This window comes from Pristiophorus japonicus, chromosome 6 (genome assembly GCF_044704955.1).
Source record: "Pristiophorus japonicus isolate sPriJap1 chromosome 6, sPriJap1.hap1, whole genome shotgun sequence".
In the NCBI taxonomy this organism is placed as follows: domain Eukaryota; kingdom Metazoa; phylum Chordata; class Chondrichthyes; family Pristiophoridae; genus Pristiophorus; species Pristiophorus japonicus.
In genome coordinates, this window is record NC_091982.1 from 173,551,065 (window position 1) to 173,689,281 (window position 138,217).

At 45.6% G+C, this 138,217-nt stretch overlaps 2 protein-coding genes across 5 annotated transcripts; both read right to left on the reverse strand.

Annotated features, from left to right (window-relative positions):
- Positions 1 to 7,205: 7,205 nt before the first annotated feature.
- On the reverse strand, positions 7,206 to 52,793 carry LOC139265299 (ubiquitin carboxyl-terminal hydrolase 47-like). Of its 4 annotated transcripts, XM_070882260.1 has the most exons (18): positions 52,564 to 52,793; positions 52,364 to 52,464; positions 50,168 to 50,264; positions 49,835 to 49,977; positions 46,338 to 46,426; positions 44,672 to 44,803; positions 36,266 to 36,361; positions 33,461 to 33,595; positions 31,144 to 31,185; positions 29,647 to 29,778; positions 23,824 to 23,919; positions 19,844 to 19,975; positions 18,877 to 18,944; positions 18,681 to 18,736; positions 12,133 to 12,392; positions 11,735 to 11,802; positions 11,538 to 11,593; positions 7,206 to 9,990 (listed from the first exon to the last, which is right to left on the reverse strand). In XM_070882260.1, the coding sequence occupies exons 2-18, from the start codon at positions 52,404 to 52,406 to the stop codon at positions 8,849 to 8,851; spliced, it is 2,787 nt and encodes a 928-aa protein (XP_070738361.1). In that variant the 5' UTR covers positions 52,407 to 52,464; positions 52,564 to 52,793; the 3' UTR covers positions 7,206 to 8,848. The 4 variants fall into 4 exon arrangements, with proteins under 4 accessions (XP_070738361.1, XP_070738362.1, XP_070738363.1 ...); XM_070882264.1 differs by lacking the exon at positions 11,538 to 11,593 and having other exon boundaries at positions 9,913 to 9,990; XM_070882261.1 differs by lacking the exons at positions 11,538 to 11,593; positions 11,735 to 11,802; positions 12,133 to 12,392.
- Positions 52,794 to 86,245: 33,452 nt separating this feature from the next.
- LOC139265870 (ubl carboxyl-terminal hydrolase 18-like) lies at positions 86,246 to 114,268 on the reverse strand. Its single transcript, XM_070883391.1, has 13 exons — positions 113,991 to 114,268; positions 113,509 to 113,596; positions 110,903 to 110,999; positions 110,497 to 110,633; positions 109,510 to 109,595; positions 107,884 to 107,997; positions 104,654 to 104,749; positions 101,263 to 101,403; positions 100,687 to 100,737; positions 98,937 to 99,065; positions 96,471 to 96,532; positions 89,827 to 89,882; positions 86,246 to 87,688 (listed from the first exon to the last, which is right to left on the reverse strand). The coding sequence occupies exons 1-13, from the start codon at positions 114,009 to 114,011 to the stop codon at positions 86,826 to 86,828; spliced, it is 1,941 nt and encodes a 646-aa protein (XP_070739492.1). The 5' UTR covers positions 114,012 to 114,268; the 3' UTR covers positions 86,246 to 86,825.
- Positions 114,269 to 138,217: the final 23,949 nt, after the last annotated feature.

A 138,217-nucleotide genomic window follows, 5' to 3' on the forward strand; every position in this document is an offset into this window, starting at 1 on the left:
TTCACAAACAGGAGCTGCGTGTCATAATTGAGGTCGAGCTGCTGGCGGAAGAAATACCTCGCCAGAGCACACCACCTAGGAGGGGGCTCGACGTAAAGGTATCTCTGCAGGGTCTGAAGACGGAAAGTCGCGAGCTGGGCGCTGACGCACACCAACGACTGACCGCCCTCCTCAAGCGGGAGACTCAAGACCGCGACAGAGACCCAGTGCTTCCTGTTGTTCCAGAAGAAGTCCACCAGCTTCTTCTGTATCTTGGCGACAAACGCAGGGGGAGGGGTCAAAGTGACCAGCCGGTACCACAGCATTGCGGCCACCAGCTGGTTTATGACTAGCGCTCGACCCCTGTAGGACAGCACTCGGAGCAGTCCTGTCCAGCGCCCTAGGCGAGCGGCGACCTTGGCCTCCAGCTCCTGCCAGTTCGCCGGCCAGGCTTCCTCGTCGGGGCTAAGGTAGACTCCCAGATAGAGGAGATGGGTCGTGCTCCAGGCAAAAGGCCTGAGCTCCTCCGGCAGGGAGTCCACCCGCCACTGACCCACCAGGAGTCCGGAACATTTCTCCCAGTTGATCCTGGCGGAGGACGCGGCCGAGTAAATCTCCTGGCACTCACGCATCCTCCGCAGGTCAGCGGGATCCTCTACCGCGAGGAGCACGTCATCGGCGTAAGCCGAGAGGACGACCTCCACGCCCGGCCCTTGCAGAGCCAGTCCCGTCAACCTCGTCCGCAAGAGGCGCAGGAAAGGCTCCACGCAAACGGCGTATAACTGGCCGGACATGGGGCATCCCTGGCGCACCCCTCTCCTAAAGCGAAGGGGCGCCGTCAAGGACCCGTTAACCTTAATCAGACACTCCGCGGCGGCGTACAAAAGTCGGATCCGGGCGACGAAATGCGTCCCGAACCCGAAAGCGCGCAGAGTTCCGAGCAGATAGTCGTGATCCACCCTGTCGAACGCCTTCTCTTGGTCGAGGGATAGGAAGGCGACCGACAGACCAGCCTCCTGGGAGCAATGGATGAGGTCCCGGACCAGATGGATGTTGTCGTGGATCGTCCGGCCCGGGACCGTGTATGACTGGTCGGGGTGGATCATGTGGTCCAGCACGGCACCAAGGCGAGCAGACATCGCCCTGGCGAAGATTTTGTAGTCCGTGCTGAGGAGGGAGACCGGGCGCCAGTTCTTAAGGAGGCGGAGATCGCCCTTCTTAGGCAGCAGGACGATGACTGCCCTGCGCCAAGAGAGGGGCATCTCCCCGGTCGCCAGACTTTCCCCCAGGACCCGCGCGTAGTCGCTCCCCAGGACGTCCCAGAACGCCCTGTGGAACTCCACGGTCAGCCCGTCCAGCCCCGGGGATTTTCCCCTCGAGAGCCGGGCGAGGGCACCGGTCAGCTCCGCCAGGCTTAGCGGAGCTTCCAGATTTTCGGCGCCCTCCGGGCCGACCTTCGGCAGGTCCTCCCACAAAACTCTACGCGCTTCCTCGCTGGACGGATCCGGAGAGAACAGAGCCCCGTAATATTCACGGACCCTGTTGTTGACGCCCTCCGGATCCGAGACGAGAGAGCCGTCGTCGGCCAGCAGCGTCAAGAGCTGCTTACGGACACTCTGCCTTTTTTCCAGCGAGTAGAAGAAGGGGGAGCCGCGGTCCAGATCCCGCAGGAACCGGATCCGCGACCTCACGAACGCGCCTCGGGACCCGACGAGCTGCAGGTCCTTCAGCGCGGCCTTCTTCGCTTCGTACACCGTCCGCAGGGCCGGGTCCTGGACGACTTGACCGAGACGGGCTTCCAGGTCGAGCACCTCTTTTTCTAGGCGCCCGACTCTGGCCGCCCGCCTCTTGGTCGACCCCCTCGCGTACTCTTGACAGAAGACGCGGACGTGAGCCTTGCCCACGTCCCACCATAGCCTCAAGGAGGGGAAGCCCCCCTGCTTCCTTCTCCAGTCGGACCAGAATCGACGGAACGAGTCCTGGAACCGCACGTCCTCCAGCAGCCGGTTGTTAAAGTGCCAGTACGCGGACCCCGTCCTCGCGCGGAGCGAAGCGAGCTCCGCCCACACCAGGTGGTGGTCCGAGCACGGCACCGGCCGCATGGAGGCCGCCGGGACGCAGGAAACGTACGCCCGAGACACGTAAAGGCGGTCGACTCTAGACCATCCAACTCCAGGCCTCACCCAAGTAAAGGCGCTGGAGTCGGGGTGGAGATTTCGCCAGACGTCCACCAAGTCGAAGGACCCGACCAGGTCCCTCAACTTCTCCATCGCCGTCATGCACTGCGGGGCACCGGAGCGGTCCCTCGCCTCGAGGGTGCAGTTAAAATCCCCCCCGAGGACAATGCAGTCGCCGACGTCGACGGAGCCAAGAAGAGCGGACACCTCTTCAAAGAAGCGCGTCTGCTGCGGGCCGGGATGAGGGGCGTACACGTTCACGAGATGGAGCGGCACGTCCCCCAGGCGAACCGTTACGTGCAGCAAGCGGCCTGGCACGGGCTCCTCGACCCCCAAGATCTCCGGCTGAAAATGCGGGCCCAGCAAGATGGCCACCCCACTTGAAATGGCGGTGAGGTGGCTCATGCGGACCTCTCCTTGCCATTCCAGGAGCCACGTGGCTTCGTCTCCCGGAACGGTGTGGGTTTCTTGCAGGAAGCACACCGCATATTTCCCCTCCCGCAGGAGCGAAAAATTGTCAAATCTACGGCGTGCCCCTCTGCCGCCGTTGATGTTGAGGCTGGCTATGGTTATCTTCATGGCAAAAGCATAGTGCAACCTCTACCTTAACCTATTGTGGGGGAGGGAGCGAAGTCTTTTGTTGAACTCCGCTCCCTCCGCAGCCCAGCGAGGAGTCCCTCGAGCTCGCGCAGCTCAAGGTGCTGCTCCTTTGTCAAGGGCCCGCCCGCGGCCAAGGTTTTAACGGCGGCGCGGACGGACCCCTTGATCAGCTCCGGCTCGGACCATTTTTCCAGGGCCAGTCGGGCTTGGTCGCGGCGACCCCGGCTCTGGGCCAAAAAGTCCCGGAGTTCCTTTGCAGGAACGAGGAGGGCCTCAGCGGCGGCCGCGAGCAGATCCACCGCCTCCCTGGCGGTGGTCTCTAGGTCTTCACCCGCGTCCCCCACCGAGTCCCCGTCCTCCTCCGGGAGGTGGCCGCCAGCAGCCGGCCCATCGACCGCACAAGGTACGGCAAATGAACCGGCCGCTCCAACCGGCCCTGGCACTGCCCCGATCCCACCCCCAGGATCGTCGGCAGAGGAGTCCCCACTGGGCTCTTTTAAAAATGGTGCTGGGTCGGGAAATGACAGCGGAAGGGGTTCCCCCTCCGCCCCAGGAACCGGAGAACAAGGAGAGACCCGGCCATAGGAAATCCCCAGGCCCTCCAAGTGCTCCAGCTCCAAAGTAAGGGGCGAGGGTGGGTGTTCCTCCCCCTCCCCGCTGCCACCCCCCGGCCCAGCATCTACAGTATCATTAAAATCAATTGTTTCATTCTCTGCCGGGTCGAGCAAATCCCGGGGTAAGTTGTGTATTGGCTGGGCGGGCTCAGGTTCGGCCTTTTCGGCCCCGCCCGCCTCGGTCCCCGGGACGCTCGACCCGGCGGCTACGCATTCCTCCGCGGTCCCCACGCCCCCCACGACAGGCAGATCTTCCACTCCATCCCCGGGAGGCAGAGGCTGGGCAGCCTCAACTGTCTCACCCTCCCCGGGGAAAGACTCCTCGCGCCTGCAGCGCAATTTGGGGGCGCTGGTGGGGGACGCGGGACACGCGGCGGGCACCGCCTCCTCCGCGGAGGGATGTTGTTCCCCCTCCGCCTCATTGGGGCGGTGCCTCTTTTTGTTCCTGGGGGCGCGCGGAGTCAGGGAGACCTCCATGTCTGCCGAGGCCTCCCGCTCCGCCCCCCCCTTTTCCTTTTCTTGCCCGCGCCTGGGCCCCTCTGTGGTGGTATTCAAGGGCCCGGGCACGGGCTCGGGGCACCCCGCGCTCGCCGGTGACTGGGTTGGGCTGAGCGCGGTGGTCAGACTTTCCGGCGCACCGAGGGGACCCGCCTCTAGATGTTTCTCCTTCTTCCGCGCCTTCTTTCCGCTCGGACGCTCTCCCTCCCCCCCGCCGGAGGCCCTGAAAACAAAGGCCTCCGACGATGCCCGCGCACCCATGGCTCCCGGCACGCGGACGCAACTAGGGGGAGGGGTGGCGGCAGCGCCAGCCTTGGCCGCCTTCGGTGGTTTGGCGGCCTTGGAGGCGGGGCAGTTCTTACGAACATGCCCCACCTCCCTGCAGGCATGGCACCGCACGCCGTCCGACGTCCAGAAGACGCGGTAGGCAGTCCCCTCGTGCACCACATTAAAGTGCCCTTCTGTCACGTCCTCCCGCGCCAGCCGGACAAAGAGCTGGCGGCGGAAGGAGAACACGTGGCGCAGGCTGTTCTCCCTGAGGCCGAGCGGTATGGGGTTGATCCCTGACCTTACCTCCCCCAGTTGTTGTAGGTGAGGGAGGAGGAGCTCAGCGGGAACAAAGGGCGGGACGTTCGACACGATGACCCTCTGCGCGGTGGCCTCGAGAGGATCCACCGGCAGGAACGTCCCGCCCACCGTGAGCCCCTTTTCGAGGGCCAGGGACACCGCCCGCTCCGACCCCAGGAAGAAAACAGCCTTCCCAGACATCTTGGAGGCTGCGACAATGGCCGAGGGGCCGACTACCCCAGCCATCGCCCGCACGCACTCCTCAATGCTCATTGTGGGGTGAGTGTAGCTCTTGACCCCGTGTTTTCTAGTAATTAATCTAAATGGTGGCAGGGCAGCGGGTGGCGCAGGAGGTGCTGTGGAAGCGGTTGCCACCTGCGCATACGTCCTTGCTGGCCCTGCCACCGGCGTGGATGGGGTCGCCATCACGGGGTCCCTTTAAGGGCTACACCCACCCCAAAGTCACAGGCCTTAATGGTCTTTAATGGCCTCTTATGTTCACTGAGCAGAGGAGCCCTTAACGAGGCACCTCTCCCCTCGTTGACAATTGGGGAGAGGCCTTGCTCCCTCTGCTCAGTTGTCTTAATTGGTTTTTTTTTTTAAATTTGGAAGGAAAGGGTTCTCAGAGAGAGAGGGGAGAAACAGAGTAGCAGAGAAAAGAGAGAGGGGGGTGGGAAGGGGGGGGGGCTGCGAGGGCAGGTCTCTCCTCGCAGCTGTGGGTGGGTGCACTCCCCAGATGGCAAAACACAAAAGTCTTTGAGGTGGTCTTCAGGTGGGGGGAGAAGATGTCTTCACCTGGGGTAGCTGGAGCCACCAGGCACTCCTAACGATCTTTAATTGGGTGATTAATAACAATCTTCAGCCTGGTAGCTCCAGCTATCCCAGGCTAGGCAAATGTGGGGGGGGGGTGGGGGGGGGTGGGGGGGGTTCCAATTGTGGGGGGGGCCCAGTTGTAAGCACGGCCCCCACGCACACTACCACACACACACACACCCCCCGCGATGTTCCGGCCCTCAGTGGTCTTCTTTCCTCCCCCCACCGATACAACAAAGTCTGTTTGGGGAAATGCACCCACACCCACCTGTAGAGTAGTTGAGTCTCCCTCCTTCCACACTGGATGTTGTTGTGGTTTTTCCCCCTCTCTCCAACTCCTTGCAGAATGATGAAGTTGTTGCAAAGTTTTCTGTTCTCCTCCTCTCCCTCTGGGTAAAGTTGGTGGTGAAACCCCTTCCTTCCTTCTCTTCCTGGGCTGGTCTCAGGGCTCTCCAGGCAGGAGCTCAAGTTGCTAGCAGCTTCCCTCACTGCTCACAGCTCCAACTGAGCAGGACACGCCTCTACTGCTCCACAATTGGTCCTTGTGCATGAAACTCTTTTGAGTTTACCTGCGAAAATATAAACATTAAAGAGTGCCACCCGTTTGGGTGACACTCCAGACATTTACAAGGCCCTTTTTTTCCCCCCCTTTTTTTTGTTTTTTTTTTGTGTTTTTCTTTTTTTTGGTTTTTTTTTGGGCACTAAAATCACAATTTTTCCCCAGTGCCCCCTATAAAAGGGAAGGGGACACTAAAAGCACCGGCAATTAAAACAAATTAACTTTAAAACGTAAAATCAAATTAAAATTTGGTTGCCGGGCGTGATGATGCACTCCAGTCCCTCCGGTGCCCACCTCTCGCGGAAGGCCGCGAGCGTACCTCCTTGTGCATGAATCCCAAAAGGTTAGTTTGCAGGTGCAGCAGGTAATCAGGAAGGCAAATGGAATGTTGGCCTTCATTGCGAGAGGGATGGAGTACAAAAGCAGGGAGGTCTTGCTGCAACTGTATAGGGTATGGTTAGGCCGCACCTGGAGTACTGCGTGCAGTTTTGGTCACCTTACTTAAGGAAGGATATACTAACTTTGGAAGGGGTACAGAGACGATTCACTCGGCTGATTCCAGAAATGAGGGGGTTACCTTATGATGATAGATTGAGTAGACTTGGTCTTTACTCCTTAGAGTTCAGAAGGATGAGGGGTGATCTTATAGAAACATTTAAAATCATGAAAGGGATAGACAAGATAGAGGCAGAGAGGTTGTTTCCATTGGTGGGGGAGACTAGAACTAGGGGGCACAGCCGCAAAATACAGAGGAGCCAATTTAAAACCGAGTTGAGAAGGAATTTCTTCTCCCAGAGGGTTGTGAATCTGTGGAATTCTCTGCCCAAGGAAGCAGTTGAGGCTAGCTCATTGAATGTATTCAAATCACAGATAGATTTTTAACCAATAAGAGAATTAAGGGTTACGGGGAACGGGCAGGTAAGTGGAGCTGAGTCTACGGCCAGATCAGCCATGATCTTATTGAATGGCAGAGCAGGCTCGAGGGGCTAGATGGCCTACTCCTGTTCCTAATTCTTATGTTCTTATGTTCTTAGACACTGTGACGCGCTGACATCATTAGCGTGGCGCTGATGAGTGATCGGGACCGGCCGACCCGATGGAAGGGCACTTCCGCCCCTCAGCCGCAACTACATCCGCCTCGAGCAAACAAAACCTTCCCAGTGCCAAATATCGACAACACTTCCGCCACAACCCATGCACGGAGAACGTCAAAAAACGGAAGGTGAATTTCTACCCCTTTATATAGGAACTTCAAGCAATCTTAATCTGGTTTCATCCAGTATATTATTTTATTAACTAATGTGCATTCTTTTCTTTCAATGATCAGCAACTGTAATGCATATTTTGATATTACATGATATATACACACACATAAAAGTATAAAAGAAACAAGAGTACTGATGTATTCATTTATTTGTAAACAGGCTTTTAGGCAGCAAGAGAAAGTTTATACATGCCGCTCAGCAGTATCACACAAACTGTCACAACTGGTAGAGTCTAGAATAACATTATATAAAAAAAGGCAGAGATCTACAGATTTTTCACCAACATTTACCTAAACCTGAGTGCATTAATATGTCGGAGTTTTTCTAACATCCCCACACTCAAATCACAGATGCTACAGTGCTCAGGAAGTGTGTTTTGGTCATGGAATCCTTATGATTTATGTAAGTGGAATCTGATTTTTTTTCAAAGGTGACTGATTTATGAATTAATTTGAGTATAATTTTTGAGATTTTATTGAATAAAAAATTTAAAAAAACAAGTCTCGAGTCCTTGCTGGACCTTGTCACATGGAAAGTATTTATGAAACGTTTATCAGTGAAACCAGCAAGGAATGTTGCCTTTGAAATATTTGCTCCTAGGTACAGTTGTGTACAAACATATATAAAAGACCAGTACGCCTGCTCAGGGCAGTCTGGGACCTGGAGAGCAGTTTCTGAGTGTAGCATAGTCTCACTGCAGCATAACATGCCAGTGGGATTATCTATTGTTCTAACAAATTTACTGAAGTAATATATCACGTGACAGGCAAAGTAAGCACACTTTACTGACAATGAGAGAAACAAGGACCCATAGATATGATTTTTGCAGTAATACTTAAGCAACTTTTCTAAAATTGTAGCTAACATGCAAATATCATTGTTCTTCCATCCTCTAAATCTTTTACTCAATTATTTACATATCAATTAATTTTTCCAGCAATTTACCCCAATCAACATTTAGTCAATGTTTTTATCCAATGGCTGCAACTGAATAAAATGTTGAAAAATGAACCTTTTTCTCCCCTTCCCCACTGCCTGGTTGTCACATCACACAGATGAATATGGTGCTCTGGGGACTGGAATTCCATATCAGGAGGGTGCAAACTACAACCATGAAAAATCTCTCTCACAGACGAAGATAAAAGATGGAATGTCAGACTGTCTTCCACATGGATCACCTTGCATGCCAGTACATACTATTTTTATTTTAAAAAGTGTGGAGGATACCTTAGCTCACACACAGTCATTTCTAATCCATTCCAGTTAAGTAAAAGTGCTGTCATATCATTGTATGATTCCAGTTACAGATGACATTGGTCATTTATATTAAAACAATGATCATATTTTTCTGTAAGATCTACACTGTGATGTTAAATATTCTCTGCAGCAACAGGTTTTCAATCCATCAGGGGTTGGCAAGCATCAACATTCAGAATAAAAGCAAACACTTTATAAAGAATTTTTTAAAAATCACATTGGCAAGTCTTATTGGATTGGACTAAACAAATGATATATTGCGCCAAAGCAGCCAATTTTACATTAGAAAAAAGGAACAGAAAGAATGAACTGTGAATGACTCAAGGAAATTATTAGTGCTGGCTGACTTAGAAATTCACTCAGTTCAGTTGCAAATAACATGCTTCTGAATTCCTGTATAAATCCACATAAAATAAATTTTACAGTGATTTGATACCAAATAATACATTTTAAGAAGTAGATGAAAATACAGATTTTATATTTTTTTCAATGCATTGGTTTTTCATTCTGATTCCCCCTTTAATTTTCTTCTGTCCCACGCAAACAAGCAATGCATCGTACTTTTGACTTTTTATTTGTTTTTTTCTCTTTTCCTTTCCTCTGTCGGTTCCCAAAAATGTTTAAAGTATCAAAACATTTCTTGTTTCTGAATTTTGCCTTTCCATTTTCTGTCTCTGGCGACTCTTCAATGTTATTTTCTTGTAAATCTGAGTTATTCCCCTTTTGTTTCTTTGATGTTTTTTTCACAGATGTTTGTTTTCTCCTTCCTTCCTCTTTCTTTGTCTCTGCTAACAAAGCTTTTTTCTCTTCCTCTTGGCTTTGGCTTTCTTTTTCACTTATATTCTGATTCTCTCCCATTTTTGAATGATATTCATTTTGTTCCACACCTATTTGCTCTTTATATCCCGGGGGTTGTTCGATTTCTATTAGGTGTAATCCCTTGCTTTGCCTGGTTTGTTCCATTCTTTTCTGTTCCTCTTTTTCTACCTTGTTTTTTTTTTGTCCTATTGTGTGCTTATTTTCCTCTACTGTCCTTTTATCTTCCATCTTTTCTGTTTGAACATATAGGTGTTTTTCTTCTGTTTCATTTTCCTCTTTAATATTCTTTTCATCTGCATAATTTTCCATGAGCTCTTCCTTTAATTCTGCATTATCTCCAGTCAGAGATTCATACAAATTTAATGTATTTTCCTCCATTACACTTTTTATTTCAGTGGCATTCCTGTTTTCCTTTTCCGTACCTGTTACATTCTCTACTGCTTTCCCCTCGCTGTCTTTTAGGTGTCCAACATTCTCCTTTTCTCTCATAACATTTTCTGTGCTACCTATTTGACACTGCCCTCCTTGTGCTTTCTCACTTGTAACCATTTCTTCTATTTCAGTGCTCTTTTCTTTCATAGCCATTCCACTTTCTTTCACAACATCCATTTCTTGTGACTGCCTTTCCTTTTCCTTCATTGCACACTTGCTCTTTTCTATTCCTCCCATTGTCTCATTCCCCTCTTTTGCTTCTGTTGCATTCTTTTCTGCGGGATCTTCTAAATTTTGGGCGGGAGGTTGATTGCCTTTTCCATCTCCCATTCCTCCCAGTTCAGGACTTCCATTTTCATCTCTCATTGTCATTGGTTGATTTGATTCTTTTACGTCATCTACATTATCCCCTTTTTTTGGAAAAATGACAATGATAAACAATGTAAATAATCCTATTTACAACAACTACAGTTACAATGCAAAGAAGTTATTTTAAGATGGTCGTCAAAAAAGGAAATACTGTTTATCGGTGAACTATCGCAGCTTGCAAAATAGAGGTCAATTTTAACCCTATCCTCCCGGCAGAAACTGAGCAGGTTAGTTAACGCTCGGAACTCGCTCCTTTTCCTCTGCCTGCGATCTTAACCTGCGAGGCTCTGCAGGCAGCTGAGGTGCCTGCCTATAGCAGGTGGGGTCTCATGAATTTATGCAACTAGGGGTCCAATTACCTCAATAGGATCCCGACTGCTTTTTAACCCGAGCGAGGAAGCTGCAGCGGCTCTCTCGCCAGGTGAAAGCAGGTTTGGTTTCTGTCGGGAAGGGTGAAGAGGTCTTCCAAGGTAAGTAGAAAAACTCTCTTTTGTGGGATCAAGAGGAGCAGGAGACCCTCCTGTGAGACCCTCCCAAATCTCTCTCCTTGTGACATACCTGCTTGCTGGTAAGACTTCCTTTGCTTCCAGCTAGTGGCTTCTAGACACACAAAGGTCCTCGCCAACCCACAGGCCAGTAGTCGCTTTCCGCCCATTATGAGCAGGCAGCTGACCAGTGGCATGTAGGCAAGGCCCGGGAGTTAAAATACCCTGAACCTCAAACTGAGGCCACTGAGTGCATTTTGTACTTGCCCCTAAAACCCACGGTGGTTCAAATTAACCCCAAGGACTGAATCATGAGACTATGAGCAGAATATCTGAGCAAGTGCTATTCCTCACCTTACAACTGTACATATTGACGGAATTCATTGGCTTTTTATAAACCATGATGCAAATGTGTGCAAATATTTATCTCACTGAAATGCAGTTGGACCTGTTCTGCTCCTGATAATTCAAAGTGGGTTGCTGAACAACTGACACAATCAATTAGAGATACCTCAGTACTTACACATTCCTCTCAAACCCAAAATAACTCATTGTTAGGAATAAAGACAACATTATTCACGTAACACGCATCATGCAACATCGGCTGTGGGATGTAGTGATGTCATTCTTCAGACATAATCTTCTTTCTCAGAGATTATTTACTGTCCAGAATCCAATAATTTAACAAGTTACTGTATTATCAAAACCTTCAAATTCAAAACTTGGAGGAAGAAAAAATAAGTGAAAAATATGTAAATGGCACTAATTGCACTGCAGCCTAATTTGGAATTTAGTTTCTGTACAATTTGTACCATGCATGCAATAAAATATTAATAAACTGCTGTACAATATAATCAAATAAGTTGACGAGTGTATTACTAATGAAATACACCATTTAATTTTGACATAAAATTGAGAGCACAGATCATTTCCCCATTTTAATTTATTATTTTAGTAACTCATGCCAAGAGCTGTACTGGTATATGAATTTGAATGGAACACCTCCTTATATTTGAAAAATCATGTATGAGGCCTTGATGCATGCTTTAATTTGCTGAATACAATTTGATCAATACCATATCAGAATGTAGGGCTCTATTTACCTAGATTGCTGTTTCCCTCCTCCTTCCTGTACTTTAACATGTATGCTGTAGATGAACTGTGGTAAAAATGCATAAATTGTTAAAAGTTAGTTCTTATCTTACATTTAATGTTCTAAAAATCTTCTGGGGTTAATGTAGCAAGCAAACTAAGGGATAATGAAGACAACGTAATCAGAAACTCAGTTACACAACACTACCTTTTACAAGCCATGCCTGATGTGCTGACGGTACTGCCATGGCCTGCTCCAGAAATGAAGTCTTCCATCTGTAAAAGTAATCAGTCTATTAATTTCTGTTTTAATGTAGGATAAAGGATTTTATTCCAAACAACGCAGAACTCTTTTTCACTAAGAAATTGTGCAAAAGCACTGGCACAAAAATTATAGGACTCTCGGGGGGGGGGGGGGGGGGCGGGGGGGGGGGGGCGGGGGGCTGGTGGGCGGAGATGGAGGGAGGCACGAAGATTGGGGCAAAATCTAAAATCTCAGGGTTTCCGCGCCTTTTCGACTGCGTGACAAATTCTGATCCAGGGACGTAGGTGCTTCTTCTGCCTTTACATACTGCCAGTAGTCTGGGGCATTCCGAGGAAACCTACCAGATGCACATCTGACTGCCTTTCCTTCTCCTTCATTCCACACTTGCTCTTTTCTATTCCTCCCATTGTCTCATTCCCTTCTTTTGCTTCTGTTGCATTCTCTTCTGCGAAATCTTCTAAATTTTGGGCGGGAGGTTGATTACTTTGTTCAAGATAATGATTGCCTTCTCCATCTCCCATTGCTCCCAGTTCAGGACTTCCATTTTCATCTCTCACTGTCATTGGTTGGTTTGATTCTTTTACGTCATCTACATTATCCCCTTTTTTTGGAAAAATGACAATGATAAACAATGTAAATAATCCTATTTACAACAACTACAGTTACAATGCAAAGAAGTTATTTTAAGATGGTCGTCAAAAAAGGAAATACTGTTTATCGGTGAACTATCGCAGCTTGCAAAATAGAGGTCAATTTTAACCCTATCCTCCCGGCAGAAACTGAGCAGGTTAGTTAACGCTCGGAACTCGCTCCTTTTCCTCTGCCTGCGATCTTAACCTGCGAGGCTCTGCAGGCAGCTGAGGTGCCTGCCTATAGCAGGTGGGGTCTCATGAATTTATGCAACTAGGGGTCCAATTACCTCAATAGGATCCCGACTGCTTTTTAACCCGAGCGAGGAAGCTGCAGCGGCTCTCTCGCCAGGTGAAAGCAGGTTTGGTTTCTGTCGGGAAGGGTGAAGAGGTCTTCCAAGGTAAGTAGAAAAATTCTCTTTTGTGGGATCAAGAGGAGCAGGAGACCCTCCTGTGAGACCCTCCCAAATCTCCCTCCTTGTGACATACCTGCTTGCTGGTAAGACTTCCTTTGCTGCCAGCTAGCGGCTTCTAGACACACAAAGGTCCTCGCCAACCCACAGGCCAGTAGTCGCTTTCCGCCCATTATGAGCAGGCAGCTGACCAGTGGCATGTAGGCAAGGCCCGGGAGTTAAAATACCCTGAACCTCAAACTGAGGCCACTGAGTGCATTTTGTACTTGCCCCTAAAACCCACGGTGGTTCAAATTAACCCCAAGGACTGAATCACGAGATGATTAGCAGAATATCTGAGCAAGTGCTATTCCTCACCTTACAACTGTACATAGTGACATAATTCATTGGCTTTTTACAAACCATGATGCAAATGTGTGCAAATATTTATCTCACTGAAAAGCAGTTGGATCTGTTCTGCTCCTGCTCCTGCTGAACAACTGACACAATCAATTAGAGATACCTCAGTACTTACACATTCCTCTCAAACCCAAAGTAACTCATTGTTAGGAATAAAGACAACATTATTCATGTAACTTGCATCATGCAACATCGGCTGTGGAATGTAGTAATTGTAAAGTCCTGTCCCCTCAGTACAGATTCACACGAGGCATGTAGTGAAGTCAAGGTCACTCTGGACCTGCACCTTTATTTCACAGTTCTGGAATGCTGCACCTGCCTGAGACCTGTCCTTATATATCTGTCTCTTGCAAGTGCACCCCTGGTGGTAAGTTATGCTGGTGGTTACAGGTCATATCTTATTACATTCATGTATAGCATGTTAGGATACAGTTATATATAATAATGTAAGATACACGACATCACCCTCCCCCAAGGTCTTATTGTCTTTAAAGGTTCAGTCTCTCAGGTGGTCTACGCTCTTGCGTGGAGCGTCTGAGTTGTGGTTCAGTTGTTTGCCTTGGTGTTTGTTTTTCTTTGGGTGTGGTTGCTGGTATCTCACCTGGGCTGTCTGTTTCGATTGGTGTGATTGTTGTTGATTTGCCTGGGCTGTCTGTTGGGATTGCCCTTTCCTCAGATTGTTCCCTCTGTCTGTCCACCAGGTGTGGTGCGAGTTCCACATTGTAGTCTGCCTCTGGTTCCGCAGTGTTGTTGGTAAATCTGCTTTTGACTTGGTCGACATGCCTCCGGCAGGTTTTGCCTTTGTCCATTTGTACTACCAGTAGCCTGTTTCCTTCCTTGCCCATTACTGTCCCTGCAAGCCATTTGGGACCCCTGCCATAGTTTAGTACAAACACTTTGTCCCCTATCTCATTCCATCTCCCCCTCGAATTTCTGTCATGGAACTCAGTCAGCTTACGGCGCTTTGCCTCAATGATTTCATGCATGTCTGGGAGGATTAATGAGAGCCTTGTTTTTAAAAGTCCTTTTCATCAACAGTTGCGCGGGGGGGATCCCAGTCAGTGAGTGCGGACGAGATCTGTATGCCAGCAGCAGTCGCGACAGGCGACCCTGCAGCGTGGGATCTTGGATTTTAAGCATGCCTTGTTTAATGATTTGCACTGCTCTCTCTGCCTGGCTGTTGGAGGCCAGCTTGAACGGTGCCGTCTTGACGTGATTTATGCCGTGGTCAATTATAAAGTCTTGGAATTCTGCGCTGGTGAAGCACGGACCATTGTCACTGATCAATATGTCAGGGATTCCGTGCGTTGCAAACATGGTTGCGAGGCTCTCCACAGTGGTGGGGGTTGTGCTCGAGTTTAAAATGGTGCATTCGATCCACTTTGAAAATGCATCTACAACTACGAGGAACATTTTGCCCATGAATGGGCCCGCATAGTCTACGTGCACCCACGACCACGGTTTGGTAGGCCAGGGCCAGGGGCTCAGTGGAGCCTCCCTGGGGGCATTGCTGAGTTGGGCACAAATGGTGCACCTTCGGACGCAGAGCTCCAAGTCCGCGTCAATACCAGGCCACCAGACGTGGGATCTGGCTATGGCCTTCATGAGAACAATCCCCGGGTGCTCGCGGTGGAGCTCCCGGATAAATGCCTCTCTGCCTCGCAGAGGCATGACTACCCGGCTGCCCCACATAGGGCAGTCTGCTTGTAGTGATAGCTCAAACATGCTCCTGTGAAAGGGCTTTAATTCCTCAGGGCAGGCATCGCGAGCCTCTGCCCAGTCACCGGTTAGGACACATCTTTTTACTAAGGATAAAGTGGGGTCGCTGGCCGTCCAGGCTCTGATTTGGCGAGCCGTCATGGGCGAACCTGTGGACTCAAAGGCATTGATTGCCATGACTATCTCACAGTCCTGTTCATCAGACCCTTCCTTGGTCGCCAGGGGTAGCCTGCTGAGCGCGTCGGCACAGTTGTCTGTGCCTGGTCTGTGCCTTATTGTGTAGTTGTAGCATACCAGCACGAGTGCCCACCGTTGAATTCGCGCCGAGGCGTTGCCGTTTATTGCCTTGCTCTCGGATAGGAGGGGCGTGAGGGGCTTGTGGTCGGTTTCTAACGCGAACTTGGCCCCGAAAAGGTGTTGGTGCATCTTTTTGACACCGTACACGCACGCGAGCGCCTGCTTCTCTACCATTCCGTACCCGCGCTCCGCCCGTGAAAGTGACCTGGAGGCATAAGCTATGGGTTGTAATTTGCCCGCACTATTGACATGTTGCAAAACGCACCTGACCCCATACGCTGATGCATCGCTTGTGAGAACTAGCTTTTTACCTGGGTCAAAGAAAGTCAAAACACTGTTGGAACACAGAAGATTGCGTGCCTTATTGAAGGCGCGCTCCTGGGCGTCCCCCCAAAACCAATCGCACTCCTTCCTGAGTAGCACTTGGAGAGGCTCCAGCAGCGTGCTTAAGCTCTGCATAAAGTTCCCAAAGTAATTGAGCAGCCCGAGAAAGGCGCGCAGTTCTGAGACATTCCGGGGGCCTGGGTGCCAGGCAAATTGTTTCTGTTTTGGACTCTGTTGGGCGGATTCCATCAGCGGCAATCCTTCTGCCCAAAAATTCAACCTCGGGTGCGAGAAACAGGCACTTGAATTTCTTGACTCGTAGGCCTACCCGATCCAGCCGCTTTAGTATTTCCTCCAAATTACGGAGATGGGAGTCGGTGTCCCTGCCCGTGATAAGTATGTCATCTTGAAATACAACCGTCCCCGGGATGGACTTGAGCAGACTCTCCATGTTGCGCTGGAATATGGCAGCTGTCGACCTGATGCCGAATGGGCATCGATTGTACATGAAAAGGCCTCGATGTGTGTTGATGGTGGTGAGAAGCTTGGATTCCTTGGTCAATTCTTGCATCATATCCGCAGATGTGAGGTCTAATTTTGAGAAAAGTTTACCTCCAGCCAATGTGGCAAATAAGTCCTCCGCTCTGGGCAGCGGGTACTGGTCCTGTAGGGAGACTCTGTTTATGGTAGATTTGTAGTCCCCACAGATTCGTACGGATCCATCAGGCTTCATGACTGGGACAATGGGACTTACCCAGTCGCTAAATTCCACAGGTGATATAATGCCTTTCCGCAGAAGCCTGTCTAGTTCGTGTTCAATCTTTTCCCTCATCACATAGGGTACAGCTCTGGCCTTGTGATGGACCGCTCTAGCATCCTGTGTGATGTAGATTTTGACTTTGGCCCCTTTGAAAGTGCCCACACCTGGCTGAAAGAGATGTTTAAATCGCTTTATAACTTGAGCAGGAGGTCCGCTCCTCTAATGACATGGCATGGACATCATCCCATTTCCAGTTTAGTTTTGCCAGCCAGCTTCTCCCCAGCAGTGCTGGGGGGTCTCCGGGGACAATCCACAGGGGAAGTCGGTTCACTGTCCCTTTGTGTGTGACAGAGAGCATGGCGCTGCCGAGGACTGGTACAATTTCTTTGGTATAGGTCCTTAGTGTAGTGTCGACCCTTGTGAGTTTTAGTCTGTCTCTTTTATGCGGCCACAGTTGTTCAAATTGTTGAGCGCCCATGAGAGATTGACTCGCTCCTGTATCCAGCTCCATGTTGACAGATATCCCGTTGAGTAGGACCCTCATTATAGGAGGCATCCTGTTGTAGGAGCAGCAGCCATTGATCGTGTTGACCCGCTGTACACCAGTGTCCCGGCTACTGTCCCCACCATCTTCTGGTCCGCTTTCCGACCCATCCGATTCGTATACCAGCCAAGCTGCCGTTTTTTTGCACATGCGGGCCAAATGCCCTGTATATTCACAATTTCTGCAAACAGCCTGCTGAAATCGACATCCCCTTGACGAGTGCCCACCCCCACACCTCCAGCACAAACCTGTTCTATTGTTTAAAGTGTTCCCAAAGAATGAACTGCGTCTGGCTGATCTCTCTTGAGCTTTTCTCAGTTTGTAGTTGATTGCTCGCATTGTGGGTTGATGAGGTGTGAACGGCCGTTCCTGTGGCCCTTGATGGCTGCTGCCTGCTGTCGAGAGCCTGTTCTCCCGGTTTTGTGTGTGTGTGGGGGTAGCAGCTTGTTTAGTGCTGTGAACTTTTTGTTCCAATATTTCGTTAGGAGTCATACCTGCATTGTAAATCAACCTCGTTTCTTCTTCCCCTGCCAAGAATGTCTGTGCAACCAGTGCTGCTGCCTCTAAGGTCAGGTTCTTGGTCTCAATGAGCTTTCGGAATATGCCTGCGTGGCCTATTCCTTCAATGAAAAAGTCTCTCAGCATTTCTCTCCTCAATTCATCGGAGAACTCACATAAACTAGCCAACCTCCGAAGTTCCGCCACGAAGTCGGGTATGCTCTGGCCCACACAGCGTCTGTAGTTGTAGAACCTGTGTCTGGCCATGTGTAGGCTGCTCACTGGCTTCAGGTGGTCTCTTACCAGTGTGCTCAATTCTTCAAACGACTTGCTTGCTGGTTTCTCGGGTGCCAACAGATCCTTCATTAAAGTGTATATTTTCGAGCCACAGCTGGTGAAGAGATAGGCTCTTCTCTTGTCTGCCTTATTGTCGCCCAGTCTTTGGTTACAAAGCTTTGCTGGAGCCTTTCTATAAAGTCCTCCCAATTGTCTCCCGCATTGTACTTTTCATCTGATCCGTTGTTCGCCATTCTGTGGATTCTGTAATCCCGTAACTCGTCGCCACTGTAAAGTCCTGTTCCCTCAGTACAGATTCACACGAGGCATGTAGTGAAGTCAAGGTCACTCTGGACCTGCACCTTTATTTCACAGTTCGAGAATGCTGCACTTGCCTGAGACCTGTCCTTATATATCTGTCTCTTGCAAGTGCACCCCTGGTGGTAAGGTATGCTGGTGGTTACAGGTCATATCTTATTACAGTCATGTATAGCATGTTAGGATACAGTTATATATAATAATGTAAGATACATGACAGTAATAATTCTTCAGGCATAATCTTCTTTCTGAGAGATTATTTACTGTCCAGAATCCAATAATTTAACAGGTTACTGCATTATCAAAACCTTTAAATTCAAAACTTGCAGGAAAAAAAATTTAAATGAAAAATATGTAAATGGCACTAAGTACACTGTGCCTAATTTTGAATTTAGTTTCTATACAATTTGTACCATGCATGCAATAAAATATTAATAAACTGCTGCAAAATATAACCAAATAAATTGACGAGAGTATTACTAATGAAATATACCTGAGCACCATTTAATTTTGACATAAAATTGAGAGCACAGATCATTTCCCCATTTTAATTTATTATTTTAGTAACTCAAGCCAAGCGTTCTACTGGTATATGAATTTGAATGGAACACCTCCTTATATTTGAAAAATCATGTATGAGGCCTTGATGCATGCTTTAATTTGCTGAATACAATTTGATCAATACCATATCAGAATGTAGGACTCTATTTACCTAGATTGCTGTTTCCCCCCTCCTTCCTGTACATTAACATGTATGCTGTAGATGATCTGTGGTAAAAATGCATAAATTGTTAAAAGTTAGTTCTTATCTTACATTTAATGTTCTAAAAATCTTCTGGGGTTATTGTAGCAAGCAAACTAAGGGATAATGAAGACAACGTAATCAAAACTCAGTTACACAACACTACCTTTTACAAGCCATGCCTGATTTGCTGACGGTACTGCCATGGCCTGCTCCAGAAATGAAGTCTTCCATCTGTAAAAGTAATCAGTCTATTAATTTCTGGTTGAATGTAGGATAAAGTATTCTATTCCAAACAACGCAGAACTCTTTTTCACTAAGAAATTGTGCAAAGGTTCTGTCACAAAAATGACAGGATTCTTTGGGGGGTGGGCGGGGATGGAGGGAGGCACGGAGATTGGGGCAAAATCTAAAATGTCAGGGTTTCCGTCCCTTTTCGACTGCGTGACAAATTCTGATCAAGGAACTTGGACGCTTCTTCTGCCTAACCCTTTACATACTGGCAGTAATCTGGGGCATTCCCAGGTAACCTAACAGATGCGCATCTGATTGCTCTAGCAGTACCTATGACTTCTAAGAGCTGGTGTAGTTTCTGTGCTTGGCTGAATGTGGGCCACCAAGTTATAAAAAGGCACACGGTAATTGATCCCAGACTGATTAATTGTAGTTGGAACAAAAACCCAACGTCAAACCTTTCAGGAAATTGCGATCCTTTGCATCTTCGGTCCATTGGCTTCCGACTCCCCCATTTGTAGCGGAAGAATGCCACTCCAAGTTACGCTGCCTCAGCAGGCTGGGAGTGCCCGCTGTGCTCCAACAAGCTCCTAATACTGGGATTTGGAATGGGGTCAGTGCCAAGTGAAAGCAGCGGGCAAACATCTGCCCTGCTACACTTACAGCAGTGCGAAAGTGCTGGTGAATGTTTACCTTAAAATCTGCAGTGATGCTTCCTAGAAATATTGTCTAAGTAAAAGCAAAAGGAATTTTATCTTTTATAAAAAATGTCATCCACAGTAAAATATCTAAAAATCTATATAATCTATATAATGTAACAAGCTATAAATTCCTAAATTAATTGTAAAATGATCTTGGAACGTCAGAATATTTTTCTCAGTAAAGGAAATAATATTTACCTCGGTAACATATGCATCATTAAAACAGTACCATTTACTGGAAGAAACTGGTTTAATACAAGCAACATAATGGCCGCTGCCATATCCTCCAGAATGATCACAGATTGCAAACAGTTCGTAGGTAGTGTAACTCTAAAGGGAAATCGAAACACAATTTAAGAAATTCAACTGCATCACACTTTAAACTTTAAGGGCATTGGAACCAATGTAATAAGAACATAAGAACATAAGAAATAGGAGCAGGAGTAGGCCATACAGCCTCTCGAGCCTGCTCCGCCATTCAATAAAATCATGGCTGATCCGATCATGGACTCAGCTCCACTTTCCTGCCCGCTCCCCATAACCTCTTATCTCCTTAGCGTTTGAATAAATTTAAGACAGAAATAGTTTCTTAATGTCCCTGTTTCCAGAGCTTTCTGAGGCAACAAATTCCACAGATTTTTCTCCTCATCTCAGTTTTAAATGAGCGGCCCCTTATTCTAAGATCATGCCCTCTAGTCCTACTCTCCCCCATCAGTGGAAACATCCTCTCTGCATCCACCTTGTCAAGACCCCTTATAATCTTATATGTTTCAATAAGATCACCTCTCATTCTTCTGAATTCCACCTTTCCTCATAAGTCAACCCCCTCACCTCTGGAATTAATCTAATGAACCTTCTCTGAACTGCCTCCAAAGCAAGTATATCCTTTCGTAAATATGGAAACCAAAACTGGACGCAGTATTCCAGGTGTGGCCTCGCCAATACCCTGTATAGTTGTAGCAAGACTTCTCTGCTATTATAATCCATCCCCTTTGCAATAAAGGCCAAGATTCCATTGGCCTTCCTGACCACTTGCTGTACCTGCATACTATCCTTTTGTGTTTCAAGCACAAGTACCCCCAGGTCCCGCTGTACTGCAGCACTTTGCAATCTTTCTCCATTTAAATAATAACTTGCTCTTTGATGTTTTTCTGCCAAAATGCATAACCTCACACTTTCCAACATTATACTCCATCTGCCAAATTTTTGCCCACTCACTTAGCCTGTCTATGTCCTTTTGCAGATTTTTTGTGTCCTCCTCACACATTGCTTTTTCTCCCATTAAAGTAATGCTCCAGTATAAGACTTTATTGAACCTGATGTTAGAGGATATACGGCAGAGAAACAGGCCATTTGGCCCAACCAATCCACGCTGACGTTTATGCTCCTCTCGAGCCTCCACCCGCCTTTCCTTATCTAACTCTATCAGCATAATCCTCTATCCCCTTCTCCCTCATATGTTTATTTAGCCTTCCCTTAAAAGTTGGTCATGTTAAAATCTTTGTTTTCATGAGTCTTTGTAAAATTAATCCATTTTTTTATTGTTCCCCTATTGTAAACTGGTCTCCCAATTGGAGACAACTCCATATTCTACGAAATCTTGAGAACATAATCCAGGAAATTGGGAAAAGGAAAATGACCATTTCCCCCACTATAATGTGCTGAGCAATTTCTGTACGAACAGTCTGAGAGGAGCCATCTACTTCCGCTAAACAAGACAAGTATTTTTTTAATTTGTTCCTGGTCTGGAGCAATGCTGGTAATTCTGACTTTCGCTCAACACACAACTGCTGAGTTCTTGTGAAAAATATTCACAGAGAAGCTATTCGGATTTAAACAAAAGCTTTACTGCAGCAGCAGCTAACTGCAAGCACCAGCACGAAGCTATAAAAGTGACCACACCCGTACACGCTAACCTAGAAATCTAGAACAAGCTAATGAAGAGTTTGAAGAAGAGGTCTGAGATGTGAAAACAAGTACAGGTTGAACCTCCCTTATCCGGGATTCCCTCGTCTGGCACCAACCCTCGTCTGGCACCATTCCCGGCCGCTCCGACATGAACAAATTGAAGTCCTTCCGCGTTGCCGACTCCCGCAATCGCTGGCCTGACCCCGCAATCCAGCTGTGCCCTCCCCCCCACCCCCCAACCACAATCTCTCTGCCGCACTCCCAGCCCCAAGCCAGCCAACTCCGATTTCTCCTTGCTCAGTACCTATACCAACCCATTTAACGTGACCTCCCCTCATCTGGCAAAATCCCTTATCCGGCACAGGCCGGGTTCCGAGGGTGCCGGATAAGAGGTTCAACCTGTAGTACATAGGCTTTGCACATTTAGAGGCAGGTATATAAAACATTTCTTGGAGGAAAATAAAATATAAGTACACGAAACGCTGAAGGGGAAATTCAAATATTGAAGTCACAAAATTGAAACAATTTGGACTTTTACATTAAAAATTCTGGTTCATTTGAAGAACATTTATACTTCATAATGAATAGATTTCTAATCTTAAAAAAGAGGCTGACACATTTGAATTTTCAGTCGACCAACCAAAACATCCTTTTCTCAAATGATACCTCAATCGATATTCTTCCACTTTAACATGTCCCCGTCTCCAGCCACCCCAGTTGACAATGACACTGGGGGGAAAATTCCGTTGTGCCCCGTTTGGGGGGCGGTAACACTCGCGAGGCGAGAGAAATTGGGATTACCGTCCTTGAAAGGAAGTGGAGTCCAAAATAACGTGCTCCACTTCCTTTCTGGGATGGTAGTGAGTGGGCGGACGCGTCGGGAGTGGGACGCAGCGGTATGCACTGGGCCGTGTAGCACTGCCGTGTAGGATGGGCTCTTCCCTTAATTAAAGGGAAAATACATGCACAAGGCCAGTTTCTACTGGCTGCTCATCCTAATGGGCATCTGAGTGGTTTACCTGCAGGAATATAAAGCTGGAGGTCCTTTTAAAGCTCTTGCTTCATTTAGATAGCAGTGCCATGTCCTCTCCACGTACAAACACCCATTGTTCCCTTTGAGGATTCCCTGGGGAATGTAAAGAGACCAATAGGTCATTACTCCTGTTTCTACTGCTTTGTGCCTGAGTGTTCCCCAGGTGCAAAACAGAGAAAAGTCTGCCCCATTCTTCTCTCCAACCATCCCAGTTCATATTGGCATTTTCCTCTGTCCTTCAACCCACTCAAGCGTCTTTCACTGCCCCCAGAATTCATGTTGGCCCTCAATCTTACAACAACCAACATTTTTAAGTCTTTAAACTTGCTTATATATTCCATGGCAGAATTTGCCATGTTCATGGTACCAGTACAAGATATGCAATCCAATATATCCTCCTTAGAGGGAGCACAGCGCAGATTCACCAGAATGATACGGGGGCTAAAAGGGTTAAATTGTGAGGGCAGGTTACATAGACTAGTTTGTATTCCTTTGAATATAGAAGATTAAGGGGTGATTTAAATTGAGGTGTTTAAGATGATCAAAGCAGTTGATCGGGTCGATAGAGAGAAACTAATTCCCTGGTGGGAGAGACCACAATAAGGGAGCATAACTTTAAAATTAGAGCTAGGGCATATAGGAGTGACGGCAGAAAGCACTTCTTCACACAAAGGCTAGTGGAAATGTGGAATTTGTTGCCCCCAGCTGTTGAGGCAGGGGGTCAATTGAAAATGTGAAAACTGAGATTGATAGATTTTTGTTCGGCATGGATATTCATGGTTAAGGCACCAAGGCGGGTAGATGGCATTAAAATACAGATCAGCCATGATCTAATTGAATGTCGGAACAGGCTCGAAGGGCTGAATGGCCTACTTCTGTTCCTATGTTTCTATTCTTGAGTCACTGAAGTAGTATTCACCCTCCCAACACAAACTCTACCAATCATAAGGTTTCTTTCTCTTTTTCTCGATTCTTAAGAGTCATGGGGATTAAAGAAAATCGTGCAAAATTAATAAGTTGTTAAGCTATAAGTAAAAGTTACAAATTTGCATGTCTGGCCTGAAGCTTTACAAACTGGGAGCGCATGTTGAGAATTGAAGCATGAAGATCAGCACACCTCATGGGATTATCCATCTATTCCTGTGGAATTTGTTCATCTTTGTGCCTGGATTCCTGATATGCTGGGAGTGCAAATTCCTAAAATCTATCCTTGCATTCCAGTTGAACCACTCCTTACCTGTTGGCTGTCATCTTTTCTTGGTTCATGAGTTTCATCACAGTCGCTATTAATGTGCTTGTTTAATTGCAATGGCCCTTCCTGTTCTTGGACTTCCTAAAGGAATAATTGAGCACAAATCTGCTGGGTTGGATATTGAATTGTGTTGTGCAACTTATAAATCTCAAGGCATTTCTTTTTAAAAATCTTAACAGGTTTTTAGGATGAAAACCGCAGTTGACATGCACAGCAAGGAAAAACTGATTCTGACATGCACACCACACATCATATACAACATTATAAAGGTAACACATGCTATACTATGTGTATCAGAAATGTTTACAGTTGCATCAATCTGAGAGATCCAACAAATGAGTGCTCACTCTTCCATCCCATCACAGTTTTGTGTTTCAAATGCTTACGTTGGGTATGACTTGTCGAACTTGCAATATACATGTGAAAGTGTTAACACTGAGGCATTTACAAGCTACATCAAGTTGGGAACAAAAGAAATAACTACAGATTTTGCAGTTCCTGCATCTGGGTGCATTAGATCACGTAGGCACAGCTCGACCTGTCTGCATCCTTTGACACAGTTGACCACACCATTATCCTCCAACACTTCTTCTCCATCATCCAACTAGGTGTGACTGCCCCTCCTGGCTCTATTCTTATCTATCCAGTCATAGCCAGAGAATCACCTGCAATGGCTTCTCTTCCCGTTCCCACACCATTATCTCTGGATTCCCCCAGGGATCTATTCATGGCCCCCTCCTATTTCTCATCTACGTGCTGCTCCTTGGTGATATCATTCGAAAACATATCAGGTTCCACGTGTACACTGAAGATTTCAAGCTCTACCTCATCACCACCGCCTCTCTTCACCTCCACCCCCCGACCCACACTGCCGTTGCCTTCTGGTTTCGACATGATCATTGAGATCCGGGTGTACATGGGAGAGCCTGGTTTTGAGGCCCCTCTTAATTAACAGTTCGGCAGGAGGGACCCTGGTGAGCGAGTGGGGTCTCGTCCGGTAACTGAGCAGAATGTGGGACAAGCGGTCTGTAGGGAGCCGTGAGTCACGCGTTTTAGGCTCTGCTTAATGGTTTGGACAGCCCGCTCCGCTTGACCGTTAGATGCAGGTTTGAAAGGGGCAGACCTGACATGCTTGATGCTATTATGGGTCATAAACTCGTAGAACTCCGAACTGGTGAAACATGGTCTGTTGTCGCTGACAAGGACGTTGGTCAGGCCATGGATGGCGAACATGGCCCGGAGGCTTTCAATAGTGGCTGTGGACGTGCTGGATGACATGATTACACCTTCAATCCATTTGGAGTAAGCACCCACTACCACTAAAAACATCTTGCCGAGAACGGGGCGGCAAAGTCTAGGAGGATCCTTGACCACGGTTTGGATGGCCATGACCATGGACACAGCGGAGCTTCCACAGGTGCGTTACTCAGTTGCATGCAAGTATTGCACTGATGCATGCATTACTCCAAGTCGGCGTCAATGCCAGGCCACCAAACGCGAGACCTGGCAATGGCCTTCATCATGACAATGCCTGGGTGTAAATCTCACACAAAAGTTTCCCTGCCTTTTTTTGGCATAACAACACGATTACTCCATTACAGACAATCAGACTGAATAGACAATTCATCTTTGTGGCAGCTATAAGGCTTAATTTCATCTTGCATTTCCCTGGGAATGGCAGACCAATTTCCATTTAGGAGACACCTTTTTACGCTTGACAATACAGGATCCTGGCTGGTCCAAGTCCTAATTTGGTGAGCCGTGACGGGTGACCCCTCGCTCTCGAAGGCATCCATGACCAGCAGCAAGTCTGCGGGCTGCAGCATTTCCACCCCGGTTGTGGGCAATGGTAGCTGGCTAAGCGCATCAGCCCAGTTTTCAGTGCCTGGTCTGTGGCGGATGACATAATCATAAGCGGATAATGTCAGTGCCCATCTTTGGATGCGGGACAAGGCATTGGTGTTTATACCTTTGCTCTCTGAAAACAGCGAAATGAGCGGCGTGTGGCCTGTTTCAAGCTCAAACCAAAGCCCAAACAGATATTGGTGCATTTTCCTAACCCCGTATAGGCATGCTAAAGCCTCTTTCTCTACCATACTATAATAGGCTCTTTCAGCCTTTGCAACTGGTTGGAGTTTGCCTGATACATTGGCTTGCTGGAGCACACAACTGACCCAATATGATGAGATGTCGCAGGCCAGCACTAACCGCTTACATGGGTCACAGTGTATCAGTAATTTATTGGAACATAGCAGGTTCCTGGCCTTCTCAAAGGCTCGGTCTTGAGATTTGACCCAAACTCAGTCATTACCCTTTCTCAGCAACCTGTGCAAGGGCTCTAGCAATGTGCTCAATAAGGTAGAAAGTTACCAAATATTTGAGAAGACCCAGGAACGAACACATCTCTGTCACACTCTGGGGTCTGGGTACATTCTTGATGGCCTCTGTCTTCGAGTCCGTAGGCTTGATGCCATCTGCTGCAATCTTTCTCCCTAGGAATTCGACCTGGTGCCATAAAAACGCACTTGGAGCATTTTAGCCTGAGTCCCACTCTGTCCAGATAACGGAGAACCTCTTCCAGGTTGTGCAGGTGTTCGGTGGCATCGTGACCGGTGATCAGGATGTCATCTTGGAACACGACGGTTCTCAGGACAGACTTCAGCAAACTCTCCATGCTTCTCTGAAATGTGGCTGTTGCCGAGTGAATTTCGAAAGGCATCTGTGCTATATAAACAGTCCTTTGTGCGCGTTGATGCACGTCAGTTTTTTTTACGATTCGACCAGCTCCTGTGTCATGTAAGCGGAGGTCAGGTCCAATTTGGTGAATGGCTTCCCCCCCTCCCGCTAGCGTTGCAAACAGGTCGTCATCCTTGGATAACGGGTACTGATCCTGTATCGAGACTCGGTTGATCGTTACCTTGTAGTCGCCGCAGATCCTGACCGTGCCATCACTTTTCAACACCGGGACAATTGGACTGGCCCATTCGCTGAACTCGACTGGTGATATAATTCCTTTCCATTGAAGTCTGTCCAGTTTGATCTCGACCTTCTCCCTCATCATGTACGGAACCGCCCGAGCCTTGTGATGGACGGGTCTTGCATCCAGACCTAGGTGGATCTGCACCTTGGCTCCCATGAAGTTGCCGATGCCTGGTTCGAACAACGAGGGAAACTTGCTCAGCACTTGAGCACATGAAGCATCATCCACTGACGATAAGGCTTTAATATCATTCCAGTTCCATTTAATTTTCTCAAGCCAACTCCTGCAGAACAGCGTTGGACCATTGCCTGGAACGATCCACAACGATAAATCATGCACAGCTCCATCGTACGATACCTTTACTGCCGCGCTATCAATGACTGGTATGTGCTCTTAGATGCAGGTACGCAGTTTCGCATTGATTGGGCTCAGTTTGGGTCTTTTTGCCTTGGTGTCCTACAGTTTTTCGAAAGCCCTCTGGCTCATTATTGACTGACTCACACCCATGTCTAATTCCATGGATACTGGAACCCCATTTAATTTAACTTCCAGCATTATCGGAGGACTTTTGGTAAAAGAATGTATCACATACACTTCTTCGTCCTGCACCTCGGGTTGAGTTGCCTGTGCCGTTTGATCCACGCTGGATTGATCATCCTCAGCCGCGTGGTGTGTCGCAACACATTTGCTCGACTGCGGACACAATTGCTGAAGGTGCCCCATTGTTGCACAGCCTTTGCACACATATTGCTTGAATTGGCATTGATGGACCCGATGATAGCCTTCGCAACACCAACAAGGCGAGATTTGATTCACCCCTGATGGTGGACTTTGAGCAGTTACAGGTCGTACGAACGCGGACGAGCAGACCCTGCCATATGTAGCTCTGCCTGCCGATGATATTATTTTATGCACAGTACTTGCCGGTGAGTTTCGATGCTGGGAAGGTATCTGTTTTGACCGTGGACATGCATGTCTGGGCGATTGTAATGGCCCTGCTCAGGTCTAGAGATTCAGCAGTCAGCAGCTTTCGAAGGATGACCTTGTGGCCAATGCCAAGCATGAAAAAGTCCCGCAGCATTTCCTCCAGTGCAGCTCCAAAGTCGCACGACCCAGAGAGACATCTCATGTCAGCGACAAATTCCGCCACGTCCTGGCTCTCGGAGCGATTGTGCGTATAGAAACGATACCTCGCCATGATGATGCGTTCCTTCAGTTTAAAGCGGTTCCGAACCAGCGTACACAATTCATCATAAGTCTTATCCATTGGTCGAGTTGGTGAGAGTAGATTCTTGATAAGGCCATAAATTTTTCACCCACAAATGGTGAGGAGAACCGCCCTGCGCTTAATTGCGTTATCGGTTCCTTCCAACCCGTTGGCTATGAAGTACTGGTCGAGGAGATCAGTGAAATTCTCCCAGTCTTCCCCTTCCACGAATCTCTCCAGAATTCCAACAGACATGGTTGTGTGAAAGTTCGTATTTTTAACTCGTCGCCAATTGTTAAGTATCGAATAACTCCACGAGGCTAAGTACGGTGAGCTAGTTCAGGCATGACCTTACTCCAGTTTATTTATTCTCAAAGTGAGGATTCAACATGGTTGCCAACATTATATACATAGCTTGCACGTGTCTGCCAGTGACTATTAGGACTCCGACAGTCGCGCTCTCCGGTGGCAGGTAAAACCCAGTTAACATACATAACACACACTGTCTCTGATTTGTCACACTGCTTGTCCGGCTTCCAGTACTGGATGAGCAGAAATTTCCTCCAACTAAATATTGGGAAGACTGAAGCCATTGTTTTGGTCCCTGCTGCAAACTCCATTTCCTAGCCATCAACTCCATTCCCTCTCCATGGCAACTGTCTGAGTCTGAACCAGACTGTTTGCAACCTTGGTGTCGTAATTGACCCCAAAATTAGCTTACGATCACATATTGCGCCATCACTAAGATCGCCTACTTCCACCTCTATAACAATGCCAGACTCTGTTTCATCTCATTCGCTGCTAAAACCCTCATCTATGCCTTTGTTACCTTTTAAGCTTGACTATTCCAATGCTCTCCTGGCTGGCCTCCCATCTTCTACCCTACATAAAGTTGATCTCATCCAAAACTATGCTGCCCATATCCTAACTCGCACCGTCCGTTGAACCCATCACCCCTGTGCTCGCTGATCTACAATGGTTTCTGGTCTGGCAACGCCTCAATTTTAAATTCTCAATCTTGTTTTAAAATCCATCCATGGCCTTGCCCCTCCCTAACTCTGTAATCTCCTGCAGCCCTACAAGACTTTGAGATTTCTGCGCTCCTACAATTCTGGTCTCTTGCATAGTAGATTCTAATTGCTCTACTATTGGCAGCCGTGTCTTCAGATGCCTAGACGCTAAGCTTTGGAATTCCCTCCCTAAATGGCTCCGCCTCTCTACCTCTCTACCTCTCTCTCCTCCTTTAAAACACACCCTAAAAACTACCTCACCTGTCCTACAATCTCCTTACGTGACTCGGTTTCAAATTTTGTTGATAACGTTCCTGTGAAGCGCCTTGGGATGTTTTACTACATTAAAGGTGCTATAGAAATGCAATTTGTTGTTGTTGTTGATTAGAGGAAAATCAGGAGGGGAGAAGTGCATGCCTATAAGACAGCCTAGCTGATTTTCTGCCTATTTGTGACATAGCTCATGTCAATGCTACACAATCCCCACACCAACTAGGAAAGATCCTCCAATGATGCACTGTCGAGGTGCAGGAATATTACCATATGTCTCATATACTAATATGCCTCAGAGTGAGCTGCTTGCCCTGTTTTATGTGCCATGCACTCCTTACCTGCTGGCTCTCATCTTCCAGTAGTTTTGGGAATTCTTCAGACTCATCGTTTCGGGACCTTTTCGATGGCTGTGGTCCCAGCGAAAAAGATGGTCGCTTTTTTAAACTTGCATTTGCTGCTTCTTTGGATTCCTAATGAAAAATTTGACCCAAATGTGTTCATTTGATAGTAATAGCATTTTACATTCTATTCATGTTAAAAAAAAAAGGTTCTTTTGAAAAATTCATGATTTTAATGCAATATTAGAAAATGGTAGATACTGAATGTTCTAGAAAATATATGTGATTATAAGAACATAAGAAATAAGAGCAGGAGTAGGCCATATGGCCCCTCGAGCCTGATCCACCATTCAATAAGATCATGTCTGAACATCGACCTCAATTCCGTCATCCCGCCCGAATTCCATATCCCTTGATTCCCCTATTCTCCAAAAATCTATCTATCTCAACCTTGAATATATTCAGAGACTCCATCCACAGCCCTCTGGGGCAGAGATTCACAACTCTCCGAGTGAAGAAATTCCTCTTCATCTCTGTCTTAAACGGCCTACCCCTTATCCTGAGACTGTGTCCCCTACTTCTAGACATTCCAGCCAGGGAAAACAACCTCTCAGCATCTACTCTCAGTCCTCTTCAGAATCCTGTATGTTTCATTGAGATCACCTCTCATTCTTCTAAACTCCAGAGATATAGGCCCATTCTACACAATCTCTCATCATAAGACAGCCCTCTCAACCCAGGAATCAATCTAGTGAACCTTCGTCGCATCGCCTTCAAGGCAAGTATATCCTTCCTTAGATAAGACCAAAACTGTGCATAGTACACCAGGTGTGATCTAACCAAGGCCCTGTACTTGCCTTCATATAGTACTTAATCAAGTTTCCTGTAATCTGATCACTGTATTGTGTTGATATAGACCCAGAATCTGCTGCAACGTGTAGCAGAATTTGCTGAAAAAAATAATGGCACGTGAACGACGCACTCCATTATTTATGTGCAAATCAGCCAGCAACCTGTGATGGTGAGGAACAGATACCTCACAAGTTGTAAAGTGCTACACGTTGCAGCACTTCGCCCTTAGCTTTGCGAAATGGGAACTCATCCTTAACCTCCCTGTGAGTTTCATAAATTTGCTGCATTTGTACATTAATTGCCCATTGAATTTGCTACAGAAAGTTAAATTTAGTAATAATGTACCCTTTTAACTTTGTGATAATTGTTAATCACTGCCAATCAACTTCTCTGACCCAGAAAGTGTAACAAAGTGTAACACGGACGGAATCAAGTCTGCATTCCTCCACTGCATAGCACCATATATTTATGCTCTACTATACTGTACCATCATAAAGCTGCTTAGAAACTCTCCTTAATATTCGTGCAATCTGCCTAGAATTGTGAGACCTCTCTAAACACCAAACCAATGCACAAATATCAAAGCAATAGAAAATTAGCACCAATTGAACAAAAATATAATTAGAAACCATGAAGATTTCTTACCATGGAGATCAGATGCCACTCTGTTTTATCAATGTCCTTATTCTGTCAAAAAGAAAGGCAAAGTTGGAACTTTGTTATAAATCTGCTTTGTCCTACAAGCTTTTTAATAACACAACTGCGACATAAGAAAGCTATATTTTAAAGCATATTTCTTTATACTCATTAAATCACTTCACATGCCTCATTTGAAACATTATGGGCTCAATCTTGCTGGAGCGGGACATCTTGTGGCGTATGCCATTGGTTAGATTTTTTTCCTGCACCCTTCAGTTTGAAAGCTTTTTGCATCGTATCTTGCTGGAAGTGTGAGCTGATAATGGCGTGGCAATGGGGCATCTAGGACCTTAGTGAACAGCGGGACCAACAGTGAATCTCCTTAACTAATGAGATTTAAGGATTGAGGACAAAAAAGAGGAATGATGGAGGAGGAGAGTGAATTAAGAATCAAATCAGGTGGAGAAAGAGAGATAAAGAGAGGGAAAGAAAAACTGGATCGAGAGAGAGAAAAAGAGACAGAAAGGAAAGATTTTTTTAAACTGTAAAATGTGACGTTCTTATAATCTCCAACAACAATTCACTATTTGAATGAATGAGGGCTAAAAACACTCGCAAGGCACAGAAGTCTCGCCTCTCATGTGAAATTGGGGTTACCGCCCCCGAAAGGCAGTGCAGCGCTAAATCAAGTGCACCATTTCCTTTCTGGGATGGTAGCGGGGTGGATGCCTCGGGGCTGGGGCGCATTGCTCAGCAGTTGCCGTGGAGGAGGGGCTGTTTCCTGAATTAAAGGGAAGGGCCCAAGCTGCATACTCTGAAGGAAGAAAAGTCTCCTACCTAGACCACTGGGGAGAGGGGATGCTGTGCCAACAGCCCGGCACTCAAGCAGAGTGCCAGGCTGACTGATCGTGGCATGGACCCCGCGTCCAAAGCAGCAACAGGGTGCATAAGAAAACCGGCCTTTTTTTTCCCAACAGCAACCCACCGCCCCTTTAACTTTTACCCTGCTAGCAGCCGGCCGGTACGCATCACTTGAAGCTGTTGCTGTCATCACCCGGCGCAGCTTCAGGGGGGCGATACCCATTTTACGGTTCGGGGCGCTAACGGGCTGCTGCGCACGGTGATGATGTCAGCATCTCCGGCGCAGCAGAGTGGGGCAGTATATGTTACCACCACCGGTAAACTTCCACCGAATTTAACGTGAGTCATTAGTGGCACCACACCCGGTCGCCAAATCGTTTGTGTCCCATTTAGTGCCCCACAGGAGGAGCAAATAATCTGAATTTCTTCCCGAGACTCCACAGTTCACTTTCTGTGCCAGAGAGGTTGATGGCACTGCCTTAACAATTATCACATCATTAAAAGGGTGCTTACACTCTTAATTACCAGATATAACTTTCTGTGGCAAGTCTAATGGGCAATTTATGTGCAAATCTAGCAAGTTCTTAAAAATAACAAGGAGGCTAAGCGCAGGATGCCATTTGTGCAAAGCAAATGGCGGAGTGGCGTAAATCAACCAGTAAGTTCTGGAGATTCGCAACTTATGATGTATTTATGGCCCTGAACTTTCTGGCCAATTTTCATATTAATAATACATGCATTGTTAAAACGCATTATTTTTCCAGCAATATCCCGCTCAATGGCATACTGGACTAGGGTGAAATATTTGTCTTCAGTCATAAATGTCGTGGGAGTATAAAGAAAAGAACCATTCTTTATAGTATGATGTTATTGCTAAAGTTAACGAAGACAGAAAGGCTGAATTACCTCTTTGATTATGGCAGAAAATCTAATTGTTCACAATGGTACAGCTGAGACATATGGGTATCACTGCTACTTTGGATGCTGAGGAATTGGAATTCTTGCTGCAGAAGGTGCACTTAAGCAAGGTGACCCTATTTGGGGCCTAGTTTTAACATTGAAATGAAGCCTGTGCATTCCCATAGCAGTGCGTCATTTTTGACACGAAGTTACCTGTAGGAAAATCTGGCATGTCGTGAATCACTTTCATCAGGTCAGGTGCCTAATTTTCCAATGAGCACCTCCAGCCAGCAAGGTTCCATGGTAGGGACAGAGTGCCAGCAAAACCCCTCTCCCTGGAGTTGGCAGCAGCAAAAGGGGAAAAAATTAGATGGATTCTTGGGCCCCACCTCCCCACTGCCACTTTTTTGCCTGCAGAGGGCAAGGAAGGAAAACATATTTCTGGGAGTATATCAGAGGAAAATCCAGTCCATTTTGTCATTGCCCCAACACAAAGAAGTACGTAATCCATAAAAAGAGACAGAATATGAAAACAAACTAGAAAAGTAATAAGAACATATACCTTCTTCTGAAATGTTAATGTTGGCGGAATCTCTATACAGTCGTGCAGCTTTGTGAAAGACATCTTGAAACAGTCAAACTCAAATCTTTTCAGCTGCAGAACCAGTATCTGTGGCAGGCTTTCAAAATAGTATCTCTGAAAATAAAAAGGGAACAAGCAATCAGTTATGCAGATGCCACTTCATATTGGGACAGTCTTCTCACACAGGGCTGGTTTCTATGGCCGTAATGTCCTGTGAACTGGCACAGACTGAGCATTGTGGAGCAGGAATAGGACTGAGGTTTCTTACGCTTGGTCTCTGCTTTTTTTGTGTGTGACATGCATTCGCAGTGGGCAAAGGAAGCACCCAGAAAAGGTAGGAGTCTTACGTCATTTCTCAGTCATTTGAATAATATAATAATGTATTCAAGTCTTTTAAGCTGGGTTCAAATCATGTCCATATAAACACACATCCAAGGTTCCAAGGCACTAAAATGTATATGGAAGTGGACTTAAAGGACCTAACAAGTTCTCAGGTCCTATCTTGACTTTTTTTTTCTGATGGCACTTAGGTGCTCATGAGACATAGTGCCAAGTGTAGCAAGTTGTGTTTTTTCAAAGGTATCAATGAGTTTCCAAATGGAATCCCTCTATATAAGGTATTGGTGAGGCCACACTTGGAATATTGCGTGCAGTTTTGGTTTCCATATTTACGAAAGGATATATTTGCTTTGGAGGCAGTTCAGAGAAGGTTCACCAAGTTGATTCCGGGGATGAGGGGGGTTGACTTATGAGGAAAGGTTGAGTAGGTTGGGCTGTTACTCATTGGAATTCAGAAGAATGAGAGGTGATCTTATAGAAACGTATAAGATTATGAGGGGGCTTGACAAGGTGGATGCAGAGAGGATGTTTCCACTGATGGGGGAGTCTAGAACTAGAGGGCATGATCTTAGAATAAGGGGCCGCCCATTTAAAACAGAGACGAGGAGAAATTTCTTCTCTCAAGGTTGTAAATCTGTGGAATTCTCTGCCTCAGAGAGCTGTGGAAGCTGCGACATTGAATAAATTTAAGACAGAAATAGAGAGTTTCTTAAACGATAAGAGGATAAGGGGTTATGGGGAGCGGGCAGGGAAGTGGACCCGAGTCCTTAATCGGATCAGCCATGATCGTATTAAATGGCGGAGCAGGCTCGAGGGGCCGTATGCCCTACTCCTGCTCCTATTTCTTATGTTCTTATGTATATAACGTATGGGGGGAAAATTGAACACCACGGAGAGATGCAAAGCAGATCAGACTGCACAACAGCTGTTCTGTGCCCATTTGTCAGTAAAGGGACACTTGTATCTAGACAGATGTGAGCATACCTGGTGATTACTGCACATAGAGCCACTGGCTCTTAACATAGTTTATAACAATAGGCCTAATGGCACAGGGAGGTGTGAAGCTCTGACTAACCATTATGCTGAATGCTTCTTCCCCCAGTCACAGCATATTGTGCTTAGTTGGTATTTCAGGAAAGAATGTATGCCAGAGTGACCATCAGTCAACAAAGCCTGACTGATCTCACCACCCAAGGTGCCACCATCCATGTTGGCAAGCATTGTTACTGGCACTAATTGTGGAGAACTGTCTTTACAGTGTCTGTGTCAGAAGAGAGTCAGATGTAGAGCTGTTGTTAACTTGCAGCTTAGGACTGACACAGCCACGGACAGTACCTGTCAACTATGACCTCCAACCTGCCTCCACCTCCTTTCAGGTGTGCTGCAAGACAGGCTTAAAGGGATGGTGCCAAGGAACGGCAGCTGGGTAGCCCTCTTCAAAGCCCCCTCTACTTCAAATAGGAGTCAGGTGCCGGAGTTATGCTCACTTGCTTGCATACTCATTTTGGGTTTCCTTTCTATTCATTTTTGTCTCCCATTTTTTAATTCTCTCCACCTTCACAAAGGCTGCTAATAGGTTGAAATGCCCTTTTAGCCTTTCTAAAAGCTTTCAGAATGTTGTCACCCTATTGTAATAATTCATTTAATTGTTCCCTTCCCTTTAAATTTCACTTATATGCAAATTTCCATCCTGAGCACTACTGTTCTCCTTATACCCAAATCTGCACTTGGATTGGTGAATAATTATGCAAATGTGCTATACACAAAATTCGAGTGCTATTAGCACTGTATCATTCTGTCAGGATTAGTAATTGTCCTTAATCACTTAGAACATATTTACACCAGTATAGGGAAACAAGCCCCCCATATTCTACAAGGATCTGACCATATAATATTGTGCATCCCAACCAGTTGTAAATTGACGCCATTTTCGAATGGTCATGACGAACATGAAACCTCAAGAAGCTGGTTGGAATACCTGCTGATAGGTGTACTCCTGCTCTAGGCTAGGCTCATGCTATGTAGAATCATACGGCCTCTGATTATTCGCAAGGACCTCACTCTCTGATGTGCCTGAGTGACCGTTTAGTACTAATTTGCAGTGTCTACTGCACCATTGCTAATTGTCTTCTGTCGGGATTCCATATAAGAGGACCCAGAATCGGATGAATAATACCTTGAAAAGCTACTCAAAGACACAAAATCATTAAAGCAAAAAGAGTTCTACAAGCAGTGATATGTGCCACTGTTTATCAGATGTCTTACACTCTTGGCAGAACACCTGTTGTTGGTAGTCCAAAATGTTACCAAGTCATAGTTATGTTCTTTACAAACACCCAGTACACTATATCAGTCCTCTTGTATCGAACAATTTGTCTGTCCTAAATAATGCACACAAAGCTGCAGTGTAGCTGTTTGAGTGAGAGGAATAGAAAATAAACTCACTGTCTCAGTCTCTGTTTTCTTCTGACAGGTTTCACAGTAGCACATATTGTCTCCACACAAAGAGTCAACTTTCAAAAATTCTTCAAAGGATTCATTCTTTAAAAAAAGGATAATTAGAAAATATATTTTAAAATTGATGTCTTTTTGCAGCAGATTTTCATGAAAAATGGATAATAACTGCGAGTTAATCGATTTTTTTCTCGTCACATTTTCACCTATTTAATCGTTTCCATTTTGTGGCATCGTAATTATACAGGTATTAACACTTTCATTTCAGCAACCAGCTAAAAAACTGTTTCTTTACATTGAAATAGCAGTGGCAGAGATAAATTGTAAATCAATATTTAGGAGTGAGTAAAAGAACTCTAATCTAAATCAGGACTGCAGATAATATCAAGGAATACATTTATGATGAAAAATTACAGGATGCACAATTGCAGTTTCCCGATATGTGATCCCACTGGAAGTGACTGCAATTTGGGTCACACAATTGGAAAATGTAGCCTGCTAAATATTGGGAGATTTGAAAGAGTTGAGGTAGAGTGCACCCGAACCAAGGCTGATGCAGACAGCCAGAACATGATTATTCTCTTAGCTTTAGAATTCATGTTTGAGTAACAGTAACCATTAAATATTGTGTATCAAAACTGTACAGAAAGAACACAGATGAAACTTTGACTAAGATCTCAATGTGTATCTTTCACTTGTGGCATAAACGATTTTCTAGCACAGTTCTGATTTACAAAGCTGTGATAAACAAATCACATACCATGGAATATAGTTCAACCCATTGGAAAAAGAACACCCCAAAATTGCCTTCTGCCAAAAACGCACTGCATTTTAGCATCCCGTACTGCTGAGATGGATGGGGTGGTGTTTAGAGCGAAATTACGCTTTTTCCAGCCCAAAATGGAGTGGAGTGGTAAGTACTGGTGTAATGGGCTGGTTTCAGCGGTGTGGCAGCGGAGTGGTGTTGGAACCATGAAATTCCACTCCTAATCAATTGATGCTAATGATGCAGTTGCTCCCTGGGCTTCTTAAACGGCAGGTTTTGCAGCTGTGTCTTGAGTTCGGGCTGACTTGCTTGAGAGGAGATGGCTGCAAGGGGAGGGTTGAGGAGGGCCAGCTACTTCAGCAACTTGGAGCTGGAATCTCTATGGAAGCTGTGGAGGGGAGGAAGCGGCTACTCTTCCCTGAAAGTGGTGGGAGACCAAATCGGAGCATCTTCACTAATTCCTGGAAGGAGATTGTGGAGGTTGTTTCGGGCACGTCCATTCACCATCGTTCCCCCACCCAATGCAGGAAAAGGCTGACAGACCTTATTCGAATGGTGAAAGTGAGTACATGTTCCCCTAACTCCTCACATCACATCTGCCACACTCTCCCTCACCTTAACCTGTTTCTCACTGACACTACATAGTAGCTGAAGTGCCTGTTGATTGCTGGGCCTGTATGTGTGCACACTCACAATGGAGGATGCCTTGCATCGGAGAATCACAACTGCATGTAATGGACCCAGACTTGCACTCATTGCCGGAGCCTCTGGAAACTGCCACTTACCACAGTCCAGCTCCTGAATGGTGCCACTCTGTGCACAGTACCTGCCGGGCTTGAGTCTTGAGGGTGAGACATCTGCCTAGACCCGCAGGTCGAGGTCATGAATGACTGGCCTTCTGCAGGGTGACTGTGGTAGCCGCCGACAGTAGCTTGTGAAGAAGGCTCTCATGGCCAATTCCAATGACAAAAATGTCCCGCAGCGCTTCGTTGAGGTGGGTGCCGAACTCACACGGTGCCGCCAGCCTCCTGCGGTATACTTCGCGACTTCCTGGCCTTCGGGCCATCGGTGGGTATAGAACCGGTGTCTGGCTGTGAGGATGCTCTCCTTGGGTTGGAGTTGCTCCTGGATCAGGGTTATGAGCACCTTGTACGACTTAGTCGTTGTCTTCACTGGTGCCAGCAAGTCCCTGACGAGGCCATAGGCGTTGGGCCCACAACTGGTTAGCAGGATAGCGCGGCGCTTATCAGCCAGTGCGGCCAGGTCGTCAACTGTCAGGTCATTTGCTGTGAAAAAGTGTTCTAGCCTTTCCACAAAGGCATCCCAATCATCACCATCGGCGAACTACTGCAACGTACCAAGGGTAGCCATTTCCGTGTGAAAATTCGTATTCTCTTCGCCAGTTGTTAGGTCCTTAGATGTTCTAACAATGACTCACGTGGCAGTGTGTTGTACTTGAACTGTAGTGACCTTAGTCCTTTATTATTTAACTCCAGAATGAGGATCACACCTGGTGGCCTGTCTTTTATACTAGGCCAGGCACGCCTGTACAGTAACCTATGAGTCTCCAACTGTTATGCCCTCAGGTGGCACACCTCGATATAGTACCTACAGTGGCCATGTAAGATACACGACACCGAGTGTCATAATGATTGACTTCGACACCCTTGATGTGACTGGCAGCCACAGACAGTTGACGCCCTGGATGATCTTGGCGGCATCTCAGATGAGGGAGATAGAGAGGAGGAGAGCTCTGCCAGCAACCGTGCATCACTGCTTCCTACAGTGCCGTGCACCAGCTCAGATACTGGGAGTCCGTGGTCGTGTAACAGAGATTTAGGAGAGGGGTCTACAGTGGGTGAAGCACTGGGGCCTAGCGGGCTGCAGCATGGTGCAGGGCCAAGGGAACCTCGGGTGCCATCTCTCCAGGGGATGAGTGCACAGCCGAGTCCTGCTGAGGAGGACTCAGACGAGCCCATCGATGTTGGGGCTTATGAGCAAAGGTTGGAGGCCATGCAATCGGAGCTCTTGGCTGCAATGCAAGGGGTGCCCGAGAGGCTGTCGCAAGTGGTGAGGAGCGTGGAGGAGTCCGCCTCCCGCATTGTGGACAGTTCTGCACACACCATGGGGACCATCATTGACAGTGTGCAGACATTGTTGGAATCCAGAGTGAGCGTGCGGATCCAGCTGTGATGACGCGTCTCTTGGCCGAGGTGACAGCTGCCATTGATGCACAGGTGCGAGGGAACAAGCGTGCCTGTGCTTCTTTGGACAGGCTGGCCACTGCCCTGGAAGCTCAGAATGCTCTCATGCACTCTGGACAACAGAGCACGGAGCATCTGACTCCTGTCGTCTCTGATGGCTTCCAGAGTTTGGCTGCTGTCATGCAGTCTCAGCCGGAGGCTACACAAGATCTGACCTCTGCCATTAGGGCTGGGTTCACCAGGGTCCAACAGGGGCCTAATGGTGCCACCACACTCCGCCGACCTGTGCTCCAGCAGCTTGGTGGGGGAGGTGGGGGGCTGCCCCGGGGGAGTATCACTGGCTTCTCGGGCCAGGATCCTGATGTGGGCTCTCCGGTTCACAACAGCCCTGAGCCGAGACCTGCCACTGCTCAATTGCTGCCAACCATGGCTTCGTCCCAGCCACCTCCGACTGAAGGCACACAAGAGGATGTGGCCCAATCTGCAGCCGACCCTTCCTGGTCGAGGGCGTCCGAGAAGGACATCTGCAGCTTTCTCTACAGACACACAGCAGCCTTCCCAAAGCCATGAGGCAGCCATGGGGAGACACTGCGGCGTAGTGTAAGGATAGGTCTGCGTAAGAGGGGTTATAAGGAGTTGCACAAGGGTGAAAATTAATTATGTGAATGTTTTTGAAACCCCATTCTTTGGTTTTGAATAGATCTTTATTTTGTGTTTGGAATTTATGATGAGGTCTCTCATTTTACTGTGCGGGAATGATGTGTGAGAGGGCTCACAGGTTGGCCCATGGACATGGCCAGGTACAGGCTCAGCTGGTCATTCAGTTAAGTGAAACATGCAGCTATGAGACAGCTTTGTGCTTCTTTTGCAGGGTTAAGATGGCAATGCCATCCCCTGCGTGGCTGCCCACCCACATCCTGCTCCTCCTCCTGTGCCTCCTCCTCCTCCTCCTCCTCCCCAGGTGCCACTGCTGCCTCGTCCTCCAATGGCTGTGCCCTCATGATGGCCAGGTTGTGGAGCATGCAGCACACCACCACAAACATGGAGACATGCTCAGGCAAGTACTGCAGCACACCCCATGAGCGGTCCAGGCAACGGAACCTCTGCTTGAGAATCCCAATTGTGTGTTCGACGATGGTCCTGGAGGCTGTCAGACTCTCATTGTACACGAGCTGCCCAGCAGTTCGAGGGTTGGGCAGCGGAGTCATGAGCCAAGTGCTCAGCGTGTAGCCATTGTCACCCAGGAGCCAGCCGCAATATTCACTGGGACCAGTGAAGAGGTGTGGCACACCGCTCTGCCACAGTATGAAAGAGTCGTGGCTGCTGCCAGAAAAACAGGCATCCAGTTGCATAATCTCGCGGTTGTGGTCACAAATCAGTTGAACATTGAGGGAGAGGAAATCCTTGCGGTTTTGGAATTGCTTGGAAGTTTGTTGGGATGCCCTGAAAGTGACCTGGGTGTAGTCAATGACCCCCTGGACTCTGGGGAAGCCCGCAATGCGCAGGAATGCAGTTTGCCACTCCAATTGCTTGTCCTTCGGCATTGGAAATGAGATGTAATCGGCCATCCTCCTATACAGAGCATCTGTGACCTCCCGTATTGATGTATGGACTGCAAACTGCGAGATGTTGCACATGTCCGCAGCCGCAGATTTGAAGAACCCAGTTGCATAAAAGTTCAGGGCAATAGTGACCTTGGATGCCACGCTCAGAGCTTGCGTGTTTGCAGCTCCAAGTCTGCCTGCAGCAGATTGCAGGGCTCCGTCACCACATCCTTGCGGAATCGTAGTCTGTGCAGGCACTGATCATCATTCATATCCCTGTATGAGAACTGGTGATGGAAGACCCTTTCTCGATATGGCCTTCCGCCCCCATGTCTGTGCAGCCATCTTGCTCTGTGATGTGCCTCATTGGCTTCTCCTTGCTGCTCTGCTGGTTCCTCCACCTCTGCAGGCTGCTGCTGCCCAGCATCTGCCTCCGCTGCAGACTGCCTCCTGGCCTGCTGGCCCAGTATCTGGTGTGGTGGGTCCGTATACCTCACTCTCCTCCTTAGGGGACGCCCTTGCTGAGGGCCTTCCTATGGCACCTCTCTGCCCTCCCCGCTGTGGCCATCTCCCTGGCCCTTTCCATGTTGTGCCGCAATGATATCTGTGGCCCTTGCCCGCTGCCTCTGCAGCCACTGGACCCGGCACCGCCTTCTCCTGTGTGCCTCAGCAGCACGCACAATGTGCAGGAGGCAGTGGCCTGCCAGCACTGACCCCATTTCAAAGCCCTTCCCAAGTCCAGTCTCCTCGAAGTGGCCTCCCTGTTCTGGTTCTGCAGGTGCAGAGACCTCCAGCACTCGCAAACAATTGTGCATTGTATCCTTGCACTGATTCTCAAATAATGGGAAAAAGTCATCAACACAAATTCAACAGAAAGCAACACACCTTTAAGGCACTCCAGCGGTGTGCATCAGGGACTGTGCACCACCCAAAAACACCAACTCTTGGCACCACCGAGCAGTCGGAAGACTTTTATAGCAGAATGTTGCTTCCGGCCCAGGACCTCGGCGGTGTGCACAGTGATGATTCACTTAGATGCTGGCTAGCACCGCCGCTGAACAGGGGAAGGGAAGTGGTGCGATGATGGTGACCGCTGGAAAACCTTGGGGGGGGGGGGCAGTTGGGCGAAGGGCGGCCATTACACGAAAAGTCGGCGGCCATTCCACTCCGCAGCATGGCTGCCGATTTGCGGTGTTAAGAGGCCTTAAGAAAAGGGGCAATTTCAGCCCCCAATAGAAAGCACAGTAGCCAGCTGTGATATTCGATTCTAAATCACTTTTTAATTTGACCAGCATAAGCAACTTTAAGGGTCATTATTACATTGATCTTGTGACAGATTTTAACTCAAAGTTAAACTATACACTTGGTCTGAAATTCCTTGCTGAAATCAGGGTAAAAATGCTGCACTCTCAGCAAGTGGGAGAGATTTGGGGTAAGGCCTAACTATACCAGGATGTATTCCTTTTTCTATCCATCAAAATTCCACTAGAAATGTAAGTGGAGCTGGAGGCCTGTATAATTGCCGCCCACAAATGGATAGGCATATTATGACAACGTGTCACTAAGGGAGATCTATCTTATGATGTTATTTCCCATCATTTGTGCCCTAGCAATACAGGACACAATGGATGTGTCCTGGGCATTCACTATTGCTAAGGACTTTGGTGGTAGTCGGGATTTTAAGGTTAATGGGCCAGTTTTCCGAAAACAATCAATCTCAGCGAAATTGACATGTTTCAGGAAACTGAATATGGAGCTATGAGTGGCTTTAAAAATTTATTATACTTGTTGCGCTGGGTCCACTTATACAGTGGCAAGGTGCTGCAGTAAATTCCCTCCCCGCAATCTGAGGTCGGTGCCCCTTGGTGCTGCAATTGGCATGGGCACATGCCCTACATGTTGAAATGCCAGGATATGGCCTGGGCTCAGGAGCAGAGGGAAGGGGCAGTCAAAAGATCTGGCCCGTCCTCAGACCTACTAGATGAAATAAACATAGTGAGGGAGGAGGTATTTATGGCTTTAGCAGCTTTGAAAGTGGATAAGTCCCCAGCCCGGATGAAATGTATCCCAGGCTGTTAAGGGAAGCAAAAGAGGAAATAGCAGAGGCCTTGACCATCATTTTCCAATCCTCTCTGGCTTCAGGTGGGGTGCCAGAGGACTGGAGGACTGCTAATATGGTACCTTTGTTTAAAAGGGGAGAAAGGGATAGACCAAGTAATTATAGGCCAGTCAGCCTCACCTCAGTGGTAGGAAAATTATTGGGAAAATCCTGAGGGACAGGATAAATCTTTATTTAGAAAGACACTGATTAATCAAGGACAGTCAGCACGGATTTGTTGAGGGAAGGTCGTGTTTGACTAACTTGGTTGAATTTTTCGAGGAGCTAACCAGTAGGGTCGATGAGGGCAGTGCGTATGATGTAGTGTATATGGATTTTAGCAAAACTTTTGATAAGGTCCCACATGGCAGACTGGTCATGAAAGTAACAGCCCGTGGGATCCAGGACAAAGTGGCAAGTTGGATCCAAATTTGGCTCAGAGGCAGGAAGCAAAGGGTAATGGTTGATAGGTGTTTTTGTGACTGGAAGGATGTTTCCAGTGGGGTTCCGCAGGGCTCAATACTTGGTCCCTTGCTTTTTGTGGTATACATCAATGATCTAGACTTGAATATAGGGGGTATGATTAAGAAGTTTTCAGATGATACTAAAATCGGCTGTGTGGTTGATAATGAAGAAAAAAGCTGCGGACTGCAAGAAGATAACAATGAACTGGTTAGGTAGGCGGAACAGTGGCAAATGGAATTTAATCCAGAGAAGCGTGAGGTAATGCATTTGGGGAGGGCTAATAAGGAAAGGGAATACACATTAAATGGTAGGACACCGAGAAGTGTTGAGGAACAAAGGGACCTTGGAGTGCATGTCCGCAGATCCCTGAAGGTAGTTAAGAAGGCATACGGAATGTGTTATATATGTGGACTTGTATTTATTCTGTACAGCCACCAGAGGGCTCATCCCCTGGAGTCCCAAGGGATCCCATAATCCCTTGGGAGCACAGGTATTTCAGGAGGCTTCACAGGTTGGAGACCTGCAATAAAAGACTATAGTCACACTTTACTTTGAGCTCACAGTGTTCAGTCTGACTCTTTCTCCATACACAACAGAATGCTTGCCTTTATTGGCCGAGGCGCAGAATATAAGAGCAGGGGTGTCATGCTTGTATAAAACACTGGTTTGGCCACAGCTGGAGTACTGCTTGCAGTTCTGGTCACTGCATTATAGAAAGGACATGATTGCACTGGAGAGGGTACAGAGGAGATTTATGAGGATGTTGCCGGGAGTGAAGAATCTTAGTTATTAGGACAGATTGGATAGGCTGGGTTTGTTTTCCTTGGTTGAGGGGAGACCTCATTGAGGTGTATAAAATTATGATGGGCTTAGTGGATAGAAAGGGCCTATTTCCCTTAAGGGGCATACATTTAAAATAATTGGTAGAAGGTTTAGAGGGGATTTGAGGGGAAATTTCTTCACGCAGAGGGTTGTGGGGGGTGGGGGTCTGGAACTCACTGCCTGAAACCCTCACCACATTTAAAAAGTACTTGGATGTGCACTTGAAGTGCCATAACCTGCAGGCATACGGACCGAAAGCTGGAAAGTGGGATTAGGCTGGATAGCTTCTTGTTGGCCGGCACGGACATGATGGGCCGAAATGACCGCCTTCTGTGCTGTAAACTTCTATGATTCTACCACCAAGAGGTCAACACAGGTATTTCTAGCCTATTAAGGCACAGTAGTCACTATTTGCAATTTCATGCTTAGACCCTAGTTGCGGTCCTATGTTTAAGCAGGCTTTGGCAGGACTGTAAATAAGAACACTGATCTACTTACCACACTCTGGAAACTTCTAGGATGATCAAATGAGCAAATGGGCAAAGGAATATCCAAAAGAATGCATTCTTCTGGGGCTTCAATATTGCAGTTCAAACACATCAGAGAATTAATCATCTTAATCTGGTAGATCTAAAAAAAACATTGTGAAAGAATCTTCTCTTTTTCCATATTTTTCTCTTTACCCGCCCCCCCCCCCCCCCCACCCCACCCACCTCACTTCTGTAGCCCTTCACATCTACCTATTGACTAAGAAACAAACAAACCAATTTTGCATTTTTCCAATTTTCCCCCTTTTCCCTTATATCCATCAGATATGCTCATCTCATGCTTGGGTATGGTTTCATGGCAACCGACATCCCTGTGGTATATTGACTCAGCACCATTCTACATGTGTGAGCCCAGACAGCTATTTGACCATCAAGGAAGCATCAGAGTCCAGTCTGGTTCTGTCTTTACCCAAAATCCACTCGTATGCTCTTTCCAGCAATCAATGCTGGGACCCTTGGTTAATTTTATTTTCCCCATGCTTAGCCCAGGGACACTGTGTGCATGTGAGATGTTGGCTGGATGTTCTCGCAAAAGGAGTGGCACAGTTCTGTGACAGTATCAGGTGGGATCTGTGCTCAAAGGGGATGTGAGTTGGAGATGGGGGCTATCAGACTGTAGCACTAACTCTCCAACCCATCCTCCCTTCAAATGCAGCTCTCCACAGGGAGGGTGGGATTGTTGAATTTGTCCTATGGTGCTGCAGACACTAGAAGGTATTATGCCAGCAATGACAACTAATGGCCCTAATGCACTTCACTGCTGTCTAGCTCAGAACCAACAATCAGTCAACAGCATCTGTACAGCATTTAGAGAATGGATGGTAAGCGAGAGCTAAATGGCATTAAATTAGTGATCAGTGCCACTTCAATACCACAGATGTTACACTTAATGACAACAGTAATTTCCAAGCTATAGTTTGTTGAAGCAGTATAAAAGGTAACAGTGCAAAAGATAAGACATGATCAGTGCTTTGACCACACTCGATCTGCTTCGCTGGGCAGGCCACATAGTTTGCGTGCCAAATACGAGATTCTCTAAGCAAATGCTTTATGCAGAGCTCCATCATGGCAAACGAGCCAAAGGTGGGCAGCGGAAACGTTACAAGAACACCCTCAAAACCTCCCTGGTAAAGTGTGACATCACCACTGACACCTGGGAGACCCTGGCCGAAGATCGCCCGAGGTGGAGAAAGTGCATCCGGGAGGGCGTTGAGCTCTTCAAGTCTCAACGCAAAGAGCGTGAAGAGGTCAAGCGAAGGCAGAGGAAGGAGCACGTGGCAAACCAGCCCCACCCACCCCTTCCCTCAACGAATGTCTGTCCCACCTGTAATAGAGTCTGTGGCTCTCGTATTGGACTATTCAGACACCAAATAACTCACTTTGGGAGTGGAAGCAAGTCTTCCTCGATTCCGAGGGACTGCCTATGATGATGATGAAGACATGATCACTTTCATGTGACACTGCAAGCGTTTCATAATTAATCCAGCCAACATACACCACTTGCATACAGGATACACAAACCTAAGGAAGGACATCAGGATCAAATCCTGCTTAGATCAACTTTACCTGATATGTAAGAATTGATTGTTAAGGTCCCTCCTCCTTTATAAGCTCACCTGCAATATATTGCAAGATCCATCATTTTCTGTGGCAACTTTGTTCAGCAACAAGCGGAAATATTCTTCTATATCCTGTTGTTTGAATACTTAAAAATAAACCAAAAATAGTCTTTATAGGCTCGTTCTTCAATTATTTTGAATTTGAGAGTAAAAGCTATATTTGTTGCTAAAACTTCAGGAAGTAACAGTAGTGCTGGAAAGTATAGTGGCAGCATAGAGAACGATATTGGAGCATTAGAATAACAACACTGGAAACCCCTCAGAAGTCAACGGTTGCATCCATGAAGGAACTAGCAGTGTGAGGATGACAGCATTCATGAAAATCACATTATAACAAAACAAAATCCTACCTATCCACTCTGAGGACCAGATTAATATAATTTCTGGCAAGCACTCTCATAGAAACATAGAAATTAGGTGCAGGAGTAGGCCATTCGGCCCTTCGAGCCTGCACCGCCATTCAATAAGATCATGGCTGATCACTCAACCTCAGTACCCCTTTCCTGCTTTCTCTCCATACCCCTTGATCCCTTTGGCCGTAAAGGCCATATCTAACTCCCTCTTGAATATATCTAACGAACTGGCCTCAATAACTTTCTGCGGTAGAGAATTTCACAGTTTAACCACTCTCTGAGTGAAGAAGTTTCTCCTCATCTCGGTCCTAAATGGCTTACCCCTTATTTTTAGACTGTGACCCCTGGTTCTGGAACTCCCCAGCAACGGGAACATTCTTCCTGCCTCTAACCTGTCCAATCCTGTCAGAATGTTATATGTTTCTATGAGATCCCCTCTCATTCTTCTAAACTTCATTGAATACAGGCCCAGTTGATCCAGTCTCTCCTCATATGTCAGTCCTGCCATCCCGGGAATCAATCTGGTGAACCTTCGCTGTACTCCCTCAATAGCAAGAATGTCTTTCCTCAGATTAGGGGACCAAAACTGAACACAATATTCCAGGTGAGGCCTCACCAAGGCTCTGTACAACTGCAGTAAGACCTCCCTGCTCCTATACTCAAATTCTCTAGCTATGAAGGCCAACATGCCAGTTGCCTTCTTCACCGCCTACTGTACCTGCATGCCAATCTTCAATGACTGATGTACCATGACACCCAGGTCTCGTTGCACCTCCCTTTTTCCTAATCTGTCACCATTTAGATAATATTCTGTCTTCCTGTTTTTGCCACCAAAGTGGATAACCTCACATTTATTCACATTATACTGCATCTGCCATGCATTTGCCCACTCACCTAACCTGTCCAAGTCACCCTGCAGTCTCTTAGCATCCTCTTTGCAGCTCACACCGCCACCCAGTTTAGTGTCATCTGCAAACTTGGAGATAATACATTCAATTCCTTCATCTAAATCATTGATGTATATCGTAAATAGCTGGAGTCCCAGCACTGAACCCTGCGGCACCCCACTGGTCACTACCTGCCATTCTGAAAAGGACCCGGTTATTCCGACTCTCTGCTTCCTGTCTGCCAACCAGTTCTCTATCCACGTCAATACATTACCCCCAATACCATGTGCTTTAATTTTCCACACCAATCTCTTGTGTGGGACCATGTCAAAAGCCTTTTGAAAGTTCAAGTACACCACATCCACTGATTCTCCCTTGTCCACTCTACTAGTTACATCCTCAAAAAATTCTAGAAGATTTGTCAAGCATGATTTCCCTTTCATAAATCCATGCTGACTTGGACCGATCCTGTCACTGCTTTCCAAATGCGCTGCTATTTCATCTTTAATAATTGATTCCAACATTTTCCCCACCACCGATGTCAGACTAACTGTTCTATAATTCCCCGTTTTCTCTCTCCCTCCTTTTTTTTTTTAAAAGTGGTGTTACATTAGCTCCCCTCCAGTCCATATGGAACTGATCCAGAGTCAATAGAATGCTGGAAAATTATCACCAATGCATCCACTATTTCTAGGGCCACTTCCTTAAGTACTCTGAGATGCAGACTATCAGGCCCTGAGGACTTATCGGCTTTTAATCCCATCAATTTCCCTAACAATTTTCTGACGAATAAGGATTTCCTTCAGTTCCTCCTTTTCGCTACACCCTCGAACCCATAGTATTTCTGGAAGGTTATTTGTGTCTTCTTTAGTGAAGACAGATTCAAAGTATTTGTTCAATTGGTCTGCAAAGGACCTACGTTGGTCTTCACTAATCTTTTTCTCTTCACCTATCTATAGAAGCTTTTGCAGCCAGTTTTTATGTTCCCTCAAGCTTCCTCTCATACTTTATTTTTCCCCTTCTAATTAGACCCTTAGTCCTCCTCTGCTGAATTCTAAATTTCTCCCAGTCCTCAGGTTTGCTGATTTTTCTGGCCAATTTATATGCCTCTTCCTTGGATTTAACACTATCCCTAATTTCCCTTGTTAGCTACGGTTGAGCTACCTTCCCCTTTTTATTTTTGCTCCAGACAGGGATGTACAATTGTTGAAGTTCATCCATGTAATCTATAAATGTCTGCCATTGCCTATCAACTGTCAACCCTTTATGTATCATTTGCCAGTCTATACTAGTCAATTCACGTCTCATACCATCGAAGTTGCCTTTCCTTAAGTTCAGGACCCTAGTCTCTGAATTAACACTGTCACTCTCCATCTTAATAAAGAATTCTAACATATTATGGTCACTCTTCCCCAGGGGGCTTCGCACAACAAGATTGCTAATTAGTCCTTTCTCATTACTCAACACCCAGTCTAGGATGACCAGCTCTCTAGTTGGTTCCTCGACATATTGGTCTAGAAAGCCATCTCTAATACACTCCAGGAAATCCTTCTCCACCGCATTGGTTAACCCAATCTATATGTAGATTAAAGTCACCCATGATAACTGCTGTACCTTTATTGCACGCATCCCTAATTTCTTGTTTGATGCTGTCCCTAACCTCACTATTACTGTTTGGCTGTCTGTACACAACTCCCACTAACGTTTTCTGTCCTTTGGTGTTCCGCAGCTCTACCCATACAGATTCCACATCATCCAATCTTAAACAGCCAAAAAAGCAGGCGCACTGCAAATCGCATGCACTGACCTCAATGCTTAATTCTCCAATTTACGCTACGAGAAAATGTGCTCTCCAGTAAATAAGCTGCACATTGTCCACCAAGTTATACAATGTGGTTCGAGCGACCTGTAATGTAGCTTACAAATTCTGAAATTATTCAATGGATACTAGCATGTAAATGCTTTATGCATTGGTCTGAAATTCATCTCTTTGTTGTTTTACTCATTTAAAATAAATGTTCTGTCAAAATAGCAGAAAAGGGAATTTCAGATGAACATGTAAAATACCTTCATGTGCTAATTTGCCATTACACACAATTTCAAAGCCAGTGACTTGCACCATAGTGGCAATTTAGCTGTAGAACACTGAGAATTAAATTAATGTATTTACTGCAAATGATATGCCATGTTACATGATTTCTACAATATATGCCAGTCTGAGATATCTTGACATTTTCTGCATATTGTTACTTACTCTCTTGTTGGCTCATGCCTAGGTTCCTTGTAATCCCATGTGTATTTGCTGTTTGCTTTGCATCTAACTGTGCAAACAGTGCTTTAAGCTGGTGGCAAATGCTGGTGTCCTTATTGAGCTTTTCATTTGTCTTTTCACTGAATCTAAGGGGAGGGACATTTGTTTAACAATTTCAAGCATTTGTAGTATAGCGTATGACTTTTACATAAGGCAGTATTTGCTTTTCATATGTAAATATACTAATCTAAAACATTTTAAACTTCAAACCAATTCAATAGCGAATGGCTGGAATATATTTAGAAGCTCATCATTATTTTTGTTAATTGTACAAACCTGATGATGGCTTCCTTCACTTCAGGAGTCATGTAAAGAGTCTGAAGCAATGTGTTCAGGTAGCAAGTGGCTCCTTGGTTATATAACCCACCAAACTCTAATAAAATAAGAGCATTATTAACACTGATCAGGTATGAAGAATACAGCAGATTTACTTAACAGGCAATAAACAAAAGAGTGCTGGTTTCTATGTGTATGTATGTAACCCACAAGATTCCTTGTGGCTGTGGAATTCTGCCATAATTTTCACACTAATTTTCAAAAGATTCATGCTATGCATGCCAGATGTTTTATTGTGGCATTTTTAAATAAATATAAATTAAGCAACTTTATGATTATTGGTGGCACAAGGTTTAATATTTTGGGATCAAGGTGAAGATGCCCTCTCATTCTTCTGAACTCCAGTGAATACAAGCCCAGTTGATCCAGTCTTTCTTGATATGTCAGTCCCGCCATCCCGGGAATCAGTCTGGTGAACCTTCGCTGCACTCCCTCAATAGCAAGAATGTTCTTCCTCAAGTTAGGTGACCAAAACTGTACACAATACTCCAGGTGTGGCCTCACCAAGGTCCTGTACAACTGTAGTAACACCTCCCTGCCCCTGTACTCAAATCCCCTCGCTATGAAGGCCAACATGCCATTTGCTTTCTTAACCGCCTGCTGTACCTGCATGCCAACCTTCAATGACTGATGTACCATGACACCCAGGTCTCGTTGCACCTCCCCTTTTCCTAATCTGTCACCATTCAGATAATAGTCTGTCTCTCTGTTTTTACCACCAAAGTGGATAACCTCACATTTATCCACATTATACTTCATCTGCCATGCATTTGCCCGCTCACCTAACCTATCCAAGTCACTCTGCAGCCTCATAACATCCTCCTCGCAGCTCACACTGTCACCCAACTTGGTGTCATCCGCAAATTTGGAGATACTACATTTAATCCCCTCGTCTAAATCATTAATGTACAATGTAAACAGCTGGGGCCCCAGCACAGAACCTTGCGGTACCCCACTAGTCACTGCCTGCCATTCTGAAAAGTACCCATTTACTCCTACTCTTTGCTTCCTGTCTGACAACCAGTTCTCAATCCACGTCAGCACACTACCCCCAATCCCACGTGCTTTAACTTTGCACATTAATCTCTTATGTGGGATCTTGTCGAAAGCCTTCTGAAAGACCAAATACACCACATCAACTGGCCCGAGTTAAGCTTCTGGCCACATATCCACTCCATCATCAAGAGCACCTACTTCCACCTCCATAACATCACCTGACTCCGCCCTTGCCTCAGCTCATCTGCTGCTGAAACCCTCATCTATGCCTTTGGTACCTCCAGACTTGATTATTCCAATGCTCTCCTGATTTGCCTCCCATCTTGCACCTTGAATAAACTTGTGCTTATTCAAAATTCTGCTTTCCGTAACCTAACTCACACCAAGTCCAATTCATTCATCAGCCCTGTGCTCGCTGACCGACATTGGCTTAGGTCCAGCAACGCCTCAATTAAAACATTCTCAACCTTTTTTTCAAATCTCTCCATGGCCTCGGCCCACAATCTCTGTAACCTCCTCCAGCCCTCCAACCCTTCGAGATCTCTGCGCTCCTCCAAATCTGGCCTCTTGCGTATCCCTGATTTTAATTGCTCCAGCACTGTCAACCGTGCCTTTAGCTGCCTAGGCCCTAAGCTCTGGAATTCCTTCCCTAGACATCTCCGCCTCTCTACCTCTCTCTACTCCTTTAAGATGCTCCTTAAAATCACCTCTATCACCAAGCTTTTGGTCACCTATCCTAATATCTCCTTTTGTGGCTCAGTGTCGAATTTTGTTTGATAACGCTCCTGTGAAATGTCTTTGGACGTTTTACAATGTCAAAGGTGCTGTATAAATGCAATGTGTAGTTGTTGTACCTCTTTGACCAAGATTTTTAGTTACTTCCTTTGGCTCAGTGCCAGTTTTATTTAATTATCCTCTGCCTTTTCGCTACATTAATGACGCTATATAAATGTAAGTTGTTAGTTTTTAGAAGAGGCTGTTGATTAAATTTCCCCTTTAAATAATTAGCTATTTTATCACAGCAGGTGCATATGGAGATACATCAAAATAAAAGTCCTTCGTCACAGGTGAATATTTTCGAAGCACAGAGCAGGTTAATAACGCATAATGTATTTATTGAAAAACAATTCTATCACTTACTTTCACGATTGTCCCTGGTTCTACTTCTTGACTTTTTCCCCATTTCTTTTCACTTTTGCTGATTATTTTCTCTTTAATTCAACTCTTTCTCTCTTGTTAATCTGAAATTAAATGAAAGGCGTCACTCAACAAAACGGGTTGAACTATTCCCCTCCGTGTTCAGGGTTAAATTCACTTATTCGGTATTGATAGTGAGTTACCGGCGCAGACACGATGGGCCGAATGCCCTCCTTCTGTTGTGTGCTGTGCTTCAGGTCCGGGCTCTCAATTCCAAGCGCCTCCCGGATCCGTTTTCTGCTCGCTCTCTTCCTGAGAAACGAGACACGGGATGCGCTGTGTTTCCGAGCCTGGGGTTGACCAGCTCTCGGCTGACTATAAGATTAGGTGCACTAAGATTCAAGGCGCTCCTTGTTCTGCCCTCACGCATTCTGCTTTGGCAATCAGCAGCGAAAATCAGACAGGAGCGAGTTTCAGTTTCATTTAAAAATAGACCGGAACCATATCACTTAGTGAGGTCGAATAATCAGGCAGAGGAGTGTGGGCAGCAATGTTAAAACTGTACAGGATTCCTTTCATATGTTGCCACACCTGCCTTCCCTCTAATTATAGAGCACATTGTTCACTTCGCAATTTAATGAGTTTTAAAGAAAAATATTTTTGTAGTCAATTTATGTGATATTTGTTAGCCGTTCGTTACGCTTCTTGCTTCCCACAGACTTTTACTGGGATTTTGTGTGGCAACTACTGTTAGCAGAAATTAATTTGAGTTCGGCGCCCTCTACAGGGGTCTGGGACTTGTGTGAGCATAACAAGCAACCCTCAACCAATCAAATTGAAGAATCCTTACTGAGGCACGCAGGGGTAATTTTAACCACAACAAGTTTGAGGATGGGAAGAATGTTAACTCTCAATCCCGACCCCCAACCTACCCACTTCCAGGTTTAACGGAGGGAACTCGGGGGAAGGCAGTTAACCCACTCCCAGGAGAAGGGTTGTCCATTTAAATATTATGATGAGGCTGGATATTCAATCTGTTTTGTAGGTTTATGGCTGGCCAGCCAGGTTTCCCAGGCCTCGGGAAACCTGGCAGCTAAAGGGATGTGAGGACAGCTTAGTGGAAAAGGTAAATGCCTTTACAGCACTGCTTGTGGGCCAGGAGAATCAGGAGTGCTTCCTCCCAGCCCTCCAAGTTTACCTGCTTCCCCACCCACCATCGGATGTCTCCCACCATTCGAGCCTTCCCCCATCCAAAGACCCTCGATATTTGACCCCCATCCCCCCCCGAGATCAGGGATCAGAACTCCCCGGGTTCGGCAACCACCCCCCCCCGCCCTCCCCCAAATCCAACCGCTTCCCCACTTGGGAGTGGAGACCACCGCCGCCCCCCCCCCCCCCCCACCACCAAGATTGGGATACCCCCACGCTCCCACTAATGAAGTTGCAGGCTCTCTATCTGCTCCTGGGGCTGCGGCCTCCTCCAGAGTGTTCTCCACCCGACAGGCTGGCATCCAAGTGGTGAACCTGCGAGAAAAGAAAAGTCGCACGGTATGGAGTTAAAACGCCCAGTCAATATCGGGGCTACAGAGTCAAAACCAAGAAGCATAAGTTAAAATATTTAATTCAATGTACAGAAAACAAACTAAAGAGATGGAAAGAAAACTGGGATTAAGAGAGAGATAAACGAGGCAGAAAAAACTGTTTTTTTGAAAGAGTTTAATTTTTTTAAATCTCCAACAATACTTAAAATCTTAAGCAATGAGACTCCACACTTTTAAAACTATATTTTTTGTGCCAGAGAGTTGTTTGGTAGTAATTAAGGCTTATAATGCCATGCCAAATTTCTGCAGTGTTTAGTGGCTATCTCGTGGCAAGTATCGCAAATTCCCGCCCTTCATGTGTTTTAATGCCAAGTCTCTCAGTGAAATACTATTAGCTTGAAGTTTGTGGAGGAACAGGGCAAATCCAACAGCAACTTCCCTGTCATGTATCTTACATTATTATATATAACTGTATCCCAACATGCTATACATGACTGTAATAAGATATGACCTGTAACCACCAGCATACCTTACCACCAGGGGTGCACTTGCAAGAGACAGGTATATAAGGACAGGTCTCAGGCAAGTGCAGCATTCCAGAACTGTGAAATAAAGATGCAGGTCCAGAGTGACCTTGACTTCACTACATGCCTCGTGTGAATCTGTACTGAGGGGACAGGACTTTACAGTGGCGACGGGTTACGGGATTACAGAATCCAGAGAATAGCGAACAACGGATCAGATGAAAAGTACAATGCGGGAGACAATTGGGAGGACTTTATAGAAAGGCTCCAGCAAAGCTTTGTAACCAAAGACTGGTTAGGCGACGATAAGACAGACAAGAGAAGAGCCCATCTCTTGACCAGCTGTGGATCGAAAACATACGCTTTAATGAAGGATCTGTTGGCACCCGAGAAACCAGCAAGCAAGTCGTTTGAAGAATTGAGCACACTGGTAAGAGACCACCTGAAGCCAGTGAGCAGCCTACACATGGCCAGACACAGGTTCTACAACTACAGACACTGTGGGCCAGAGCATACCCGGCTTTGGAACTTCGGAGGTTGGCTAGTTTATGTGAGTTCTTCGATGAACTGAGGAGAGAAATGCTGAGAGACTTTTTCATTGAAGGAATAGGTCATGCAGGCATATTCCGAAAGCTCATAGAGACCAAGAACCTGACCTTAGAAGCAGCAGCACTGGTTACACAGACATTCTTGGTAGAGGAAGAAGAAACGAGGTTGATTTACAATGCAGGTACGACAACTAACGAAATATCGGAAAAAGAAGTTCACAGCACTAAACAAGCTGCTATCCCCACACACAGACAAAACCGGGAGAACAGGCTCTCGACAGCAGGCAGAAGCCATCAAGGGCCACAGGAACGGCCGTTCACACCTCATCAACCCACAATGCGAGCAATCAACTACAAACTGGGAGAAGCTCAAGAGAGATCAGCCAGACGCAGCTCATTCTTTGGGAACACTTTGAACAATGGAACAGGTCTGTGCTGGAGGTGTGGGCGTGGGCACTCGTCAAGGGGATGTCGATTTCAGCAGGCTGTTTGCAGAAATTGTGAATATACAGGGCATTTGGCCCGCATGTGCAAAAAAATGGCAGCTCGGCTGGTATACGAATCAGATGGATCGGAAAGCGGACCAGAAGATGGTGGGGACAGAAACCGGGATATCGATGTACAGCGGGTCAACACGATCAATGGCCGCTGCTCCTACAACAGGATGCCTCCTATAATGATGAGGGTCCTACTCAACGGGATATCTGTCAACATGGAGCTGGAAACGGGAGCGAGTCAACCTCTCATGGGCGCTCAACAATTTGAACAACTGTGGCCGCATAAAAGAGACAGACCAAAACTCACAAGGGTCAACACCAAACTAAGGATCTATATCAAAGAAATCGTACCAGTTCTCGCCAGCGCCATGTTCTCTGTCACACACAAAGGGACAGTGAACCGACTTCCCCTGTGGATTGTCCCCGGAGACCCCCCACCACTGCTGGGGAGAAGCTGGCTGGCAAAACTAAACTGGAAATGGGATGATGTCCATGCCATGTCATTAGAGGAACGGACCTCCTGCTCAACAGGTATAAAGCGATTTGAACATCTCTTTCAGCCAGGTATGGGCACTTTCAAAGGGGCCAAAGTCAAAATCTACATCACACAGGATGCTAGGCCGGTCCATCACAAGGCCAGAGCTGTACCCTATGTGATGAGGGAAAAGATTGAACACGAACTAGACAGGCTTCTGCGGGAAGGCATTATATCACCTGTGGAATTTAGCAACTGGGCAAGTCCCATCGTCCCAGTCATGAAGCCTGATGGATCCGTACAAATCTATGGGGACGACAAATCTACCATAAACAGAGTCTCTCCACAGGACCAGTACCCGCTGCCCAGAGCGGAGGACTTATTTGCCACATTGGCTGGAGGTAAACTTTTCTCAAAATTAGACCTCACATCTGCGTATATGACGCAAGAATTGACCGAGGAATCCAAGCTACTCACCACCATCAACACACATCAAGGCCTTTTCATGTACAATAGATGCCCATTCGGCATCAGGTCGGCAGCTGCCATATTCCAGCGCAACATGGAGAGTCTGCTCAAGTCCATCCCGGGGACGGTTGTATTTCAAGACGACATACTTATCACGGGCAGGGACAGCGACTCCCATCTCCGTAATTTGGAGGAAGTACTAAAGCGGTTGGATCGGGTAGGCCTACGAGTCAAGAAATCCAAGTGCCTGTTTCTCGCACCTGAGGTTGAATTTTTGGGCAGAAGGTTTGCCGCTGATGGAATCCGCCCAACAGAGTCCAAAACAGAAGCAATTTGCCTGGCCCCCAGGCCCTGGAATGTCTCAGAACTGCACGCCTTTCTCGGGCTGCTCAATTACTTTGGGAACTTTATGCAGAACTTAAGCACGCTGCTGGAGCCTCTCCAAGTGCTACTCAGGAAGGGGTGCGATTGGTTTTGGGGGGACGCCCAGGAACGTGCCTTCAAGAAGGCAAGCAACCTTCTGTGTTCCAACAGTGTTTTGACTTTCTTTGACCCAGGTAAAAAGCTAGTTCTCACATGCGATGTGTCAGCGTATGGGGTCGGGTGCATTTTGCAACATGTCAATAGTGCGGGCAAATTACAACCCATAGCTTATGCCTCCAGGTCACTTTCGCAGGCGGAGCGCGGGTACGGAATGGTAGAGAAGGAGGCGCTTGCGTGCGTATACGGTGTCAAAAAGATACACCAATACCTTTTCGGAGCCAAGTTCGCGTTAGAAACAGACCACAAGTCCCTCACGTCCCTCCTATCCGAGAGCAAGGCAATAAACGCCAACGCCTCGGCGCGAATTCAATGGTGGGCACTCAGGCTGGCATCCTACGACTATACCATAAGGCACAGACCAGGCACAGACAACTGTGCCGACATGCTCAGCAGGCTACCCCTGGCGACCACGGAAGGGTCTGACGAACAGGACTGTGAGATAGTCATGGCAATCAATGCCTTTGAGTCCACAGGTTCGCCCATGACGGCTTGCCAAATCAGAGTCTGGATGGCCAGCAACCCCACGTTATCCTTAGTAAAAAGATGTGTCCTAACTGATGACTGGGCAGAGGCTCACGATACCTGCCCCAAGGAATTAAAACCCTTTTACAGGCGCAGGTATGAGCTATCACTACAAGCAGACTGCCTGATGTGGGGCAGCCGAGTAGTCATGCCTCTGCGAGACAGAGAGGCATTTGTCCGGGAGCTCCACCGCGAGCACCCGGGGATCGTTCTCATGAAGGCCATAGCCAGATCCCACGTCTGATGCCTGGTATTGATGCAAACTTGGAGCTCTGCGTCCGAAGGTGCACCATTTGTTCCCAACTCAGCAATGCCCCCAGGGAGGCTCCACTGAGCCCCTGGCCCTGGCCTACCAAACCGTGGTCGCGGGTGCACGTAGACTATGCGGGCCCATTCATGGGCAAAATGTTCCTCGTAGTTGTAGATGCATTTTCAAAGTGGATCGAATGCAGTATTTTAAACTCGAGCACAACCCTCACCACTGTGGAGAGCCTCGCAACCATGTTTGCAACGCACGGAATCCCTGACATATTGGTCCGTGCTTCACCAGCGCAGAATTCCAAGACTTTATAATTGACCACGGCATAAATCACGTCAAGACGGCACCGTTCAAGCTGGCCTCCAACAGCCAGGCGGAGAGAGCAGTGCAAATCATTAAACAAGGCATGCTTAAAATCCAAGATCCCATGCTGCAGGGTCGCCTGTCGTGACTGCTGCTGGCATACAGATCTCATCCGCACTCACTGACTGGGATCCCCCCCCGCGCAACTGTTGATGAAAAGGACTTTAAAAACAAGGCTCTCATTAATCCTCCCAGACATGCACGAAATCGTTGAGGCAAAGCGCCGTAAGCTGACTGAGTACCATGACAGAAATTCAAGGGGGAGATGGAATGAGATAGGGGACAAAGTGTTTGTACTAAACTATGGCAGGGGTCCCAAATGACTTGCAGGGACAGTAACGGGCAAGGAAGGAAACAGGCTACTGGTAGTACAAATGGACAATGGCAAAACCTGCCGGAGGCATGTAGACCAAGTCAACAGCAGATTTACCAACAACACTGTGGAAGCAGAGGCAGATTACAATGTGGACCTCGCACCACACCTGGTGGACAGACAGAGGGAACAACCTGAGGAAAGGGCAATCCCAACAGACAGCCCAGACGAGTCAAGAACAATCACACCAATCGAAACAGACAGCCCAGGCGAGATATCAGCAACCACACCCAAAGAAAAACAGACACCAAGGCAAACAACTGAACCACAACTCAGACGCTCCACGCGAGAGCGTAGACCAGCTGAGAGACTGAACCTATAAAGACAATAAGACCTTGGGGGAGGGTGATGTCATGTATCTTACATTATTATATATAACTGTATCCTAACATGCTATACATGACTGTAATAAGATATGACCTGTAACCACCAGCATACCTTACCACCAGGGGTGCACTTGCAAGAGAGAGGTATATAAGCAGAGGTCTCAGGCAAGTGCAGCATTCCAGAGCTGTGAAATAAAGGTGCAGATCCAGAGTGACCTTGACTTCACTACATGCCTCGTGTGAATCTGTACTGAGGGGACAGGACTTTACATTCTCGATTTTTGCATGTAACTGGGCATGTGCAGATGCTGAAAGTTGCTGTCCAATTTACTCCTTAATAATAGTAAGTGCTGATAGACTCACTGTTATTCCTATTGCAAAATCAGGCCAATTTTCATGCCAGTGAGTGGCTGAGGAAAAGTCAATGGAATTTGGAAAGGTTGAGCATATTGGGTGTCGCGAAGAAAGTCGCAATTTTGGTAATAGAACAAATCATTGCCAATATGATTTTGTGGTTAAACAACAACGCTCACTTTAAAAAACTCGGTTAATATCCCGAGACTGCAATTCTTATTTTGTCTTGTCTTTTCAAAGAAATTGAAAGTGATACCCATTTCAGGTTTCCTTCTTTCGTGATGAGCAAAGATTTCCACTCTTGGATTCCCCTGTTTTCACTGTGATTTGAATGCAAACAACAAATGTTGACAAATTGCTACATGTGCCCTTGACCCCTATATTCCTAGAGCTGTGCCTTATCTGCAATCTACCCTTTGTCATTGAACTCATTGGCCCAGAAATTCCAGCCTCCCCGGGTCCGTACAGAGTGTGTACGGATCCGGGAAGGCATCGCAAAAGCCAGTTTTCAGTGCACAATTCGCATGTGGTGAAATCAGCTTTTCTGACCCGTCAAGCTCCAGCCTACTTTTGCAGGCTTAAGAGTTTTAAAACACTCTTAAAACAAAAAAAATAACAATTTAAAAACACATTTTATTTTTAAAAACCCTGCCCACTACATTAAATTAATTTAATCCATAATGAAAAAAACATTTTAAAAACTCGGAAAACATTTTTTTCTCCAAGATATTTATTAACTTTAATTTTAATTATGTGAGGTGTGTTTTTTATTTTTTATTCGGTGTTACTGTGTTTGTTTTTTTATCAATTAAAGCAATGAGAACTTGTCGATATGGAGTTCCCATTGCTATTAATTGACAATACTTTACCTGATTGGTTGAGCAATCACACGTGACTTTTTCTGCGTGGGAGCCTGGAGGATGGGAGCGCACTTCGCAGCGTGGAAAGAGAAGGCCTCCCCAATGGAATTCCATGCTCCTCCAGGACCACCAGGTACTTTCGGAAAAATTCTCGGGTCAGAGGTGTTCGTCTGAAAGAAGCCTCCGACCAGAATTTCAGGGCCATTATTGCCACCTGACTTACACACTCACCTATTGTATTATGCAGTGGAGTCCATTAATTGCCATGAAAGTATTTTTATTTTGCTCGTTCCTTGGATGTGGATGTCGGTAGCAAGGCCAGCATTTTTTTATCTATTCCTAATTGCCCATCAGAAGATGGGGGCGAGCTGCCTTCTTTAAGCATTGCAGTCCTTATGGTGAAGGTACTTGCACAGTGCTGTCAGAGAGGGAGTTCCAGGAGTTTGACCCAGCGACGATGAAGGAAAGGCAATATATTTCCAAGTCAGGATGCTGTGTAACTTGGAGGGGAACTTGCAGGTGATGGTGTTCCCATGCACCTGCTGCTCTTGTCCTTCACGGTGGTAGAGGTCGCGGGTTTTGGAGGTGCTGCCGAAGTAGCCTTGGCGAGTTGCTGCTGTGCATCTTGTAGATGGTACACACTGCAGTCACGATGCGCCGGTGGTGGAGGGAGTGAACGTTGGAGGCGGTGGATGAGATGCAAATCAAGTGGGTTGCTTTGTCCTGGATGGTGTCGAACGTCTTGAGTGTTGTTGGAGCTGCACTCTTCCAGGTTAGTGGAGAGTATTCCATCGCACTCCTGACTTGTGCTTTGTAGATGGTGGAAAGGCTTTGGGGAGTCAGGAGGTGAGACACTCACCACAGAATAGACAGCATCTGACCTACTCTTGTAGCCACAGTATTTATGTGACGGGTCCAGTTAAGTTTCTGGTCAATGGTGACCCTCCAGGATGTTGATGGTGGGGGATTCAGCGATGGTGATGCCATTGAATGTCAAGTGGAGGTCGTTAGAGAGATAGTTATTGCCTGGCACTTTTGTGGTATGAGAGTTACTTGCCACTTATCAGCCCAAGCCTGAATGTCATCCAGGGGTCTTGCTGCATGCGGACATGAATTGCTTCATTATCTGAGGAGTTGTGAATGCCACTGAACACTGTGCAATCATCAGCAAACATCTCCACCTCTGACCTCATGATGGAGGGAAGGTCATTGATGAAGCAGTTGAGAATGGCTCGCTTCCCATAACCGTTTATTCCCATATCGTTCAAAAATCTGTCTGTCTCTGCCTTAAGTATATTCAATGACCCAGCCTCCAGAACTTTCTGAGGCAGAGAATTCCATAGATTTACAACCCTCTGAGAAGAAATTCCTCTTCATCTCAGTTTAAATGGGCGGTCCATTATTCTGAGACTATGTCCCCTAGTTTTAGTTTCCCCTATGAGTGAAAATATCCTCTCTGCATCCACCTTGTCGAGACCCCTCATTATCTTATATGTTTCGATAAGATCACCTCTCATTCTCTGAACTCCAAAGTGTATAGGCCCAACCTACTCAACCTGTCTTCATAAGTCAACCCCCTCATCTCCGGGATCAAACTAGTGAATCTTCTCTGAACAGCCTCCAATGCAAGTATATCCTTCCTTAAATACAGAGACCAAAACTGTACGCAGTACTCCAGGTGTGGCCTCACCAACACCCTGTACAGTTGTAGCAGGACTTCTCTGTTTTTATACTCTATCCCTCTTGCAATAAAGGCCAACATTCCATTTGCTTTCCTGATTACTTGCTGTACCTGCATACTAACTTTTTGTATTTCATGCACAAGGAGCCCCAGGTCCCTCTGTACTGCAGCACTTTGCAATTTGTCTCCATTTAAATTATAATTTGCTTTTCTATTTTTTCTGCTAAAGTGGATAACCTCACATTTTCCCACATTATACTCCATCAGCCAAATTTTTGCTCACTCACTTAGCCTGTCTATATCCCTTTGCAGATTTTTTGTGTCCTCCTCACAACTTGCTTTCCCACCCATCTTTGTATCATCAGCAAACTTCGCGACATTACACTCGGTCATTAATATAGATTGAAAATAGTTGAGGACGCAACACTGATCCCTGCGGCACCCCACTAGTCACTGTTTGTCAACCGGAAAATGACCCATTTATCCCGACTTTCTGTTTCCTGTTAATTAGCCAATCCTCTATTCATGCTAATATATTACCCCCAACCCTATGAACTTTTATCTTGTGCAGGAACCTTTTATGTGGCATCTTATCGAATGTCTTCTGGAAATCCAAATAAACCACATTCACTGGGTTCCCCCTTATCCACCCTGCTCGTTACATCCTTAGGCTAACTGGTCTATAGTTTCCTGTTTTTTGTCTGCCTCCTTTTTTAAATAGAGGCACTATATTTGCGGTTTTCCAATCCGCTGGGACCGTCCCAGAATCCAGGGAATTTTGGTAGATTACAACCAATGCATCCACTATCTCTACAGCCACCTCTCTCAAGACCCTAGGATGTAAGCCATCAGGTCCAGGGGACTTGTCCACCTTTAATCCCATTATTTTGCCGAGTACTACTTCTTTAGTGATAGTGATTGTATTAATTTCCTCCCAAGTGTGGCACAAGTGCCCAGATGTTAGTGAGTAGGACTTTTCAGGGTCGACTGGGTTGGGTGTGTCATTGCCGAGTCCACAGCTGGTGCCTAGTTCGATCCCGGAAGGTCCGTCTGGTTTTATTCCTATTATTGTTTCTTGTAGTGGTTTGCTACAACTGAGTGGCTTGCTGGACCATTTCAGAGGGCAGTTAAGAGTCAACCACATTGCTGTAGGTCTTGAGTCATATATAGTCCAGACCAGTAAGGACGGCAAATTTCCTTCCCTAAAGAACATTAGTGAACCAGATGGGTTTTTACGACAATCCGATAGTTTCTTGGTCACCATTACTGATACTAGCTTTTTATTCCAGATTTTCTTTTAAACAGAATGTAAATTTCCCAGCTGTTGTGGTTGGATTTGTACTCAAGTGTCTGGATTATTAGTCCAGTAACATAACTGGACTAACAATGTTCAGCCATGAACTCATTGAATGGCGGTGCAGACTAGAAGGGCTGAATGGCCTGCTCCTGCACCTATTTTCTATGTTTCTATGTTTCTAACCACTATGCTACGGTTCCCCAGCAATTTATAAGTATTGATCACGCTATTCTATTCAGTCATTAATTTTCTCTGAGGGAGTACTAATAATGCTGACAAGAAGTGCATTTAACTGTTCCATGCACAATTATTAATTGACTTGCATTTCAAAGTATTAGTATATATCCTATATGTTAATGCTTTCTCATAGTATTCATGTTGGAACTACCGCTGGAAATTTAAGTATAATGGGCCCAAGTTTCGGGACGTGCCTAAAACGGCACAGCCCGGACCTGGACGCCCGTTTCTCGCGCCAGAAAGTGCGCCTAAAAAAAACTTCCAGATTCTCCGGCTCCCTGCAGGTCTTCTGCAGCCGGGCGCAGCGCAGCACGAGCTGTTGGGGGCGGAGCCAGGTCCCTGCGCCGAAAACAGTGCCGGAACCTCTGCACATGCGTGCTACACTGGGCACGCATGTGCAGTAGTTCCAGGCGCCCAAAACTGTGTGGGAGGGGCCAGAAGCATGCAGCCCCTAGCCCTGGCTGAATGGCCTCACTGGGGCTGCGTGGATAAGGCTCCTCCCACGGCCAGCTCCTGCTTCCTCCTGACCTGACTCGACTCCCGCTTCCCCCCCCCCCCCGGCGACCCGACCTCCGCGACTCTCTCTCTCCCCCCCCCCCCCCCGGACCTCCGCGACTCTCTCTCTCCCCCCCCCTCCGCGGACCTCCGTGACGCCCCCCCCCCCCCCCCGAGACCCGATGCCACCTACCTGTAAATCTAGCCCGAGGTCTTGGGCCCGGCCATTCAGCCTCCTTCTCTCCCCCCCGCTCTCCCTCCCCCCTCTCTCCTTCCTTCCATCCCCCCTCTCTCCTTCCCTCCATCCCCTCCCTCCTCTCTCCCTCCCTCCCTTCTCTCCCTCCCCTCTCCCTCCCTCCCCTCTCCCTCCTCTCTCCCTCCCTCCTCTCCTCCTTCCCTCCATCCTCTCTCCTTCCCTCCCTCCCTACATCCTCTCTCCTTCTCCCCCCTTCCCCTCCCTCCCCACTCTCCCCCCCTTCTCCCCCCTCCCTTCTCCCCCACTCCCTGCTCTCCCTCCCCCCCTTCTCCACCTCCCCTCGCTGTCAGAAACACAGCCACTGACAGACAGAGAGTGTGAGAGACACACACACAGACAGACAGATAGAGACACTGACAGAGACACACTGGGGGGACCGTCCCAGCACGCTGTTGAAGGACTCCCGGTGCTGCAGTCGGTAAGTAGAAAATGTTTTATTTATTGATTTTTGAAATTTTTTAAATTTATTATTAATTTTTTTTGATTGATTTATTGGTTGATTTATTGATGTATTTATCATTTATTATTGATGATGGCTCTTTATTTGTAAAACTGAAGTGTTTAATGTTTGTAAACTTCCCTTTAAACCCTCCCCCCCCCATTCCCTACGCCTAATTTGTAACCTACGCCTGATTTTCTAAAGTGTAGACAAGGTTTTTTCGAATGTACAAAAATCTTCACTTACTCCATTCTAAGTTAGTTTGGAGTAAGTTTTCACTGCCGAAACTTTGAAAACAGGCGTAAGTGGCCGGACACGCCCCCTTTTGAAAAAAAAATTCTGTTCCAAAGTGAAACTGTTCTAACTGACTAGAACTGGAGCAAACTAAATGCTGAGAATATGAATTTCTAAGATACTCCGTTCTACACCAGTTGCTCCAAAAAATCAGGAGCAACTGAGGCCGAAACTTGGGCCCAATGAAACTGCAACAATAAAACAATTCATCATAAACTGAGCGAACTGTGGTACCCTGACAAATTCCATGTCCAGTCCAACCCACTCATTTGCCCCTTTTATCCCAGGGATCATATCAATCTTAGTTCTTCAAACCTACCTCGGAAGACATGCTGGATTGTCCCAGTTTTGATTTTTCTCCTTTGCGTGCTGCACACAGAAATATAATAAATACACTCGGGTTACCCTGAAGCAGAAAAAGTACAAAATGGGTCTAGGGGAAAAAAAATCTATTGAAGGGCAAATGTTTCGGAAGGGAAAGCGCCCAGACAAGCCGGTCGCAGTGCTGTCATATACTGACAAAATGCACACATTTTGAGATCCAGTGATATTCTGTGATGAGAATCAATTATTACAATTTAAATAAGCTCGTCCCCTTGCAAAACTATATTGTTGGACACTTATGTCAATAATTTACAATTGTGACAACCTCCCTTTAACATGAGCAAACACTGTGTTTCCAATATCTCGGTCCAACATTATAAATGTTACGTTTCAAGGAATAAATTGTGATTTATTCTGCAGCAGAGCTTGTAGGTTGTTTAGAAACAAGTCAAGCATCTACATTCGGTCACTAATTAAATAATATTGACCGGACATTTTTGCTTTAAATGATTGAATAGTGTCTGGAAATCTCAGCAGCTCATGCTGGAATCGCCCTTATTTCAGATTCCAGCATCCGCAGTATTTTGTTTTTGGAATAGGAGTGGGAGTGGTTCGACGCAAAATAATTATGCAAGTTGTGTTTCTTTGATTGGTACATAATTGTGGAGGCTGCCCAATAAGCTTTAAGTGTTGCAGTTTCCTTTGTACATGCAGTGATTCAAGGAGAGAGCTGCTGCAACAGCTCTTCATGCATAGAAGCCAGGATGGCAACCGAAAAGCAATACGACCCAAAAGATTTCACACTGAAATTTGTAAAACGGATGGATGATATCACGGGTAAAAAAATTTTTTTAAGCGAATGTGTAGATTAGGAATATTTTTGATTATTTGTGGTTTAAATGGGTATCGTCAATTACTGTTCCGAGGTACTATATATAGAACACAAAAGAGCAGGCGGGCATAAAGCTCTCCGGTAAAGTGTGATTCAGTCGCTGAGAGCTTTAATCTACTCAAAGTCTGTTATACACAGGGAAGCCTGTTCTGTTGAGTGATGGTTACGGCAGAATCAGTTGACTGTTTATTTGCTGTTAATCATTTTTGTTTTGCACATTTCCATTGAAAGACATTAAATCTGTCCAGTTGCTATGCTGGTTTAAAACAAATCTGTCAATTATCTCCCCCCTCACCAAAAGGTTGTTGCTTTATGCTACCGTGGGTATTTAGGTCCCCTCTGGTACCTTGCCGTGGCGACCATTCATCATAGGTGTAGACGGAGTGTCAGCTTTGGCTATTTGACAGTGGTAGGCATCACAGCCGAGGTGCTCCTGTTCTCACCAGCCATTCACAGATGCATTTCCAGCAAATGTCAGTGGATAGAGAGATAACCCTGGGACATATTCTCCCTACACAAGGGTGCTGAGCCCAATTATAGTGCCTCCTCTGCTGTCCCAGCTGACTAAATGCGACTGGAGGTTTGAAACACGGACCATCAAATTCGCCAGCTGGTCTATCAAAGAGAGCCGCACCACTGTTAAATTTTAATGGTTTTCCCCTTCACGTTCTAATTTTGAAGAATTTCAAGGGCCAACAGTCCCTTGCTGAGAAAAAAAACCTAATATTTTTAGTACTTCCAAGGAGTACCTTGACAGATCGCAAGTTCTGGACTGTGCGCATGTGCAAATGCATGCGGAAAGAATGGTAGGAAGAATAGGAAGGTCACATTATTTGGAGGGTGAGAGTCTGTGTGGGATAGAGGAACAAAGGGATCTTTGAGTACAAATACACAAATCACTAAAAGTTGCGACACAGGTTAGTAAGGCCAAATAAAAAGCAAACCAAGCACTAGGGTTTATTTCTAGAGGTATAGAATTGAAAAGTAGGGATGTTATGCTAAACCTGTATCGAATCTTGGTTAGGCCACAATTAGAGTACTGTGTACAGTGCAGGTCGCCATATTATAAAAAGGATATAGAGGCACTGGAGAGGGCCCATAGAAGATTTACAAGGATGATACCAGAAATGTAAGAGTATACATATCAGGAAAGGATGAACAGGCTGGGTTTCTTTTCTCTTGAAAAAAGGCTGAGATCTTAAAAATGTTGAAAGGTTTTGATAGAGTGGATACAGCATGTTTCCACTTGTGAGGAAGAGCTTAACTAGAGGCCATCAATATAAGATAGTCACCAAGAAATCCAATAGGGAATTCAAAAGAAATTCCTTTACCCAAAGAGTGGTGAGAATATGGAACTTGCTACCATCGGGAGTGGTTGAAGCGAATAATATAGATGCCTTTAAGGGGAGGCTAGACAAGCATATGAGGGAGAAGGGAATAGAGGTTATGCTGATAGATTTAGATGAGGAAAGATTAGAGGTGGCTCGAATGGAGCATAAACACCGGCATGGACTGGTTAGGCCAATTGACCTGTTTCTGTGCTGTATATCCTATGTAATCCTATGTAGTTTGAAAGTATTAAAAATATTAGTATAAATGTTTATTTCAGAAGATGATAATCCCGATGTTTTAAGAGCTGAGATGTCCTGTGGGCATGCAGTGGATCCAAATACGCTGACTGGTTGGTGTCGTCAATTGTTATCACAGGTTAGTTATGGCCCTTCCATAAGTCACCATATATCTAAGTGAGTTTGCAATCTTTCGCTCTTGCCAATGGTGGACTTTCCCTATATTAACAGTGTTAGTGGTACTTCAGCATCTTCATTACCTTTTGCTTCCTAGGTTATTAATGATCTGTTTATCCTTGTGCACTTTGTATTTTCAGGGGAAGTATAGATTCACTTGTCCGGCAACAAAGGCGGGCACCAGTGGAAAGTGTGGAAAGGAGTGGTCCTACCCAAAAGTTTGTAAAATGGCTTTGCTGACTGATGATGAACGGAAATATTTTGAGGAAATGACAGCTGTTCTTGCTGCTACAGAATATTGTATTTTCAAACTGGTAAAAGCATGAAATGAGCTAAGGACTTCATTCTTCCCCTGTTATAGTTGTCTATAAATGCTATTTCTTGCTCTTAGGGTATGTGCAAAGCTGCATTTGTCCCTTCTTCCCTCCTCCTACCCCCCGATCATTGCCATTTAGATCTCCAGATTAGCTCCTGCCATGACACTAGTGCATAGTTTCATAGGAAGCACACCAGAATGAAACATGGCTTGCAGATACTGGGAGATCCTGCCAAAAATAAATTTTCCTTTCATACAAGCTGAAAACGGACTGGTCAATCTGTGTACCTGAAGAGGGGAAAAATAATAAAAAGGAAATTAAAATATAACAATAAAAAATGTTGCTTAAAAATAATGAGTGCTTACAGCCAATAAATAATTCAAGAGTCAAAAATATCTGTAAATACTCAGTACTGGATATTTCAATGATGTTTCCAAAGTGCCGATGATGTTAATATGAAGTGTAGTGCAAAATGAGAAAGTGATAAAAAGGTTGGTTCCATGGAGACTATAAGATTGTTTCACATCTTTCACAGACTGATTTATTGGACATATTTACAACATCATATTTATGATCAGCTTGTGAAGTGACCTTTAGTTATACCCATCACACAATAATGCAGCACAGAAGGGGAATATTCGGCTCATGTGCCGGCTCTTTGGCAGTGCATTACAGATCATAACAACTCGCTGCATCATTTTCTTTCTCCTTTTGTTACCTTTGGTTCTTTTGCGAATAGCCTTAAATCTGTGTCCTCTGGTTACTGACCCATCTGATGCTGAAAACCGTGTTCATGATTTTGAACACATCTATCAAATCTCCTCTTAACCTTCTCTGCTCTAAGGAGAACAACTACCAGCTTGTCCAGTCTCTCCACATAACCCTGGTGCCATTCCAGTAAATTTCTACTGGACCCTCTCTAAGGTCTTGACATCCTTCCAAAAGTGTGGTGCCCAGAATTGCACACAATACTCCAGTTGAGGCCTAACCAGGGTTTTATAAAGGTTTAGCATAACTTTCTTGCTTTTGTACTCTATGGGAGGGATTTTCAGTCGGTTTGCGACTGGGATTTCGCCGCGATTTGACCCTCCGTGTCGAAAACCCGGTCGCAAAGCCCGAGCGGGATCCTCGGGTACCTGTTTGCGGCAGCGCTTTCAAGTACCGCCGGAGAGAGGTGCGCCAACGTGCAGCGATGCGGATTGCATTTAGAAACATAGAAACATAGAAACATAGAAACATAGAAACATAGAAAATAGGTGCAGGAGTAGGCCATTCAGCCCTTCTAGCCTGCACCGCCATTCAATGAGTTCATGGCTGAACATTCAACTTCAGTACCCCCTTCCTGCTTTCTCGCCATACCCCTTGATCCCCCGAGTAGTAAGGACCTCATCTAACTCCTTTTTGAATATATTTAGTGAATTGGCCTCAACAACTTTCTGTGGTAGAGAATTCACAGGTTCACCACTCTCTGGGTGAAGAAGTTCCTCCGCATCTCGGTCCTAAATGGCTTACCCCTTATCCTTAGACTGTGACCTCTGGTTCTGGACTTCCCCAACATTGGGAACATTCTTCCTGCATCTAACCTGTCTAACCCCGTCAGAATTTTATATGTTTCTATGAGGTCCCCTCTCATTCTTCTGAACTCCAGTGAATACAAGCCCAGTTGATCCAGTCTTTCTTGATAGGTCAGTCCCGCCATCCCGGGAATCAGTCTGGTGAACCTTCGCTGCACTCCCTCAATAGCAAGAATGTCCTTCCACAGGTTAGGAGACCAAAACTGTACACAATACTCCAGGTGTGGCCTCACCAATGCCCTGTACAACTGTAGCAACACCTCCCTGCCCCTGTACTCAAATCCCCTTGCTATGAAGGCCAACATGCCATTTGCTTTCTTAACCGCCTGCTGCACCTGCATGCCAACCTTCAATGACTGATGTACCATGACACCCAGGTCTCTTTGCACCTCCCCTTTTCCTAATCTGTCACCATTCAGATAATAGTCTGTCTCTCTGTTTTTACCACCAAAGTGGATAACCTCACATTTATCCACATTATACTTCATCTGCCATGCATTTGCCCACTCACCTAAGCTATCCAAGTCGCTCTGCAGCCTCACAGCATCCTCCTCGCAGCTCACACTGCCACCCAACTTAGTGTCATCCGCAAATTTGGAGATACTACATTTAATCCCCTCATCTAAATCATTAATGTACAGTGTAAACAGCTGGGGCCCCAGCACAGAACCTTGCGGTACCCCACTAGTCACTGCCTGCCATTCTGAAAAGTAACGTACTTTTGCGACGTACTTTTGACACTCTCCCGATCCGTACACCACGCCCAGAATACCGACAGGTCAAACCTGTCACTGCAGCCCAGCCAGCAGCGGTAAGTATGGAGATCTGCAAAAAAGGTAAATTAAAGTAACTAGCAGAGTGGATAAGGGAGAACCAGTGGATGTGATGTATTTGGACTTTCAAAAGGCTTTTGACAAGGTCCCACACAAGAGATTGGTGTGCAAAATCAAAGCACATGGTATTGGGGGTAATGTACTGACGTGGATAGAGAACTGGTTGGCAGACAGGAAGCAGAGAGTCGGGATAAACGGATCCTTTTCAGAATGGCAGGCAGTGACTAGTGGGGTGCCGCAGGGCTCAGTGCTGAGACCCCAGCTCTTTACAATATACATTAATGATTTGGATGACGGAATTGAGTGTAATATTTCCAAGTTTGTAGATGACACTAAACTGGGTGGCGATGTGAGCTGTGAGGAGGATGCCAAGAGGCTGCAGGGTGACTTGGACAGGTTAGGTGAGTGGGAAAATGCATAGCAGATGCAGTATAATGTGGATAAAGGTGAGCTTATCCACTTTGGGGGCAAAAACAGGAAGGCAGAATATTATCTGAATGGTGGCAGATTAGGAAAAGCGGAGGTGCATCGAGACCTGGGTGTCATGGTTCATCAGTCATTGAAAGTTGGCATGCAGGTACAGCAGGCGGTGAAGAAGGCAAATGGTATGTTGGCCTTCATAGCTAGGGTATTTGAGTATAGGAGCAAGCAGGTCTTACTGCAGTTGTACAGGGCCTTGGTGAGACCTCTCCTGGAATATTGTGTTCAGTTTTGGTCTGCTAAACTGAGGAAGGATGTACTTGCTATTGAGGGAGTGCAGCGAAGGTTCACCAGACTGATTCCAGGCTGGACTGACATATGAGGAGAGACTGGATCAACTGGGCCTTTATACACTGGAGTTTAGAAGGATGAGAGGGGATCTCTAAGAAACGTATAAGATTCTGGTGGGACTGGACAGGTTAGATGCAGGAAGAATGTTCCCGATGTTGGGGAAATCCAGAACCAGGGGACACAGTCTTAGGATAAGGGGTAGGCCATTTAGGACTGAGATGAGGAGAAACTTCTTCACTCAGAGAGTTGTTAACCTGTGGAATTCCCTACTGCAGAGAGTTGTTGATGCCAGTTCATTGGATATATTCAAGAGGGAGTTAGATATGGCCCTTACGGCTAAAGGGATCAAGGGGTATGGAGAGAAAGCAGGAAAGGGGTGCTGAGGGAATGATCAGCCATGATCTTATTGAATGGTGGTGCAGGCTCGAAGGGCCGAATGGCCTACTCCTGCACCTATTTTCTATGTTTCTCTGTTTCTATGTTTCAGCGATTTGCTAGCGAAGGGTTTTGTGAATGTTTGTAGCTATTTTTTTCCCCCTCCCAAGGCCACTATTATTGCGCTCCCGGCCCGGACTAAATTTGGCGAAACTCATGTTTTTGCACCGCAAATCCTCATGCAACGTCCCCCTTACCGATGGAGCATACGTAAACCCGAAAGTTTGGCCTAAAAACGGTAGCGCAGTGAAAACGGTAAGTTTCACGTAGTGCTATCATTTTCGCCAAAAATCCTGCCCATAGTCTCTATTAATAAAGCCAAGGATCCCATATGCTTTTTTTTAACAGACTTCTCAACTCACATGCCACCTTCCGAAATTTGTGTACATACTCCCCCATGTTCCTGAACCCCTTTAAATTTGGACCATTTAGTTTATATTGCCTTTCCTCATTCGTCCTAAAAAAATGTATCATTTCACACTTCTCTGCATTAAATTTCATCTGCCATGTGTCCCCGGACTGCCTATCTCCTCCTGAAGTTTATTACTATCTTCATTGTTTGCTACATTTCCGAGTTTTGTGTCATCTGCAAACTTTAAAATTATGCTCTGTGTATTGCAGTCCAGCTCATTAATATTTATCAAGAAGTGCAGTGGTCTTAATAGCAACCACTGGGAACTCCACTGCCTACTTCCCTCCAGTCTGAAATACAACTGTTCACCACTACTCTATGCTTTTTGTTCTTTAGCCAATTTTGTACTCACGCTGCCACTGTCCCTTAAATCCTTTAATTTTGCTTACCAGTCTATTATGCGGTACTTTATTATCAAATGCCTTTTGAAAGTCCCTATACAAACCACACTACCCTCATCAACTCTCTCCGTTACTTCGTCAAAGAACTCAATCAATTTGGGCTGGATTTGCACTAGGCAGCTGCATCATTGTGGAAGCCTGATATTTTCAAATGTCTGTTTGCCACACCTCACTTTATCTGTGAGTTAACAATAAGAAAAAACATTGCATCATTTAATTTTGTTTCTGTCTCTTAAAGTGTCCAGGATGTGGCTCCTTTAGTGAACGCGAAGATGTGATAAGAACAGCATTAACTGCTCAATCTGCACAGCTAACACAGGGAGAAATTACAGATTCTGCTGGCAGTGTCTTAAACCATGGAAAAACACTGGGAATGTCCTGGATACCTGTGGGAATTCTGACTGTTTCAATGTTGAGCTAGAACAATTAAAACGTTGCTCAATGGTTAGTTTACCGAATAATGAGATTAAAAGTTGTCCTTTGGTCAGAGCCTGTCCAACCTGTGGAATACGCATTGAGCACACGTTGCAATGGTGCAAATACATGGTGTGTGCAAGATGTAAAGTTGAATTTTGCTTTGCTTGTCTTGAAATTGGACAAGAATGCAAGAGGAGCAAATCGGGATCATATTACAAAATTTGTGCCAAAGATGTTGCACCAAGGCAAAGTTCAATACCTTTGTGGACTCAACCAGTTTAAAAATGTAAATTTTAGAGCAATAAAATCAAATTATTTGAAGCATGAAAGTAAAGTTATTACATTTATGTTGATATTAAGTTGAGAGAAATTAAGACTTTCCAATTATTTTAGATTTAAATTTAGTGAGCGTGCAAACATGAGTTTTGAAATAATATTTGCATTGGGTTATAACGATTTCAATCTCAGTGTCACAAATCTTTTTCAAATAATAATAGCACGTGTAACCAAGATGTGTATTCCAGAAACAAAGCATTTAAAATAAAGCTTTTATATACTGTAGTAAATTCCGTGTTTTGTCTTCATTTCTTTTTGGCATGTTTTACGAGCGAGGACTTTCAACTTATTTTCAACAAAACCCTGTAAAATCAAGTTCGAAGTGTCAACGATGATAAATCCTATGGTATTGGTCCTGTATTTCTGTACCTAGACACAGAATTAGCTCTGTGTCTAAACATAATCAGTACTTTGTCCTCTGTATAAATGAAGCTAAGGCTCAGGAAGGTCAAAGATGGCCGTTCCTCTTTTTATGTCTGGCTTCCAGAAGGTGATTTTGGTTTCAGCATTAATCCAGGAAGGCCTTGCTTGGATGAATCTGAACAATGCCTATCTGTAAGTTATCCCACTGGGAATGGGACAGTCAGCGGAAATATTGGGCAGTATTTTTTATTGATAATAATGGTGAGGCTAACATTGCTCACTGTTATTTCGGAGTAAATAGAATAGAACCACAGCACATGCTGGCTCTCTGCAAGAGCACATCAGCTAGCCCCACTCCCTCGCCCTTTCTCTGAAGCCCTGCAATTTTTTTTTCCTTCAAGTACTTATTCAATTTCCTTTTGAAAGCCACAGTTGAGTCTGCCTCCACTACCCTTTCAGGCAGTGCATTCCAAATCCTAACCATTCGCTGCGTAAAACATTTTTCCTCATGTTGCCTTTGGTTCTTTTGCCTTAAATCTGTGTCCTCTGGTTCTCGAATCCTTCCGCCAATAGGAACAGTTTCTCTCTACTTTGTCTAGACCCTTCATGATTTTGAACACGTCTATCAAATCTTCACTCAACCTTCTCTGCTCTAAGGAGAACAACCCCTCTGACAGCAACTGGTTGCTCACGCCATTTCTCTGAGGTTTGCACTGAAGCTATGGCAGATGATTAGAAGAACCCTTGTGAGAAATACCGATGGAGGCCTTTTACTGCTGTTCTTATGTCAGAGTTAGCACTGGTTTGTAAATGTCCTATTGTTTAATTCAATAAATAAACCTAGAATGCTAATTCAGAATCTGAGACCAGCTCATGTGGGGTGTGTTGATAATACAGTTTTCCTGAGTAGATTGGGGAGAAATGAAGTGGGCACTAGCATTCTAAGGATCTATGAGACCTAAAGCTCTTTACAGGGGTAAAAAACTGCAGGGCTGAAGTTTCTATTTTGCAGGGGGCATGAGGCCTGTTTAAGAGAAGTCTGAAAAGGCCATTGGAAGAGGAAATGGCTCTGTAAAATCATAGAGCAGAGAAGGAGGCCATTCAGCCCATTGTGCCTGTGCCAGCTCTTTGAAAAGAGCAATCCAATTAGTCCCATTCCCCTGCTCGTTCCCTACAGTCCTGCAATGCTTTGCTATTCAAGTTTATATCCAATTCCCTTTTAAAAGTTAACTTTGGAACTGCTTCCATGAACCTTTCAGGCAGTGCATATCCTACATGTGCATCACACTGGTGATGGTGAGTTGTGAGAGAGATCTGTAATGTCAGAAAAACTTTTGATTCAAAGCATTGTAATCTAGCCATTCACAATTGACGTTCAAATATTCTCTTAAACTATGTCAAAGTCAAAATATTTTTTTTTTTTAAATTTGGGGCTTGGTTTTCAGTCACTGAGTACTCTACACATGGCTTTCCTCCGAATATCATATTACTTTGTAAAATTCAGGCTGGTTAGAGAAGTGATGGTTTATTTCTCATTGCCCCAATGCAAGGGCCTCATGCTGTAATGCAGACACTGTCCTCACTGGCCAGACCCATATGAACCTCTCCTTTACAATCCATTCCCTCCTGATTTTTCCATCACCCACACTCTCCTACAATCGGTCCATCTTTGGGCACACATTGGAAGCAGGGAAAATGACTGTCCTTGGAATGATAAACGTTGAAAGAAGAAACATAGAAACATAGAAACATAGAAAATAGGTGCAGGAGCAGGCCATTCAGCCCTTCTAGCCTGCACCGCCATTCAATGAGTTCATGGCTGAACATGAAACTTCAGTACCCACTTCCTGCTTTCACGCCATACCCCTTGATCCCCCGAGTAGTAAGGACTTCATCTAACTCCCTTTTGAATATATTTAGTGAATTGGCCTCAACTACTTCCTGTGGTAGAGAATTCCACAGGTTCACCACTCTCTGGGTGAAGAAGTTTCTCCTTATCTCGGTCCTAAATGGCTTACCCCTTATCCTTAGACTGTGACCCCTGGTTCTGGACTTCCCCAACATTGGGAACATTCTTCCTGCATCCAACCTGTCCAAACCCGTCAGAATTTTAAACGTTTCTATGAGGTCCCCTCTCACTCTTCTGAACTCCAGTGAATACAAGCCCAGTTGATCCAGTCTTTCTTGATAGGTCAGTCCCACCATCCCGGGAATCAGTCTGGTGAATCTTCGCTGCACTCCCTCAATAGCAAGAATGTCCTTCCTCAAGTTAGGAGACCAAAACTGTACACAATACTCCAGGTGTGGCCTCACCAAGGCCCTGTACAATTGTAGCAACACCTCCCTGCCCCTGTACTCAAATCCCCTCGCTATGAAGGCCAACATGCCATTTGCTTTCTTAACCGCCTGCTGTACCTGCATGCCAACCTTCAATGACTGATGTACCATGACACCCAGGTCTCGTTGCACCTTCCCTTTTCCTAATCTGTCACCATTCAGATAATAGTCTGTCTCTCTGTTTTTACCACCAAAGTGGATAACCTCACATTTATCCACATTATACTTCATCTGCCACGCATTTGCCCACTCACCTAACCTATCCAAGTCACTCTGTAGCCTCTTAGCATCCTCCTCGCAGCTCACACTGCCACCCAACTTAGTGTCATCCGCAAATTTGGAGATACTACATTTAATCCCCTCGTCTAAATCATTAATGTACAATGTAAACAGCTGGGGCCTCAGCACAGAACCCTGCGGTACCCCACTAGTCACTGCCTGCCATTCCGAAAAGTACCCATTTACTCCTACTCTTTGCTTCCTGTCTGACAACCAGTTCTCAATCCACGTCAGCACACTACCCCCAATCCCATGTGCTTTAACTTTGCACATTAATCTCCTGTGTGGGACCTTGTCGAAAGCCTTCTGAAAGTCCAAATATACCACATCAACTGGTTCTCCCTTGTCCACTCTACTGGAAACATCCTCAAAAAATTCCAGAAGATTTGTCAAGCATGATCTCCCTTTCACAAATCCATGCTGACTTGGACCTATCATGTCACCATTTTCCAAATGCGCTGCTATGACATCCTTAATAATTGATTCCATCATTTTACCCACTACTGAGGTCAGGCTGACCGGTCTATAATTCCCTGCTTTCTCTCTCCCTCCTTTTTTAAAAAGTGGGGTTACATTGGCTACCCTCCACTCGATAAGAACTGATGCAGAGTCAATGGAATGTTGGAAAATGACTGTCAATGCATCCGCTATTTCCAAGGCCACCTCCTTAAGTACTCTGGGATGCAGTCCATCAGGCCCTGGGGATTTATCGGTCTTCAATCCCATCAATTTCCCCAACACAATTTCCCGACTAATAAAGATTTCCCTCAGTTCCTCCTCCTTAATAGACCCTCTGACCACTTTATATCCGGAAGGTTGTTTGTGTCCTCCTTAGTGAATACTGAACCAAAGTACTTGTTCAATTGGTCTGCCATTTCTTTGTTCCCCGTTATGACTTCCCCTGATTCTGACTGCAGGGGACCTACGTTTGTCTTTACTAACCTTTTTCTCTTTACATACCTATAGAAACTTTTGCAATCCGCCTTAATGTTCCCTGCAAGCTTCTTCTCGTACTCCATTTTCCCTGCCCTAATCAAACCCTTTGTCCTCCTCTGCTGAGTTCTAAATTTCTCCCAGTCCCCAGGTTCGCTGCTATTTCTGGCCAATTTGTATGTCATTTCCTTGGCTTTAATACTATCCCTGATTTCCCTAGATAGCCACGGTTGAGCCACCTTCCCTTTTTTATTTTTACGCCAGACAGGAATGTACAATTGTTGTAATTCATCCATGCGGTCTCTAAATGTCTGCCATTGCCCATCCACAGTCAACCCCTTCAGTATCATTAGCCAATCTATCTTAGCCAATTCATGCCTCATACCTTCAAAGTTACCCTTCTTTAAGTTCTGGACCATGGTCTCTGAATTAACTGTTTCATTCTCCATCCTAATGCAGAATTCCACCATATTATGGTCACTCTTCCCCAAGGGGCCTCGCACAACGAGACCGCCAATCAATCCTCTCTCATTACACAACACCCAGTCTAAGATGGCCTCCCCCCTAGTTGGTTCCTCGACATATTGGTCTAGAAAACCATCCCTTATGCATTCCAGGAAATCCTCCTCCACCGTATTGCTTCCAGTTTGGCTAGCCCAATCTATGTGCATATTAAAGTCACCCATTATAACTGCTGCACCTTTATTGCATGCACTCCTAATTTCCTGTTTGATGCCCTCCCCAACATCACTACTACTGTTTGGAGGTCTGTACACAACTCCCACTAACGATTTTTGCCCTTTAGTGTTCTGCAGCTCTACCCATATAGATTCCACATCATCCAAGCTAATGTCTTTCCTAACTATTGCATTAATCTCCTCTTTAACCAGCAATGCTACCCCACCTCCTTTTCCTTTTATTCTATCCTTCCTGAATGTTGAATACCCCTGGATGTTGAGTTCCCAGCCCTGATCATCCTGGAGCCACGTCTCCGTAATCCCAATCACATCATATTTGTTAACATCTATTTGCACAGTTAATTCATCCACCTTATTGCGGATACTCCTTGCATTAAGACACAAAGCCTTCAGGCTTGCTTTTTTAACACCCTTTGTCCTTCTAGAATTTTGCTGTACAGTGGCCCTTTTTGTTCTTTGCCTTGGGTTTCTCTGCCCTCCACTTTTCCTCATCTCCTTTCTGTCTTTTGCTTTTGCCTCATTTTTGTCTCCCTCTGTCTCCCTGCATAGGTTCCCATCCCCCTGCCATATCAGTTTAACTCCTCCCCAACAGCACTAGCAAACACTCCCCCTAGGACATTGGTTCCGGTCCTGCCCAGAGAACAAAGTACGAATACAAGCCCGTCAACTTAGAAGCAAATTCATGTTTATTGTCTTACATTATATATAGATTCATTGGGCCCAAGTTTCCACATGATTTGCTCCTGATTTTTAGGAGCAACTGGTGGAGAATGGAGTATCTTAGAAATCGCAATTCTCCACATTTAAGTTTTCTGCAGTTCTAGTCATTTAGAACAGTTTCACTTTTGAACATAATTTTTTTTCAAAAGGGGGCGTGTCCAGCCACTGACGCCTGATTTGAAAGTTTCCACAGTGAAAACGTACTCCAAACTAATTTAGAATGGAGCAAGTGAAGATTTTTGTAGGCCTGAAAAAACCTTGTCTACATATTAAAAAATCAGGCGCAGGTTACAAATTAGGCGTCGGGAACGAGGTGGGGGGAAGGGAAGTCATTAAATTCTACAATAAATCCTTAGTTATACTTATACAAATATTATACAAATAATTCCAACCTGAATAAAAATTTATAAGCAAAGAAAAGATTAAATAAACCATGTTCCTACCTGTGTGAAAGTGCTTCAGGCAGGGAGAATGCTGCAGGAAGCCTCACAAGTTGAGGCAGCCGTTCCTGGGGGCAGGGGGGGAGAAAGGCAGTGAGGGCCCGACCGACCAACCGACGGCAGCAGCCGCTCCCGCGGGGGGGAGGAGGCAGGGAGAAGGCTGCAGGAAGCCTCAGAAGTTGAGGCAGCCATTCCCGAGGCCCCCCTGCCGTCGGTCGGGCCCGTTGGAAAACGGCTGCCTCAACTTCTGAGGCTTCCTGCACCTTCTCACTGCTGCAAGAAGCCTCAGTGCTGATCATGGAAGGGCAATGTGGTTTTATTAAAAAATGAAAAAAAATGAACAGCTGCAAAGAACTACAAAAATGGCCGAGTGCCAATGTTTCCTTCACACTGCGCGTGCGCGAACGCTCCAACGCGCACGCGCAGGGTTGCCGGCACGAAAAAAACTCATTTAAATGGTACCCGCCCCCTCCCACTTACAAAATCGGCGCGATTGGTAGGCTCCGCCCCCTGCACGCCGCGCCAGGCAGACATGGAGCTGCAAGGCGCTCGAGAAAACGCGTTTTTTTTTAGGAACAAACTTAATACTTTAATGTAACAAATCATTGGCAACATGATTTTGTGGTTAAACTACAGTGCACACTCATTAATAAACCAATACTGCAATTCCTGTTTTGCAACGCCTTTTCAAAGAAATTGAAAATAAAACCTAATTCAGGGTCGCTTTTTTATAATGAGCAAAGATTTTTACTTTTGCATTCCGCTATTTTCACTGTGCTTTGAACTGAAACAACAAATTTTGACAAATTGCAACATTGGCTCTTGACCCCTAGAACTGTTCCCTTATCTCCAATCAACCCTTTGAGATCATTGATCTATTTATTGCCACCTGACTTACAACACTCCAGACTAGCAATTGCAGTTTGTTGTAGCTGCTTATGTGTGTAAAATGGGAGTATGTTTGAGCACCAATGCCTATGCCCTAAGACCACCTAAAATATCTCCAACTCAAAATTGATAAGGCTATTTTCTGGGCATCCCTGGAGGCTGCCTAAAGCAGGCATTAGAACCTTTACATATTAAACAAGGGGCCTGTTTTAGGCCTTCTCTGTGAAATTGGGCAGCAATGAGCAGTGTAGGGTTCGGGCCTGCCCCGCCCAGGATTCTTCAGTTGCAACTACGGCCGCCAACTAACAGTTTTGTTAATGACAATTTTTACAAAAAATCTTCCTGTGGACTCAGGAGGACAGGACTGCTCCCCCGATTCCACAGTCAACATGATCATCCTCTCCCAGTTGCCTACTCCATGTCCCCTCCTGGGACTTACCTTCAGGCCTCTGCTGGTGAGGCAAAAGGCTCGACACTTTATTGTTCAAATGTGCAAGTTGCCTCTGGAGGTGCCAGCAGCTCGCACTTAAAATGTTAATGAGACCCAACGCTAAATTTTTGGCCTCTTGGTTAGGGCGTGCGCTGCCTGCACTGCTCTGAGTCTGCACCTGAAAAGTGGCCCAAACTCATTTCTGCCCCTTTGTGTTCACATCCCTCCAGTTTCCTTTTCAAATGGTTTCTCTTCCCATGCCTACATGGCTACCTCTGTTGTGCCCCAGGGTTTCATCCATGGTGCCCTCCTATGAATAATTCACATCTTGCTTCTCAGTAACATCAGTGTATGGTTAGACTTCCACACATGTGGTGATGTCATCTAACTCTATCTTCCTGCCACCATCTGAATCAGTCAAAATTTCCATCAGCCGATTGCCAGCAATATCAAAGCTGTCATTAATACAAAAGCAAAATACTGCAGATGCTGGAATCTGAAATAAAAACAGAAAATTCTGGAAATCTCAGCAGATCACGCAGCATCTGTGGAGAGAAATAGAGCTAACATTTCAGGTCTGTGACCCCTTGTTCAAAGCTGTCATATTGTCTCTCAGCAGCACCTAAAGCTTCTGGTCGTAACTCTATCAATAATCCCAGTTGTCCTCTCAAGACGACCACACAATCTTCCACCTCTAGAAAACTGCCTGTTTATGCCCTCCCCCTCCCGCACTGCTGCTAACACCTTAATTCATGGCATGTATGGAATATAAACAGTGGAAAGCACTGGCATCTTCTTCTGAAATCGGCAACAGTACATGTTAAACTGTAAACTGTTAGTTTTAGTCAAATAACATAGTAAAATGCCACGCTTTATGTGAAATTATCCTGCACACGCACAGGTCTCACTCAGACTTGTATCTATGTGCAGTCTTTAGCTGAGGGGCCAAGCTGATCACAATGACACACTGAGTTCAATTAATGGCCTGGGGCAATTATCAATCCACGGCACCGACATCATTTTCCTGACATGTATAATTATATAAAAAGTAACTTGTTTATAAGCAGGGCGATTTACTGAACCGCAAAGTAATGCTTAGTTGAGATTTGTCCAATCTGTGGAACCAAACCAAATCCAGAATTGTTGAAGAACCTTATGCTGAATTTCACATATTTCATGACAGGCATTTGTAAGTTACATAGTGCAGATCCTGATTCAAATCTTGTGTCTGAGTAAATTTCCATCACTTCAGTTTGAAGACTGTACCAGCTTTTTCCACAAGTATCAAATGTGTAATCTCTCCCATATCTGGGTTTTTGTTATCGGCAAAACACTAATGCTGGCAAACAGGTTGAGTTTTCCCCTTCCACAATTAATGTCAGTACTAACGTGCTAACCAGTCAGTGGAGGAGGAAGAGTAGCTCTGTACAGCTTTAAACCTGTACCTCAACAGCAGCAATTATCCACATGCAATATTATTTTGTAAGGAATAATTGGACTTGTATCAGGAGTGAAATACAAAATACTTGTCTTTTCGTTTCAAATTGAATTGAACATTTAGGAAATGGTCAGAAATAGGATGAATGGTACTCTGATCATTTGGTGGGAGGTCTACATCTGTTCAATCCATATTTAAGTTTGGAAATTGGTTTCATAATTCTCTCCCAGTTTTAAATGTTATTTGTAGAATGATTTTTCTCAACCACCCCATCCCCCCGCCCCTTGTGCCCTGCCCCGCCCCCCATGCCTAGGTGGAAGATATGTCAGTTTTGCTCATGTAATAAGTTAACTCTGAATATTTTGTGTTTGCTCGTGGAGGGATAATTAGAGAACAGTACAAATAACATGGAGTTTGGAACTATTAAAAATATTAGTATAAATTTTTACTTCAGGAGATGATGACCCTGTGGGCATGCAGTGGATTCACATACGCTGACTGGTTGGTGTCGTCACTTGTTATCACAGGTTAGTTATAGCCCTTCCATGTCGCCATATATCTAAGTGAGTTTACAATCGCTCACTCTTGCTGATGGTGGACTCTTCCTACATTAACAGAATCGATGGTAATTCAGCAGTTTCATTACCTTTTGCTTCCTAGGAAGCCAAGCTGCTCATTATGTCAGTGGGATCTGATCATGGTTATAAATGATCTGTTTATCGTTGGATTTCTATAACGCCATTCACGACCACCGGACGTCTTAAAGTGCTTTACAGCCAATGAAGTACTTTTGGAGTGTAGTCACTGTTGTAATGTAGGATATGCAGCAGCCAATTTGTGCACAAACAAGCTCCCGCAATCTGTTTTTTTGTTATGTTGATTGAGGGATAAATAGTGGTATGGACACCATGGATAACTGCCCTGCTCTTCTTCAAAATAGTACCATGCGATCTTTTACATCCACTTGATGTTTAACGTTTCATCTGAAAGATAGCATGTCCGACAGTGCAGTGCTCCCACAGCACTACACTGGAGTGTCAGCCTAATTTTTTTTTGTGCTCAAGTCCCTGGAGTGGGACTTAAATCCACAACCTTCTGACTCAGAGGCAAGAGTGCTACCCACTGAGCCACAGCTGACACTGTGACAACAAAGGCAAGCACCAGTGGAAAGTGTGGAAAGGAGTGGTCCTACCCAGAAGTCCATAGAATGGCTTTGCTGACTGATAACGAAAGGAAATATTTTGAGGAAATGACATTCTGCAGGATACTGTAGTTTCAAACCTTGACATCCTTCCTATAGTGTGGTGCCCAGAAATGAACACAATCCTTCAGCTGACGCCTAAGCAGTGTTTTATAAAGCTCTGGCATAACTTCCTTGTGTACTGTACGTACTTTCCAGTCTGAAAAACAACCATTTACCACAACTCTATGTTTTTTGTCCCTTAGCAAATTTTATATCCCTGCTGCCACTGTCCCTTGAATCCCATGGGCTTTAATTTTACTTAGAAGTCATATGGGCCCAAAATTCACCACCATTTGGCAAAATTTTTGGGAGGTATCAGTGTTTTTTGGAGTTAACTTAATTTTACGTTTCGCCAAGGAAATAACGCATCCTGAACAGATAACGGCCGTTTTAGTTAAGTACCATTTTTTGACGTAATTCCGGGTCAAACCCAGCCGTAACGCCATTTTTGCCCATTTTTTGAGTTTTGCCAATAAGGATTTTGTCAAAAACGCCACTGGAGACCGTCTTGAAAAACCTCTCCGTGCCATATCGGAGTCCCATCGAAATCAGCGTTACTGACGCCATTTTTCTAAACGGAGCTGAGTTTTCGCTTTTGGAGAGAGGGAACAATACTTATATTGTATATAAATACTTAAAATGTGCGGAGGGAAAAGACAAACTTTATTCCAGCTGAAAAGTCGAATTGCGAGAGGGGTGCTCAAGTTCCATCACCACCACCACCCATCTCCATTGCTCACCAGGCGGGCTCGAGGCTCACAGTGTTGGCGCGACAACTGGCTCGGCGCTTGGCTTCCAAAGAATCCCCGGGGAGGGGGGGCGGGGTGCAAGCCGAGCGGCGAGCTCCTGTATCCGGCCGAGGGAGCGATCCTGCCGGCCGGTGTGCCTCGAGCTCGGTGAGCAGCGGAGGAGATGGGACATCAACAGTTCGATGCAAATTTGTATATTTTCACCCCCCCCCCAGTGTTGATTTTCTATGCTGTATTTCTAGCCGAAATCTCTGCCGACTCGCAATTGTGCATCGCGTTACCCTGGAAACCAAGCTTCAAGTTTTGCGCATGCGCAGAGCGGGTCCGATCGACTCGAGCATCAACCTTTTGGAGGGAAGGCTGTGTGTGCTTTTTGTGAGTACTGAATTCGTTGCAAAGCAAATTTAAGCAATGAGGGCAATTCTAACAGTGCCAAATCTGCTGCATGCATATTGTATGCTTGATTTTCAAAGGAGAAGGCGAATTAGGCAGCAATATCTGAGGCACCAGAGAGCTCACAGACTGATGCGGAGGAGGCCTTACCCAGATCATGTGTACAGAGAGAGGTGATCATACCTGCACCTGAGGGAGGCAGAGTGTGTCACAAGGCTGCGCTTTCTAAAGGAGGTGGTCTCAGAGTTGTGCCAGCTTATAAAGGCAGACATACAACCTAGAAGCGGGAGGAGGACTGCACTGCCCGTAGAGGTGAAGGTGACTGCAGCACTTGCCTTCTATGCTTCCGGCTCCTTTGTATGCTGCATCTTGCAGCATGCTACACATAGTTGCCAGGTGACTACTACACTGTACACGGAGGGACGACTTCATCATGTTCCCGATGACCAGGAAGCGTGAAAGGGCTATTGGCTTCGCAAGAATTGCTGGCTTCCCCAAGGTATAGGCCACCATTGACTGTATGTACATTGCCCTGCGAGCACCTTTAGATGAATCGGAGGTTTACCGGAACCGAAAAGGGTTCCACTCCCTAAATGTGCAGATTGTATGCGACCATATGCAGCGTATCATGGCAGTGGATGCCAAATATCCAGGGAGCATCCATGATGCGTTCACCTTACGTGAGAGCACTGTATCGTTTATGTTTGAGCAGCAGCCACAAGGGCAGAGCTCGAAGCTGGGGGACAAAGGTTATGGGCTCGCCACCCGCTCATGACACCCCTCCGAAAAACGTGGACAGAAGGTGAGCATCGCTGCAATATCTACAACATAGCCACACACATGGTCGAGAAGGCAATTGGAGTGCTAAAGCAGCGTTTCCAATGCCTGGACCACTCTGGAGGCTACCTGCAATACTCCCCTGACCAGGTCGGTCACTTCACGGTCGTCTGCGGCATGCTGCAGAACTTAGCCATCATGAGGGAACAGGCACTGGACATTGAAGACCCACTTCAGGCAAGAGGGGTGGGCGGGGGAGGAGGTGGAGGCTAACGGCAAGGATGAGGTGGAGCAGTAGCAGGAGGACGAATAACCCATGCCAGCACTTCAACCCGCAGGACGATGATGGCGGAGGAGGAGGCCTCGTGGACCTTACTCCATTGATAGAGCATTGTGTCAGCGGCTAATCCTTGAATGCCTTACAGCATGAAGGCTGAATGGCACGTTTGATCATTGTGTCCCACCATATTGACTATTTGCACCTGTTATTCTTAAAAAATTATGTACATAATGTTGTGTCGGTTTACTTGAAATAATAATATACATAATGTTGGTTTACTGGAAAAAATACTGTTTGTTGATTTACTTGAAAAAATAATGTACATGATTCTGGTTTACTTGAAAAAATAATTACGTTTATTAAACATTTGTGCACTTGTACTGCACTTTAATCAAAATATTTGTATCAAACTTTAAACTTTTCAATTAAAATCACTGAAATAACAAAAGATCAGCAAACAACAACAGCAGCAAACAAACTTTAGCTGCAGCCATCTCTCCTCCCTGCCGCCTGCCCATCTTGCCCTCACCCCTCTTGCACTTGCCACTACCCTTGGCCATTGGCACAACCTTATTCCCTATTGCCGGTGACCCCAAGGTATTTGTTACTCGGGTATAAGAACATAAGAACTTTTGATTCAAAGCATTGTAATCTAGCCATTCACAATTGACGTTCAAATATTCTCTTAAATTATGTCAAAGTCAAAATAATGTTTTTTTTTAAATGTGGGGCTTGGTTTTCAGTCACTGAGTACTCTACACCTGGCTTTCCTCCGAATATCATCATATTACTTTGTAGAATTCAGGCTGGTTAGAGAAGTGATGGTTTATTTCTCATTGCCTCAATGCAAGGGCCTCATGCTGTAATGCAGACACTGTCCTCACTGGCCAGACCCATATGAACCTCTCCTTTACAATCCATTCCCTCCTGAATTTTCCATCACCCACACTGTATACTCTGCTACACTCCATCCATCTTTGGAAGCAGGTAAAATGACTCTGTCCTTTAGAATGATAACTCTTGAAAGGAGAGAACAAAGTATCAATACAAATCTTGTCAACTTAGAAATAAATTCATGTTTATTATCTTACATTATATACATGTGCAGAAAGTATTATAACCCATAAAAACAAGCAAGTTTTGTCTAGGAATATTTATTGTGCAGATTGATGTTTGCACAATTCTAAAATGTAATCAATTCTCATGCAATGAAAAGACTTTGTTGCCCCTAAAGATAGTTGATCAACAAAGAGGCAATATCACTATTATGAAGTTTGGTTGCAAATGTTATCATCATATTTTAAGACTACAGAGATTATTGAGCATCCACAGAGAATATAAGTTTGTTTACACTGTTTACTCAATCAGTGACTGGACTACACAGCAAAATGGCTACATTTCATTAATAGAAAATATTTTATGTGCATTTGCAGCCTCTATAAAAATTATAATGCAATATTTCTGATGAAATTTGGTGATCTATCATTTTAAGCTTTTATAAATAACTTTTACTTTACTGAATATTGCTCAATTGTAAATGAAAGAGGAAACTAATTGGATCACAAGTATGGCCTGTTTCTGTGCTGTATATTCTAATGTCTCTATGTAACCTCCTTAAAACTAGGCAGTAATGTCAGCCATAAAATACAGAACAAAGAGTTTTAAGGTCGCCTGCTAAGTACATTTTGTCAGTTCCTGTTTGGGCAACCAGGTTGTTCACCACATGAAAGTGATTCATTCCAATGATGAGTTTCAACCTGAGTGGATTTAATAACTTTTTTGCCGTCTTGTCCTTCTATTGACCGAACATGGAGTGGGATCGGCAGCTGCGATGGACAGGATTCCAACCCAGAGTGCTGCCCCTTCCTGGCTGAAGAAAGGTTGCTCGTGGCTAGAGGTATTGGAAGTGAGAGCAAATAGGGATGAAAAGGACATGAAAGGAAACTAACACAGAAGATAACTATAACGCTGCAACAGAGTATCCATCTTTTGGAACATGCTTCATACTTTAATGTTTTGGAATCTACCACCATTTTCTCTTGGTTTCTCATTCTTAAATCTTCTTCAACCATTTGATCATTTCTCCCTGAAATGTCATCACCTTTACCTTCCTCTTTTGGCTCACCACTTGTTTCCACTGCAGCAACTTCACACACAATCAGTTCCTCTGCATTTCCTTCTGCTTTCACTGTGTTTTTTCCTATTTTCCCGATTTTTGTCCTATTTTCTTTGACTGGCTTTCTTGCCTTTTCCACCTCCTTTTGATTGCTCTGTTCCAGTTCTCCTTTTTCCTGTACTTGAATCAGCTTCTCTCTTTCTATGATTGTTGTCAGATTGTAAAAGTTACCATGTTCTTTATCTACCATTGCATTCGCTGTTATTTTCATGTTAATTCTACTGCTCTTTAATGCTGTCCTTTCAGTTACCACTCGTGATTCCTCCTCTTCTCCTTCTTCCCCTTTTGCCTTCCCTTCTCCATCTTCTATCTTCTTGTCTTCTGACATGTGCTTCACCTCCTCTGCAGATTGATTATTTTCTCTTTCACCACATTCTGAAAGCAACCGACAATATTTATCTTTTTGTATTAAGTATTCCTACAGAAGGCTGTAAAAAAATTATTAGTTAAAATAAATTCATTTTTCTGTTATTTTATATGTTATTTTGTCCTCCCCCTGTTGGCCACACCACATCAAATACTGGGGCACATCGTGCACCCGTGGCCCAGAAAATTGGATGGGGGTGCTTGAGGCCTACAACATACCCGAGCCACATCGTATTTTCCAATGTGGGCAATAAGTGTGAAGGAAGCAGGAGGCCTGCGCACAAGCCGTGCTCTAGGTACTATAGACTCCCGATTTTAATGTAAATTAGATGACTGCCTCACCATATAACTGGAGTGCCTGAGCAACGCTCTAGCTAAACAGTTTTCTGATTGAAATGTGCGCTAAAGAGGAAGTCACAGTGTTTTTAAGCAAAATAAAATCCTGCCGACTGCTGCCCAGCATACATCAAGCACCAATGCCCTCATGCCTAGTGTTCCCTTCCCCTTATGCCAGCAAAGTGCCTGGTGCATAACAGCCAGTGAACAGACATTCATGACCTCAGGATTGTGCAGTGCCTGCAGAGCACTGACTGTGTGATACATGGGCTACATTGTCAGTCCCACTGTCCCTTGATTAGGAGGACACCCCTTTGTTAATGTAGGCAGTAGAAAGCATGAGAGAATGATTTGGATTAACTTGCCACTTTTAAGAGCATTGGCTCACCTTTGTTTGCCACTTATACAGGTGGCTTGAGATAAGGAACTCATTATTTGATCAGGGAAAAACTGCTTCTACCACTCACGGTGCTTCGTGTCAATGCCACAATCCGCTCTGTTACAGTATTACCTTTAAGTAAATTAAGATAATGGTCCCAAAATTCCTCACAACATGATCTGCTGGCATCTTTCCTACCAGTGGTTCCCAATACTGACCCTGCTTGAGTCTGTGGCATCAGTGGAATGGCACCTCATTTGCATGGGCCAGATGGGTATAGGCACCTCTACAATTGCATCTCCAGTGTTCCCCAGCAGCATGCTGCTAGAAACTCTGGTGCCCCGTCTGCTATTGGGTGTGGGGGATGAAGGTTTGGCAAGGCCCTCCCCCTCCATGCAACCACCACCAGGCCCTCCTGAGTAAGGGGGCTGATCAGTAAACATTTTTTCTTTGAGGGTCCAGGCTGCTGGATCCCACTTTTTCACAATTGGAGGCCAGTATGCCTCAATTCACTTAGTGTACCGACATGCAGAGGTATGTGAATCCCAACTCAGCCATTGGAGTAGGTGTAGGACGTCCCTACCTCTGACGCCATCCCTAGAGGTTCTTCCTATTACAAGGTAAGTCATAAACTCCTGGAAACAACAGAGACCCTGTCAGAACCCCTGAGGAATTTTGCCTCTCATGCCTATGATGAGAATTATTTTTAAAATAACATGAGCATTCAAAGAACTGAGAGAAACAAAGTCCTTCTTTACAGGAGGATTTCTACTGTATTAGAGAAAGGGCGAGACTAAAACAGCTGACCAGCAAGACTGATTAGAGGGACGCAAAATAATCTTGAAATTAGAAGTCCCGAGAGTTATTTGTAAGGACTATACATGTCTTTATGGCCGGTGGTAGTGACACTGGGCTTCTAGTTAACAGCAACAACATGTTATAAGGGAGTATTTACAATGCAAAAGTACGTTAACTTGGTGTACTTCCATTTTTTTTTAGCTAAAATGATTAAATGTCAGAAAAAATATAATTCACTAACAATGTACCACAATACCACAAAGACTTCAAAATTTAGATTAGATGGTGGTCCTCAAAAATATTCAACAGATATTAACCAGAGCTTTATCAGGTGGGTTTTTAGTGATACATTATCCGTAGTGTAATTACTGCATGTAATCTTCAAGAAATATACTCAAAGAACACAGACATTCTCTGCAGCCTGCCAACAGGGCTACAATATTCTATTGCCAGGTTGTGTGGAAAATGATGTAACTCTAACTCACTGTTACGGCACAGTGTGGCAGACTATAGTTGGTTGCAAACAAAAGCTGGCACCAGAGAGCTACTATCCAGGAATGAAGGCACATGGTATGATTACTGAGTAGGTACAACTTCAGGTTAATTTTTTCCCCATATAGTGGGTCTTACCTACCTGAGTTGGTGTTCTGATCCTTTCTCCTATACATCAGCACATAAGCGGTAGAGGAACTGAGTAAAAGATAAAGCAGTAATTAAAGATTAGGTTTAACATCGCACTTTGGCTTCTGAAAATCTTTCAGTGTTCAGTTAGTTCACAAAACTTTAATGAAAGAAAGCTAATCCCAAAGCGCTAAACATTTTCCATACCAACTTACCTGTGTACGCTGATGTGGAGTTTCATAAACTAATATATATTACTCACATTACATTGCTGTAAACTGCAAAAAAATAACATGATTATAATGTGTATCAACTAAATGATCAGAATGTTCTTTTTGATCAAATGTAATAATTCAGTACGTGTATGCGGCAACACCATTTTGTCAGGAGCAAAATCTCTGAAGCGACTCTTTACTGCTGTTGCAAAAGCCATTTTACATTTCTTTTAATGTGAAAGAATGATACCTGGACTCCAGGGGTTAAATTACGAGGTGCGATTACACAAACTAGGGTTGTATTCCCTGGAATTTAGATGGTTAAAGGATGATTTGATCAAAGTTTTCAAGATATTAAGGTGAATAGATAGGGTCGATAGTTGGCTGGTTGGTCAGTCTCGGACTGGGGGGGGGCGGGGAGGGGCATAGTCTAAAAATTAGAGCCAGACCTTTCCGGAGTGAAATTAGGAAACACTTTTACACACAAAAGGTGGTAGAAATTTGGAACTCTCTTCCGCAAACAACAATTGTTGCTAGATTAATTGTTAATTTTAAATCTGAGATTGATAGATTTTTGCTAATCAGTGGTATTAATGGATATGGGCCAAAGGCGGGTATATGGAATTAGGTTGCAAATCAGCCATGATCCCATTGAATGTTGGAACAGGCTTGAGGGGCTAAATGGCCTACTACTGTTCCTATGTTCCTATGAATTTTAAAATATGGCTCCCACAAAATCTGCAGACTGTCAGGATCATGCCATCAGTGCACTGCAGCGCTGACCCCACCAGAGTTTGCGTATCAGCGCCAGGCACTGAATTCACATGAGGCAATTTAGATCAGTTAAATACAGATCTGTGGGAGCCATACAAAAGGCAGTGGTTAAATATACACAATTATTCAAAAGGGAACCACATAGCTTGGCAAATTCTCAGAGGTTCCACTCTTGGGGCCCAAGTTTCCACACGCGCCTAGAACGGCGCAGTCCCGACCTGGACGCCCGTTTTTCGCGCCACAAAGTGCGCCTAAAAAAATCCTCCATATTCTCCACCTCCCTGCAGGTCCTCAGTGCAGCGCAGCACGAGTTGTGGGGGGGCGGAGCCAGGTCCCTGCGCTGAAAACAATGCCGGGACCTCTGCACATGCGCGCTACAGTGGGCACGCATGTTCAGTAGCTCCAGGCGCCCAAAACTGTGTGGGAGGGGCCCGAAGCACGCAGCCCCTAGCCCTGGCCGAATGGCCTCACTGGGGCTACGTGAATAAGGCTCCTCCCACGGCCAGCTCCTGCTTCCCCCCCCACCCCCGACCAGACCCGACACCCGCTCCCCGTCCCCCGTCCCCGCCTCCGGACCAGACCCGACACCCGCTCCCCCCCTGCCTCCGGACCAGACCCGACACCCGCTCCTGTTCCCGCTCCCCGCCTCCCCGACTGGACCCGACCCCCCCTGACTGGACCCGACCCGATCCGCGCTCTTGTTCCCGCTCCCCGACTGGACCCGACCCGACCCGCGCTCCTGTTCCCGCTCCGCCCCCCCCCCGACTGGACCCGACCTGTGCTCCTGTTCCCGCTCCCCGCCTCCCCGACTGGACCCAAGTTCCTGTTCCCGCTCCGCCTCCCCCCCCCGACTGGACTCGACCCGACCCGCGCTCCTGTTCCCGCTCCCCGACTGGACCCGACCCGACCCGCGCTCCTGTTCCCGCTCCCCGCCTCCCCGACCCGCGCTCCTGTTCCTGCTCCGCCCCCCCCCGACTCTACCCGATCTGACCCGACCCGCGCTCCTGTTCCCGCTCCCCGACTGGACCCGACCCGACCCGCGCTCCTGTTCCTGCTCCGCCCCCCCCCCCCCCCCCCCCCCGACTGGACCCGACCCGACCCGACCCGCGCTCCTGTTCCCGCTCCCCGACTGGACCCGACCCGACCCCCTGTTCCTGCTCCCTGCCTCCCCGACTGGACCTGACCCGACCCGCGCTCCTGTTCCCGCTCCCCGACTGGACCCGACCCGACCCCCTGTTCCTGCTCCCCGCCTCCCCGACTGGACCTGACCCGACCCGCGCTCCTGTTCCCGCTCCCCGCCACCCGGACTGGACCCGATCCGCGCTCCCGACCCCCCCCCCCCCCCCCCCCACTGGACCCGACCCGACTCCCGCTCCCGGACTGGATCCGACCTGACCTCCCTCTCTCTCCCCGAACCGAACCTCCCCGACCCGACCCAATCCAACGCCACCTACCTGTAAATCTGGTGCTGGGGACGGGCCCTGCCCGAAGTCTCGGGCCGGCCCGTTCAGCCTTCGATCCCGAAAGGCCTGTCTGAAGCACTTTCACACAGGTAGGAAGATGATTTATTTAATCTTTTCTTTGCTTATAAATGTTTATTCAGGTTGGATTTATTTGTATAATATTTGTATAAGTATAAATAAGGATTTATTATAGAATTTAATGACTTCCCTCCCCCCCCCCCCCCACCTCGTTCTGGACGCCTAATTTGTAACCTGCGCCTGATTTTTTAATGTGTAGAACAGGTTTTTTCAGTTCTACAAAAATCTTCACTTGCTCCATTCTACTTTAGTTTGGAGTACGTTTTCACTGTGGAAACTTTGAAATCAGGCGTCAGTGGCCGGACACGCCCTCTTTTGAAGAAAAAATTCTGTTCCAAAGTAGAACTGTTCTACCTGACTAGAACTGCAGAAAAAAAAATGTGGAGAATTGCTATTTCTAAGATAGTCCGTTCTCCACCAGTTGCTCCTAAAAATCAGGCGCAAATCATGTGGAAACTTGGGCCCTTGGTGTGGAGTCTTGTTTGCCAGAAGAGTGGATCAGAGAATAGGTACAGCAATCAGTGCTTGCAATTCATCTGCTCCCAATTTCCTGGTTATTAAATTAAAAAATGAATGCCTAGAAATTCGTTCCAGTCGATCATGCATTCTGATCACTGAGACCGATTCTCCAATCAGCATTCCCATTGAGTTAAGCTCTGCACTGGGAGACTTCAAATTTTTTTAAAAATCTGTAAAGACAAATAATAGTTTTGTAAAAGAGTTTTTTCTTAACTTTACACAAAGAGAAAGAATATGCCCCCATTACAGTTGAAGTTCTAAAAATTCAAAGTGTGATGAAGAAACCTCTGGATAGGCCTGGAAATCCAGGCCTCCCCAGGTCAGTCACTGAAGGTTGGCATGCAGGTGCAGCAGGCGGTGAAGAAGGCAAATGGCATGTAGGCCTTCATAGCTTGGGGATTTCAGTACAGGAGCAGGGAGGTCTTGCTGCAGCTGTACAGTACCCCATTCCTGCTTTCTCTCCATACCCCTTGATCCCTTTAGCCATAAGGGTCATATCCAACTCCCTCTTGAATATATCTAATGAACTGGTAACTCTCTGCAGAAGAGAATTCCACAGGTTAACAACTCTCTGAGTGAAGAAGTTTCTCCTCATCTCAGTCCTAAATGGCTTACCCCTTATCCTTAGAATAGTTCCCCTGGTTCTGGACTCCCCCAACATCGGGAACATTCTGTACAGGGCCTTGGTGAGCCCTCATCTGGAATATTGTGTTCCGTTTTGGTCTCCTAATCTGAGGAAGGACGTTCTTGCTATTGAGGGAGTGCAGCAAAGGTTCACCAGACTGATTCCCGGGATGGCAGGATTGACATATGAGGAGAGACTGGATCGATTGGGCCTGTATTCACTGGAGTTTAGAAGAATGAGAGGGGATCTCATAGAAACATATAAAACTCTGACGGGACTGGACAGGACAGGTTAGATGCAAGAAGAATGCTCCTGATGTTGGGGGAGTCCAGAACCAGGGGAAACATTCTAAAGATAAGGACTAACCCATTTAAGACTGAGATGAGGAGAAACTTCTTCACTCAGAGAGTTGTTAACCTGTGGAATTCTCTTCCGCAGAGAGTTGCCAGTTCATTAGATATATTCAAGAAGGAGTTGGATGTGGCTTTTACGGCTAAAGGGATCAAGGGGTATGGAGAGAAAGCAGGAAAAAGGTACTGAGATGAATGATCAGCCATGATCATATTGAAAGGTGGTGCAGGCTCGAAGAGCCGAATGGCCTACTCCTGCACCTATTTTCTATGTTTCTATGTGTATACGGATCCGGGAAGGCATCGCAAAAGCCGGTTTTCAGCGTACAATGTGCATGCGCTGAAAACCGGCTTTTCTGATCTGGCAAGCTGAAGATTGACAGATCCAACGCATATCAGGAGTGAGGACATTTGCAAGGGCAAGATTGCGGGATTTACCCATATCTTGCCCAGCAAGTGTCCTCAAAACTCGTACCTGATAAAAGCAGGCGTATAGCCTACTTTTATAGGCATAAGAGTTTTAAAACACACTTAAAACATAAAAAATAACATTAAAAAAACACATTTTATTTTTAAATACCCTGCCCAATATGTTAAATTTATTTTAAAGATAATTAAAAAAACTATTAAAAAAAAATCAGAATTAAAAAAAAATACATAAATAACTTTAATTTAAATTAATGTGAAATAAGTAGTGTATTTTTTCTATTTTTTATTCATGTTGTGTGTGTTTGGGGATGGGGGTTCTCATTCATAATAATGGGAACTCCAACTTACGGAGTTCCCATTATTGTGAATGAGAACATACTTTACCGTGATTGGCTGCCCAGAGCCATGTGACTGCAGCTCCAGCCCTGTGCACATCCTGACGTACATGTACTACAACGCGCAGTCAGTGGAGGCCTCAGGACTGGGAACTCGCGTGGGCCCAGCAACCTCAGGTAAGCGCGCTTCTTTTTTGTAACATCCAGTCGAGTGCCCGTGTGAAGGAAAAACCGGGATTTCTGGGCCAATGTCAAACCCTAATAAGATCACCAATCATGTTATATATCACCAATTTAAAATACAGAAAAACCTTTATTATGCTCACGTCAAATATACATTTAAATTTTCCAGGGACAAAACCTTAAACAAGACATTGAATTTACACAATATTCACTTCCTTGTTTGTACCTCATCTTAATTTCTTGGTGGATTAAGCTAGTTAATCGGCCTGAATTTGCTGGAAACTTGCTCCAGAACAATGGTTCATCTATGGCACACATTACTATTTTCAGGAAATTATGGTGTGAGTGACTCAGTCCATTGTTTACACCACGCCAAAATTTCCTGGGATCCTCAGCTGTGCCGTGAACCTCGCCGAAGCAGGGGGAATTCTATAATCATAGCTCCGCCCCACCTCATAACTTCAATGATGATGTCCAATTTGCTGGATTATTCATGATTTGATCATGGCTGCCACTTAGACGGAAATCGAATGGTGCTGGTAACCTTTCAACAGCATGATCTATTGTGCCAAGATCCATTTCCCTTAGCTAATGCACAGACAATTATTTTTCCAATGTACTAGCTGGCTGGAAAGTTTCCTGTTAAATGGAATTGAATTTCTGAAAGTCGTTTAATGTTTGTATCAATTTACTGATCTCGCAACAGTGTGAATCATTAACTTTACCATCGAGTTTCGATCCAAATATCTGTTCCTTTTGGAATTCATATTGATATTTACATTCAATTCCATATCAATGGGATGGAACATCATTATATATTTTGTTGTCGGAATTAATGTAAAATTGGTCTATTTAAAGAGTTAAGACTTCTATTTCAGCTGCTCTGAATTTAAAGGCAGGGATATCTGAGAAATTAATTATTAAATAATTACTTCCTACAGATATGACAGGTTTTCAAATATATTTCCCCTGCAAAATACAGGACACTGCTTTAAAATGAATTTATCCACCAAGATCTGAAAACGATTACAATTTAGAAGCCTTCAATTAGCTCAGGTACCCACGGCCACACATGCTGTCCATATTACATCCAGAAATAGCTTCAGAAAACAAAATAAATAACCTGGCTAACAGATTTGTGGTAAATTCTCAAGAAGGGACTCACAGGACAGATACGCGCTTTTATAAAGAAGAATAAAAAGTGGATGAATAATGAAATACCATTCAAGTGATCAAAATTGGAATTGATAGCAAACATGTGTCACTGGACATTGACTGTGCTGCTATCCTTGCTGTGGCATATTCTATTGAGCTCTCCAGCAAATGTTTGGGCATAATTTAGGGCACACAACAGTCTAACAAATGCGACGTTCCAGTGCATTCTGGGCCATTGTTTCTTTCGTTATTTCTATTGTCCTTTTCTTCATCACCTGATTAGTGTGTTATGTGCAAGACCAACATTTGGGGTGTCTCAATCATCCATGAACTTCCATTATTCACCAGTGGTAACCCTTCATCAGTGGTGTAGTGATGAAAGGAAGTTCTATCGCTTTATCCCCACACATCATAGTGTAATGGAGGAGGGGAATAAAACTGATGTAAATATTAGGTCAAAACCTTACACTTCTCCTGTGATAAGATCTCATCAGGTTTTCACTGCATAAGGAGACTTAATAAATAACATACCTGACGTGGAATCCATTTGATGCGTTGTCAGTTTCCTTTCGTCTTGTAAAGTCTAAACTAATCTGTAAATAACCAATTATTATTTAATAATTAATTAAATTTAATTATTTTGGTTTTATGAAATGTGAATAAGTAAAAAGAAATATGAACAGGTAGACTTCTGGAATTTAAAAATAAAACAAATAACTCCTGAAGGAAAGCTTAACTGAATTGACCCAAAACATAAAAACTGAAAATCTACTATAAAAGTTAGACATTAACAGTACAAAAGGATTGAGCCCATTCTGTTTGTGCTTTGTCTCTGCTACAACAATCCATTAATTAATTCTACTGCCCCAAGCTCTCCCCATATTCCTGTATCCATCTCGGTGTCAAAAATGTGTCTAATTATTCCTTAAAACATACAATGTCAACCATTCCCTGTGGCAGAGCACAACCCAAACTCCAATAACCCTCTGAATACAGACATTTCTCTTAACCTCTCTCTTCATGCTCTTAGTGGCAATTATAATTTAATGACCCTTCATCACTGACTCCCCAACCAGAGGAAATAGTCTTTCCCTGTTCACTCCTTCAAAATCCATTATAATTTAAAAAACCTGTATTAAATCACTTGTTAACCTTCTCTACTCCACGATCTCAAGTCTCTCCCCAACGATAGTTTCCCATCCCTGGCACTATCCTTGTGAATCGACACTGTGCATTCTCTATGGCTTTAATGTCCATTCTACAATGGGGAGCCCCAAACTACATAGGAGTATTCTATCTGTGGCATAACCATTGTTTGCTACAAATGTGTTGTTACTCTTGTGCTCTTTGTCCCTATTTATAAAACCCAAAATGCTGTTTGCTTTTTTATGGCTTTATTTACCTGCCTTCATACTTTCAAGGTAGTACATATTTGGACCTCTAAGTCTCCCTATTTATCCACACATTTCAGCATCTTTCAATTGAGTGTATACTCAGATTCCTTATATTTCAAACCAAAATGTATAACCTCATACTTTTCCACATTAAATTGCATTTGCCATATATCTGCCCATTCTGCTAGCCTGTCTATGTCTTTTACAGTCCTCCAACAATTTGCCAAACTTTCTACTTTAGTGTCATCAGAAAATGTCAAAATTGCATTCTGTATACCCAAGTCCAAATCATCTATATCTATATATATATATATATATATATATATATACTGAGATCAAAAGTTAGCCTGGCACTGGCCTCCATGTCACATCACTGCCAACCTTTCTTCAATATCAGCAACACCCATTTATCTTAATTCTTTGTTTCCTGACATCAACCAACCTTCTACCCATGCCATTATATTTCCTCTTATACCAAGCTCCTGAATTTTCCAGCAAGTCTATTGTGAGACACTTTATCAAACGTCATCTAAAAATTCATATTCACTGTATATGCTACATTGCCTTTACTTCTCCAATTGGTAACTTCTTCAAAGAATGCCATTAAGGTTATCAACACAACTAAGCCTGAACTGGTTGTCCTTGATTAACTTCTGCACTAATTTCATCTTGAATTATCATTGCTAAGAGGTCGAAATTCCGTTGGCAACACCACCTGTTAACACCAGCTAAGTACTTACCGACGGCGCCGACCAGGTTCCTCGGCTCACGGTAAATTTAGTTGGGTGGGGCGCCAAGACGTATAGCTGAGTGCTCTACCACCACCCACGTGCTGACATTATCGAGCATGCTGCGGCTGTGAAATTAGGCAAGTATGGTGGCCTTACCGGCAGGCGTTCGTACAGTTTGGAAAAGCTAGCGGGACATCGGGGATCCTGGGCCAGGAGCAGCCAGAGATCAAGGTAAGTGATTATTTTTTTTTTTAGCATTTATGTATTAATGGGACCAGTGGGGAAGTGTGGGTGAGGGAAATTGTCAGAAACTTTTTTCATTTTTGTCATCTCGCATGCCGGCAGCCTACCATCAGGACATTCAGTAGGCCTCCTGAGATACTGCTCCATTGGTGCACGAGGGTGAGTGTGCAACACCACTTTTAGCACTGCTCTCTCATCTTTGGGTGGGAAAACTGAGTTTTGCCGTTTGAGACGCCACCTACTGCCTGCCGTTAAAATCAGCACTCAGCCAGAGCCACCGTCTCAAAAACAGCAATACCAAATTTCAACCCCGAAGAGTTTGAATATGACTGAAGTTAGACTAACTATTCAATTGTTACCCATTTTATTCTTCTCTCCCTTGAACAAAAGTGTTGCTGACCTTTTTTAAAATTGGTTCATTAATGAAGTAATGGGTAAATGGGAAGGGGGCAGGCAGATTGTTCTGCAATAGAATTAGAATTACTGGAAACCACTTGGGTAGGTCACATTAAAGAAACTATAAATTCATGATTACATTTAAATTTTCACATATTTGTTAGTGTAGACATATTGTAAGAGCTAAGATGAATTCAATAGAATAGAAGTAAATTAATTTAAAATGCATATACCTCAGTGACCTTTGAATCATTAAAACAATACCACTTGTTTGTGCAAGATTTAATGCGTGAAACATAATGGCCATTGCCATATTCACCCAAATGTTCACATATTGCAAACAGCTCATACGCTACGGTACTCTGAAAAGGGATAAGAAAACAGAATGAACATAATTAAAAATAAGAAGTCACATTTGACAAACTCTTTGTTTGAGGATCTTCATTCTAACTACATAAATCAAATATATCTGATAAACTAAATCACGTCATTAATATTTTTTTTAAATCTAAGTTTGTTTTGAGTGGGCTACTGCATTTTTATCAAAAGCTTGCTAATGTTTCTGTTGTTAATATGACGCTGTACAATGGAAATTGATTAATGAGTTCATATTTTTCCTGCAGCTGGTTATAGAGTTGTATTTGCAGCTTCCTTATTTTCAGCCTGCCCTCTTTGTTAGGGAGCAGTGTTTGGTATTAGAGGGACCAAAATAAGAAAAAAAACTTGGGGGAATTTTATGCAAAGCATTCTCAGTCAATTATATGCGGGTACGGTAGTGTAGTGGTTATGTTTCTGGTAATCCAGAGAACAGAGGCCTAGCACGCCATTCAGTTATATCAAATCAATATCAGCAGTTCAAGAAAAAGGCCCTCTATCACTTCTCAGGGCTACTAGGGATGGCCAGTGATGGCCTCATCCCAAGAATGAATGTTTATAAAAATTGCATTGAAGGCTAACTGATGCAATTGTTATGTTTGTTAATGTAGGATCCTGTAGGTGTCAATCCAATACCAATTCTGAAGGAACAATAAACAGTTCTACTGTCTTCTTCCAATAAATGTATATAATACACACACAAACTTCTACTTTTTTCTAACAGAATACTCAGAATCTAGCAATGATAAAGAGATACTGCAAGGATGGTGTTTGAATAGCTCAATTTTAGAGTTTAAAAGCGTTATGATACTGGACTAGAAATCCAGAGGTTGTGAGCTTAAATTCCAACATGACAAGTTGTGAAATTCAATAAATCTGGTAATTTGTGGGCTAGCACCAGAAAAATAAACATCCATAAATGCTGCTGGATCATTGTAGAAACCAACTGGTACACTAATGACCTTCAGGGAAAGGAATCTACTGTCCCGAACCAGACTGACCGACATGTGACTTTTGTCCCACATTTTATGCCTCCTGAAATGTTCGAGCAAGCCACTCAGTCATAAAAACAAATACTACAGAAGGCGTACACTACTTCCTCAGGACAATTAGAAATGGGTAATAAATTATCAGTGTCACCCACTGATGTGAGTCTATTTACGACACAGAAATATTGAAACAGCTCAATGGACTCAGAAGCAGTAGTGTGAAATGGGAAGTTTATTGAAACTACAGGAATTGGTTTATTTAATATAATCATTTGTCATATTAAAACTGAATGAGTTACTGGCAGAATTAATAAAGCTACCATTCTTTTTAAAGCACAAACCCTTTATTTTACATATATTCACTTTTTAAAGCAATTACAATTAGATTGTAATTTAAAAATTTAAGTCATGCACAAAGTTGCAATTATGCTCAGAATTCTGACTGAAATAATTTAACTGTGGTCTCACCTTTCAATCAAACTGCCTAACTTCAATTACACAGCAACTCTGCAACCAGACAATATTATTGTTTGACTTAACACAAACAAATAGCAGCATTGTACTGCAGAGTGATAGGAACTTGATAACAAAAGGCAATGGCAAATTCTACCAATCTTACCTGGGTTGCTACAGGACTCAGACACCATTCTGCTTTACCAGCATTCTGACTCTGTGCGTAACAAACGGATAAGGTTGGAAGTTGGTTAGAGATATATTCTATCTTGTGTTCTTTTTAGGAAACAGGTTTGCATTAAATAATTGACTAGCTGGCAAATAGAAAGATGACATTATTTTCTAATTGCCTTTTACACAACTAACTTAGGCCATTTGTCCCAATTGGTCCATTGCAATATTGGACATGTTGGTGGAATGTGAAGAGCTACTGGCAATTTTTCTGAAATCGATACAACTGAAAACCAAGCAAGGTAACATTTTGGTTGATTGAGTGGTTCACATTTGTGCTTAAAAAACACACGGAAATGAACACATCCCAGTATTAAACTCAAAGTTCATTAATCTATGCACTTATCACCTGCTACCTCAGTAAAGTAATCTCAAGACAATTAAATAGCAAGTGGAAACCATATTTGTGACTTGTGACTTGTTTACTCTCCCACTCAAATTAGGTAAGCAGCCATTGAAGAACATGAGACAGCAAGGCAGACAGAATCAGGTATTATATAAAACAGAATACCTTGTTTTTCTGCAAAAACTTTAGTGTTGCTGGAATATCTATGGAAGTATTCAGCTTTATGTAATTCATTCTGTAGGCATCATACATGAATCTTTTCAGATGCAGAGTCAGTATCTTTGGCAATTGTTCAAAATAGTATCTCTGAAAATTAAATTCATAATAAAAGGAGTTGGCAGTTGTGCAAGAATAAAAACCAATTAGCCGAACATCAGTCATCGGGAAACTGCTGAAATACATTATTAAGAAAGTGGTAACGGGGCACTTAGAAAATCATTATGGCCCTGAAATTCAGGGCGGAGGCTTCCTTCGGACGAACGCCACCGACCCAAGAATTTTTAACGAAAATACCTGGTGGTCCCAGAGGTGCCTGAGATTCCGGTGGGAGGCCTTCTCTTCCTGCACTTCAGAGTGCGCCCCCGTCCTGGAGGTTCGCACGTAGAAGGTGGAGTTATGTGCGACTGGACAATCAATCACGGTTCTGTCATTGATAGCAATGGGAACTCAATATCTCTGAGTTCTTATTGCTATCAATGAGAAAAAAACCCACATTAAACACAACATAAAAAATACTCACATATTTCAAATTAATTGAAATGAAAGTTAATTAAATGTTTTAGAAAAAAAAAATCCAAAAAATAGTTTTTCTAAGTGTTTTAATATAGTTTAAAATAAACTTAACTAAATGGACAGGGTTTTTAACATAAAAATGTGTATTTAAATTTAATTTGTATATATTTTAAGTCTTATGCTGGTAAAAGTAGGCTATGTGCCTGCTTTTACCAGGCACAAGAGTTTTAAGGGCATTCGCTGGGCAAGAGTTGGGCAAATAGCCCAATCTCGCCCACGCGAATGTCCAGGCTGCGGGGATGCATTCGATCGGTCAAGCCAAAACTTGACAGATCGGAAAAGTCGGTTTTCAGCACATATGCATTGTGCGTCAAAAAACGGCTTTTGTGGGGCCTTGCGAGGCTGAAATTTTAGCCACAATATGATTAGGCAGTCAACATGGTTTTATGAAAGGGAAATCCTTTTTGACAAATCTACTAAGAGTTTTTTGAGGATGTAACTAGCAGGGTAGATAAAGGGGAACTAGTGGATGTAGTATATTTGGATTTCCAAAAGGTGCTTCATGAAAAGTAGTTACACAAGATAAGGGTTCATGGAGTTGGGGTAATATATTAGCCTGGATAGAGGATTATTTAAAGGTCAGAAAACAGAGTAGGAATAAATGAGCAATTTTCAAGTTGGCAGGCTGTTAATAGTGGGGTGCAGCAAGGATTTGTGCTGGGGCCTCAGCTATTTACCATCAATATTAATGACATTGTAATGTATCCAAATTCGCTGACAATAGAAAACTAGATGGCTGCCCGTCTCCCATCCCACCTGAGTAAAAAGATGAAAGTGGCAGGCAGTTGGGGTCGGGTTTTAAAATTTTTTCAACCTTCACTTGCCCGCCCCCCCCCTGCCTCCAACCCACCTGTTTTTTATGTGACAATTTCAACCAAAGAGTCAGCAAAAAGATATAGGCAGATTAAGTGAGTGGTCAAAAAGATGACAGATGGAGTAATAATGTGGGGAAATGTGAGGTTATTCACTTTGATAGGAAGAATAGAAAACAAAACATTTTTAAAAATGGTGAGAAACTATTAACTGTTGGTGTTCAGAAGGATTTGGGTGTCTTTGTATACAAAACACAGAATTAGGAAAGCAAATGGTATGTTGGCCTTTATTGCAAAGGGGTTGCAGTACAAGAGTAAGGAATTCTTGCTGTAATTGAGACCACACCTGGAGTATTGTGTACAGTTTTAGTCTCCATACCTAAGGAAGGATATACTTGTCTTAGAGGATAAGCAACAAAGGCTCACCAGACTGATTCCTGAGGTGTGCAGGCTATCCTTTGAGGACAAATTGAGTAGAATGGGCTTATACTCTCTGGAGTTTAGAAGAATGAGAGGTGATCTCATTGAAACATATAAGAATCTAAGAGGGATTGGCAGGGTAGTTTGTGTGCCTCGTGTTCTGTCTGTCACCACTTACAGGGTAGATGAATAAAGATTGTTTCCCCTGGCTGGAGAGTCTAGAACCAGGGGTCGCAGTCTCAGGATAAGGCGTTGGCCATTTAGGACTGAAATGAGGAGAAATTTCTTCACTCCGAGGATTGAGAATCTTTGGAATTCTCTACCCCAGAGAGCTGTGGCTGCTCAGTTGTTGAGAATATTCAAGACTGACATAGAGAGATTTTTGGACTCTAAGGAAATTATGGGATATGGGGATGGAGCAGGAAAGTGGCGTTGAGGTCAATGATCAGCCATGATCTTATTGAATGGTAGAGTAGGCTCGAGGGGCCATTTGGTCTATTCCTATTTCTTAAAACAAATAGCTCTGAAGTTATGAAATTAGGATTTCAGTTATGCCATACAATCTGGATAATAAATCACTCCAGTATGTAAATCATTCTTATACTCATAGGAATAAAATAGAGGTGAAACTGATTTATGACACTGAACTCTCAATGTGATACAGACACCCTTCAATAAAAAAAAAACTGTGGACCTTTTGCAATCAATTCAAAGATGAGGAGGGTGCCCAAAGATAATCTCAGCTGAACATCATTGGCCCCCAATATCCTAAAGCCGGCTCTGCTTTATGTTGCAGGACATTTGCCAGATTACAAAATGCATAACAATCGATTTCCTTACTATTTAATTAAGTGTTTCATTCTGCAGGTTAAGGCATTACAGCCTAGAAATGACTATTGATGATAATCGTGGGCAAATGTTTAACCTATTCCTATGACATTCCTCTATTTTAAAACGTGCATTACCCTATTATTTTAAATTGATTAACAATGTCCTAAAAATAATGGACTGAGTAATGTCCTACAAGTACAGTTAGCTGTTGTGGCTTGCATGTCTGAACACTTCATTAATTAAGGATAAGTAAAGTCACAAAATCCAAAATTCTGCAAAGGAAGAATCACCTGACTTTATCAATGGCTTTCAATCAATCAATCATGCTAACTTCCCCATTATTGCCACGACTTATGCTTCAAATTAACTACTAGTTAGAAGCAGCACTGGGAACAAACTAATTTGTGTAAACCGTCGCCAGATGTATTCTCAACTATTTCTGTTCTAATCCACTGAGTTTATGAAATTGAATAGTGAGCAATGAGCAATACCTCCAAAGAGGCAACTGTCACCATGTACTATCCTGAACTCAGTGATTCCTCTTGGAGCAATGAAAGGAAGCTGCAGTTCACATTTAGTCAATGATTCGTTTTTTCTAATCTGGAAAATGTTGTGCTCAACATGTTTCATTTTAACCACTGTTGACATACAAACTCTTGTTTCCTTGAAGACCTAGCTCCAGCTGAAGAAATTAAACTTACCGATTTGGTTTTAGTTTTCACTTTGCATTTGTCACAGTAACACATGTTGGGTCCATTCAAGATTTCAGCTTTCAAAAATTCCTCAAACGATTTTTCCTTTAAATAAAAAAAAATTAGGATTGAGCGCATGCATAATGATTTGAAAATAGACATTTGTCTGATGAAATGATTAGTAATCATGTTTTTCTGTAGTATGTTCAACTTTTTTTGTAAAAGTTACCAGCATTAGGGAATAGAATACATTTCCACTTTCCCAAATCAGGGGAAGCATAGGACAGCTGTAGAGGAAAATTCTCGCTGTACTGTGCCAACCATGGGGATTAAATTCTGCTCCCGTATGCTGTCAGCTCAGCCAGCTAACTGGTGCAGAGAGGCAGAAAACCAGGGCAATGTCCTTACACCAATTTGTACCAGCCCTGGGTTTTCTGCTGGATCATTGCTGTGGGTAGAAGAGGCATGCATTGCTCCTTGGCAGTAGCCTCATTACTATCAGTATTTGAGGTACTTTGGGGCTGTGTCTTGTGTGCCCTGTGTCTTGTGTCTTGTGTGCCATTGGTTGAAGCTCATCCAGGTTCACCATAAAGAATTTAAGCAGAGGACAGGCCTGTTGGTACACAGCCATCACAAGTGCCTCCCTCTACCTCTTAAAGCCGTATTGCTCTCCACTGCTTTCTTCTGTCAGCTATTTTGTTTTTTTCAGTTCGAGTTACTATTTTATTTTTACTTGACCCGTTATCACCTACCAGTAGTGGATGTTTGACTGTTTGTCAACAGCTCCTGCTGGTAGGGCATCCCTTTGGAATTCCTCTTGTTCTCTGGGGAGCTGGAGGAGAAGGAAGGGTTCTATATGATTTATCAGACTTGTATTTAAGGCTGGTAACACAGATCCACTTTTAGCCAGACAGTCTGGTCCACAGATGCCGTCAGACCTTCTTGGGCACATCACAGAGGACTTGACGAAGCGGCTGCTCTCCAAGTTGAGAATGAGCCCTCAAGGTGGTATCTGGTTGACCTAAAAGTGGTCTTGAGAGGTTGGTAGTTGAAGGAGACATGCAGAGTGACATACCTGAGCACAACCTGCATCCAATCTGAGTGTCACTAAGAATTTGTGCATCGTGAAGTCAGATCATTTTTTAAATTAGTTAAGGTGATCAGGGACAGGAACTCTAAGTGTTCCTCTCTCTAGTACCTGGTTTACAAATTCAACATTGGATCATGAAAGTATACTCTCCTGAGCTATGGATATGTACAGATGCAAAGAATGAACTGCTATGTCGTGTGAGGGCTTAGCTTGAGTGAGGAGTACATGCAGAACAGGCAACACTGTGCAGCAAGCAATCTTGGGGCATTTCATAAGATACATGTTGATGTTGAGTGCTGTTTACTTGACAGATTCCTTTGTACACTGTCTTCTTCTCCATCTGGCCCCATATTTGACATGTAGAGTACACACATTGAGCCTGCTTATCACCTGTGACCTCGAGTGGTCTGGTGACCTTTGGGCAGGATGCCCTGCAATGCCAAATTTGGTAACCCTCCTCGCATCCACCTCAGGTAGCTGCATGTCCATTTAGCCATCTCTGAAATAGGGCAGCAGGGGATGTTCCATTCAGTCACTTGCTCACAGTATCAGTTTTATGGCTCTACATTGGGTTTCCTTTTGCTGGATTTATGCCTGACACTTGTTTCCTTTCCACCCCCTCACACTCCCCACTCACAAGCCTTGGCCAGGTTCCACCAATATCTGAAATTGATTTTGAAGCTTTAAAATGTTGAAATAAATATTTGTCATCACTTGCAGACACTTAACTCTGTTGGAATTTCCCATAAAGGCCAGGAAGGGGTGTAAACATAGCCAAAAAGGGTCCAATATTCTCCCCCCCAACCCACACCCATTCCCAGACTGTACTAATGCTACACCCAAATAGAATTTTTAGGCGACAATCATTGACCCAGAGAGCTTCAATAAATTTGTCCTTTCAGCAGCATGTTAATGAAACTGCCTCGTCACTGTAGAATTTGCTTGGAAAAGGTAGAAAATCAAATATGCTGATAATTAATCTACAGTTTATCGTAGAATGATATGCAGAAGGGGTGATGAAGTGAGTATGGGAAAAGAGAGTGGGAAGAGGTGACATAGTGAGCAACATGTGACTTCACATTGATAAGGGATGTAAAGTACTTAATGAATAAAAAAAGTTGTTGAAAATGCAGTGAAATTTTGAGTATAGGCAATATCTGCATAAACAGCAACTTTCACTGAAACATTTTACTAGGGAACTATATTCAGCTTCCTTGACAGGGGGGAATTTTAATCTAAAAATGAAAGAGCAGCTTTGGAGCGTGGGGGCAGTTAAATTGTTAAAAATGGGATTCCCGACCTGATCCCGCCTCCAACCCGCCCACTTCAGGTTTTAACAAGGGTGGAATGGGGTCGGGCGACCAAACCACTCCCAGGGGGCGGCACCTCAATTTAAATATTGTATTGAGGCTGGAAGCCTCTTTTTAACCTCTATTTGATTTTTAACTGCATGTAGACGGGTTTCACACAATTTGCGAAACCCAGCAGTTAAACCGACGTGGGTCTGCTGGATCCAGGAGATAAGTGGCTTTATATCTACCTCGATCCAGGGACCCTGCCTAACACACCCCTCCCAGTCCTCCGATCACCTCCCGAGGCCTTCCCCTCCCCCATTCAGGCCGCTCCCAGACCTTCCCCCGGCCTTCCCTCCAACTCCTACCCCCAACGATGATGCGGAGGCTGGCCACAATCCTCCAGTGGTCGGCCTCGATCTTCTCTCTCTCTTCCCCACCATCTCCAACCGACCATCCACCCCCGATGCTTTCCCCGGCCCGATCCCTGGACCATTCTTCCCCTAATGATTATCCCGATCCCCGGCGCTCTCTCTTCACTCCCCCCACCCCCCACTCTACCACCACCCCCTCCAGATTGCCTGTCCAGCCCCGATACCCGATCTTTTCTTCCTCCCGCCCCCAACTCATTGCCGGTCCTTATGCGAATCCACCCATTTTGCTCTGTGCGGCCGCAGGCCTACCAACCCGCAGCCAGCCTCTCAATCTGGCTGGCTGCAGGCAGGAAACCGAGGGCTCACATGCGGGTAACCCGGTCTCCCAGGTTTTCCCAAGCGCATCAGAGCCCACACGCCCCCAACTCATCGCCCTCCAGAAAATTCTGTCCTGTCAAAGAGACCAGTAACATTATTACTCACCACAGAACTGAAGGGCTGAATCGGTAAAGGAATGTCCAAAAATAAACTTTCTTCTGAGCTTTCTGCATAGCATTCCAGGCACATCAGGGAATGAGTCACTTTACTCAGGTACAACTGCAAGCAAATATTTGGAAAGACTTTCTTTATAATCTGGATTAAGAATTGGTAAATAAATCTTTGCACTCTGTACTAATGCTGAAATTCCTCACCAAATCTATTTTTTGTAAGTAATGGTCTATTTCCCCATTCTAATCTTTTCCCCATTTCTCTGGAAGGGATCTGATCCCACAGGCAACAGCAGGCCTTGGTATCTCACCCAAGTAGTCATCCTTCACAAGTGAGCCGAGAGAGGGAGTGTTGTGTGGCTATTGAATCATTTGAAGATGCATCATAGCTGGACCCAATTTTGTTCTCGCCCAACAGCCACACCAGCATTCAAGCGGGACTTACTTGTTGCTTTTATACTGGTGCATGGTTAGTTTGGGTTTCAGTAGTCTGGAATCTATGAGCTGGTGGTCTGCAATTATAATACTAAATCAAACTCTCTGATCCTAATAGCAGAACCATTGACCTAGATTTTACTTCTTACTTTGATGGCTTACTTCCAATGAGAATTAAAACAAAAAAACGTGTTCACCCGATCACTCTCAGATGGACCATCTCTCTATTCCGGCTCTTTTTAACAGTGATATCAAAAACCAAATAATGGGGTGGGAATTGGTTCTGGCCCGTTATCAGGTTCACACGCAGTGACGCGCTGACAGTACCGACCAAAGGAGGCAAGGAAGTTTTGATGATCCTTTATAAAACACTGGTGCGGCCTCAACTGGAGTACTGTGCCCAATTCTGATGTGAAAGCCTTAGAGGCGATTCGGAAAAGATTTACGAGAATGGTTCCAGGGATGAGGGACTTCAGTTACGTATATAGACTGGAGAAGCTGGGGTTGTTTTCCTTAGAGCAGAGAAGGTTGGGAGGAGATTTGATAGAGGTATTCAAAAACATGAGGGGCCTAGACAGAGTAGATAGAGAGAAACTGTTCCCATTGGCAACAGGGTCAAAAACCAGAGGACACAGATTTAAGGTGATTGGCAAAAGAACCAAAGGCTTCATGAGGAAAGACTTTTTCACGCAGCGAGTGGTTAGGATATGGAGTGCACTGACTGAAGGGGTGGCGAAGGCAGACTCAATCGTGGCTTTCAAAAGGAAAATGGATAAGTACCTGAAGGAAAAAAAAAATTGCAGGCTATGGGGAAAAGGCGGGGGAGAGGGACTAGCTGAAATGCTCTTGCAGAGAGCCGGCACGGCCTCGACGGGCCAAATGGCTTCCTTCTCTGCTGTAACCAGTCTATGATTCTAATTGGGAGACCCGAATAAATGAATGATAGATTAACGACTGGTTAGCCACATTGTTGTTTGTAGAATCTTGCTGTGCACAAAATGGCTGCTATGTTTCCCTACATAGCAATAGTTACTTAACTTCAAAGTAATTCTTGTGAAATGCTTAGGAGCATTTCTGAGAGATCTGATAAGGTGTTCTAAAAAATATATTTTTTTCCATAGAGGCAAACTAATGATTATTCATCCCAAGTCTGGTGTGAACCAAAGTGCCGGATATATAAATATACCTGTAATATGTCTGATCCATTGAGCTCAGTGGCGACTTTGTTCAATATGAGCCGGAAATATTCTTCTAAGTCTTGCTGTTCTAAAACTTAAACAAAAATAACTAATATATTTACTGACATAATTACCAATGTTGTGCTTATTCCTGTTTTTCCCATATTCATTGGTGTAAGTCAGATTGATGTGTTCCAGCTATACTATCCTGGACTCTTGGGGAGCAGAAAACATTATGTGCCATTACGGGTGTCTTTTTTCCAAAAGGAAAGAAATAACGACATTTCCCCTGGCATACATAGCATTAGTCACTTGCTTTATACTGATATGATCTGAGGACTGGCAGATGTGCACTAAGGCTCCTGGTGTAGAAGCTTAAAGCCATGGTGACTGTGACAGCAATGGGAAGAGCCAATTGTTTACGTTGTCTCTGAGGCATAGAAACATAGAAAATAGGTGCAGGAGTAGGACATTCGGCCCTTCGAGCCTGCACCACCATTCAATAAGATCATGGCTGATCATTCACCTCAGTACCCCTTTCCTGCTTTCTCTCCATACCCCTTGACACAGCAGATGGCATAGCTCAGTCACTGCTCTGCAAACATACCCAGGTACAAGTGGTAGAATCCGTCAGCCTGTAAAGTGCTCTGAGAAGTCTTTTTCTATTTAACAAATACTACAAAATTGTAAGTTGTTGCTATAACTTTGGGCCAAGCACCAACTGCAGTTTGCACGGTGTGCGTGGCTTGTTCCCAGGCCTCCACCAAAGTTACTCTGAGGTGACAAAGTATACAAAAGTGGTCTGGCAATGACTCTCCGTCTGACTTTTGTCTTCATTGGCCTCTAATCAACATCACCCCCGATAGCAATACTTACTATACTACTCCTTTAAAATAATCCTTTTAGTGTTATATAAGTTGTCAGATGTTATTCGCAATCAAATGTAATTTTCTGAATAACATTTTATTTAAAAATGCATTTCAACATTTATTTACCATCTTGTCTGTTCATCCCCAGGCTTATAATAATGCCATCTGTAGTCACAGCATATCCATGATGTTCTTCTAACTCTTTAAACAGCTTCAGCAATTGGTAACAGATGCTTGTGCTCCTTTTCTTCTCTGCGGGGAGTCTGTTGTGTTTGATGAGCAGGAATTAGTTAAAGAATTACAGAAACTCTTTAAACATTCTCAGAGAGCTCCTGCCAAGGCCAGCAGTATGATACGGCAAACATCTCTACCAGTCAACATTACTGGTTAACCTGTTAGTGAGTTACATGCATATATGTACCAAATTTCATTGCTGGCAATGAAATATTTTTGATATTTATGAAATTTCGGACCAATGAAGTAAAGCTTTGAATTAACTCAGGCATACTTTACTTATAATACTTGCACCAACCTGCATATAATTTTCTTGAATTCTGCGGTCATGAAGAAAGTCTGAAGCAACGTGTTAAGATAACAAGTAGCTCCTTGGTTAACCAGTCCAACATAGCCTGCAGTAGAGTAAAACAATGGCACTCAAAGAAAAAGTCAATGCAAGTGCAACAAATCCAACACAGATGATATTGTACTTCTTTTGCGGTCATTAATGGATAATAAAACAACAGCAGCATTTCATTTTAATTGGGTTTGAATGGAACAAGTCAGGCCATTCATTATATTAATCACTATTCCCTCCAGTCTGAAAATACTCATTATCTGGGTTCACAGAAAAAGAATGGCCAATTTAGGTTAGATTCCAGAGGGCTGCCTGTGGAACTACATCCAAACAAGAGTCAGTGATTTGAGGAGCAAAAGTAAAAAAAATGCGGAAAAACAGCATGGAAAAAGTTACTAGCAAAAAGACTATAATAATGTTGGGGTACAAAGGAGGCTTCTCTCCTTCTAAGGTGGACTAACTGATATAGTTAATCGACATCTTGCCCTCCTGTTGGGATTAAAAAGGAGGTTTCTCTTCCTCAGGGTGGATTAACTGATATAGATAATCGACACCTCGCCCAGCTCCCACTGTATAATGACCACGGAAGTAAACAAGCAAAACCTGAGGTTTACCGGTTTTATTATGAGCAATGCACGGGAAGGTTCAGCCTAAAACCCCCGAAATATATGAGTTTTCAAGTACAACTTATACAGGTTTTGGAGAGAAGCACCCTCCTACAAAATCATCAATAGGTCTAATTCTATCAGCGAAGTTACATTGGTTTGTCGACTCTTATCAAACTGTCTCTGACTGGTATATGCAATTGCCCATCTTCTATGCAGTTGTTCCATGACTTGCACTTTGCCACAGTATACTAGACACCTACACTGGCTTCCTTATCTCTCCCTCAGAGACTTCTGATCAACAACTGCTGATTTTGCTGTTTAATATTATAGAGGTTACGGATTCAGTTTAATGCGTTGTACATTTGTGCTATACCTACATAAGCAAGTGTTACATACATAGGCAATTATACAGACCCTTCTAATACTGATAAGTTCACTACCTTCAGCATAATTCTGACCACCTATTTGCAACTCTTACAATTTATCACTTACAATAATAAGGACATAGTTTGAAAGATTAACAAAAGTGAACAGCAAGGCAGTAAGGGTTAACTCATAGTTCTGAGGAAGATAATGACATTAAAAGAAGCACGAGTTCTTCCCAGTGCTGCTATTTGAGTTTTTCAACAGCTAATAAGGGTCCATGAGAATGCACCAAAATATCTTCAAGGAATTAAACTTTCACATCTCCAATGACAGGACATCTCCAACAAATTCAGAAATCTTCAATGTACAAAAAAATGTATACACATGAGCCTAGAAATTCGGGTCATTTTCGCCGGGAGCGCGAACGACTTTTTGCTAACAACTCCCGTTAAATTCCACGGGAATCTAGCGGTGACGGTGACCTGTAGTGCCCCGCTGCGGTGTGTCGGCGATGCCAATGTCATCACTACGCGCAGTGCCCCGTTTTAGCCCCGGAACAACATTTGGGGAGCGTCTCCTGAAGCTTCGTCGGGTGATGCCAGCGAGTTTCAGGAGTCGTGAACCGGGCTGCAGGCCCCACTTGCGGGCCCATATTTAAAAGGAGAGGCAACGGCCATTTAAAACAAAATTGTGATGATTTTTCCGAGCATCCCGTTGGTCAGCCCGGCACTCTACTTTTGACATGATACCCCTGCTCCCTGATAGTCCAGGGAAGACCATTTTGCCAGTGCAGAGTTTGCAGCTTGGGCCCTTCCCTTTAATGAAAGGAAGAGTCCCTCCTATGTGGCAGCGCTACGCTGCCCAGTGCGTAGCGCTGCGCCCCACTCCCCATGCGTCCGCCCCACTAGCACCCCAGAAAGGAAGTGAAGCATGTTACTTTGCGCTCCACCTCCTATCGGGGGCGGTAACCTGACATTAGCATGCGGGGCAGGACTTGCATGCCTGGCGCAAAATGTCCCACCTCCCGGATGTTACTGCCTCCAAATGGGGCATAACGGAATTTCATCCCCATGATTTTTTGTATATTATTTTGCCTTGGGTATTGTGAGAGTGCGACTACCTGTGCTTCAAGGCATCTTTGATATATTTCTTACCGAAAATAAATGAGCTATGGTCACAATGAACAGATATGCACAACATCTGATGAGAATTTAATGAACACCTCGTATACATACATACAAACATAAACAAGGCACACACCTCCCAGCATCACTGTAAAGGGCTGAATTCATTTCAGCAGTGATCCAAGTCTTAATTCATGAATCTTTCGAAATTTGTTTATCTTCACTGTGTATATGTTACTTCATCTCCCTCCTGAATGTTAGCTTTCTCCAATTGAGTAATCAATCGAAGTATTCAACAAATAAACAAATAACTATTTTAAAGTCAATCATAATTCATTGCAACTGTTTGATTTTTAAAAGGCTGTCTAATGGTTATACTCCCAGTTTAAGATGGGTTATACAATTCTAATTAAATATTGCCTGTGAATTACTCCCACACAAAATAAATATGGCTTACTTACTGCACCTTTCTTTTGTGAGTACAGCAGCAGTTTTGGGGACTTGCGAAGCTTGCCCCTGTGTGGAAGCCTCATATGTGTGGTTTCCTGAAAGGGCTAAAAAAAATCACATTTAAATCACAACACAATTACTAAAGGCAACACAGTGGCTCGAAAGTTTCCCCATTTTTAGTCAACATGCAAATAGCCGTAAGTTTTGTCAAAAGTATTACATAAAAATAAATACGGACAGAATGCATGACTTTAAAATGGAGCCTGAATTACATCTTATCCAATTACGCCCTGCCCTGCAATACCCTTTCACCTGAAGACTGCAATTGGTTCTTCACTCGCCTTTATAACCACGGGACAAAAATACATGTCGGTGTAGGGAAAGCTTGTTATTTGGATACTGAGCGGCAGGTCTCATGTGCATAATTTTATTGGAGATAGTTTTATTCTAAAACGTGAAGCGGTTATGCTGGGGCTATCTGGTCTACATTGTCTGTACCTGTTCCAGTATTGTTTGCATTCCCCGTGTCCTGTTTCTTTCTCTTTGTGGTGTGTCTGTGCTCCCTCTGGTTCTTCCTTTTATTGGAGTTAGCGTCCTTTTTCTCTCTCGTTTTCCCTAAAAAAAACAAAGACTGGAACGATTCACTGGTTGGCTTGGCTAATTTATTATTAACTGTTCCAAAGCGAACATTTAATATACGTACGCTTTGCCTTTTGTTTTTTCTTTGTACTCATGCCCATCCTAATATTTACTGCCCGAAATGTGACTATTCCAAGTCTGGTGCAGATTATAACTCATTCATTGAGCTAGGGTGAGCGACGATCTTGCCGCATATTTTATAGGGAGGATCTTCTGACTAAAGTCTGGAACGTTGTTTGCGATTATAATTTCAGTTTCGTTTTCCAGGAAATGAAATGTACTTACAAGAAGGCACTATTTTCCGAACAGATGAAATCAAAGCAACATTTTTTAAAGTGCCAAGATTAGAACTGTAAAGAGGATTCCATTCCACCGTCCAAAGTAATAACCGGTTTTCATAACTCCTCCTGCTTAAAGATATATTATCTTCGCATTGTGTTTTTAAAGAGGAAAGGGTTTGGTGAACAATGTTTGCAAACACAAGCTGGGATTGTGCAAATTGCGTCTAACGTGTTGTCATTGTGACCTGGGAATTCTCGCACCTAACACTTTCTGAAGAATAAACAGGATCGAAGACCTCCATGTATTTAACATATCCATAGAAAGTAAAAATAGAAATTTGCTTTAAATGTTGCACAAGATCACACGATCCATCCAATTGAGGAAGGCCATTCAATCCATCTTAATTCACCCATTCAGAGAGAAGTGCCACATTCCCACTGACACCTGGGAGTCTCTGGCCAAAGATCGCCCTAAGTGGAGAAAGTGTATCAGGGAGGGCGCTGAGCACCTCGAGTCTCAACACCGAGAGCATGCAGAAACTGAGCGCAGGCAGCAGAAAGAGCATGCGTCCCACCCATCCCTTCCCTCAGCGACTATCTGTCCCACCTGTGACAGAGTCTGTGGCTCTCGTATCGGACTGTTCAGCCATCAAAGAACTCACTTCAGGAGTGGAAGCAAGTCCTCCTCGACTTTGAGGGACTGCCTATGATGATGATGATGAATGGCCCCCTTTCCATTGTAGAATCCAATTGTTCGTAATTTATTCCACGTGTTGATTACTCGTGTAAAGAGAGATTGTCTGCTGTCAGTCCTATAATTATTAATTTTGAGTCCATATCCCTTCTGCTTTTTTTACTCGTTCCTGGGATGTGGGCATCACTGGCAAGGCCAACATTTATTGCCCATCCCTAATTTCCCTTGAGAAGGTGGTGATGAGCACCTCTGCAAGAAAAAGGTTAGTGATTGTTTTTTTACAAATTATTTTAAAAATGTGTTTTTAGGGCTGGCTTTTCATCATTTAGCCCTACCATTGGTTTTCCAGTGGTATTTCGGTGCTATTTAAAAATTGAGGTTTTTTTTAACCACCGAAATACCACTCTCACTCAAAAGATGCTATTTTCATCAAATAAAACCGGTGATAGGGCTAACTATTTCATTCTTATTTTTCAACGTCCAACACTGAAAGTAAATTGGGTGGTATTTTTTGCACATGCATCATCTGTACCTGCCCACTCCTCCTCTCCCCGACATGGCCTTACCTTGGGCTGTCCACTCATCCTCTCCCGCCGCCTCCAGTGCTCTCACCGAGGCCGGGGCAGCGTACTCTCCTCCAAGTTCCCCCAATCTCCAGAGGCCTGGACTAATGATCCAGAGATGTGAGTTCAAATCCCACTACGGCAGCTGGAGAATTTAAATTAAATTAATTAAAAATCTGGAATTAAAAAGCTCGTATCAGTAATGGTGACCATAAAACTATTGGTCTGATTGGGCCGGATTGTGGCTGCTGTCGGGGACCAGGTAAGTGGTCCCACTCGACCACCTTCGTTAGGCAGGCCACAATGTTCGCATGCCTGACACAAGACTCCCAAAGCAAGTGCTCTACTCTGAACTCCTACACAGCAAGCGAGCCCAGGTGGGCAGAGAAAACGTTTCAAGGACACCCTCAAAGCCTCCTTGACAAAATGCAACATCCCCACTGACACCTGGGAATCCTTGGCCAAAGACTGCCCTAAGTGGAGGGAGAGAATCCGGGAGGGCGCTGAGCACCTCGAGTCTCGTCGGCGAGAGCATGCAGAAAGCAAGCGCAGGCAGCGGAAGGAGCGTGCGGCAAACCAGACTCCCCACCCATCCTTTCCTTCAACGATTATCTGTCCCACCTGTGAAAGAGACTGTGGTTCCCATATTGGACTGTTCAGTCACCTAAGAACTCACTTTTAGAGTGGAAGCAAGTCTTCCTTGATTTCGAGGGACTGCCTATAATAATCATGAAGTGGTCCCAATGCAGAGCCTGCAGTGATGGTCCTTCCCTGTAAGGGAGGAAATGTAAGGGCTTTTTGCTCTGCCCAATTACGGGGGTCTTTGGTGGCTGTTGGTGTATTGGGCCTCTCTATCCCTTCTAGGGGACGGTCCAGCAGCTTATGGCTCGCTGACCACTAAACTGGTGGTTTCGAAGTGCCCTAGCACCCCTATCTGGTTCTAACCTCACAATTTTGGTGGATTATGAGCTTCTATAAGGGAAAACAAAACACTCAGAGACAAGTGGTCCTTGAAACAAAAAAAATGGGTAAGTCCAATTTATTAACCACGGTAAGTTTCCAACAAGGTCAAACATCATCAAAACACATATCTGACACACACACTTATAAACTATGAAAATCTATGGGAAGAAACGGACACAACGAAAACCTTACACAATTTTATCTTTACTAGACATTTCCAACACCACCCCCACCCCACTTTTTACCTGACTGACCTCGGCTGACAGTTGGGAAAAGAAACTCCAGGATAATACTTACGATCCCTTTTGACAGTTATTTTCTCTAGCCTTAGGATGGTTGGTTTACGGGGTAGCTGGAGTGAATGTTGCCTCTCCCAGTTACTTCGGTCTCTGGTTCTTCAGCTGGTTGGCCTCAGAGTGTTGTTCGGTGTGCGGCTCGGCTTCTTGAGACGATGTTGGGCCTCTCGGTAGTTGGGTTGGATATTCTGCACACAAGTCGAGTCCAGGGCCCGTTCGATTGTAGGTTTCCCAGCCGGTAACAGTCCGTCTCCATTCTCTCTCGGTTTCTGTCTGTCTGTGACTGCTACTGCTCCTCGACTCCTTCTCCTACTGCTGCAGCTACTTCTCTCCCTCGGTGGTTCCGTAGGTCCTATATTTGTATCCAATTTAGTTCTGGCCTTTTCGTGCTCAAACTCAGTTGGTGGTCTGTTGTGTAAGTTTGGACGGGGAATAGCTTTGAATATTTAATCAGAAGATGTCACAGGTACAGGTCGTTGTGAGGCCAGGGGTATTGTTTCAGTGCACATTGGTGCCTCAAAGTCTGCTGGTCTATTGTAACAGTCCTGGGAGTCAATCGGTTTGGGCCTGCCCTTTGATGGGCCATCGCCGCAGTGATCTCAGGACTATTGTCCACTGTCCATATTAATTAGGTAGATGATGGTCCACATTCATAATTTGATTAGGGGTGAGTCATATTTTCGAACTGGGCCGGGTAATCCCCATTGGTTGAGGATTTCCCCGCTTCAGGCCCAACTCGACCCCTGATTGGCCTGCCAGAATGCACTTTTCCCCCATTGGCCAGTGCCTCTATCTCGCTTGTGAGCCAGACTCCACAATGTCTGTATCCACCCACACGTTTCCCAGCCTGCCTGGTCTAAGGATTTTACTTGGCCAAAAATGTTCATTTAAAATGTATAGGACGATCCCATCTTGGTTTTCTTGTCCTTAGGTTGTTCCAATAAAATGCGGCCATGGATTTTCGAACCTTACACTCCCCCATCTTGACACACCCGGATATAGACGGAATGTGTCAAAAGGTTTGCAAGAAAATCCTAGAGCTCCCCAAGTGTCAGCCATCCCCATAATTACTCTAAACTATAGACCCGCATAAACCAATGTGCACAAACCAATATTTCTATCCATAATTTGTGCACTACCCATGCTCCTTTACAGGTAAATTACAAACAAGGTACCATTTTTGCTTTTAGTTACGTAGAGTTAAGTACATAATTATAGCACATCATGTCGCGTGTTCCTTGCGTTCCTTGAAAGATTTTCCCGCCATCACAGCATATCGAACAGATGTATTTACACTGTACAAATGTATATCTGTGAGAAGTAAATCCGTATTGTGTTCTGTCATGGATAGTTTTAACAGCTTACGTAGTTGACAGTGTCAGTCAGTTTCCAGGTACGGGCTTTCGTGGTGCTACGGTAAACCAGAATGTTCCCTTTTGTTTAAAACCACCTGGAAATAAAATGACATTCTTGTGTGTTAGACTGGGCTGTCCTTCTGTTGTTTCTGGAATATTTTAAGATAACCCCGTGCTATTCGGGCTCTTTTGGATCTGCAGGCATTGATGATGAGACATAGGACGATGACCAGTTGTACAATCACCAATGTGTGGGAGGCCATGCGAGGCCAAACCGGGATATCTACTCTCGTACCCCATTCCCACCACGCTGGTGACTGTATGTCCGCGATTTCGAGGGCTATGTCTTTGGTCTTTTGCTGTAGGGTGTAATAATGTTTTTGGCTGAGATCCACTGCCTTCAACAGGGTGGTGAGTTTCTCAGGTAGTAAGGGTATGGAGTACCCAAAATGGGCAACATAGTTCTGCAGATCACTCGCGTTATACTGTACCGTGAGGTGGACCGTGGAGGGTTCTGGGATTGGGATGATCCCTTCCTGGGCCACTTGAACTTCTGCCCTAGGTTTAAAGCAAAAACTGCTGTCCGGAATATCACACCACTTACTCGGGCCGTGTCTATACCGGTGGGCAGCAGTGGCGACACAATACGTCCCACCACCTACATATGCTATCTGTGGAGGTACATGGCCAGGTGCCATCACCTCCATCGTGCAATTTATAGGTTCTGCCCCAGCAGTGCTAAACCCGCACTGTGGCCTCCCGAAGGCGTTCAAGTGCTGGGGACATAAGATGACCTGTGCTCCCTGGCTACGGCAGCCAGATAGGTCTGTACCCCTCATTGCGCGCTCCCACACAATGACATAGGGTGGGTCCATTGCGAAATGGACGCGTACCCCCCCGCGAATGACTCCAATGTTCTCCACATGGTACAGGGACGCCGGCTTGGTGGATGGCCCCATCACTGGCATTCGCACAACTACACCCATAATAGTGTGGTTGGATTTCACACAGTCAACAGGGACAGGATAGGCTTCCAACACCACGCGGAGTTGGCAGGGACCGAGGGTGCTGCTGTATGGGTGTAGTGTCTCTAGGTGCTGGTTGCTGATCCAGGAGGGGACCCGACCTTGCCTAAGGTCTTCCAAATTGCTCCGTCCCTCTCCCAGCAACCAGGTCCCATACAGTACACACACCTCGTTCTGTGCAGCCTGATCCGAGGCCAGCCGGTGCTCCTTGATCAAGGTGTCTATTGTCCGGGCGTGAGCCTCTGGCTGGGCAATAATTTCTTTCAGATGCACAGTCATAGCCACCCCTTCGTGAAGCGTGGAACCCAAAACATTATTCTCTTTCCCTAGGATGCTGCGCTGCTGTGACTTTAACCCATTGATCTGTCGGGCCAGCTGCACATCATCCAGGCTGTTCATGCCGGATGCCCCAGTGTTAAATCCGGTGAAAACGTTATTCATGACCCTCCTGCGTTGTCGGCCCCGCTCGGTTGTATCTTCTTGTCTATACAGGTCCGCCACATTGACATCCCCAAAGTCCAGCTCGTAGAAGCTCCTGAACATTACCATAGAGCTTGGTACAACAACTCGGTTTCTCTGAGGCAGAAAACAGGAAGGCGAACTTCTGTCAGGTTTAGAATTACTGAAGCAACAGCATAATGTACTCCCTGGTATACTAACTTATCTGTCGGTACTAACACTAACCCATTCCCAGGTCCCCTAGTGGTGGGCGGACATCCATAACTGTCAATGGACTTGGGCGTGGGCAGGGGTTTCTTCACCTGAGCCAGCAGCTTGGTGGCATTGACTGCTACCCGGAAGCGAGGGAGCAAACAGTCTTCCCTGCTGCGATCCCATTCCATCCCCTTCCTTCCACCATCTGGCAAAGGCAATGGACAAACCCGCTGGGCACACCTGGGCCGACCCCCATAGGCATGTATAGATCCCCTGATCATAGGCCCACCATTTCTCCCAACACACAGTGACCCCCCTCCCCCCCCCCTACCCGGTGACCCCGTGATCGTCCGGTAGGTGCCATTGCTCAGACGTTCCCAGTCTGAGCTGCTGTCCTCGACGTCCGCGCTCAGTTTCCTGAGCCACCACCAGTGTCCCAAAGGTATGTCCCCAACACACGTTAAACACACTCTCCTTCCCTCTGTCACCCTAACCCGGGACGTGGCCATCTCGATTTCGGAGCAAGGGATGGAGGCCTCCCCGTTGGTAAAACTCTCGTGGCTTGAATACCGGGTGGAATTCAAACCCAACCACCCAGGCCATCTCCCCTTGTGGAAGTAGGTGGCCTGGCCTTCTGCCTCCATGATCCCTTCTCCCGTGGTCACGATTGGCACCCTGCCCCCGGAGCACCCGTATGTCAAAGACATCTCGATGTCAAGTTTCTGTCCAGTGCAGGTCCCCAGGTAGGTAAATAACATCGCGACGGTCCGGAGCATCTTCTGGAACACAAGATTGAACACAGTCTTGCCTGAGACTTCTTCAGGCTCGACTGGAGTAACAACGCAAAATAAAAACACCATCCCCTCACTTTAAAATCTCCTAAACTATATTCAGAACACCGGGCTATATACAATCCCACCCGTCTCCGGGTGGCCTGGTCAGTCTCTGATACTGACTTGGCTTGGTTGGCCATCTTGCTGACCTTGCCCCAGGAGCCGGACTGCCCCCTTTTGTAGGGCTTGCAGGAGGACTTCTTTTAAATGTCCTGCTTCCATTTCTGTGAGCCCTTCGGTGTCTGGGATCTTTCCCTGGTCTTTCGGTGGTATCCCTTTTACTGCACAGAGTCCACCACTCTTGTGCTTCTTTTCTCGTTTGACTCTGGGACGGGCGGGAAGTTATACAGGGGACCAAGGCATTCTAGGCTGCCCCACTCTGGAACTACGCCTAACCAGGGGCGCGGAGTCCCATGTTATGGGCTGCATCCCTTGGTCCTCCCACTGGTCTATCCCTTCCTCTACTTGCCCTGTCGTTATACTGCACAGGACTCCCTTCTCCTGTGCTAAGTCCCTTTCCTGCCTATCAGGCTGTGCCACTTCACTCTGCTGTGTGATGGTTTTACTGTGGCAGTGCACTATTCCGGGTTGTGGGGCTTCGGGGCCGGGGTTGACCTCTGTTATAGCCTCCACATCCACCGGAATGTCCTCTGCCTCCCGTGAGGTTTCTTTACCTGGGGGAGCCTTCTTTTTTCCTGCGCTAGTAGGATGGAACCGCTTGCATTGGTTTATGTGGTACCACTTTACCCGGCGGGGTAATTGGACCGCATAAACCATAGGGCTTGCCTTGTCCACTATACTGTGGGGCCCCATGTACAGTGGTTCGAACACCCCCACCCTGGTGACGCTGCGTACCATGACCTGGTCGCCTATTTCCCAGTCGTGGTGGCTACAGGGTTCCAGCAGCAGCTTGTTACTAAAGTGCTGTCTTCACATGTTGGTGGCTGCCTGCCAGTGAATCTGCTGAAGCTGTTCCAGCAGATTCCTAGCAAAGCGGTCTCGGTTAGCTTCCTGAAGCTGTACTTCGGTGAGACCCGGCACCAATGTGTGTACTGGGGTCCTCATGGGTCTCCCAGTCATCAGCTCGTGGGGTGAATACCCTGTGTTTTTTGACTGACTGGCCCAGATCCCCATAAGGACCAGTGGCAAGACCTCTACCCATCTGTTGGGTGAATTCCCTATCTCCTTACGGAGCCTTTCCTTGATGGTGCGGTTGAGACGCTCTACAGGGTCTGAGGACTGGGGGTTGTACGCCACATGCTCCCGTGCTGTAATCCCCAGTACCTTTAAGGTGGCCTGCATCACCTGGCCGGTGAAGTGGTTTCCCTGGTCGGACTCCACAAACTGCGGCAGACCCCACCTTGAGAACACTTCCCTGACCAGGATCTTGGCTGTCCCCAATGCAGTAGCTTTTCGGCAAGAGAAGGCTTCCACCCATTTGGAGAATACATCCACCAGCATTAGACAGTACTTGTACCCCCCCGGGCGGTTGGTAGGGGCCCTATGTAGTCGATTTGGATCGACTGCCATGGTCCCTCTACCCGCCTGATGTGTCCCATGGATGCCTTTCTCTTCTGGGGGTCTGGGATGTTGGCTGCACACACCAGACAGGCTGTGCAGAAATCACGGACGTTGTGATCTAGCCACCATGCTGCCTGTTCCACCTTCTGCCAGGTGGACTCTGGCCCGGGGTGTCCCGCACCTGGACCCTCATGGGCCAGTTGTAGGAACTCCCGCTGGTGTTGTGCTGGAACCACCCACTTATCCCCTTTGAACAGCATCCGTTCCTTGACAGCTATATCTGCGGCACTGTATGGGCTCTCTGCCTTTCCTCCACTTAGGATGGTTGCTATGACAGCCTTGAGGATGGGGTCCTGCGCCTGAACCGTTCTCAGGTCCGGGGACACTGCTACCCCTGCGCTCCCTTGTTTCCCTGGCTTGCCTCTAGCTGCTATCACCCTGCCTTTCTCATACGGGTCCCAGAAGCGACCTGTCTTGGCTCCTTCTCTGGCCAGGAGATCCGCCCGCTGGTTACACTCTGCCCTGGGCTCTGTCTTAGAATGTGCCTTAACCTTGTGGATGTAGACGTCCCTATTGTTCCCTAGGGCTGCCACTATCCTTCCTAGCAGGAGTTTGGTTACCAGGGGCTTCCCATCTGTGGATGTGTACCCCCTGCGGGACCAAATAGCCAGATACTCTGTACACGAATTGCAAGTAAACATACTGTCCGAACAAATCGTGTACGGGGTGGGGAATTCCTCGGGGTGTGTCACCACGTACATCACCACTGACAGTTCAGCCTGCTGGGTGCTCAGGGTGCTGGGGAGTTTAAGCGCCAAGGCTATGCCTGCCTCGGGGTCCCAAACTCCGCAGCCCATGAGTCTTGTACCTGCGGACACCGAACTGGATCCATCGATGTAGATCTCGCGGCCTGTGGGATGTACCCCTGCCCGAAATCCAAAGTCGGTGTCCCAAACCCCTTCTACTGAGCACCTGTGTGGCTCCCCTGCATAAATGAGGTTAGCTGCGAGCCTGGGCTCACAGAGGCCCCTGACCCTGATGGCCATTTGGGAGAGGAGGAGGGTCCAGCGAGTGATCCTGGCACTGTTCCATCCTTTATTCTCCCATCTAACAACATCTGGGTCGGGGTGTGGTGGGTGAGAAGTGTAATAGGGGATACTCCTGTGAAAACCTGTGCTCTTTTCACAGCCCAATGAGTGGCTAACAGATGCCTTTCACAATTGGAGTACCCCTTCTCCACCTCTGCAAGGACTCTAGAGGAGTACACCACCGGTCTCAGCTGTCCGTGCCTTTCCTGTAAAAGCACTGCACTCAGACTGTCCCCGCTGGCTGCTACTTCTAAATAGAAATCCTTTCCCCCATCAATAGCCCCCAATGCAGGTGCCTTCTGCAGGTTCTGTTTCAACTGAAGAAATGCAGCTTGGCAGCCTTGGTCCCACTCCCACTCGACCCCTTTGTGTAGGAGCCTGAATAGAGGGGCTGTGGTTGCTGCATAATCTTCTATGAAATCTCTACAGTAGCCTGTGATCCCTAAAAAAGATCTGACTCCGGATACGGTGGTCGGTACCGGGAGTTCCTGCATGGCTTGCCTTCGGGCTTCATCTATACCTCGTTCCCCTGCTCTGAGTGTTGGACCCAGGAATTTTACTTCCTTTAACCCTATCTGGGCCTTCTTGGGGTTGACCTTAAAACCCCCCTCCTTGAGCACAGCCAATAGTTCTGCCAGCAGGGGACCATGCTCTTTACTGTTGTCAGTGAAAAGGAGCAGGTCGTCCACATACTGCACCAACTGTTGCAGCTGGCTGAAGCTCTTTAAACAGTTCGCCATGCACTGGTGGAAGATGCTGGGACTGTTGTGAAATCCCTGAGGGAGGCAGCTCCAAGTATATTGCTGTTCCTTAAAGGTGAAAGCAAACTTTTACTGGTCCTCTCTCCTCACAGGGATAGACCAGAAGCCATTTGAAATGTCTCGGACTGTGAAGGTGGTTGCAGACGCAGGGATTTCCCTGATCAGGTCTGCCACTGCTGCCACTGTAGGAGCACAAGGCGGGATGTTTCTGTTGAGCACCCGGTAATCCACGGTGGCCCTCCACGAGTTGTCCAGTTTTCTGACCGGCCACAGGGGAGAGTTCATGTGCGTGGCTATGGGTCTCAACACACCTTGCTCCACCAGTGAGCTCAGTGCCAATTCCAAGTCGGCTTCTGCCTCTCTCGGGAAGTTATACTGCCTCTGAGGTCGGGACATGGGATCCCCATCTATCCTGACCTCTACTCCGTTGACTCTCCCACAGTCGTGTTTGTGGGTGGCGAAGGCTGCGAGACTGGCTCGCACATAGGCCCTGTACTCTGCCGGGGTGTCCCTGACCAGGAGCTCTAAGTCATAACCCCCTTTTGGCTACACAGTACACAGAGCCCCTTTGTCTTGTATCCTTTCTATAAGCATGACCTCGTTGTTTGTATCTGGGTCCATTGTTCCCCATAAACAGTGATTTCGCAGATCCACCAGGATCTGGTGGGCTATAATGAAGTCAGCCCCAAATATACCTTTGTTAGCCTGCTCCCACCTTATCAGGACACACTTCCATTTGGTGGTCAGTGCTCCCAACTTCAGGGTCAGTGGGATCGAAAAACACCCTGTTCTTTCGTTCCCCGTGAAGCCGACTAGCTCGTAGGGCACACCGCTGGACAGGGGCGAGGAGGCCGGGTCCTCTGTGTGGACAAGGGTGCTTGAAGCCCCCATGTCCAACAAGTAAGTTCCCTGGTTCCCCTCCACCTCCATTTTCACCCACAGTCTTCCCACGAGTCATAGTCCAGCAGACACAGGTAGGCAGACTTGGTGGGTGCTAGTCATAGTTCCTGCCGAATGGGAGCTGTGCGGATCTCTCTACCCACCGCTACATTGATTCGGCCGGGACCTGTCAGCAGCTGCTTGAGGGTTTCTACAGCGGTTTCAAACACTGTTGTGGCACCCGCTTTCTCATTATCCGGTTTCACCTCTGTGGGTGTTTTTACTTCTTTCACGCGGTAGGGGTTGACCCTGCAGTTGTTGCGGTAGTGGCCAGGCTTACCGTACCCGTAACACCCCCCCCTTCTATCGGGAGGATGTCCACCCTCCTGATGCCACTCTCTCTTGGGGGTTTGCTTGGGTTGCACCGCATGCACCCGGCCGTTTACTGCTTTCTCTGGCTTCCCCTCTTCCTCCCCATCCTGCCGTCATGTGGCAGCCAGTCTGCCTATCATGATGGCTTCGGTGAGATTGGGGTCTCCCGGGATGAACCAGAGATCTGCCCTTTCCTTGACACTGGGCAGGCTGTTCGCAATTATGGTGCGAAACCATGCTTCCCTTTGTTCCGCTGTAAGGTTGTTTCTGACAAGCAGGCCACCACATGCTGTGTTGTAGACCAGCCATAACCGTTCCACGTATATCTGTGTGGCCTCTCCTGCTAACTGGCGTGTTTTCGCTATCCTTTCAGCGGGACTCCCTTCGTTCCACCCCATGGCCTCTAGCATAGCCCTTTGTAGTGCTGCGAGGGTGCTTTGTCCCCCGCGACAATCTGGGGGAAGGAGCCTGGTAGATCTTCCCGTCAATGGAAAAAAGGAGCACTTTAACTGCTTCCACGTTATCGCATGTGTTCATGTCCACTGTCTGCGCTATCTCCAGGAAGTGAGCATACGGATCTCCCAGTCTAGTGAGCTTTGGGATATGTGACACCATGGCCTTTAATGCAGCAACTGAATGCGGAATGATAAACTCACTGTCCAGCGGTCCTTGGGGTTGTGCACCTTGTGGGGAACCGTACTTCCCCTGCACAGCCGGACACATCGGTCCTGCGGCAGACACCACCACTGGCTCCCCCCTTTCCTCAGCCTCAACTGCCTCTGAATTTAAATCTGCAGACTCGACCCTTTCTGTGGGTGTCCCATACCCCTTTGGCTGGACCGGCTCTACCTGGCCGATCCCATGCCCTGTGGGTTTCTTGGGTTGCACCCTCTGATCCTCCGTAAGGCCTGCCGGACACACTACCGGCGCCTGAGGAGGTGGTCGACTGTCCTCTGCCGCCGGATCCTCTTCCACTCCCCAATACCCTGACTCGTTGGTTGCCTCCCTGGGCCCCAACAGACAGACTGCCCCCTTTACCTGGGACGGAGCCTGGAGGAGGGATTGGATCCGCTTATGGCAGGGCACATGATCTGCCTTCTCATGGCTTATTTCAGTGTTAACTTTATAGGCTGTGCGCAAATCCCTTCATTGGACCTGAAGCTCTTGGATCTGTGGGGCATAAGCTGCACTCTGCTCCCTGTACTTCTGTTCCGTAGCCCGTAACACGGTAACCTGACTCTGCAGGTACTCCTGATGGTTGCGGAACGTTTCCTCTAACTGTGCCCTTCTATTCCTTTCCTCTATTAACTCTTCTGTGACCTTAGTACCCGTGGCCCCCCTGGCCGCTGAGGTGATAACGGCATCCTTTAATTCCTCCTGTAATGTTCCTACCTGGAGGTCTAACTCTCGAACCTGCCGAGTTAAACATATCAGCCAAATTGCCTTTTCTACCCTTTTGTTATGTGTAGGCCCTTCTGTCCACTGGGCTGCCGTGTCTGCTGGTCGTGGTGCCCTGGTCAGGTTCTGAACCCATGTTTTGGCAAAATTGACCTTGGAGAAAACATATTCCGTGATTCTCTCCTCCATTTTAGATTTTTCCAGTACCACCCTCTCTGAGGTATTAAGCTCATTCTCCCACTGAGCTCCGACCTGGCTTGCCATGAGTGTAGGGGGTTTTTGCTCTGCCCAATTACGGGGGTCTTTGGTGGCTGTTGGTGTATTGGGCCTCTCTGTCCCTTCTCGGGGACGGTCTAGCAGCTTATGGCTCGCTGACCACAAAACTGGCAGTTTCGAAGTGCCCTAGCACCCCTATCAGGTTCTAACCTCACAATTTTGGTGGATTATGAGCTTCCACAAGGGAAAACAAAACACTCAGAGACAAGTGGTCCTTGGAACGAAAAAAATGGGTAAGTCCAATTTATTAACCACGGTAAGTTTCCAACAATGTCAAACTACATCAAAACACATATCTGACACACACTTATAAACTATGAAAATCTATGGGAAGAAACGGACACAACGAAAACCTTACACAATTTTATCTTTACAAGACATTTCCAACACCACCCCCACCCCACTTTTTACCTGACTGACCTCGGCTGACAGTTGGGAAAAGAAACCCCAGGATAATACTTACTATCCTTTTTGACAGTTATTTTCTCTAGCCTTAGGATGGTTGGTTTACAGGGTAGCTGGAGTGAATGTTGCCTCTCCTAGTTACTTCGGTCTCCGGTTCTTCAGCTGGTTGGCCTCAGAGTGTTGTTCGGTGTGCGGCTCGGCTTCTTGAGACGATGTTGGGCCTCTCGGTAGTTGGGTTGGATATTCTGCACACAAGTCGAGTCCAGGGCCCATTCAATGGTCGGTTTCCCAGCCGGTAACAGTCCGTCTCCATTCTCTCTCGGTTTCTGTCTGTCTGTGACTGCTACTGCTCCTCGACTCCTTCTCCTACTGCTCCAGCTGCTTCTCTCCCTCGGTGGTTCCGTAGGTCCTATATTTGTATCCAATTTAGTTCTGGCCTTTTTGCGCCCAAACTCAGTTGGTGGTCCATTGTGTAAGTTTGGGCGGGGAGATAGCTTTGAATATTTAATCAGAAAATGTCACAGGTACAGGTAGGTGTGAGGACAGGGGTATTGTTTCAGTGCACATTGGTGCCTCAAAGTCTGCTGGTCCATTGTAACAGTCCTGGGAGTCAATCGGTTTGGGCCTCCCCCTTGATGGGCCATCACCGCAGTGATCTCAGGACTATTGTCCACTGTCCGTATTAATTAGGTAGATGATGGTCCACATTCATAATTTGATTAGGGGTGAGTCATATTTTCGAACTAGGCCAGGTAGTCCCCATTGGTTGAGGATTTTCCCGCTTCAGGCCCGACTCGACCCCTGATTGGCCTGCCAGAATGCACTTTTCCCCCATTGGCCAGTGCCTCTGTCTCACTTGTGAGCCAGACTCCACACTGTATCCGCCCACACGTTTCCCAGCCTGCCTAGTCTGAGGATTTTACTTGGCCAAAAACATTCATTTAAAATGTATAGGATGATCCCATCTTGGTTTCTTGTCCTTAGGGTGTTCCAATAAAATGCGGCCGTGGATTTTCGAACCTTACAGAAAGAGCCTCCGACCGTGGCAGCATTGCATGTCCCATTGCGCAGTGCTGCCCAACTTCTGCCTGTCGAAATCTCGACCTCCGAAAAGAATGACTCCGACACTTACAGCTCCGGTAGAAGTTTCCTTTTTAATTTACTTGCTCGCAAGGGGTAGGTCACACTCAGTCAAGGGCTAAGTGAACACCTCCGAAATGGTTCAGTTTAACAAGATATTTATACAGTAAAACCAAAGTTCTGGCCTCTCCCTGTGTATTGCTCTGTCTCACAGTCAGTGAATACAGATAAAGAGTTAATTACTATATCCTGGTCCTGACATGGTGTCCAGATATTTCCTTTTGTCAGGGTTATCAGAAAGCCAAACGGCCATTACTCCATGAGTCATAGGTAATGGGCTATCACCTGTCTTGTATTGTGTCAGGATTGTTTCAATTTCCTGGTCAGTTTATCTGTTTGCATCAAATGGATGAGGTCTCGGAAAGAGATAATGGCTAGAAGATAAGGGTGGGGTGACATGGAACTCCTGTAGTGTAGACAATAGGAGAGCACCATGGGGGGTAACTTGTCTCAGCATGACTTGTCTCCTAGCTGTCTGATGGCCATCAGCCATCTCACAGCAGGTTTAGCTGTTTATGCAAGCTGACTGCTAAAATGCAGAAAGTTCTGGAAGGGCCAGGACTCCATTTTAATCAAAAGGCACACAAATACCATATGGTATCAGCTTAGATAAAAATACTTTCCACATTCCCCCATTTTGTCCTTCACAAGGACAACTCAATCCATTCTGATCTTGTACAGTCTCTCCATTTCCATTTCTACGCAAGAGCCTTCAGCAGTTGTTGCTACCATAACTCTAGCCGTGGTCTCGGTAGGTAACATAGTTTCTCCCACCCTGGCACAGCAACACTTAATGACGACAAATAATAGATACAGGGCGAAGACTATCAGCAGGAATATGATCAAACCCTGTACCACAGATTTCCCCAGGGCTCCCAACCATCCTGATGCCCAACCCCACAAGGTGATACCGTCCTGGCCAACTGTCTGTTTATACTCTATTACCTTTTTCCTGATGTTTTCAGCTATACTGCCGATATCTTCTGATTTATCTGGGATATACGTACAGCATTCTTCACCTATTAATGCGCATGTTCCTCCCTCCTTGACTAGGAGATAATCTAAGGCCATACGATTTTGGAGAGCCACTGTTCGAATCGCTACCATTTCGTCATTTATCCCTTCAAAGGCTTGGGAAGTTGCGTTGGCTACTGATTCTACTAAGTTAGCCAGTTCCCGTAACTGCCATTTGGTCGATGCTATTCCATAGGGTGGCACCATTACCTTGAATATTCCGTTTAGCCACGTCAAATCCCGTTTAAATCTGTGGCTTCCATAGGCCTCCCTTAGAGTCCTTACTGATCTGATAAGGGGTACCACATATCCTAAGTAACAGGACCCTGTCCAGTTGGCTGGTAACCATGGGTAGGCTTTATGGCCACAAATAAAGTAGGTGCAATTATAGGACGTCAGCTCCTGGTCCTTTCGCACTGTCCCTACTCGAGTGGTCTCACCTTCCCACCCTTTACCTGGGGCTTTGTTATGGACCGTTGTCCAGCCAACGGTTGCTATCTTTCTCTCAGTGGGATTAGTTGTGGCTTGCCATTTAGTCATTTGGGAACACTTGCTGCGTCCCATTTCTGGTCCTTTAGTTTCATTACTCACTAGGCATATTATACCTTCAGGATTTCCTATTCTGGGAGTAATGCTTAGGAAGGGAGGCTGATGGTTATTATCATAATTGGGCTGGTACCATCCCTGGAAGGCTGTAAGTTTATACTCTGCCGACCTCCATTCTGTTTGCTCCTTCGTTTCTGGCCCCTTAGTTAGTTTTGTCCTGTTTTGCACTGTCAACCATTCTACCATTTCTGATTCGTTAAAGGGGACAGATCTCGGGGGAATACCCCCCCTGGAGTGGACAGGTACATGGGAACATATCCAACAACTCGACAAGTTTCTTTCTTGAGCATACCTATGACTCAGTGCCATAAATACGTTTACGTGCAATTCCCTTCGGTGGCGGGTCTGTACCCCTGGTGTAATCAATAATGTGAAGTAAAACCCTGTCAAGCCCAGCACCATCAGTCCCCATAGTCCATACAGTTCCTTATTCAGTCTTCCTTTTTCTGTTCCTCTGATTCCTTCGTCCCTTCCTCCTGGTCGGGTGCCCGTTTGCAATGGGATGCGTGGATCCATGTTGGTCTTTCCTTTACCTTGATTGCAGTATTGGTCGCCAGCAAGACCTGGTATGGTCCTTCGAATCTTGGCTGTAGACTGCTTTTCCTTTTAAAAATCTTGATGTAAACGAATTCCCCTGGCTCCAGGTTATGACACTTCCCTTCCGCTGGCTTGACTTGGGCTTCCTTTACCTGTGAATGAAAGCTGGAAATACATTTGGTTAGTGCAATACAATAATTCAACATATTTTCCTCCATTTTGTGGATGTCCATCTGTTTTGCAGTAAATGGTGCTGTAAAAGGTAGTCGTTGGGGACGTCCCATAACTATCTCATGCGGTGACAGGCCTGTTGTTCTGTTGGTTGCAGATCGCATTACCATCAAAGCTAAGGGCAGCAGTTCTGTCCATTTCAGTCCAGTGTCATTGCATAGTTTTGCCAGCTTATTTTTAAGCATTCCATTATATCTTTCAACAAGTCCAGCTGATTGTGGATGATAACTGCAATGAAAACGTTGATTAATCTGTAAAGCTTTACACATTTCTCTTATAACAGTTCCCGTGAAATGTGACCCGTTATCACTGGAAAGCTTAGCAGGGATTCCGAAGCGCGGTACAATTTCTTTTAACAAACATTTAGCAACAGTAGTGGCATCGGCCTTTTTACATGGAAAGGCTTCAATCCATCTAGAGAACACATCTACAATAACTAATACATACTTGAATCCCATACACATAGGTAATTCAATAAAATCCATTTGTAAATGTACAAAAGGCCCGACTGGATTTGGGTGGGAGGCAGATTCTACTTTTTCCGTCTTACCCGGATTCATTGTCTGACAGGTAACACAATTTTCACAGATTTGTTTTGCAATTGCCGAAATACCTGGTGCATACCAAGTTGCCAAAATATAATCTGCCAATCCCCCTTTGCCTGCATGTGTGAATGTATGAACACATCGGGCAATCCATGGAAGTAAGGATCTAGGGGCCACCACGCGGCCGTCATGGTGAACCCATATTCCTTCTGGATTTTTATAACATTGATCCTTCGTCCAGGTCACCACCTCCTCCATACTGGCCTGTGTCTGAAAGGCCAGCACGTCATTAATAGTGGGTGGTGGGTCTGAGCAATTATCTTTCCTTAGTGGGAACAATGACACCTGCATCCCCCCTTTCGACAGAGCTGCTGACTTAGCTGCATTATCAGCTCTGGCATTCCCAAGTGCCACCTCATTCGACTGGCCTGTATGTGCTTGGCATTTGATAATGGCAAGTTTCAAAGGGCATTGAATGGCTCGCAGGAGATTTTCCACTTGTTCTGCATTTTTGATAGGGGTTCCTGAAGAAGTCAGGTACCCGCGAATCTTCCAAATTTGTCCATAGTCATGTGATACCCCAAAAGCATACCTGGAGTCAGTGTAGATATTAACTGTGTGTCCTTCAGCCAGAATACAGGCTCGAGTTAACGCAAACAATTCGGCTTGTTGGGCTGAAAAGGAGTCTGGAAGAGAGGCTGTTTCGACAACATTAAACTGGGTTACAATTGCATAAGCCGTTCTAGGTTGGCCCCTATCATTTCGTAAGGCTGATCCGTCAACATAGTACACTAGATCAGGATTACACATTGGTACATCTGTTAGATTGATACGTGGTTTAGTCACTAATTCGGTTACCATTTCACATGAATGGGGTTCGCCGTCGTCTTCCGTGGGGAGTAGAGTGGCTGGATTTAAGGTAGTGCATCTTTTGATGATAAGATTCGGATTTGATAACAGTTCGACCTCGTATTTAGTGGTTCTTGCGGAGGTTAGGTGTTGGGTGGCACATTTAGTAAGTAAAATCTCGACAGAGTGTGGGATATACAAAATGGTCTGATGATTTAGAGTTATTGTCTGAGCCTGTTGCATAGCATAATAAGCTGCTGCCAACGAAGGAAGACATCCTGGTAGTCCGCGTGCCACTGGGTCTAGTTGGGTACTGAAATACGCTACCGGTCGCTGCCTGTCCCCATGTAACTGAGTCAAAACAGATTGTGCAAAACCCGACTTGTGATGCACAAATAAGTTGAATAGCTTAGTGTAATCTGGTAATCCCAAGGCGGGTGCTGAAGTGAGGGACTGTTTAAGGTTCTGAAAAGCATTCCGGGATACCTCATTCCAAATCAACTTCTCTGGTAGTGCGGGCATGGACATGTCGAACAGTGGTCTAACAATCTCGGAATAACTCATAATCCATTGCCGGCAGTATCCTGTCATGCCGAGGAGGTGTTTCATTTCTCTCTTGGTTACTGGTAGTGGGGCAGAGCAGATTGCTTTTACTCGGTCTTGTGTCAATTGTCTCGTATCTCTGACCAATTCGTGCCCTAGATACCGAACCTTTTCTGAGACAAATTGTAACTTTGCCTTTGACACCTTGTGTCCTTTCGAGGCCAGAGCTTTTAATAACACAAGGGAGTCTGTTTCGCAGGCCAATTTGGAGGGTGAGGCGAGCAATAAGTCGTCAACATACTGCACAAGTGTAGAACCTGCTGGTAAAATTACATCTTCCAGATCCCTCTTTAGGCACTGTGAGAATATGGTAGGGCTCTCGGTAAATCCCTGCGGGAGTCTTGTCCACGTATATTGGCGTCCTTTATACGTGAAGGCAAACAGGAATTGAGACTCTGGGTGAATGGGTATTGAGAAAAATGCTGAACACAGATCAACTACTGTGTAATACGTTGAGGATGCCGGAATACTGGCAAGTATAATTGCCGGGTTGGGTACCACTGGATAAGTTGGGAATACCGAATGATTCACGGCTCGTAGGTCTTGGACAAATCTCCATTTGTCACTATTGGGCTTCTGCACTGGAAAGATCGGTGTGTTACATGGACTTCTAGTTGGAACGATTACTCCCTGGGCCAGCAGGGACTTAATGACTGGCTCAATACCTTGTTCTGCGGCTGGGGACAAGGGGTATTGAGGCTTCTTGGGGAGCGGGGCGGTTGAATTGATCGCTACCTTATAGGGTTGTGCGGTGAGCATCCTTCCTACTTCATTAGCGTGTGTAGACCATAGTTGTTCTGGAACTTTAGCAAGAAGCTCTGCTGTGCTTTGTCGTACTGGGAAGCTAGTGGCTGAGAGCATCCTTTCTTCTAAGACAGCATCGAAGTATATTTTCCCATTCAACTTGACAGAATAGCCTCCCCCCCTTTCATGTTGCCCCAAAGTTCCATTACGTGTGTGCCATTCCTCTTGTACTGGGGATCCTTGCATTCTTTTAACCATTCGTCCTAAATCCTGGGGTTTATACGTGCCTGCAACCGCAAGGGTGCAGTGTGGAATGCTCCCTTTAACCCTAAACAAGCTCTGACTGTGGGAGGATAATTCAACCCCTGCCGCTATCCCTTCGGGTCCGATAAAGATTTTTTCGATCATCAATTGATGTTTCTGGTGCAGGAATGGTTGATAAAAGATTTGTGCTGTAGCGTCTGATCCCGTTTTGTCACAATATGCTGTGCAGTGTAATGTTTCGTACCACTTGCCCAAGGTTTGAGATTTGAGGTAGTCTGTGATTAACCTTGTTACACACCAATATGAACCAACCAAATAGGATACGGTTTTGCTTAGTGTGGGGTCCAAATTTTCCCAGGCATACAATATGGGAGTTGTGGGTTGAAGTAGTGGATATGCGCCACATTTATCTATGGGGACTTGAACCTCCAGACCAGCTGGGGAACAGAGGATCGTGGCATTCATTTTACATAACAGGTCACGTCCACACAGATTTACTGGAACCTCCTTAGACAGTAGGAATGAATGACTATCTTCGTAATCCTCTAATTGTACATTGATAGGGTTGGAGAAAAACATTTGCTGTGCGTGTCCAGATAGTCCAATCACTGAGGTTTGATTAGTGGAAGTGGGAATTCCCCTCGTATCCTCCCTTGAAAGGACCGAATAGGTGGCACCAGTATCCACTAGGAATGGGACATCCTTTCCTTGTATTCGTATTTTTACTTCAGGTTCTCCTATGGCATTTAACGAAACGACGGGTAGCTGTTTGTTCGCAGCACTCGGGTCTGGGATTGGGCGTCATTGATCATTATACGGGCAATTTGGTGGTTGGCCGAATTGCTTTTGATTCTGTGATCCAAATGGATCTTGCACAGAGAAATTAGTCTGAGGTCTAGCATGTACCTGGACTTGGGTCGCATACGGGTTGGGTTCTGAAGGGGGAGGGTGTGCTCTATTACCTGCCTGTTGAGTCCAATCATGATTTGGTTGTTGCTGTTTTGCCCGGCAAGTTCTAGCCCAGTGTCCAATCTGTCCACAATTGTGACAGGTATGATATTGTTCCTGCCCTGCACCTCCTCTCCCTCTTCCCCTGTAATATCCTCCTCTGGCTCGCCCTCTTCCTCTACCCTGGGGCGGGCCGTAGGATGGTGTAACCGGGGTGGGTGTTATTGGAGCTGCTTGTCCTACAAACATGGTGACCTTGCTTTTAGATTCTCTATTTCGCTCTTGTATGTCCTTTAACATAGATACAACCTTGGATGGCGATTCCTGTCGCCATCCGAGACAAACTAGTTTAAAGGGATCTCTGAGTTCGGGCCGTAGCCCGTTTACCACGGCGCTGATCATAGGAGCTTCTACCTCCTCCATTTTCATGCCTGAACATTGGTTCATGATCTCTCGCACTCTTTCTACATAATCCTCAACATCCTCCTCCTTTCTTTGTGTAGTTTCCATAATTTTGGACCAATTCGTTTTCCTCGGGAACACCGAATGTAAGGCTTCCCAACATCTTCCCCAGAACCCCTCTCCTGGCTTCGTGCTGGGATCTGCATCCGGAGCCTCTCGATGGGTTTTTAAATCTTTGAATGTTATCTCAAGTTCGGCAAATTTTGTGTCCTTTAACCATGCTTTCAATAAGATTTGACCATCTAATATACTGGGTTCGTGGCACAAGATGATTACTTTTAACTGGTCTATGGCCTTTTCAATATTGGTTTTGGGGTCTGCCAATCCTTCCACAATTATTCTTAATTCACTTGGTGACCATGGTCGATAAATAGGGACCGGAGCCCCCCCCGAGAGTGGACTGGGAAAAAGTCTTACTGGGTATGCAGATGATGATGGCTCCAGAGCAACAGGCTCTGGTCCACGGGTATGACTTCGTGTGCCCCCTGCAGGGCCGTCACGGTATTGATTCCCTTGTGACTGACTTATATTTCCTGCAGCCGCACCTGTATTGTTGGGAGCGGGTGTTACCCCGTTTCCCTGTACTCCGGCCTGAGGATTGTCTCCTCCTTGGCCTGGAGCACCCCCCGGGGATAGAACATACGCCGGTGGTCGATGGCTGTAGGGAGTCCAATCCTCATCCCAGTCCTCATCCTCATCCTTATCCCAACCCTCAGGAGCCCTAGGTGAGTGTGCCTTTGTCTCTTTAGCAACCATAACGGATGGGTGTTTGTTATGTCGAGGGCGATTCACCTGCTCTACCCGTTCATCCCCCTGCTTTCTCCCTCTAGTACACTGCTTGCTAACTCTTAGGCTCTTCTCATGTCGTTCCTCAGCTTCCCTTTTCCAATCTCCAAACGCTGACCAATTCACTTTTTTTTTTCCCTCTTCTACCTGGTTCTCTGTCTATAAGGCATTCTTCTAGACAGGTTATTCTCTCTAAATTGAATGAACCATCGGGTGGAAATGGCCTGTTTTCACCCTTAGTCCATTTTACCCATTCTCTTAGGTGGTCAATTGAAGACTGACCACAATTCTGGAGCATAAAATGGGCTGAGGTCCCTTTTGGTGGTGGTTTACTTGCTCCAGCCCCCATTCTGGATGATTTAAGATTTTTCCACAGTTTCTGATCTCACAATCCTTTCGGCCAACCGAGTTCTCTACGCCCACTTCTCCTGGCCGTTACATGGCCTGAAAAGGCTCTTAATTCGGGCTCAGTCTGGGTGTGTGAGATATGTTGGCACGAACCAACCGTAGTTGATCAATCAGTTACTGTTTCTTGTGTTTTTTTTTTCCGAATCACAACTTTCCCTAGTGACTCTACCCGTTTCTCTAATGGCAATGACTCACAAAGGTATTGCACACAACAGTAATACAAGGACAACAAACAATATTCCCGTGAGTACACAAATCATAACCTCTAAACAAATTCTCAGTCTGCGTTGTACGCCACTACAGACCGAGTCCTTAACTTATCCTAATAAAAACTGATAAAACTTAAGATTCCGTACCCAAACTCTTTGATCGATTGCGCTCTTTTTTTTTTATAGTCTTATCACATAAGAACCCCTTCCGAATTAAAAACAATAAAAAATCTTATCACATAAGAACCTTCGATCGATTAGCGCTTTCTTTTTTCTTTTTTTTTAATAGTCTTATCACATAAGAACCTGGAACCCTTTTCGATCGACTAGCGCTCCCTTACCTACTGAAACCTTCCCCGGGCTGTCTCGAGGTTTTTTTCCAGAACCTGTTCTCTTCTGCTGGCGAGCTGAGAAAGAAATGGTTATAAAAAAAATACCTTTAACTTTTAAATGCCGAGTCTTGTAGATGCAGTACCTCAGCTGTGGACAACAGATTACATCTGCGATTCAACAGTGAAGAAACCTCTTGTGAGCAAAGGCTCACCTTGTTTGGCCACCGAAGCCTTTCACTGGAGAGGCACTATGCCTGTATCCGTTTTACTCACAGGACAGAGAGTATGCATCTCGGTGGAACCTCCAATAACTGTCGAAATCTCGACCTCCGAAAAGAATGACTCCGACACTTACAGCTCCGGTAGAAGTTTCCTTTTTAATTTACTTGCTCGCAAGGGGTAGGTCACACTCAGTCAAGGGCTAAGTGAACACCTCCGAAATGGTTCAGTTTAACAAGATATTTATACAGTAAAACCAAAGTTCTGGCCTCTCCCTGTGTATTGCTCTGTCTCACAGTCAGTGAATACAGATAAAGAGTTAATTACTATATCCTAGTCCTGACATGGTGTCCAGATATTTCCTTTTGTCAGAGTTATCAGAAAGCCAAACGGCCATTACTCCATGAGTCATAGGTAATGGGCTATCACCTGTCTTGTATTGTGTCAGGATTGTTTCAATTTCCTGGTCAGTTTATCTGTTTGCATCAAATGGATGAGGTCTCGGAAAGAGATAATGGCTAGAAGATAAGGGTGGGGTGACATGGAACTCCTGTAGTGTAGACAATAGGAGAGCACCATGGGGGTTACTTGTCTCAGCATGACTTGTCTCCTAGCTGTCTGATGGCCATCAGCCATCTCACAGCAGGTTTAGCTGTTTATGCAAGCTAACTGCTAAAATGCAGAAAGTTCTGGAAGGGCCAGGACTCCATTTTAATCAAAAGGCACACAAATACCGTATGGTATCAGCTTAGATAAAAATACTTTCCACATGCCCCACATCCTGTTGCGCTCCCGGAAGGATGTAGAACGCAAACACCAAGGGGT

Excerpts from the sequence above, each read along its gene's own strand:
- LOC139265299 (XM_070882260.1), bottom strand. The coding sequence starts at position 52,406 with ATGGGGAAAAAGTCAAGAAGTAGAACCAGGGACAATCGTGAAA. Across the intron at positions 50,265-52,363 it reads AACCAGGGACAATCGTGAAA|AGTTTGGTGGGTTATATAAC; the intron begins GTAAGTGATAGA and ends TTATTTTATTAG. Across the intron at positions 49,978-50,167 it reads GTGAAGGAAGCCATCATCAG|ATTCAGTGAAAAGACAAATG; the intron begins GTTTGTACAATT and ends CCCTCCCCTTAG.
- LOC139265870 (XM_070883391.1), bottom strand. The coding sequence starts at position 114,011 with ATGCAAACAATACTGGAACAG. Across the intron at positions 110,634-110,902 it reads TTCAAGAAAATTATATGCAG|ACTCCCCGCAGAGAAGAAAA; the intron begins GTTGGTGCAAGT and ends CAAACACAACAG. Across the intron at positions 109,596-110,496 it reads GGGGATGAACAGACAAGATG|TTTTAGAACAGCAAGACTTA; the intron begins GTAAATAAATGT and ends TTTTTGTTTAAG.